This window comes from Schistocerca gregaria, chromosome 6, assembly GCF_023897955.1.
Source record: "Schistocerca gregaria isolate iqSchGreg1 chromosome 6, iqSchGreg1.2, whole genome shotgun sequence".
NCBI classification, from domain to species: Eukaryota; Metazoa; Arthropoda; class Insecta; order Orthoptera; family Acrididae; genus Schistocerca; species Schistocerca gregaria.
The window spans coordinates 227,336,643-227,480,821 of NC_064925.1; the positions used below are offsets into that span (position 1 = coordinate 227,336,643).

At 44.6% G+C, this 144,179-nt stretch overlaps 1 protein-coding gene and 1 non-coding gene across 2 annotated transcripts; one reads left to right on the forward strand and one right to left on the reverse strand.

Annotated features, from left to right (window-relative positions):
• The first annotated feature begins 1,876 nt into the window (after window positions 1-1,876).
• Window positions 1,877-98,384, forward strand: LOC126278813 (serine-rich adhesin for platelets-like). The gene is made up of 6 exons (XM_049979087.1): window positions 1,877-2,032; window positions 19,532-19,683; window positions 24,044-24,346; window positions 79,793-81,918; window positions 90,296-90,422; window positions 98,118-98,384. Exons 1-6 carry the CDS (start codon window positions 1,877-1,879, stop codon window positions 98,284-98,286), a joined length of 3,033 nt encoding a protein of 1,010 aa, XP_049835044.1. The 3' UTR covers window positions 98,287-98,384.
• On the reverse strand, window positions 65,597-65,671 carry Trnas-cga (transfer RNA serine (anticodon CGA)). The gene has a single exon. It is a non-coding gene; the product is annotated as a tRNA-Ser (tRNA).
• Window positions 98,385-144,179: the final 45,795 nt, after the last annotated feature.

Consider the following 144,179-nt stretch of genomic DNA (forward strand, 5'->3'; position numbering starts at 1 on the left):
CTTATCGTAGAATCTATAGCCCCAGAGAACTTCAAGCATTTCTCCTCATTCCTTAGTACTTTCGTATCCCACTTCTTTGCGCATCGATTTTTCCTGACTAATCTCTTAAACTTTAACCTATTAACTACTAAATTGCGATATGAGTCTCCTAGGTACGCCGTAGTGGTTGAATTTCCCGAAATGCTGAAACACTTATTCCTTTATTTCTGACCGAAAAACCAAATACCGATTTCCGTAGTTCTAGCTTCAAAATTGTTTTAATAGCAACATTTCTTCAAACTTTTCATCCCCCTGCTTCACCACCTTAGGGATAGAATTTCGAATAATCCCTTACTAAACGATTTCTTCACTACACGGTCAACATTCCGTCGAAATTTGAAGTTTCTATACATAGCAGTTTGGGTTGGACGATGAAGATACAGTCAATCAGGACTTTGCCTTTAATAATGTATGTAGATAGCACTCAGATTTTATTATCACGTGTCCACATTAGAAGGAGCTGGTATATTAGTTTAAGTTCATTTTCATATTCGTGTTGGAAAAATCTCCACTGCGTTTAGTGACTGCGGAATAGAGAGGTGACAGTACTAAAAATAACAATTTTTCAGTTGGTGTCATGCCATTCTTCTATTAATACATGCTAGCTGCTTGGAGCACTGGCTGCAGGTATCACAGGGTTGCCTTTTCTTGCCCTCTACAGTGTTTCGCAACTGTTTGTCGTAGACTGTGCCTCAATGCGACAGAGATAGGGCTTGGAAAATGACACTTGAGTTCGAACAGGCTCATGATTTCCCGATACGCCGCAGCGTTGGATACGCTATCGAGCTTTTTTGAACAATCACGTGACATTTGTCATGCGTGGTGTGAGTGCAAGGGATACGCAAGAAACTATGAGCTAGGCACAACAAAAAACTATGGATGTATTTAATACTTGACAATTTCTTGAAACACTGGAGCAAAATAGCATTAAGTCCTGCCGCTGCACAAACTGCTATTGGGTTTGAACAAATTTACGAGTTCTCAAACAGTAGCTATAAGTATGGATATATAAACGTTTGCACTGATTTTTAAGTAAGGAAAATAGACAAAGCCGAAAATTCTGTCCTCTAAAAGTATTACTTGACTGAACTAAGTATAATATTTTATTTGTTTATGACAGTTGGTAAAGAATTATCGAGTAGGTTGCAAATGAGCAATTCAATCTGCGTTCAGACGAATAACAGATAGCATATTTTAATCAGTTTGAAAACAAGGAGGTAGAATTCAGATGAAATAATCAAGACAATTACTCAAGAATTAAATGCAAAAAAAACGAAATGTATCGTAATAAAGTGACTGTAACTTTTATTGCGAGAACTAATTACAGCGGCAAGACCCGTCTTGGAGGTAGTACCATCAGACTATATCGTGCAACGAGCGAAAGCTCGAGAATTGGACAGAATCATGACTGTAAACTTTTATTTATTTATTAGTTGTCGTTGTTACGCATAATCTATGCCTTAGAAGATATTTCAGCCCGGGTGTTTCAGTTATTTTTATTATTAAAATCGATAGTGCATTAAAAACACTAAGACTGGTCGTTGTGATAGTACCACAAAAGTCATTGGATTGCAGGACGATCAAAAGATCGAACAGAACTCGAGATCTCCCGAATTGTGACGTAAACTGTTCGAACAGTTCGTGTCGCGTTCATACACAGCCCTAGGCAGAGATAGGTGCTTACGCCACATGGTACGCCGTGTGTATATATCAGTAGGTTCTTAGGTAATGTATGCCTGTGATCTGCCGACGCGTTCACCTGTTTTGAGTAATGGCGGCAACTGCGATGTAAGCTCTTTGGAAGTAAACAAGCGGGTCGCGGTCGGGCGCGGCGAAGATGCCAGCTGGTGTAGGCCGGCGGTCGCGCTCGGGTTCGCCGCTATGCGGCTGCTGTGGGGACCGCGAGGGAGATGGGGCGCGCAGACGTCGGCGTAGGCCGCGGGGCAGACGCACCGTCTCCTGCGGCTGTGAGCACGATGACGCAGCTGACGACGTGAGTACTGACTTACTCCGTGTGATCACCTCTTACATCTGCTCTCACCCTAAACTTCACTACCACATTAATCCGGAGTAATTTCCAAGATCACTTGTAAGCATATATATCGCACGCGCGACTGTCGAGCCGGCAGATATCGATTTTGTTTACAGCGTCGACCACAGTCTACGACGAACAGTCATCATCAGTTCAATTGTCAGAAGTTACGCAACGTGGCGGTGACTTTTCCATTACGAAAGAGAAAATGTAATTATGGTAATATTCTATCTCATGTCAATGGCAACATATAAAAACAAAATCTCCGTGCAATATAATACAGGTATACTTGGTTCTCAGACCGAGCGAGGTGGCGCAGTGGTTAGCACACTGGACTCGCATTCGGGAGGACGACGGTTCAATCCCGTCTCCGGCCATCCTGATTTAGGTTTTCCGTGATTTCCCTAAATCGTTTCAGGCAAATGCCGGGATGGTTCCTTTGAAAGGGCACGGCCGATTTCCTTCCCAATCCTTCCCTAACCCTCCGTCTCCAATGCCCTCGTTGTCGACGGGACGTTAAACAGTAACCACCACCACCACCACTTGGTTCTCAGTAGCAGAGTCGTAATCGTTGTGTGAAATGATTTGTGACATAACGTGTTTAAGTTTAAAAAGGGACTAATTGCGAGTATATCCGACAACTTGGCACGTCTTTTCTTAGTTGTGACGCTTTGCGTTGAATGTAATTTTTTTCAGAAGCTTCTTTGCGAATTTCAGACACATTTTGATACTTTTTTTTAATTTAATCGTATGGCTAGGACCCCACGATGGGCAGACCGTTCGCCGGGTGCTGGTTTTTCAATGTGACGCCATTTCGGCAACCTGCAGTCGATGAGGAGGATTGGATGATGACGAGGACAGCACACCATCCAGTACCTGGGCGGTGAAAAATCCCCGATCCGGCCAGGAATCGAACCCGTGCCCAGATAATTGTTAATCCGTCACACTGACCATTCAGCTACCGGGGGCGGACTTTGATACAATAATAACCAGATACTTTATTGCTACTGCAATTTACAGCGGCAGGGTAAATTCCGAAATACGACCTCATTTGCGTTTTGAATGTGCTTCTACGTTCCATATATACAATTTACAGCGACACAGTTAATTCCATAATACGACCTCATTTGCGTTTTGAATGTGCTTCTACATTCCATATATACAATGCGCAGTCGTTTCGCAGTGTGTTTATGTGTACTAGCCACTTGGCACCGCTGCAGTAGCGGTTGCAAAAGAATTGCTGGAGTTTCGTAACTGTTTCTGATACTCGACAGTCAACAACAGATCATTTGATGTTAGTAGTGTTCTAGAGATGAGTGGAGCCGATTTAGTGTCGATTCGTACTACTTCACATGGCGTGAGTTAATTCCGAGATGAGTGCTGTGGACAGTTGTTTACAGTTCCGTTGGGGATATGATTATTGCCGAACCACTGCTGTAAGAATTGCTCGGATTGACGTGGGTAGACCTGTGCGAAGCTGGTTGCAAAAACGAGCAATGTTGACTTCCCATTACAATTGTATTGTATGAAATGTCGCAAAAGATCTATGACTAGAAAAAAACATGTCGTTCGATACGTGTAAATTAACAGTACAGTAGATTATTATTTTCGTGTCTTGCTGGGTTAAAATTATATACTGGAAATTACTGCTTCAGAAACTGGAATTTCCACTAACCCTCTTGCGATTACTACGGTTTTTGTGATGAAGCATTTTGATTGTAAAGAATTATAGTGCTCTCATAGGTGGTGAAAACAAGGTCGTAGAAGTAGATGAACTACACAACACAACTCGCAAGTACACGAAAGAACGACTTTTGAACCGGTATGGATGTTTCGTGGCATTGGAGGGGAGGCTCGGAAGTACTTCATAGTGAAAGTGTATTCGAGGAATAAACGAAACTTTAGTGTTCCTTGTTAAGCACTCCATCTTGCCAGGAATGAAAGTAATTACCGACGGCTGGAAGTCTTACAACAGAAGAAAGAAGGATTTGACCATGAATTTGTCAACCATTCATTGGAATTTGTATCTCCGGGAAATCCATAGGTTTATACGCAGAATATCGAGTGCTTGTAGAAATCTCATAATTCCTCTATTAAAAGAGAAGGCTGACTGGAAGACAGAGGCGAACTGTACATATTTCAGTACCAGTACTTCCACAACTAGCAGTTACGTGGCAAAACGCTTCCTTGCAAGACTCTCCCAATTTTCCTGACATGTATGTAGAGTTTACCCCGGCTATAGCGAGAAAGGACTGCCCCTGGCTGCGCACACAACAGGCAGAATTATCCAGGAACAAGATATGGATGGCGCATAAAGAAAGTTTAATTACATTTAATTCCATCATTGGAAGACATTCATGTTCTGTTGATGTTGGTGTCAACGCTGTAAATAAAATGGTATCGTTCATCTTTTGTCGTTGTTGTTATCAAAGGTGGGATCAAAATCGCTATCTGGCGCTTTTACAGACGCGCGTTCGATATATATCGCTTGCAAGTGGTCTTGAAAATTACGTAAGGAACGTTGTCAACGATAAACAAGTGCTGTGGTAACGTCTCTTCTGGATGATATACGAAATAGCTTCAAAATGTCACAGAGGTAGCGCCTCTTGCACATAAAATATTAAGTAAATGGGATTTGTTGCAAATTATTTAGTAGAAAAATGCAAACTCCTCGATGTGCACTGGGAGTTTATTATGTGGTGTGTAGGATAAGTTTTTTTTCGGTATTTGTAGTGACTTCCGAGCTGATGCTTGGTTTGGAACTTAAACAGCTCAGCTGAAAGTGCCATGAGTGGAATGAGCAGCAATTATTTTTACAAGCATCATTAACCCACGTTGTATCTCCTACTCTATTATCCACTTGCTGTATACAATTCTTATCCTCCTTTTAATATGTAGACTACATATGGAGCGAGCTCGCAAACTTTAACCCTTCGACTACCATCGGGACGTCTGTTGCCCACGATAGGTTATCAGCTAGGCAGTGAGAATTTGCTGCATGTTTTTGTTATGTATCAGCGTCTCTCTGATAAAGGAAAGCTTGCTAACGGTTGCAGAATTGTTATAATTACAGATTGCACCTGTAGGTTGTGCTCTCCTCTTAAGTTTCGTTGTCAAGTCACATCGCCGTATTGTTGCATCGAATTAGTTAGCACCTACAGATAGGCAACACAGTTGCAAGATAAGCATAGCGAAGTGCTGTCATTCCTTCCCAGATACATCTTGTCAACAGATTGCACGCGCGTATTGCGTTTTCCACGTCACAAATGAAACCCGCAGTGAGCATCTGCAATATCAGTTACAAACTTGAAGAGACGCTCTCTCCATTGATGTGTGTGTGTTTTCGGTATATCTTGAAGTTTTTGGCTATCGTTTTTTTGAGCTCCGTAGGTACTTATAGAAAATCCAGTATGTCTACCCCTTCCCGTGTTCGAAAATGAAACAATGGAAAATATTATTTTAATATACACTCCTGGAAATTGAAATAAGAACACCGTGAATTCATTGTCCCAGGAAGGGGAAACTTTATTGACACATTCCTGGGGTCAGATACATCACATGATCACACTGACAGAACCACAGGCACATAGACACAGGCAACAGAGCATGCACAATGTCGGCACTAGTACAGTGTATATCCACCTTTCGCAGCAATGCAGGCTGCTATTCTCCCATGGAGACGATCGTAGAGATGCTGGACGTAGTCCTGTGGAACGGCTTGCCATGCCATTTCCACCTGGCGCCTCAGTTGGACCAGCGTTCGTGCTGGACGTGCAGACCGCGTGAGACGACACTTCATCCAGTCCCAAACATGCTCAATGGGGGACAGATCCGGAGATCTTGCTGGCCAGGGTAGTTGACTTACACCTTCTAGAGCACGTTGAGTGGCACGGGATACATGCGGACGTGCATTGTCCTGTTGGAACAGCAAGTTCCCTTGCCGGTCTAGGAATGGTAGAACGATGGGTTCGATGACGGTTTGGATGTATCGTGCACTATTCAGTGTCCTCTCGACGATCACCAGAGGTGTACGGCCAGTGTAGGAGATCGCTCCCCACACCATGATGCCGGGTATTGGCCCTGTGTGCCTCAGTCGTATGCAGTCCTGATTGTGGCGCTCACCTGCACGGCGCCAAACACGCATACGACCATCATTGGCACCAAGGCAGAAGCGACTCTCATCGCTGAAGACGACACGTCTCCATTCGTCCCTCCATTCACGCCTGTCGCGACACCACTGGAGGCGGGCTGCACGATGTTGGGGCGTGAGCGGAAGACGGCCTAACGGTGTGCGGGACCGTAGCCCAGCTTCATGGAGACGGTTGTGAATGGTCCTCGCCGATACCCCAGGAGCAACAGTGTCCCTAATTTGCTGGGAAGTGGCGGTGCTGTCCCCTACGGCACTGCGTAGGATCCTACGGTCTTGGCGTGCATCCGTGCGTCGCTGTGGTCCGGTCCCAGGTCGACGGGCACGTGCACCTTCCGCCGACCACTGGCGACAACATCGATGTACTGTGGAGTGAAGTAACTTCTGACTATGACGTTAATTAAAATCATCATTAATTAATAATTATTTTGATAATATTGAAAAAGGTGGTAGCCAAAGGGTTAACTGGTGGTACGATATTGTCTGACAGATTCAGACCAGGCACATCACAAAACTTTAAAACCCTAGACAGAATAACCAGTGCGGCCTATTACCAATCTTCAATACACGCGTCGAAACAGCAACTTAATCTCACACGTACTAGTACTCACAACACCCAATACACGCTAGAACGTCCTATCAGTCCCATTGTTGATCCGAGACGCTAACAGTAGTGTACTCTTAAAAAGTTGCACAACAGTGTATAATTTAGAAAACTGATCGAAATCGCACATTCACAGTCCAGTCACATTAATGTGACTTTAATCAGAAGCGTGGATAACCACCTCTTGCAGTGCGGACATGCTAGAATGTCAGTGAGGTTCCAGAAGGTACTGAAAGCTCCCGTGCCCTGACCAGCCGCGTTAGGTTTCTCCGAGATGGTCCAACAGATTCTCGATTCGGTTTAAATCCGGAGAGTCTGGTGGCCAGGGGAGTACGGTAAACTCATCGTGCTCTTAGAACCACGTACGTACACTGTGAGCTGTGTGACACATTGCATTTTCCTGGTGATAGATACCATCGTGCCGAGGAAGAAACCAACTGCATCTCGGGATGGACACGTGGATGGATGGAGAGGGTTTAAAGGGCACACGACGGCAAGGATTTCAGCGCCCGCTCAGTAACAGACTGAGATGGGTTCAAGAAAAGACTCAGAACAATAAGATAAAACAGAACGTAAGACACAGGAAACTAGCTTGGAAAAATATGTGCCTACTCACACCGAAGCGTGGGACGAAGCATGCCGCCAGGAGTAAAACATGGGCAACTCAGAAAGAAAGTGGTAGAGGGAGCTAAAACAATATAGTAGTGGCTGGCTGACCACAAGGAAAAAGAGAGGAGCCAGCCACTGTGCGATGCACTAAAACCTCCAGCCTAAAAGTTTAGGCCAGAGTCCAGGCACATCACAAAACTTTAAAACCCTAGACACATACGTCTCATCATTAGCTAAAACACAGGGCAGATCCCCATCAGCTTGTGTTTCTGCCCTTGCATCACGGTATGAAATGCAGTCTGTTAAAATGTGCCGGACAGAGATGTGCATACCACAAGCATCGGGGGATCCTCCTGACGTAATAGAAAGCTGTGTGTGAGAGGACAGTGCCCAATCCGAAGACGCGTGAGGGTCTCTTCTTCCCGCCTGAGTACCCGGCAGGAGGAACGCCACGGCGGAGTTGTTGACTTCACTAACCGCAGTTTATTGGTTGTCCTCGCCAGCCATTCTTCCTCCCACAGCTCCATGCACTTCATGTGGAGTGCAGAAGTGACAGACTGCAAGGGAATAGGACACTGGACCACATCCTGCTCTCTGCAGGCCTCCTTGGCAGCCCGATCGGCCTGTTCATTGATTGTTCCATATTTCTACATGACCAGGCACCCAGCAGGAGGACACCTCCTTACCCCGCCCTTGGAGCAAGTACAGTTGGTCATTTATCAGCTGGACCATGTCTTCAGTTGGATATAGATTCTGCAACGATTGTAAAGCACTATGAGAATCGGAGCAGGGGAGAAATCGATTGCCCCGAACACGATTCATCCGCTCCAGTGCCTTCAGAAGCGCGTGGAGCTCCGCTGCGAAAACAGTATATTCATCAGGGAGGCGAATTCGGGTAACATGATCAGGGAACACTACAGAACAGCCAATGAAATTCTCCTGTTTCGCAAGGCCCCAAAGGACAGATGCATATTTTTGTTGAACCATCGTGCCTTCAAGAATGACTAGGACATCCAGGGAATGCTACGAAAACATTCCGCAGATCATAACGCTCTCTGCTCCGACCTGGAGCCTTACGACGATTGTTACAGGGCCATACACGCCAACAGCGATCTGTCCAATGGAGCATAACACGTTATTCATCTGCAAAGGCCATCTGTCGCTACTGAATGGACATCTGGTTGCTGTAGCGGCGTGCAAAATCCAGCATACATCGCCGATGAACAGCATTCAGCACTAGTGTGTGAATCATGCGCCTGCTGCGGAGGTCCATGCGCAGTAATTTTCGGTGAACGGGCGTCGAGGAGATACTGTTGGTTGCCACTTGGTTCATCTGGGTAGTCAGCTGCTCAATAGTTGCACGTCTGATTAGCCTACCATGGTCGGTGTTCACAGTCATGTAGAATTTTTTAAAGGAGATCATACTCACTGTTTACTACGGAGGACGTGCTGAACCAAATTTTTTTCAGTACCACTTGAAAATGGCTCAAAAGCCAAAATTGCAATTGTGCAATAAATACTTTTTGCAATTAATGCCGAATGTGATGTCCTTTAAAAAAATTGCGTGTCTATTCGGTCGTACACATCTCAGATATCATCACCCCTGCCATCTATGGCACGTAGTTGATCACAAAGTGCTTGGCGTCAGTTTTGGGTAGCGCCATTTTGCCATGCGACTTATACTTTAACGATGGCAGCATACGAACATTTTACAAGCTTAATCGTTTCGGAAATGCTTTCATTCTTGGCCTGAAAGCCAATGATCAAGCCCTTTTGGACGTCAGCTAAATCATTCCATTTCCGCATTACAACGACTACATTTTCCGCCTGTTTTATACACCGTCCACTGATAGCACAGCCACCTGTCGTCAGCGGGTGGTTATTGCACGCTGACGTTGATCACAGGCGGTGATCGCAGTAATGTAACTGGACCGTGTACATAGGAATAAGTAGTTTATTCAGCAAATTGAAGTAAAATTGAGAAATGAAATTTACACATACATCTCAAAACACGTTTGTTGTCTTTTCCAGAATATGTCACGTTATCCGCGGTGGTGGTTAGGTAAATAAGACTAAGACTCAAGAACATAACTTAAACTTAAGTATGCTAAAGTGTACTTGCGGTGTCCACGACTCATTCGTTTAGTGCTTAAATTGTTGCGAATGACACAAAATACCAGTTAACTTCATTACGAAGCATAGGAAATTACGAACAACAGTGTGACAGGCTACTCACATCCAATTAATGATTCCTCGTGTTCACTTCTCATCATTCATCACAGGAACCAAAAATGTTCAAATTTGTGTGAAATCTTATGAGACTTAACTGCTAAGGTCATCAGTCTCCAACCATACACACTACTTAACCTAAATTATCCTATAGACAAACACACACACACACACACACACAAACCCATGCCCAAGGGAGGACTCGAACCTCCGCCGGGACCAGCCGCACAGTCCATGACTGCAGCGCCTGAGACCGCTCGGCTAATCCCGCGCGGCATCACACGAGCCGTTACCAACAGCAGTACACAACTGAAAGGCCACAGAAACCGTAACTGAGCGTTTGCAATTATGTGCACATTCCGCTCTATATCATGTACATAGCAATGTTTCCTTGTGTCCGTGAGTATCTCACTACAGGTAATGTAACGCGATATATATCGAGCACAATTGGTTCCACCGTCGTGTGTAATCATCCAACATCTCTTTGTCAACTGCTACTTATATTTCACAAAGTTTTCTTAAAACATAATTTTGAACTTGCAGTATGACAAGTTTTATGATTTGCTGAAGCAGATATTAAAATTGTGTACTTTTCAGCACCATTTATATGTAAGTAATACCTGACTGGCTAACTTGAATGACAGTTACATCAGAAATGGCGAAACGTATCGAATTTTTTGTGAACGTTTTTTTCTTAGAACAAATTATCCTGCAACACCTTTACAAGCTTTTCACATCGTTTCTTATTTGTCCGTGCGTGTGTCCGTGTGCGTGCGTGTGTCCGTGTGCGTGCGTGTGTCCGTGTGCGTGCGTGTGTCCGTGTGCGTGCGTGTGTCCGTGTGCGTGCGTGTGTCCGTGTGCGTGTGTGCACGTGCCTACGATCCAATGTACGAGTTAATTTTAAGACACACATTGCGCACTGCTAACTGAAGTCTTTAATGCATCAATAAATTCCTTTTATTTGTTACTTCTTATAAATACGACTTCATGTGTGGAGTGACCGAGGAAGGATGGAGATAACCTAACCCTTGAGGGCGTCGGTAAATACACTCCTGGAAATGGAAAAAAGAACACATTGATACCGGTATGTCAGACCCACCATACTTGCTCCGGACACTGCGAGAGGGCTGTACAAGCAATGATCACACGCACGGCACAGCAGACACACGAGGAACCGCTGTGTTGGCCGTCGAATGGCGCTAGCTGCGCAGCATTTGTGCACCGCCGCCGTCAGTGTCAGCCAGTTTGCCGTGGCATACGGAGCTCCATCGCAGTCTTTAACACTGGTAGCATGCCGCGACAGCGTGGACGTGAACCGTATGTGCAGTTGACGGACTTTGAGCGAGGGCGTATAGTGGGCATGCGGGAGGCCGGGTGGACGAACCACCGAATTGCTCAACACGTGGGGCGTGAGGTCTCCACAGTACATCGATGTTGTCGCCAGTGGTCGGCGGAAGGTGCACGTGCCCTTCGACCTGGGACCGGACCGCAGCGACGCACGGATGCACGCCAAGACCGTAGGATCCTACGCAGTGCCGTAGGGGACCGCACCGCCACTTCCCAGCAAATTAGGGACACTGTTGCTCCTGGGGTATCGGCGAGGACCATTCGCAACCGTCTCCATGAAGCTGGGCTACGGTCCCGCACACCGTTAGGCCGTCTTCCGCTCACGCCCCAACATCGTGCAGCCCGCCTCCAGTGGTGTCGCGACAGGGGTGAATGGAGGGACGAATGGAGACGTGTCGTCTTCAGCGATGAGAGTCGCTTCTGCCTTGGTGCCAATGATGGTCCTATGCGTGTTTGGCGCCGTGCAGGTGAGCGCCACAATCAGGACTGCATACGACCGAGGCACACAGGGCCAACACCCGGCATCATGGTGTGGGGAGCGATTTCCTACACTGGCCGTACACCTCTGGTGATCGTCGAGGGGACACTGAATAGTGCACGGTACATCCAAACCGTCATCGAACCCATCGTTCTACCATTCCTAGACCGGCAAGGAAACTTGCTGTTCCAACAGGACAATGCACGTCCGCATGTATCCCGTGCCACCCAACGTGCTCTAGAAGGTGTAAGTCAACTACCCTGGCCAGCAAGATCTCCGGATCTGTCCCCCATTGAGCATGTTTGGGACTGGATGAAGCGTAGTCTCACGCGGTCTGCACGTCCAGCACGAACGCTGGTCCAACTGAGGCGCCAGGTGGAAATGGCATGGCAAGCCGTTCCACGGGACTACATCCAGCATCTCTACGATCGTCTCCGTGGGAGAATAGCAGCCTGCATTGCTGCGAAAGGTGGATATACACTGTACTAGTGCCGACATTGTGCATGCTCTGTTGCCTGTGTCTATGTGCCAGTGGTTCTGTCAGTGTGTTCATGTGATGTATCTGACCCCAGGAATGTGTCAATAAAGTTTCCCCTTCCTGGGACAATGAATTCACGGTGTTCTTATTTCAATTTCCAGGAGTGTACTAAATATTCTATCACCCGAATTTCAGGACACGAACCATTCCAACAAGCAGGCAAAGAAGTTAGAATTGCTTGTGTAAAGGACAAATGGTATTTATTGCCGTTGATTGCGGAATAACTTCACAGCACAGCAACCTCACATAGAAGACTATTCCTAACCCAACTTCCAACATCCCATCGCCTTCTCTTCCTCCGAGTTGCCGCAACTGGAAACAGTAACTACTGTAAAATACCTAGAAGTAACCACCCGGAACACCTTAAAGTGAATTAACACAAAAAATACCTATAATACAAAAAACAGATGACAGACTGACATTCACTGAGAGAACCTATAGGAAACGTCATTCATCAATAAAATAAATGTCTCACAAAACACTTGTTCGACCGACAATCTGACTCCCTAACCAAGTCAGGTTAATAGAACAGATAGAGAAAAGCGTCGAAAAGCACAGTGTTACGGAGGTGCTCAACAACAAACTCAATGACAGACGCTACAAGAGTGGCGTTGTGTACCTCACAGAGGTTTACTGTTGAAATTTCTAAAGCGTTCGTTCCCGCAAAAGTTCGGCTGTATATTAATTTCTCCCACAAACACCTCGGGAAATTACTATGACGAGATAATTAGACAAGTTAGAGATCGTATAGAAGTTTACCTGCTGCTGTTCTTCGCACAAACCATTCCTACACGTTATTGGGACAGCGGTAAAGCCGACCGGAGTGGCCGAGCGGTTCTAGGCGCTACAGTCTGCAGCCGCGCGACCGATACGGTCGCAGGTTCTAATCCTGCCTCGGGCATGGATGTATGTGGTGTCCTTAGGTTGGTTAGGTGTAAGTAGTTCTAAGTTCTAGGGGACTGATGACCTCAGAAGTTAAGTCCCATAGTGCTCAGAGCCATTTGAACACACAGCGGTAAACAACAGCGCTACCAGAATGCCCTCCTCCACACACCGTAAGGTGGCTTGCATAGTATAGATGTAGCTGTGCCATGCAGCTGCAGTTTACACTCTACCATGGAGGTTTCTACTGTCTTGAGAAATGATGGACGCAGTACATTGATTTTCAGGGGGTTATGTAGGAAAATAGGTGTTTCTTTCTTTCTTTCTTTCTTTCTTTTTAAAACAGCGTTCTCACTGGTCTGATACAGCCCGCCACGAATTCATGTCCTGTGCCAGCCTCTTCATCCCAAGTAGTATTTTCTCCGCACGTCCACAATTATTTGTTATTTCTGTCCTCCGCTATACTTTTGGCCCTCTACAGCTTCCCCAAATAGCAGAGAAGTTACTCCCTGATATCTTAACAAATCCCATCATTTTGATGACATATTTAGAATATTAAATTTACTTATGATGGAGAAACCAGTCTTGATCGTAAAATCGAAAATAATTTATTAGTGGTAACCGCTTTCAATCTATACAGATCATCTTCTGTCCATAACACATCTCTGCAAATTTAGCATAAATTTTCTTAGGAAGATCAGGCATTGTTAAATGTATTAACATATACAAAAAGACAATATAAAATACGACAACATACGAAATATTTATACCCTTTAGCAATATGAACAGTCGTTTGGTTGCCATTTCCGCCAATGTTTTTTGAAATGCCGAAGGAATTTGCTCTACATCTTTCGCCCAACCCGTCAGAAAATCGCAGCCTTCCACTGCTAGGCAGATGAACTTAATCGTTGTCCTCGTGCTGAGGATGCTACCAAGTTAGTGCAGATCTAAAGTGTGACGCCACGCCTGGCACGAGAGGCGTGCTGTGACACGTGGGACACGCGTGCAGTAACGGTATAAATAGCGAGGGTTGCGGCCCTGAACCCCGGAATAACGTCGCCCAGGGCGTGGAGACAAAGGCGGGGCGACGCAGCTTCCTCCAGCGTCGTCTGCAGATCCGTCTCGTCCAGTCGACTCACCAGCGGACCGTCCTCGTCAATCCTCCAGAGTTTGGGCCAGAAAATAATCATGGCTACGTCTGCACACTCTGCAAGCCACCGTATGGTGCTTTCCAGAGGGTACCTTGTATCCATACTAGCCATTTCCTTTACTGTCCCACTCGCAAACAGAGCGAGGGAAACGACTGCCTATATGCCTCGGTACGAGCCCTAAATTCTATCCTACGTGAAATGTACGTTGGTGGCAGTAAAACAGTTCTGCAGTCAGCTTCAAATGCCAGTTCTCTGGATTTTCTCAAGAGCGTTCCTCGAAAGGAACGTCGCCTTCCCTCCAGGAATTCCCATTTAAGTTCCCGAAGCATCTCCATAATACTTGCGTGTTGATCGAAACTACCGGTAACAAATTTAGCTGCATGCATCTGAATTGCTTCGATGTCTTCATTTAATCGCAAACAATGCAGCAGTACTCAAGAATGGATCGCACTAAAGTTGAGTTGGCGTAAACTGGTCGCTGACAGTTGTAATCGGCTGGGCGCGGCAGCTTCGCGAGCATACGTCAACAATAATGTAACCCGATTTTGTAAACGACTCTACGGCAACGCGACAGCGTTGTCACAGCTCTATAGCCGACTATTGTTTTCGCCTGTAGTCGTCTGCGCTTTGCATTTGAAACAGCACTAGGAGCTATCAGGGACCTTCTTATGCCGTCTCGACCATAATGTCCTATACGCATTCTCCATTAGAGATGAACCAAGCTTTCCCAAAATTCTCCCAGTAAGCGGAAGGCGACTACGGTTTCCCTTCTACAATCGTTACATGCTCGCCCCGTTTCGTATCACTTCCTAACGTTACACCTAGATATTTAATCGGTCTGACTGTGCCAAACAACGCTAATGCTGTATTCGAACAGTGTGGGATTGTTTTTCTTATTCATTGCATTAAGTTACATTTTTCTTCATTTAGAGCTATCTGCCATTCATCACATCAACTAGAAATTTTGGTTAAGTCATCTTGTGCCCTCCTGTAGCCACTCAACGACGAGACCTTCCCGTACATCACAGATTGATCAGCAGACGCTCACAAATTGCTGCTCACCCTGTTTGTCAGATCATTTATGTACATAGAGAACAACAAAGGCCCACATACTTCCATAATGACACCCTTGTCTTCGACAGGGCCGCAACTCCTCGATTTCAACCAGAGATGAATTGATGGGCTCACAATTCGGAAATCTGTGCGTCCATGTAAAGACATGGCACCATACATTCTGAAAGCGTACCTTTGACAGATGTTTGGTGGGTTTCGACATTCATCCCGAATGGACTCAGCGAGTAACGCATCAAGAGTGTCTCCACAAATATTGATTCACGGAAGCGTCACGGGAAGTAGTATCAAAAGTGAAGGACAATCATATTCTGCACCACAACTCCAGAGCCACGTAGACACGTAGACACTTGGCTTTCCTTGTGTATCGAACACTTCCAGTGAATGTTCTTTGTGCATACGTTTGTTGATTAATGGGCACAGACTGCTTTATGGAAATTCCTGTAACACTTGCGGTCTGTTTACGCTCGTTCACTGTATGTATTTCTGCTCCTTGTTCCACAGACTACTCCGTGTTCCATTGAATAAATGCTTTCAGGTTCCACCTCTACAATAAAGGTGACTGGATTCTTAACGAATCAAAATGCTTCTGCTCTCAGTTTGCAAGGTTATATGGGAGTCGTCTGTCAGGAGATCGTTTGCCCCATTGATCAATAGTCCTGTACAATACAATACCTTTGTGGTGAGTGTAGCAAAACTAGACAGTCTTTTAGACGTGATCGCAGTTCTAATCTGTTCATTGGATAATAGCAAATATAAAACATTGGTGCATTGCACAAACCTTCTTCATCGTCGGTCAAACTTGCTAAATCTTATATATTGTTGCTGTCCACTGTGATCACCAGAAAGAAGAACAGTATGTGAAGTGCATATTTCCAAAGAGACGTATTCAGTTTCTAACTCAAAAAAAAAAATTGTCCAGGCGTTCTTCCGTCATCATAGTTGTTCTTCTTATCCTGCTGAAAATTGTGTCGGAAAATTGTGTTGTTTTCAAAGTTCCATATCCCCTTTTTGTGTTTGTTTAGAAAATCTCGCATTGTTGCGCAGTCATTGGAAACATTTAAGACTGGTATGTGAGCTAGTTTCTAGCAAAGAATATTATTCCGATTTTCTTGCAATATGTAAGCTCACAATGTTAAAAGTACGCAAAATGGCCATCTTTCAGTTTATTTGGGGCCACCCGGCAGAATATTTAAGTATGAAACGTTTGATGACACGAATCATCTCTTAAGTAAATTAGGGATAACTCGTGGACATTATCAACCCACATTATTAAACGTGTTTTCTTCCCAGTCCAAGTAAATACTGTTTCCCGTAAATAATGATTTTTCTAACTGTTGGTATGAAGTTTACAACTTCTCTTCGATATTTTCAGACTAACATAAATCTTTTTTCCCTAAATCTAGTAACTTAAACATTGCTTAAGATGATGTGAATGGTGTGTAATTTTTTACGCTAAACAGATAAAAACTACAATTGATTTTTAATGATAATATACAGAAAAATCCAGTGATTTTGTAGCAAAGAGACTTAACTCGCTTCCTTGTGACCATGATTTTTCTTTCTGTTACTTCTGTTTCCGAACATAAGAGTAGATTCACGAACTAAAAACTAGATTTAGGAACTATTATTAAATAGTCTATTCAAAATTTTTGCTTCCTCAGAATTTTCATTTATTGGTGAAAAGTGACATTGGAACCACGCTATTCAATTATACAGCTATATTTCTACTTTAGCTCTGCCATCAATCTTCCAATAGCCCTCCATCATGGTCGAATATTGACTATTCGTCCTTTAGTCTCACGGCAGTTTTTTTCTTTTGTGTAGATGGTTGAACTGACCTGCAAGGCTGTTTGGTAGTGGTAGTTTCTACAATATCATTGTTACAACAAACTCAATTTTTGTGCCAGATGGTTTGAATTTTTCCTGAATTAATGCGTTTTTAATTATTTTTGTAATACTATTTCATCTAAAACTCATATGGTGAGACCGTGGCTGTGTACAATTAATGTAGGTTTTCTTCTCTGTAAGAATTAACCTACATTAATTTTGCTAATTGTTCTGTAGACTAGACTTATAAGTAGGCTGTTTAGGTTTTTATGTTGGTAACGGAACGTAGCGCTCTGTATGAAAATCACTGACTGCTCTGTGTGCAGTCTGTGGCTGGCTGGACTCGCTTGTGTAGAGTTGGGTAGTTGGATGTGAACAGCGTGTAGCCTTGTGCAGTTGGAGGTGAGCCGCCAGAAGTGGTGGATATGGAGAGAGAGATGCCAGAGTTTTGAGAGGTCACTATAAGCGGAGGATCTGGACGTGTGTCCGCCAGAAAAAGGAAATTTGTAAAGACGTCATATATATATATATATATATATATATATATATATATATATATATATATATATATATATATTCCTGGAAATGTAAAAAAGGACACATTGACACCGGTGTGTCAGACCCACCATACTTTCTCCGGACACTGCGAGAGGGCTGTACAAGCAATGATCACACGCACGGCACAGCGGACACACCAGGAACAGCGGTGTTGGCCGTTGAATGGTGCTAGCTGCGCAGCATTTGTGCACCGCCGTCGTCAGTGTCAGCCAGTTTGCCGTGGCATACGGAGCTCCATCGCAGTCTTTAACACTGGTAGCATGCCGCGACAGCGTGGACGTGAACCGTATGTGCAGTTGACGGACTTTGAGCGAGGGCGTGTAGTGGGCATGCGGGAGGCCGGGTGGACGTACCGCCGAATTGCTCAACACGTGGGGCGTGAGGTCTCCACAGTTCATCGATGTTGTCGCCAGTGGTCGGCGGAAGGTGCACGTGCCCGTTGACCTGGGACCGGACCGCAGCGACGCACGGATGCACGCCAAGACCGCAGGATCCTACGCAGTGCCGTAGGGGACCGCACCGCCACTTCCCAGCAAATTAGGGACACTGTTGCTCCTGGGGTATCGGCGAGGACCATTCGCAACCGTCTCCATGAATCTGGGCTACGGTCCCGCACACCGTTAGGCCGTCTTCCGCTCACGCCCCAACATCGTGCAGCCCGCCTCCAGTGGTGTCGCGACAGGCGTGAATGGAGGGACGAATGGAGACGTGTCGTCTTCAGTGATGAGAGTCGCTTCTGCCTTGGTGCCAATGATGGTCGTATGCGTGTTTGGCGCCGTGCAGGTGAGCGCCACAATCAGGACTGCATACGACCGAGGCACACAGGGCCAACACCCGGCATCATGGTGTGGGGAGCGATCTCCTACACTGGCCGTACACCTCTGGTGATCGTCGAGGTGACACTGAATAGTGCACGGTACATCCAAACCGTCATCGAACCCATCGTTCTACCATTCCTAGACCGGCAAGGGAACTTGCTGTTCCAACAGGACAATGCACGTCCGCATGTATCCCGTGCCACCCAACGTGCTCTAGAAGGTGTAAGTCAACTACCCTGGCCAGCAAGATCTCCGGATCTGTCCCCCATTGAGCATGTTTGGGACTGGATGAAGCGTCGTCTCACGCGGTCTGCACGTCCAGCACGAACGCTGGTCCAACTGAGGCGCCAGGTGGAAATGGCATGGCAAGCCGTTCCACGGGACTACATCCAGCATCTCTACGATCGTCTCCATGGGAGAATAGCAGCCTGCATTGCTGCGAATGGTGGATATACACTGTACTAGTGCCGGCATTGTGCATGCTCTGTTGCCTGTGTCTATGTGCCTGTGGTTCTGTCAGTGTGATCATGTGATGTATCTGACCCCAGGAATGTGTCAATAAAGTTTCCCCTTCCTGGGACAATGAATTCACGGTGTTCTTATTTCAATTTCCAAGAGTATATATATATATATATATATATATATATATATATATATATATATATATATATATATATATATATATATACTTTTCAACATTATTAAGGTAAATTCATTGTTTGTTCTCTATCAAAATCTTTCATTTGCTAACTATGCATTCAGTAGTTAGAATCTTTTATTTAGTTGGCAGTATTGCAGTAGTTCAAGTAACGAAGGTTTTGGTGAGGTAAGTGATTCATGAAAGGTATAGGTTATTGTTAGTCAGGGCCATTCTTTTGTAGGGATTATTGAAAGTCAGATTGCGTTGCGCTAAAAATATTGTGTGTCAGTTTAGTCACGATCAGAATAAGTAAAGAGAGAAAAATGAGTACGTACAGTTTTTCTCAGCTGTTTGAAAGTGAAATAGCGTAAGAGGTTGAGTAGCACTGTCATTTTTAATTTTTCTAAGGGGACGTTTCAGACTATTACGTTTTGATTTAGTTAACATTCTGGGTGCCCCTAGTATTTCTCTTTGAGAAGTCTGTAGTAGCTGATGCTCATATTTGTAAGATATCTCGCAGTCATTGTGGTGGCTACAGCTGCACACTTGTCTCAGCAGGCGGAGGACGGCAGCCGGCGCTACTGGACGGGCAGCCCGCCTCGGACGCCCCCTGATTGGCGGGACTCGTTTCTGCGACTGCGCAGGCGCTGGTCCGACGTGGCACGCCGCCGATCCAGGCGCCGCGGCAGCCAGGACCGAGCGCGCCCTGCGTTAGTATGCTGCAGTTCACTTCTCTTGACTATATCGCTCTGACACCGAAAGCTCGAGGCCTTTTAATTAGTCTGTCGCTTTACACACAGAGATTGCGCAACAAGAGCACTCAAGTTTTAATGGACAATTTCCCTAGAATGAGTACCAGTCTGCCTGTAGTACAATGATGTTGCATTCTGTTACCGAATTGAACTTCAACAAATTTTGGAGGTGGTTCACAAAGTGAAGGTATTAAACCTCACACTGCATGTATACTGCCTAACAAAAAAAAAAAGTGAATCATTGAGACTGCTAGGAGGAAATAAAATGGCACTTAATGGGTTGAGAGGAAGTTGAGAGGACATGTGATGTTATTTTAATGATTACAAAATCGAGTCAAATTTACGAATAACTTGGTTGTATGAGCCCACTTACCAGTGTGACGTTGCACCCCCTCTGACATTGGTTCATGTGCTGATTCAGGTGGGAATTGTGTCAGAAAGACACCGTATCCCCTGTTGATGCAAGCTGGCCCACAACTGTCGTAACTGATCCTTGATATCCTGGATAGTGGCACTGGGATGGAGTAATTGTTCGAATTGGATCCACACATTGACTATCACAGACGGATCAGGGGATCTTACTGGCTCACTTCAAAATCACACAGGCAATTCATAGAGATGTGTGCCATGTGTGAATGAGCATTGTTGTGTCATCAGAGTCCCCTCAATCACCATCAGCTGTGACCTGAAGTCATACCAGTTTGCTCGCTACAACACGACGGCAAGAGTGACACTGTTGTGACTCTCCAAACATTGGAAGAATGGGACTTGTTCCCAGGTCCCTACCATACTCGCCAATGATGGTCATGTGTGTAGTCCAGAACCATGATGTGACATGAACACAATGCAATAAGCAGTCCATGCTTCCTGGTCACGGTACATTTTCGGATGCAGCTTTCTGTCAGGTGGTGTTAATGTGGACATTTGTAGGGGAGTAGGGACTTCACTAGTGCAACTACTGTTACTCTCTGAAAAAAAAAAGGTTCAAATGGCTCTGAGCACTATGCGACTCAACATCTGAGGTCATCAGTCCCCTAGAACTAAGAACTAGTTAAACCTAACTAACCTAAGGACATCACACACATCCATGCCCGAGGCAGGATTCGAACCTGCGACCGCAGTGGTCGCGCGGTTCTAGACTGAAGCGCCTAGAACCGCTCGGCCACACCGACCGGCCGCTACTCTCTGACTAATGATTCGGGATGGCTTGTTTAGGGATGGCAAGTGCACATGTGATGGGGTTATGACATGCTTGGTGCACAACACGATGATCATCTCTTGTGGGAGTCAGAAGTGATAGAACGGAACCTTGCCGACAAGTGCGCCTGCCCTTTTAAATGATTCGACCAACTGGTCAAATGGACAAATATGCTGCATCTCAGCCGGCCGAGCAGTTCTAGGTGCTTCAGTCCAGATCCGCGCTGCTGCTACAGTCACAGGTTCGAATCCTGCCTCGGGCAAGGATGTGTGTGATGTCCTTAGGTTAGTTAGGTTTAAGTAGTTCTAAGTCTACTGGACTGATGACATCAGATGTTAATCCTATAGTGCTTCGAGCCATTTGAACCATTTTTTTTTTTTTGTTCTCCTTGTCCTTCACAGTGAACACTCGACATACGACGCTCTTCACGCCCCTTATACAGGGTGGCCCACATAAACAATTCAGTACAAATATCTCTCGAATCACAATAGATGACTTTCCAAGGGTATATATGGAAGGCAGGAGCTCATCAAATTAAATACTATGACACATTCTAAAACGTAAGCAACTATAATTTTCAACGCGAACGTATGTTCATATTTTTAAAAGTGGACGCTGTATTATTTATTACGCAATCAATAATATGAAAAATCCCAGAGAGAGAATGGCGTTGGTTGCATTGCAATACGTCAATTACAACCCACGAGAGTGCAGAGCGAAGTCTTGAGATGCAAGTGTGAACCATGTTGCTCATAATGACAATGTGATTGATGTACAACGTTGTAAACAAACGCTATACTTATTGCTATTTGCGTTGTTACTAAGTTGACTGGAAGCAGTACAGATGTCTAGTCACAGATAATGAAGAATAAGGAAAGGGCTACTCATATGTAAAACATTCTCGGTTTTCTTGCCGCGTCAGTCTGGGATAAAATCTCGAGCTTTAGACGATAGCCTCCATCACCATCGTAGGGAGCAACTGACTGTCTTCACTGCTGGTATGGTGGCCTTATATAGCCTGTGGATGGCTTCTGATTGTTCGGCGATTATGTACTGCTGTCGCAGACGGTATCAGTGTCTGCACTGGTGGCGCCACCGCTTCCGTGGGAACGTAAACACTGCAAGGAATGTCTCTGCTGCTTCTCTGCATCGAGTGCTCGTTTCCATGCACCGTCAGGTAATATCCACTTTCATGGTTAAAGTTCTCATCGCTCATTCTTATTTCAACAGACTCCTTAATGACAGAATCCCAGTATGTGGAGGCATGGGACAAAATTTTTCTTTCATCAAACAGTATTTTATGTTTCTTAGTGACGCTGTGCTCCGCAATTGCTGATTTCTCTAGTTCTCTATTTTTAATATGCTGTTGGTGTTCTGCACAGCAGTCTGAAACGGTACGAATGGTCTGACCTATACAATTGCTTCCACACTCATAGGGGATATTATAAATTCCAGGGACCCTGAAGCCGAGACTGTCCTAAACAGGGCGCATCATTATCTTAAGTTTCTTCTCAAATGGTTTACTCGTTTGTGCTTTTTTGATCTTTACTAAAGTACTAGAAAACTCGAATGTCACCAGCAAGGGTAAATGTGATTAATGGCTGACCAAAGATCTAACAGTGGGTTAAATGGTTCTTATGCGACTGGACATCTGTATTGTTTTTAAGTTCAATAATAATAACGGTGTAGACAGCAACAGATACAACGTTTGTTACATCGCGGTACGTCAATCACAACACGATTATAAGCAACATTGGGTCCACGCCTGCATATCAGAATGTGCAATTGCGGCGAGTTTCGTGTATTTCAAGAGTCAACTTCACTTTGCAATTTCTCTGGATGTAACCGACGCATTGCGATCCAATTAGTGCCATTATTTTGGCAATTTTCATATTTTTGATTACGTAAGAAGTAATACGGAATGTCCATTTAAAGAAACAGAGGTTTGCGTTGAAAATATTTGCTTTCCTCCGAGAACGTCTCATAATATTTACTTTCATGAGCCCCTGCCTTACGTTCATACCCGTGAAAGTCGTTTTTCAATATGTATTGTAGTTCCACAGATATTTGCGCTGGAATGTCTAAGTGGACCACCCTGTATACACCATACCAGGCCTGTATAACAACACCAGACACGAACAGCACTAATACACTCTGGTGGCCGTCCTAAGTGTCACAGAGAATTTCAACTCTAATCATTTTCACAACTGCCGATGATATGAACGAGTACCAAGTTAGCCGCGCGGATTGGCCGCGTGGTTAGAGGCGCTATGTCACGGATTGCACAGCCCCTGCCGCCGGGGGTTCGAGACCTTCCAAGGGCGCGCACGTGTGCGCGTGTGCCCGTTGTTCTCAGCATAAGTGACCGAAGACCTTCATGAACTGTGGTATCTTGTCGAAGCTACGTGGGCAGCTGTACCTGTACACGCCGTCCAAACTCTGACTCAATGGCCAGGCATATCAAGGCCGTTACGGCCAGAGGTTGTTGTTCTGTGTACCGATTTCTCAGGATCTATGCACGCAAATTGCGTGAAAATGTAATCACATGTCAGTTCTAGGATAATATATTTGTCCAATGAACACCCGTTTATGATCTGCAGTTCTTCTTGGTGTAGCAGTTTTAATGGACAGTAGTGTAACAGCAGTAAACTCTGTTTTCAATTGCAGTCGACACACCGACGAGTCCAGAGGACTGTCAACAATGAACTGTAGCCGGCCGGAGTGGCCGAGCGGTTCTAGGCGCTACAGTCTGGAACCGCGCGACCACTACGGTCGCATGTTCGAATCCTGCCTCGGGCTTGGATGTGAGTGATGTCCTTTGATTAGTTAGGTTTAAGTAGTTGTAAGTTCTAGGGGACTGATGACCAAAGTAGTTAAGTCCCATAGTGCTCGGAGCCAATTGAACCAACCAATGAACTGTAAGTTGCACACTGTCGAAACTCTGTATACGATCCTTGGAATAATCAAGCTTACCGACCACGAAGGCGCAACAAAAATATACCCTGTTCTTTTTTGGAGATTTGCCACAGTTATCAAACCACCGTCGTATAGGATTCTTGTTTCAGAAGTGCGTTGAGCGAGCGTGTTGGGCCCGTGTGACGGTTGCGCTCGTTGTGACAGGAACCCGTCGCCGGGCGAGATCCGCGCGATGACGGGCCGCAACCGGCCGGGCGCGCAGCCCGAGTACGCCGCCTCTGGCCCGGACCCGGCGCCCTGGACGCGGGAGGGGCAGGCGGCGGCAGAACCGACGCGCGAGCAGCGGGAGGCGCAGCTGCGCCGCTGGCAGGAGGCCACGCTGCGCGTCTCCGTGGAGGCGGTCGAGCCCACCAGCGGGTCGCGCTTCTCCATCGCCGCCTGCTGGGACCCCGACTCCACGCCCCACGCCACCGTCTCCTCCACCGGCAGCGACCGCCCTGCCCTCAGGTACAGCACAACTTCTCCCGACTTACACCACTCGTGGTCCACACAGCATAGCGTCATTCCCGCTTCGCACGCTGGCGAGAAGGTTCCGCCCGTTTCTACCTCTGTCGTTGCGCTGCGACAGCTTCCTCGTTTATCCTCAATGTCTTGTGAGTCGTCGTGAGCGTCACGTCGTTGTTTGTCTCTCTGTGTCTCGTGTTTGTGACTTCATTTGACACCGCGTTATCTTGCGCCGTGATGTTCATATCTCCCAGGAACATTCCAATCACTGCTGATATATGACGAACTGTACTTGCTCCAACGGCAGGGTAAGCAGGTGTCCTTCTGCTGGGTGCCTGGTCATGTCGGCATATGGGGCAATGAACAGACCGATCGGGCTGCCAAGGAGACCTGCAGACAGCAGGATGTGGCACAGTGTCCTATTCCCTTGCAGTCTGTCATTTCTGCACTCCACAAGAAGTGCATGGAGTTGTGGGAGGAAGAATGGCTGGCGGTGACGACCAATAAACTGCGGTTGGTGAAGTCAACAACTCGGCCGTGACGTTCGTCCTGCCAGTTGCTCAGGCGGGAAGAAGTGACCTTCACGCGTCTTCGGATTGGGCACTGTCCTCACACACACAGTTTTCTATTACGCCGGGAGGATCCCCCGTTTTGTGATGCTTGTGGTGTGCACATCTCTGTCCGGCACATTTCATACCGTGATGCAAGGGCAGAAGCACAAGTTGATGGGGATCTGCCGTGTTTTAGCTAATGACGAGACGTGTGTGTCTAGGGTTTTAAAGTTTTGTGATGTTTCTGGACTCTGGCCTAAATTTTAGGCTGGAGGTTTTAGTGCATCGCACAGTGGCTGGCTCCTCTCTTTTTCCTTGTGGTCAGCCAGCCACTATTATATTGTTTTAGCTCCCTCTACCACTTTCTTCCTGGGTTGTCCATGTTTTACTGCTGGCGGCATGCTTCGTCCCACGCTTCGGTGTGGGTAGGCACATATTTTTCCAAGCTAGTCTCCTGTGTCTTACGTTCTGTTTTATCTTATTGTTCTGAGTCTTTTCTTGACACCCATCTCGATGTGTTACTGAGCGGGCGCTGAAGACCTTGCCCTCGAGCGCCCTTATAACCGTCTCCATCATCATCAAAGTACCGCCATCTCTAACAGGTCCATGCGTCATGTGCAGCCGAGTTAGTTAGAAATACGTGAGTGGCTTGTACACTGAAGCGCCATAGAAACTGGTGTATACATGCATATTCCAATACACAGATATGTAAACATGCAGAATACAGCGCTGCGGTCAGAAAAGCCCATGTAAGATCAGTGTCTAGCGCAGTTGTTAGATCGGTTACTGCTGCTACAATGGCAGGTTATCAAGTTTTCACTGAGTTTTAACGTGATGTTACAGTCGTCCCACGAGCTATCTCCGAGGTAGCGATGCAGTGGGGATTTTCCCGTACGACCATTCACGAGTGTACCGTGAATATTAGGAATCCGGTAAAACATCAAATCTCCGACATCGCCTCGGCCGGACAAAGCTCCTGCAAGAACAGGATCAACGGCGACTGAAGAGAATAGTTCAACATGACAGATGTGTAACCCTTCCGCAAACTGCTGGATCATCAACAATTTTCAGCGAGCAAACAATTCAACGAAACATCATGGATATGGGCTTTTGGAGTCGAAGCCCCACTCGTGTACCCTTGATCACTGCACCACGCAAAGCTTTTCGCCTCGCCTTGGCCCGTCAACACCGACATTGGACTGTTGATGGCTGGAAACATATTACCTGGTCGAACGTGTCTCGTTTCAAATTCCTTAGAGTGGACGGACGTGTACGGGTATGGAGACAACCTCGTGAATCCACGAACCCTGCATGTCAGCAGGGGCTGTTCAAGCTGGTGCAGGCTCTGTAATGATGTGAGGCGTGTGCAGTTGGAGTGATATGGGACTCGTGATACGTCTAGATACGACTGTGACAGGCGACACGTACGTAAGCATCCCGTCTGATCACCTGCATCCATTCAATGCCATTGTGCGTTCCAACGGACTTGGGCAATTCCAACAGCACAATGTGACGCCCCACACGTCCGGAATTGCTACAGAGTGGCTACAGGAATACTCTTCTGAGTTTAAACACTTCCGGTGGCCATCAAACTCCTCAGACACGAACGTTATGGAGCATATGTGGGATGCCTTGCAACGTGCTGTTCTGAAGAAATCTCCGCCTCCTCAAACTCTTACAGATTTATGGATACCTTGCAGGTTTCTTGGTGTCAGTTCCCCCCAGCACTACTTCAGACGTTACTCGAGCCCATGGCACGTCATTTTGCGGCATTTTTTCGTGCTCGCGGTGGCCCTACTCGATATTATGCATGTGCACAAATTTCTTCGGCTCTTCAGTGTAGATGCGATCAAGATCACTTCAGAACACGTTAACACGGCTTACTTCGACTCTGAATCGTATGTGTTTTATTTCAGATTTATACACCCGCTTCAGGTTGATAGGCTTCTTCTTTGAAACGGACAAGCAGTCCCTTTCACCCATCGCGATGACTCTAATAGAATGGTTATTCTGACGAACGCGGAGGTAGAACCTTCCGCCCGAAGCCGATGACAGTTTCCTCAAGACCGTCCTGCTTCCGTTTTCAGATGCGGCGGGAACGGCGGTCCGATCAACATCGTTTACGAGTCTGTAACAGAGTTCGATCCGTGGACATCGCCGTCAAACAAAATATTACCTCTCATTTGCAAATATGTGGATACCGGGTACATATAATTTACACAGGACAAGAAGGGACTTATTTTATATGTAATGAGAGTGGGCATTTCCGTACAAATTGTCAGTGTTGTATCACGATCTTAAAATAGACTTATGAACAACTTAAAAGGCTAACTTTAGCGGACCTGGTTCCCCAAGTGACAGCCATTGTGCCTAACCAAGCATTCCTTTCCCTTCTCTGCTCGACTGCGAAGAGTCCGTTGGTGGAGGCCTCTTCCTTCCCCTAGTCCAGACCGGATGATAACATGTCGGTTAGTGTTTAAGATTCGATAGCGTCCAGCCTCCGATGTAACTCCTGAGGTCGAGAACTCTAAAAAAAAATGGTTCAAATGGCTCTGAGCACTGTGGGACTTAACATCTTAGGTCATCAGTCCCCTAGCACTTAGAACTACTTAAACCTAACTAACCTAAGGACATCACTCACATCCATCCCCGAGGCAGAATTCGAACCTGCGACTGTAGCTGTCCCGCGGTTTCGGACTGCAGCGCCTAGAACCGCACGGCCACCGCGGCCGGCCGAGAACTCTGAAACTCCGTGCTATACCTACGGACTTGCCAGACATCCTTGCGTCTGTAACTTATTCCAACCCTTCTTCTGTGCCCCCGTGTGGAGAAAACATTGCACAGACCGCTGCTGATCAGAATCAGCTCGGTACAAGTGTTCCAGTTCAACATGGCGTGGCGGTAAAAGACGTATCGTTAGTTTCCATTTCTGTTGATTCCCAGGAGCCGCACCACCCAATTGTGGAAGATTTGGGTGTATCTCCTGTACCTGATACTGAATTTCCACAGGAACCCCCCCCCCCCCCCCCCCCCAAGTTTCCCCTCGTGGCAGCCGCCTTCCCGCACAGCCGCAACAAAATGCTTCCAACCCGAGCGCGCGTCATCGCGAAAAAAGAGAAAATAGAAAGAGAGTGGAAGATAGGGATCCACCTCTTTACATTCAGATTCATCCGTTGACTCTGGCATGGACTGTTAAAGGTTGTTTGCAAGCAATAAACTGCCTAGTCTCGTAATAAATACATGCAGGCCATACCTGTCTTACCCTGAACGTGAGCGGAATTAGTTCCGGGCTTAGAGTTGCGGCGCTGCAACAATTTATTTACGATTCGAGTGGAGACTCGGCCGATGAAGACGGTGTAATTTTTGTGACCTTACTTTAATTCTTCTTTATGCTGCTTTAGGATCTGGCTGTTCCACAGATCACTTTCGTTTTTATAAAGACGATATTGTTTATCTATTTCGTGAAACTTCGCAGAAACGTCTGTTAGCTGGAGATTTTAATTGTGTTTTGCGTCATGTGAATAAGACCCACAATTTTAATTTCAGTAAGGAACTATTCGATTTGATGCGATCTTCGCACATATGCGATGCGTGGATCTGTCAATATACCATTCTCGACAGATATACACGTTTTACAGCTACTTCCAGCAGCAGCCTCGATCACTTCTATCTTTCTGATTCTTTATGTGGACAGCTGTTAACGATAGACGTGATACCCACTTGTTCCACTGATCAATGCGTCGTAGTTGTAACTTCAAATCATGTGCCGCAACCAGTGAAACTTTATCACCTCCCCTGGACGATGAACACCTCCCTCTTTAAGGATTCTTCCCTCGAGATTATCGTTAGAGACGGTTGGACCCGTAGCTTGCGTTTGCAGGACCGTTATCCTTCTCCTATGGAATGGTGGTCGGGGCATGCCAAACCTTTGCTCCGGAAAGCGTTAATACATTACGGCATTGAGAGGACGAGGGATCACCATCGAACTCAGGAATTTTATTATTCCGTCTTGAGTAAACTTTATGGCGGTGCTCGTCACGCTCTCTTACGGATTATGGATGTCCACCTTGCTAAGGCGAAACTTCTTCACTTACAGAGGCAACAACTGGAAGGACTCAGGGTGCGATAAGAATCCTACAGGATGAACTGACTTCCTTCTATCACCTTATCCGGTTGTGGACGCGTCGAAAACGAGCATATATCAAGTCCATTGCTCACACCGATGGTTACATACTGAAACCCTTACGTGAAACTTCCACAGCTATCTATAATTACTTTACCGACCTTTATAATCACCCTACAACTGATATGATTGCCCCTGATGGGTTTACTCCTCTCTTAGATTGCGTGGTTACTCTAGTATTATATTATGACTTTCCAAGTGACTTCACTGCCGATATATATATATCGCCTTAATGCTTATTCTCCAGCACAAACATCGACAGGACTTGTCGGTATTCCCGGTATTCCAAAGGAATTTATGTACTTTTGGCCTCTTATAGGTGACACCATTACGTCACTGGTAAATGAGGTGATCCGGGGGGCGGGGGTGAGGGGGGTTTGATGGGGTTTGATTCCTGACCCCTTCAAGGTTGGTAAAATCGTTCTAGTTCCGAAAACAACCGGACGTCCATACATTGATAAACCCCGTCTGATCGCAGTACTTAATTTCAGAACTGTCACCCAGGCGGTTAATAACCGTTTGTCGATATTGTTAGAGAAAATTCTTGCTGTCCACCAAAGCTGTGTGCCTGGGCGCACGATTCTACAGGGTGTTTCAAAAATGACCGGTATATTTGAAACGGCAATAAAAACTAAACGAGCAGCGATAGAAATACACCGTTTGTTGCAATATGCTTGGGACAACAGTACATTTTCAGGGGGACAAATTTTAGAAATTACAGTAGTTAAAATTTTCAACAACAGATGGCGCTGCAAGTGATGTGAAAGATATAGAAGACAACGCAGTCTGTGGGTGCGCCATTCTGTACATCGTCTTTCTGCTGTAAGCGTGTGCTGTTCACAACGTGCAAGTGTGCTGTGGACAACATGGTTTATTCCTTAGAACAGAGGATTTTTCTGGTGTCGGAATTCCACCGCCTAGATCACAGTGTTGTTGCAACAAGACGAAGTTTTCAACGGCGATTTAATGTAACCAAAGGACCGAAAAGCGATACAATAAAGGATCTGTTTGAAAAATTTCAACGGACTGGGAACGTGACGGATGAACCTGCTGGAAAGGTAGGGCGACTGCGTACGGCAACCACAGAGGGCAACGCGCAGCTAGTGCAGCAGGTGATCCAACAGTGGCCTCGGGTTTCCGTTCGCCGTGTTGCAGCTGCGGTCCAAATGACGCCAACGTCCACGTATCGTCTCATGCGCCAGAGTTTACACCTCTATCCATACAAAATTCAAACGCGGCAACCCCCAGCGCCGCTACCATTGCTGCACGAGAGACATTCGCTAACTATATAGTGCACAGGATTGATGACGGCGATATGCATGTGGGCAGCATTTGGTTTACTGACGAAGCTTATTTTTACCTGGACGGCTTCGTCAATAAACAGAACTGGCGCATATGGGGAACCGAAAAGCCCCATGTTGCAGTCCCATCGAACCTGCATCCTCAAAAACTACTGGTCTGGGCTGCCATTTCTTCCAAAGGAATCATTGGCCCATTTTTCAGATCCGAAACGATTACTGCATCACGCTATCTGGACATTCTTCGTGAATTTGTGGCGGTACAAACTGCCCTAGACGACACTGCGAACACCTCATGGTTTATGCAAGATGGTGCCCGGCCACATCGCACGGCCGACGTCTTTAATTTCCTGAATGAATATTTCGATGATCGTGTGATTGCTTTGGGCTATCTGAAACATACAGGAGGCGGCGTGGATTGGCCTCCCTATTCGCCAGACATGAACCCCTGTGACTTCTTTCTGTGGGGACACTTGAAAGACCAGGTTTACCGCCAGAATCGAGAAACAATTGAACAGCTGAAGCAGTACATCTCATCTGCATGTGAAGCCATTCCGCCAGACACGTTGTCAAATGTTTCGGGTAATTTCATTCAGAGACTACGCCATATTATTGCTACGCATGGTGGATCTGTGGAAAATATCGTACTATAGAGTTTCTCAGACCGCAGCGCCATCTGTTGTTGACAATTGTAACTACTGTGATTTCGAAAGTTTGTCTGCCTGAAAATGTTCTGCTGTCCCAAGCATATTGCAACAAACGGTGTATTTCTATCGCTGCTCGTTTAGTTTGTAATGCCGTTTCAAATATACCGGTCATTTTTGAAACACCCTGTATCTTCTGCAGTCGAATGCCGGGACGTCTCTCGGTGGCTGCAGCGACTTCTGTCTCTGGAGTCTTGCTTTTTATTGATTTTAATAACGCATTTGACTGGGTCAGTCGCAGTTTCTCGATGCAGGTGCTCAAGGCGACTGGTCTCAATCATACTGCGCGTCGGGTAGTGGCATTCACGCATCTGTCGTAGTGAACGGACAACTTGCTCCCCAGATCACCATCCGACGGGGCTTACCGCAGGGGAGCCCTCTCTCCATGTCGCTTTTTGTCTTGCTCTTAGAACCTCTGCTTGCCTTATTGCTGATCAACTAAGTGACTGGCCTTCTCGGACGAGGGTATGCGGGCTGATGTTATGGTATTGCTACGTCATGTAGGTGATATATCCTTGCTCAAGGACATGTCGGATTTCTTATGCTCTCTCTCTCTCTGGGGCCCGCATTAATGAATGGAAATTGACTCTATTACCACTGCAGGGTCTTCAAGATGTTGTCATTCCATGGGCAATGATTGTTGCTCGCCATAAATCGTTGGGAATTACCGTGGATCGCTGTCCGATTAAAATGGCTCCACTCATTTGGCGGGAGATGACAAACCCAATTCGTAAACACGAATGTCGTCCCTTTAGTCTTCTTCACAAAGTGCGGATCTTAGATTCCTAGATTGTCAGCTAAGTGTACTGCGCTGCACAAATATTCCCGCTCACCGCGATGATGGCGCGCAAACTGATGCAAATTCCCGGTCGTTTCCTATGGAAAAGTCATATTTTTCGACTTCAGTAGGAAGTGGTTGCAAGGCCCTGTCCCCTTGGAGGTTTGGGACTTCCCAATGTCAAAATGAAGGCTTCAGTATTGTTTACACGCCGTACCATTTTAACATGTACTCGAGCAACTCATTCTATTACATCTTGCTTATCTACGTGTCTTCACTGGCGGGTCTGACTCCACCTACCAATGTTGGCTGATTCAACTCTAAACTGCGGTACGTTTTATAGCATAATCAGTCTTCTGGGAGGTGACGTTTTATCAGTGACACACCTTACTACCAGATCCTTGCTTTCTCGTTGGGAGTTCAGTCATCCCTCTCCCTAGTTGAAGTGGCGGCGCCAATGGTATCTTGGAAAACAGTGTGGCTTCACGTAAGTCTTCCTATCCTTCGGATGGAAGTTGCGTCATCGTGGTGTAGGGTCATTCACAATTTGATCCCGACCGACTAACGCCTCCATCGCATTCGTCATAGTCCGACTGGCCTTTGCGACGAATGTCATCAACCTGGTACATTACCATAAAGGTTTGTCTCTTGTGGACGAGAACACTGGCTCTGGATTCGCCTAAAACTGGCTTTCCTCACCAGATTTCTCTGTTGAACTACTTCTGTGTCCAGACTTTTAGGTTTTCCCTCGGACCAAGACTAATTCGATCATATGGCTCCTCGGACACTACGCCTGCTATGTAGTCAGGTGTGATAACGTCCCCGACTCCCTTGTCTTTCGCCAATATATGGTGAACGCTCATTGGAATTGGCAGAGCCTTCCACGTTATCGTGCTCTATTTGCCAAGATGTTGCACCTTCTCTTTAACCGCCAAGGAACTGGATAGCTTTTTTTTCCCTCTAGAGCCTTCTTTCATTGTGTTCTCCTAGAGATAAAAGAATTGTTTCTTTTTGAGTCACGGAATTGTGGAATTTTTGTCTATTAAATTTTCTTTTCATAAAACAGATAACAATAAAAATAAAGAAAAAATTAAGCAGACAAAAAATGAATAAAAACCTTAAACTAAAAAAAGCAACCTAGTACCTTGTTCATGCGATGGACCAGCACAGTGACAGGAGGGGGGGGGGGGGGGGACTTGGAACTTGGACCACGACCTCACATCCCGGAAAGTATATCAACAGCCATACCAAGGGGGAGGTGACCATAAGAAAAAAATTAAATAACCAAAGAAAGGATAACGTTCTACGAGTCGGGGCGTGGAATGACAGCAACTTGAACGAGGTGGGGAAGCTAGAAAATCTGAATAGGGAAATGCAAAAGCCCGATTTAGATATAGTAGGGGTTAGTGAAGTGAAATGGAAAGAAGACAAGTATTTCTGATCTGATGAGTATAGGCAATATCAACAGCTGCAGAATATGGTAGAAGTGAGTAGCATTCGTAATGAATAGGAAGGTAGTGCAGAGAGTGTGTTTCTGTGAAGAGTTCAGTGATAGGGTTGTTCCTATCAGAATCGACAACAAACCAACACCAACGACAGTTCGGGTGTATATGCCAATGCCACGAGATGGAGATGATGAGATAGAGAAAGCCATGAGAATATGTAAAGGGTAATACACTACGTAAAGGAAGATGGGGACTGGAATGCAGTTGTACGGGAAGGAGCAGATGAAAAGGTTACAGGAGCACATGGGCTTGCAACAAGGAATGAGAGAGTATATAGACTAAGTGAGTTCTATAACAAATTTCAGCTGGTGGTAGCGAATACTCTGTTCTCGAATCACGAAAGGAGAAGCCCGGTGATTCGGGAAGATTTCAGTTAGATCACATCATGGTCAGACAGAGATTCCGAAATCAGATTCTGGATTGTAAGGCGTACTCAGGAGCAGATATAAACTCAGATCAACATGTCGTAGTGATGATGAAGACTAGGCTGAAGTTTAAGAAATTATCCAGGTAGAATCAATATGCAAAGAAGTGGGATACTGAAGTACTAAGGAATGACAAAATTCGCTTGACTTTCTCTAAGGCTATAGCAATAATGAATATCTGATTAGGCAGTACAGTTGAAAAGGAATGCACGTATCTAAAAAGGGAAACCACAGAAGTTGGAGAGAAAAACATAGCTACAAAGAGGTAACTGCGAAGAAACCGTGGATAACACAAGAAATACTTCAGTTGATCGATGACAGAAGTCGCTAAGGAATGAAATAAATAGGAAATGCAAGGAAGCTCAGACGAACTGGTTGCATGAAAAATGTGAAGAAGCCGAAAAAGAAATTATGTCTGAAGGACTGAGTCAACACATAAGACAGTCAAAACATCCAAAGGTGAAATTAAAACTAGGGGCGCTAACATTAAGAGTGCAACGGGGATTCCACTATTAAATACAGAGGCGAGAGCGTATAGAGGGAAAGAGTACATTGAAGACCTTTATGAGGGAAAAGATTTGTCCGATGTGATAGAAGAAGAAACAGGAGTCGATTTGGAAGAGATAGGGGATTCAGTGTTAGAATCAGATTTTAAGAGAGCTTTGGAGGACTTAAAATGAAATGAGGCAGAAGGGATAGATAACATTCCATCAGAAATTCTAAAATCATTGGGGGAAGTGGCAACAAAACTACTATTCACGTTGATATGTAGAATTTATCAACCTGGCGACATACCATCTGACTTTCGAAAAAATATCATCCACTCAATTCCAAAGACTGCAAGAGCCGATAAGTGCAAAAATTATTGCACAATCAGCTTAACAGCTCATGCATCCAAGTTGCTGACAAGAATAATATACAGAGGAATAGAAAACAAAATTCAGGATGTGTTAAATGACGATCAATTTGGCCTTAGCAAAGATAAAGGCCCAGAGAGGCAATTCTGACGTTACGGTTGATAATGGAAGCAAGAATGACGAAAAATCAAGACACGTTAATAGGACTTGTCGATCTGTAAAAAGCGTTCTACAGTGTAAAATGGTGCAAGATGTTCTAGATTCTGAGAAAAACAGGGGTACGCTATAGGGATAGACGGGTAATATACAATATGTACAAGAGCCAAGAGGTAATAATAAGAGGGGACGACCAAGAACGAAATGTTCGGATTAAAAAGGGTGTAAGACAGAGATGTAGTCTTTCACCGCTACTGTTCAATCTGTACATCAAGGAAGCAATAATGGAAATTAAAAAAAAAGATTCAGGAGTGGATTAAAAAATTAAGGTGAAAGGATATCAATGATACGATTCGCTGACGACATTGCTATCCTGGTTGAAAGTGAAAAAGAGTTGCATTATCTTCTGAATGGAATGAACAGTACAGTGAGTACAGAATATGGACTGAGTAAATCAGAGAAAGACGAATGTAATAAGAAGTAACAGAAATGAGGATAGCGTGAAACTTAACATCAAGACTGATGGTCACGAAGCAGATGAAGTTAAGGAATTCTACTACCTAGGTAGCAAAATAACCAATAACGGACGGAGCAAGGAAGACATCAAATGCACAATCGAAATGATAAAACGGGCATTCCTGGCCAACAGGAATCTACTGAAATCAAACATAGGCGTTAACTTGAGGAAGAAATGTCTGAGAATGTAGGTTTGGAGCACAGCATTGTATGGTAGTGAAACATGAACTGCGGAAAAACTATAACAGAAGATAACTGAAGAGTTAGAAATGTGGTGCTACAGACGAATGTTGAAAATTAGATGGACGGATAACGTACGGAATGAGGAGGTTCTGCGCATAATGGGAGAGGAAAGGAGTATGTAGAAAACACGGACAAGGAGAATGAACAGGATGACAGGACATGTGTTAATACAACAGGGAATAACTTCCATGGCACTACAGGGAGCTGCAGGGGCAAAAACTGTGGAGGCAGGCAGAGACTGGAATAAACCCAGTAAACAATTGAGGACGTAGGTTGCAAGTGCTATTCTGAGATGAAGAGTTCGCAAAGGGGAGGAATTCATGGTGCATCAAACCAGTCAGAAGACTGATGGTTACAAATAATAATAATAATAATAATAATAATAATAAATACAATGTTTAATCATCGGAGCAACAAGATGTTGTTGTGGTCTTCAGTCCAGAGACTGGTTTGATGCAGCTCTCCATGCTACTCTATTCTGTGCAAGCTTCATCTCCCAGTACCTAGTGCAAACTACATCCTTCTGAATCTGCTTAGTGTATAGGTGTCCCTCTACGATTTTTACCCTCCACGCTCCAATACTAAATTGGTGATCCTCTGATGCCTCAGAATATACCCTACCAACCGATCCCTTCTTCTAATCAAGTTGTGCCACAAATTTCTCTTCTATCCAATTCTATTCAATACCTCCTCATTAGTTATGTGATCTACCCAACTACTAATCTTCAGCATTCTTCTGTAGCACCACATTTCAAAACTTTCTAGTCTCTTCTTGTCCAAACTATTTATTGTCCATGTTTCACTTCCATACATGGCTACACTCCATACAAATGCTTTCAGAAATGACTTCCTGACACTTAACACTATACTCGATGTTAACAAATTTCTCTTCTTCAGAAACGCTTTCCTTGCCATTGCCAGTCTACATTTTATATCCTCTCTGCTTCGACCATCATCAGTTATTTTGCTCTCCAAATAGCAAAACTTCTTTACTACTTTAAGTGTCTCATTTCATAATCTAATTCCCGCAGCATCACCCGATTTAATTCAACTACATTCCATTATCCTCATTTTGATTTTGTTGATGTTCATCTTATATCCTCCTTTCAAGACACTATCCATTCGGTTCAACTGCTCTTCCAAGTCCTTTGCCGTCTCTGACAGAATTACAATGTCATCGGCAAACCTCAAAGTTTTTATTTCTTGTCCATGGATTTTAATTCCTACTCCGAATTTTTCTTTTGTTTCCTTTACTGCTCACTCAATATACAGATTGAATAACATCGGGGATAGGCTACAAACATGTCTCACTTCATTCCCAACCACTGCTTCCCTTTCATGCCCCTCGACTCTTACAACAGCCATCTGGTTTCTGTACAAATTGTAAATAACCTTTCGCTCCCTGTATTTTACCCCTGCCACCTTCAGAATTTGAAAGAGAGTATTCCAGTCAACATTGTCAAAAACTTTCTCTAAGTCTACAAGTGCTAGAAACGTAGGTTTGCCTTTCCTTAATCTATTTTCTAAGATAAGTCGTAGGGTCAGTATTGCCTCACGTTTTCCAAACTGATCTTCCCCGAGGTCGGCTTCTACCAGTTATTCCATTGTCTGTAAAGAATTCGTTTTAGTGTTTTGCACCCGTGGCTTATTAAAGTGATTGTTCGGTAATTTTCACATCTGTCAACACCTGCTTTCTTTGGGATTGGAAATATTATATCCTCCTTGAAGTCTGAGGGTATTTCGCCTGTCTCCTACATCTTGCTCACCAGATGGTAGAGTTTTGTTAGGCCTGGCTCTCCCAAAGCTGTCATTAGTCCTAAGGAGATGTTGTCTACTCCCGGGGCCTTGTTTCGACCTAGATCTTTCAGTGCTCTGTGAAACTCTTCACGCAGTATCATGTCTCCCATTTCATCTTCATTTACATCCTCTTCCATTTCCATATTATTGTCCTCAAGTACCTCGCTCTTGTATTGATCCTCTATATACTCCTTCAACCTTTCTGCTTTACCTTCTTTGCTTAGAACTGGGTTTCCATCAGAGCTCTTGATATTCATGCAAGTGGTTCTCTTTTCTACAAAGGTATCTTTAATTTTCCTGTAGGCAGTATCTATGTTACCCGTAGTTAGATAAGCCTCTACATCCTTAGAATTGTCCTCTAGCCATTTTCCACTTCCTATCGCTCTCATTTTTGAGCCATTTGTATTCTTTTTTCCTGCTTCATTTACTGCATTTTTATATTTTTTCCACGATGTTAAGATAAGATAAATCAGAGCTCGAACAGAGGCGTACCCACCGTCGAGTTAAAACATTATGTTCAGCTGTTTCATAGCGTGTTGTTCCCACTTTTCAAACACAGTACAGCAGCCTCACCGCTTGACATAGATTCTACAAGTACTTAGCAGAATTCTAGAAGTATGTGGCGATAGATGTCCACTCACAGGTCAACCAATTCCCGCAAATTACAGGATGGTCGTTTCGGGCACGCAGCTGGCGCCCGATATGTGTTCCAGTGGTTACAGATCAGGCACATTTGCTGGCCAAGACATCAGTGTGAGTTCACTACAATGCCTCTCAAACCACTGTCGGACGATGCTGACCTTGCAACACGGGTACCTATCCTGCTGGGAGATGTCATCGCCATAGGGGCAGACTTCAAGCATGAAGCGATGGTCCGCAATACCGTTCACTTAGTTCACAGCTGTCATAATGGCTTCGATTACCACCACACATTCCGTGGAAGCCCAAATCATTGTATTCTATAGCACCGGCCTGCATCTGTGGCGCGGTGCATGTTTGCACAGCAGCCATTCGTCTAGATGATGGCGTATAATGACCCAATGATCGACCTGGTCTGACAAGAAATGCGATTCATTTAACAGGCGACACGTTTCTATTGATCCACGGTGGTAACTCAGTGGTGTTCCTAAACACCAATGCTTGCACCAGCATTGTACGCTGTCGTCAGATCTGCCACAAATCGCTACCTATCCTGGATTACAGAGTGCGGGATCCTTCAACCTCTACATTTTGTGATGAAACGGCCTACTCGTTGTTTCACCATCCTTCAGTCACTTTCCATATGTTCTCACGACAGTAGTACGCCAACAGGCGACCAGCTTCGCCGTTTCAGAGATTATCGTTACCAGCCGCAGGGCCATAGCACTGCTTATACCATTGAATTTCCACATTTGCGGCCCGTATCTTCGCTATAATGACTGCCCATTCGTTCCTCTTCCGCTTACATCTTTCCTGACTGGATCACGAGGCCACCAGGAGGCAATCAGAATAGCGGTGGACAGTGGTCATAAAGTTTTGGCTCATCAGTGTAGTGAGTCATTTTTCCATCACCTTGTTTCCGAGTGGAACAAGAAGGGAAATGACTAATAGAGGTACAACGTATCTACGCCGCGCACCGGACGGTGGCTTGCGCAGTGTGTGTGTGTGTGTGTGTGTGTGTGTGTGTATGTAGGACGACCAGTTAACATTGAGGTCACTAGAGACGGAGTGCAATCTCCGAACGATTCAAGGATGAGGAAGCAAATCGGTCGTAGAGTTTCAGAGGAACTCAGTCCCGGCATTCGCCTGGAGCGATTTAGGGAAAGCGCAGAAAACCTAAACCTGGATGATCGGACGCGGATAGGAACCTTCGTCCTCCCAAATGCGAGTCCAACGCGCTAACCACTGAGCCACAGCGCTCAGTAATGACGTGTCAACTGTTGTCTCACACTAGAAGTGTTACCTATACCCTCGCTGGCCTCAGTTATACGTACTAATCGCACACTTTAAGGTGACACTATTATGATCGCTGAAATTCGGCTGACTTTGGCCCACTACGGAATGTTTTCGATTATTCTATCTACATCCACATCTACACAGATATTCTGCAAATAACATTTAATTGCCTGGCAGTGGGTTCATCGCCGGCCGGAGTGGCCGTGCGGTTCTAGGCGCTACAATCTGGAGCCGAGCGACCGCTACGGTCGCAGGTTCGAATCGTGCCTCGGGCATGGATGTGTGTGCTGTCCTTAGGTTAGGTAGGTTTAATTAGTTCTAAGTTCTAGGCGACTGATGACCTCAGAAGTTAAGTCGCATAGTGCTCAGAGCCATTTGAACCATTTTTAGAGGGTTCATCGAGCCACCTTTACAATTCTCTTTTATTCCAACCCCTTATGGTGTGCGGAAAGAATGAACACCTAAACCTTTCTGTTCGAGCTCTGATTTCACTTATTTTATCGTGGTGATCGTTCCTCCTTATGTAAGTCGGTGTCAACAAAATATTTTCGCATTCGGAGGAGAAAGTTGGTGATTGGAATTTCGTGAGAAGATTCCGTCGCAACGAAAAACGCCTTTCTTTTAATGATGTTTAGCCCAAATCTACATCTACATCTACATGATTACTCTGCAATTCACATTTAAGTGCTTGGCAGAGGGTTCATCGAACCACAGCCGTACTATCTCTCTACCATTCCACTCCCGAACAGCGCGCGTGATAAACGAACACCTAAACCTTTCTGTTCGAGCTCTGATTTCTCTTATTTTATTTTGATGATCATTCCTACCTATGTAGGTTGGGCTCAACAAAATATTTTCGCATTCGGAAGAGAAAGTTGGTGACTGAAATTTCGTAAAAAGCTCTCGCCGCGACGAAAAACGTCTATGCTGTAATGACTTCCATCCCAACTCGTGTATCATATCTGCCACACTCTCTCCTCTATAACGCGATAATACAAAACGAGCTGCCCCTCTTTGCACCCTTTCGATGTCCTCCGTCAATCCCACCTGGTAAGGATCCCACACCGCGGAGCAATATTCTAACAGAGGACGAACGAGTGTAGTGTAAGCTGTCTCTTTAGTGGACTTGTTGCATCTTCTAAGTGTCCTGCCAATGAAACGCAACCTTTGGCTTGCCTTCCACACATTCTCTCCCATGCTCCGCGATTATACAAAACGTGCTGCCTTTTACTCCATCAGTCCTATCTGCTAAGGATCCCACACCGCGCAGCAGTATTCTAAAAGAGGACGGACAAGCGTAGTATAGGCAGTCTCCTTAGTAGATCTATTACATTTTCTAAGTGTCCTGCCAATGAAATTCAGTCTTTGGTTAGCCTTCCCCACAACATTTACTATGTGTACCTTCCAATTTAAGTTGTTCGTAATTGTAATACCTAGGTATTTAGTTGAATTTACGGCTTTTATTTTAGACTGATTTATCGTCTAACCGAAGTTTAATGAATTCCTTTTAGAACTCGTGTGGATGACCTCACACTTTTCGTTATTTTGGGTCAACTGCCAATGTTCGCCCCATTCAGATATCTTTTCTAAATCGCTTTGTAGTTTGTTTTGGTCTTCTGACGACTTTATTAGTCGATAAACGACAGCCTCATCTGCAAACAACCGAAGACGGCAGCTCATATTGTCTCCCAAATCGTTTGTATAGGTAAGGAACAGCAACGGGCTTATAACACTGCCTTGGGGAACGCCAGAAATCACTTCTGTTTTACTCGATGACTTTCCGTCAGTTACTACGAACTGTGATCTTCCTGACAGGAAATCACAAAAACAGTCACATAACTGAAACGATATTCCATAAGCACGCAGTTTCTCTACGAGCCGCTTGTGGTGGTACAGTGTCAAAATCCTTCAGGAAATCCAGAAATACGGAATCGATCTGAAATCCCTTGTCATTATCACTCAATACTTCGTGTGAATAAAGAGCTCGTTGTGTTTCACATGAACGAAGTTTTCTAAACCCATGTTGACTGTATGTCAATACGCCGTTTTCTTAGAGGTAATTCATAATGTTCGAACACAATATATGTTCAAAAATCCTGCTGCATATCGACATTAACGATATGGGCCTGTAATTTAGTGGATTACTCCACTGTCAACCTTAGCTGTACATCAGTACTGTATGCCGTAGCGATAAAGCAGCCATTGTGGAAATGGTGTTCATTCATGTGCAGTGTCTCGCGTAGTGCTTATTATTATCGAGAAAAATGTGCGAAGAAGCTGTATCTGATCCATCTTGTGGCTCACCATCGACTTCCTTGCCATTTCTGCGACGCGTTAACACATTCATGTCCGGAATGAGATTTTCACTCTGCAGCGGAGTGTGCGCTGATATGAAACTTCCTGGCAGATTAAAACTGTGTGCCCGACCGAGACTCGAACTCGGGACCTTTGCCTTTCGCGGGCAAGTGCTCTACCAACTGAGCTACCGAAGCACGACTCACGGCCGGTACTCACAGCTTTACTTCTGCCAGTATCCGTCTCCTACCTTCCAAACTTTACAGAAGCTCTCCTGCTCCTCCTCGCTCCATATTGCCGGAGGGAGTGAGGTGGGTGTGGGGGGCCGGACTCTCAGCAATACAACATTCCGCTCTTCAGCCAAAAACCTTTTAAAAATATAAACGAAGATGGAACGAATGTGATTAAAAGGTGAAAAATATATAGATTGTTTTAAAATGTATAAAATGTTGTGACTACGTAGTAAGTGAAAGGGACGGGGAAGGCCCACCATGGTTTCATAACGAGATTTGGAAAATGCTGAGGAAACAGAGGGTGTTGGACACTCGGTTCAAAAGAGGAGGCGCAAATGATGGAAAGCAAATGTTAGCAGAGATTCGTGCGTCTGAGGAAAGTTCTATGCGCGAAGAATGCAACTACTACCATCGCCATACCGTAGCAAAACATCTGGCAGAGAGCAGGAGTACATTTTCTACCTCTATATCTACATCCATACTCCGCAAGCCACCTGACGGTGTGTGGCGGAGGGTACCCTGAGTACCTCTATCGGTTCTCCCTTCTATTCCAGTCTCGTATTGTACGTCGAAAGAAGGATTGTCGGTATGCTTCTGTGTGGGCTCTAATCTCTCTGGTTTTATCCTCATGGTCTCTTCACGAGATATACGTAGGAGGGAGCAATATACTGCTTGACTCTTCGGTGAAGATATGTTCTCGGAACTTTAACAAAAGCCCGTACCGAGATACTGAGCGTCTCTCCGTAACGCTTTCGCGATTACTAAATGATCCTGTAACGAAGCGCGCTGCTCTCCGTTGGATCTTCTCTATCTCTTCTATCAACCCTATCTGGTGCGGATCTCACACTGCTGAGCTGTATTCAAGCAGTGGGCGAACAAGCGTACTGTAACCTACTTCCTTTGTTGTCGGATTGCATTTCCTTAGGATTCTTCCTATGAATCTCAGTCTGGCATCTGCTTTACCGACGATCAACTTTATATGATCATTCCATTTTCAGTCACTCCTAATGCGTACTCCCAGATAATTTATGGAATCAACTGCTTCCAGTTGCTGACCTGCTATTTTGTAGCTAAATGATAAGGGATCTATCTTTCTATGTATTCGCATCACATTACACTTGTCTACATTGAGATTCAATTGCCATTCCGTGCACTATGCGTCAATTCGCTGCAGATCCTCCTGCATTTCAGTACAATTTTCCATTGTTGCAACCTCTCGATACACCACAGCATCATCTGCAAAAAGCCTCAGTGAACTTCCGATGTCATCCACCAGGTCATTTATGTATATTGTGAATAGCAACGGCCCTATGACACTCCCCTGCGGCACACCTGAAATCACTCTCACTTCGGAAGACTTCTCTCCATTGAGAATAACATGCTGCGTTCTGTTATCTAGGAACTCCTCAATCCAATCACACAATTGATCTGATAGATCCTATGTAAAATAGCTAAGTGGCTGTAAGGGTTCCGTCCAGCCTCTTATTGACGATTTTGCTGAGGCAGCTGAAGACAGCAAAACGAAAGCTCGAGTTCTAAATTTCACGTTCAAGAAATCGTTCACGCAAGAGAATCGTAAAAATATACCTCATTTGACAATCGAACACACTGCCTTCAGCTGAAATTGCTTATCACTTTCGATGAGGTAGCATTTGACCAAGACGTTGACTTTTATAATCTGTATCCCCTACATCCATAAAGCGAGATTTCACGCCATTTTTCCATCTCTAAGCACTATAGTCTAGTATAATGAAGCAAAGCCGTTATTTATTCGCATAACATTTTACGTTTTTTGGATTGGTATGCTGTCTTTGCTATACAGTGATTCTTGCATTATTTTCAGGAAACCATTTGACAAAATAATTATTTTTCCTGTTTTCGTTGTTTGATACTGTGGCTGCTGACACCAGCCTACCCGCAGCCTGATTCTGGAAGTCTCATTCTCTGATGTGGTATTCGCATACTCGACGTCACTTCCCGAAAAGACGTTGGAATCGAGAACTTGTCAGTTCTCGGATTGCCCAACACTTGGTGCGCGTACCGATAAAAATATAGAAGGACACCTAATTTGCAGTAACAGTCCAACTGCGAATATGGGAGTATAACGAACGCTCCCTTCTCCTGTTCGCATAGTACTCCTAATCACTGGAAGTATAACGAATATGCAAAACAGAATAATCTTAATACTGTGGGTGGAAAATAGCATCCACGACGCAATAAAAAAAATCTCGCTGTTCTCTCCAACAGGGAGTCTGAAATGTGAAAAAAAGGCATACGTCATTATTGTGGCGACTACCACCCACCACTCGACTAGTTGAACTGTCATTCATAAAATTATTGTAATCGAAATATAGTCATCTGAAGAAGGAAGTAGTTCACGTTGCCGAAAATTCGTTTCAGCCAGGGAGAACAACCGAGAAGAAAGTTAAATTACTTTTAGAATGAAATTTTCACTTTACAGCGGAGTGTGCGCTCATATGAAACTTCCTGGCAGAGTAAAACTGTGTGCCGGACCGAGAGTCGAACTTTGGACCTTTGCCTTTCGCGGACAAGTGCTCTACCGACTGAGCTACCGTCCTCACAGTGAGTCGTGCTTGGGTAGCTCAGTCGGTAGAGCCCTTCCCGCGAAAGGCAAAGGTGCCGAGTTCGAGTCTCGGTCCGGCACACAGTTTTAATCTGCCAGAGGTTTAAATTACTTTTTTTTCCTTCGGAATTTGGCAAACTATGGGCCGCGTAGAAATTAAGGCTTTTTGTCCTTTCTTTTCCTCTCTTCCCAGAAGCACTTCATGCTTTCAATTATTTTCTTTCTCTCCTCCTCGTAAACGTAATGTGCGGACTTCTTCGTTAATGGTTACTCATTAAACGATTTTATACTGTTGACTTTGCTTCTGAATTCTTCTCAACTTTGGATCATCTCTAATGAAATACCAGTTTCTTATTATCTCTTCTGATCTGTTCTACACAGTTAGAGATGGTTTTTAATTAGGTGATGTAATTGGAGATCTTTTAAGTCGGCTGGTTTTCGTCCGTTCTTGCTGGGCGCCCATAAAATTTCTACCGTTGTTTCCGTATTGTGTACGTTAATTTTTAGCTGTGCTTGTACAGCTACTCGCTTTTTCTATTCCTCCAGGTTTCACCAGTTGCCTTCTGAGGTCCCAGAATTTTCCTGTTGATCTTCCTTTCCTTCGTCTCAAGTTCTTACAACTGCCCCTTTTTATTTAGCATAAGAGAGTCCGAAGCATAGAGCTCTTCTGGTTGTACATCTGAATTATAGTGTCTGATTTTGGCCTTGTAGGATATCGCTCTTTTGTTATACCTGTTCTGTGTTAGGTTGTAAGCAAAATATAATTTTTTAGCTCTTACTTTGAATGACTCTATCCAGTCTATTGGATTGGATGTATTTTCCTATTTGAATTTATCTTGCCTTCTAATTTTTCTATATTTTACATCCAAGAAGCCGGCCGCAGTGGCCGAGCGGTTCTAGGCGCTATAGTCTGGAACCGCGCGACCTCTACGGTCGCAAGTTCGAATCCTGCCTCGGGCATGGATGTGTGTGATGTCCCTAGGTTAGTTAGGTTTAAGTAGTTCTAAGTTCTAGGGGACTGATGACCTTAGAAGTTAAGTCCCATAGTGCTCAGAGCCATTTGAACCTCCAAGAATTTTTTCCACGTGGTGTCTGTGTTCCGCATATTCCAGCGATTTCATGTAAGACCTCCCGCACTTTTTGCCCGTCTTTGTAGTTTCTGACTACAACAGAAAGGTCATCGGCAAAAGCTAAACTTCGGATTTGAAAGGTTTATTTTTGTTATTCCTTCGAACTTCAGAACTTCTTCCCAGGTTCTCATTATTTCCTCCAGGACGATATTGAGGAGAGCTGGGAATAATCCGTCTCTTTATTTCAAAGCGCTCAAAGATTCCTCCAAAAACAGTTAACTTTCGAGAAGGTGTCTGTCAGGGTTTGGTTTATTTACGATTTCCCTCGTTCTTCTATCAATTCCCAACTCGTGTGAAACTTGAAGTTTGTCTGTAAACTGAGTTATATGCTTTTTTGAAGTCGACAAGAATCATAATGCGTTTTGGCTTCTTATTGCTCTCGCTCTCACAGGTCTCTTGAGGTTGAATACATATACATATTCGCCTGGAAATTGTCCGATCATTGAAATGACACTCCCATCAATATCTGTCGAGTAAAAACTACACGCTTTGGAAACTGCTACGAAGACAGTTAATTCAGTTATGTATGCGGCGTATATGATCAGCAGTGAACCGCGAACTGTTAGCAGAGGTATTAAATTTTGACCCAACAAAATGGTGGAAGAAGTGTAAGCCGTATAATCAGCCTTCGATCATTTTTCACTTGAGTCCCATTTCAAGTAAAACCAACGAATGGCGCTTAAAAACTACGGCTAGTATCTCTTCAAATGCGATCGGTATTTGATGTTCTTGGCGCAGAAGCTGTCCTAATCACCAGTGTCGTATATCTTGCTTCTGCAGGAGGCAGGAAACGAGCTGCGCTGTTTTGCGCCTGCTCACCCCAAACACAGCCCTAGACAGCTGGTGTGCTCCTCCAGTGAATATACGGCACGACGCAGCTGGCAGAGGAAGTCGTAACACGGTGCCCTTCCCAAAGGAGGTGTGATCTACTGGATACATGTGTTGCGACTAACCCCGGGTTTTTTCGAAGCTGTTTGCTAAGAGAAAGGAATAAGAGTGGAGAAAAATTTCCGGAGTTCAGCGACAGAAAACGTACTCGCTAGTGGTCTCAAGAGAAGTTATATTTCGAAAATATAACGAGGTACGACTACGTACGAGGTGCATTCAAGTTCTAAGGCCTCCGATTTTTTTTTTTTCTGATTAACAACTCACCCGAAATCGATGAAACTGGCGTTACTTCTCGACGTAATCACCCTGCAGACGTACACATTTTTCACAACGCTGACACTCTGATTCAATGGCAGGGGCGAAGGCTTCTTTAGGAGTCTGTTTTGACCAATGGAAAATCGCTGAGGCAATAGCAGCACGGCTGGTGAATGTGCGGCCACGGAAAGTGTCTTTCACTGTTGAAAAAAGCCACTAGGAGCCAGGTCAGGTGAGTAGGGAGCATGAGAAATCACTTCAAAGTTGTTATCACGAAGAAACTGTTGCGTAATGTTAGCTCGATGTGCGGGTGCGTTGTCTTGGTGAAACGCGCAGCCCTTTCTGGACGTTTTTGTTGCAGTGCAGGAAGGAATTTGTTCTTCAAAACATTTTCGTAGGATGCACCTGTTACCGTAGTGCCCTTTGGAACGCAATGGGTAAGGATTACGCCCTCGCTGCCCCAGAACATGGACACCATCATTTTTCAGCACTGGCGGTTACCCGAAATTTTTTGGTGGCGGTGAATCTGTGTACTTCCATTGAGCTGACTGGCGCTTTGTTTCTGGATTGAAGAATGGCATCCACGTCTCATCCATTGTCACAACCGACGAGAAGAAAGTCCCATTCATGCTGTCGTTGCGCGTCAACATTGCTTGGCAACATGCCACACGGGCAGCCATGTGATCGTCCGTCAGCATTCGTGGCACCCACCTGGATGACACTTTTCGCATTTTCAGGTCGTCATGTAGGATTGTGTGCACAGAACCCACAGAAATACCAGCTCTGGGCGCGATCTGTTCAACAGTCATTCGGCGATCCCCCAAAACACATCTCTCCACTTTCTCGATCATGTCGTCAGACCCGCTTGTGCGAGCCCGAGGTTGTTTCGGTTTGTTGTCACACGATGTTCTGCCTTCATTAAACTGTCGCACCCACGAACGCACTTTCGACACATCCATAACTCCATCACCACATGTCTCCTTGAAATGTCGATGAATTTCAATTGGTTTCAAACCACGCAAATTCAGAAAACGAATGGCTGCACGCTGTTCAAGTAAGGAAAACGTAGCTATTTTAAGTCTTTAAAACAGTTCTCATTCTCGCCGCTGGCGGTAAAATTCCATCTGCTATACGGTGCTGCCATCTCTGGGACGTATTGACAATGAACGCGGCCTCATTTTAAAACAATGCGCATGTTTCTATCTCTTTCCAGTACGGAGAAAACAATCGGAGATCTTAGAACTTGAATGCACCTCGTAATGGCGATCAGAGAAAGATTTTTGAAACTTATGCTGAGCAGCAAAATGCATCCAACTGCAAAATGCATCGAACCCTGCCTCGGGCATGGATGTGTGTGATGTCCTTCGGTTAGTTAGGTTTAATTAGTTCTAAGTTCTAGGCGACTGATGACCTCAGAAGTTAAGTCCCATAGTGCTCAGAGCCATTTGAACCATTTTTTGTAGGAACTTTTGCATATCTCGCAAATGTGATGAGAAGATTAGAGAGACTAGAACGCGTAATGATGCATACAGACAGCTATCTTTCCCTGGCTCAGTGCGCAGACGGAAAGGAACAGAAAATCGTTTATATTGATGCACAGTGCCCTCCATCATGTGCTGCGCAGTGCATATATACGTAGGTTTAAGGCTGTTCGTCATGAATTAGAAAGAATGGAGACAAATTCCGCTCTTTGTATATCAGACGTTACCATTACCTCAAGGTGAATCTCTGTAAATGTATCAAGTATCGCTCCGTGACTAACTTGGTAAGTGTCTATAGGTGTGACTTGAAATACAAAGATCGGGGATTAAGTCAGTAGTCATTTTTTTCGATCAGTTGCCGCTTCTTTCAGTTTTGGCAATGTTTTCCGAATGTGAAAAATACCAAGCTGTACCATAGCTCGAAGTATGTTGAGATACACCTATATAAAGCAGAAAAAATAAGGAAAATGATGACACATAGAACAGCGAATCAAAATATATTATTCAAAGTGTCATACAGAGTAACTAAATTTTAAAGAACATGCAACGTCAAAGCATCGGAATCAGGAGCTGTCGTAAGCATTGGAAACTAGAGACAAAGACTTATTTTAAGTCATGAAAATAAATAAATATGACTTACAGAATATAATGAAGTAAAGTCAACTACGATAAAATAAGGTCAGTAAAAAGCCCTCCTTGAATTATGGTTCCCTTAACTTCAGGTCACGAAAACTGAGAGCGGCCAGGAAAGCAGTGTGATGACCGCACGCTCCTCCATACTACACTACTGGCCATTAAAACTGCTACACCAAGAAGAAATGCAGACGATAAACGGGTATTCATTGGACATATATATTATACTAGAACTGACGTGTGATTACATTTTCACACAATTTGGGTGCATTGATCCTGAGAAATCAGTACCCAGAACAACCACTTCTGGCCGTAATAACGGCCTTGATACGCCTGGGCATTGAGTCAAACAGAGCTTGGATGGCGTTTACAGGTAAAGTTGTCCATTCAGCTTCAATAGGATACCACAGTTCATCAAGACTAGTGACTGGCGTATTGTGACGAGCCAGTTGCTCGGCCACCATTGACCAGACGTTTTCAATTAGTGAGAGATCTGGAGAATGTGCTGGCCATGGCAGCAGTCGAACATTTTCTGTATCCAGAAGGGCCCGTACAGGACCTGCAACATGCGGTCGTGCACTATCCTGCTGAAATGTAGGGTTTCGCAGGGATCAAATGAAGGGTGGAGCCACGGGTCGTAACACATCTGAAATGTAATGTCCACTGTTCAAAATGCCGTCAATGCGAATAAGAAGTGACCGAGTCGTGTAACCAATGGCACCCCATACCATCACGCTGGCTGATACGCCAGTATGGCGATGACGAATACACGCTTCCAATGTGCATTCACCGGAATTTCGCCAAACACGGATGCGACCATCATGAAGCTGTAAACAGAACCTGGATTCATCCGAAAAAATGACGTTTTGCCATTCGTGCACCCAGGCTCGTCGTTGAGTACACCATCGCAGGCGCTCCTGTCTGTGATACAGCGTCAGGGGTAACTGCAGCCATGGTCTCCGAACTGATAGTCCATGCTGCTACAAAGGTCATCGAACTGTTCGTGCAGATGATTGTTGTCTTGTAAACGTCCCCATCTGTTGACTCAGGGATCGAGTCGTGGCTGTACAATCCGTTACAGCCATGTGGATAAGATGCCTGTCATCTCGACTGCTAGTGATACGAGGCCCTTGGTATCCAGCACGGCGTTCCGTATTTCCCTCCTGAACCCACCGATTCCATATTCTGCTAACAGTCATTGGATCTCGACCAACGCGAGCAGCAATGTCGCGATACAATAAACCGCAATCGCGATAGGCTACAATACGACTTTTATCAAAGTCGGAAACGTGATGGTAGGCATTTCTCCTCCTTACACGAGGCATCACAACAACGTTCCATCAGGCAACTGCTGTTTGTGTATGAGAAATCAGTTGGAAACTTTCCTCGTGTCAGCACGTTGTAAGTGTCGCTACCGGCGCCAACCTTGTATGAATGCTGTGAAAAGCTAATCATTTGCATATCACAGCATCTTGTTCCTGTCGGTTAAATTTCGCGTCTGTAGCACTTCATCTTCGTAGTGTAGCAATTTTAATGGTCACTAGTGTATATCGAATGACACGGCGGTCGGTACCGATAGGACCGCCAGGTCCCACGGGCAGAAGGGAAGGTGTGTACAAATATGATCTCAAAAGTGGCGTCCGTGAAATAGAAGGAATCAATGTACCAAAGTGTCGCGCGTTGCTGGAACGCCGCGGAAGCTACCCCAATTTTTGGGACTGAGATTGACAAACGACTAGATTTGAATTTTCAGGTACAATCCTGAATGCCAGATCGCTGGAAGGGCTAAACAGGCTTCTATGCAACGCTGTGTGGATGATCTTGTTGATGCCTTCGAGGAAGCGTATGCAGACTGGACGAAGTGATAACAGCGATGCATAGGTGCGAACAGAATGAGCTTAAAAGATTTTTATCTTTGTTCGTTTAAAAAGTAATAAACGTCTAAAAAAATTACTGTTGAAACTTTTGGGACAGACATTGCATGTCTAGCGTTTTCGAATCGGACGACAGGAAGAGTACTGTGATTTCTGGCCGCACAGTGTACGTGTATCTCAAAACAGGTGCCGTCGCGAGAGAGGATGGCGGCAACGGCGACGCACTTGCCTTTTGCAGCGTCAACAGGATGAGGCAGACAGTCAGCCAGCCAGCCCGCCAGAAGCACAGTGATCGGAGAGCCGGGTTTCTCTGCGCGATGGCATCTGAGGCTACAACGCGCCCGTTGTGCTTCCCACACTCGGCGCCTTCACTCTGCTTAATGCTCTGGAATGCTGCAGAGCTGAAGAAGGCCCTCCACGACGCTGGGGCCAGCCTCCGCGTTCTCTCCTCTCACAGACCGTCTCACTCTTACGCGCACACACCATCACTTGTTCACTGTTATAGTTGCTTCCTGTGATTCATACCGATAACTGATTTTTTTGGACGGCTTTCTTCTGGCCTCTTAGCCACGCACCTAAACCTATGGTTCTTTAAGGAATCGAACTCACACATCTAATCGAATATTCTCATTATGAGGGTACTGAAAGGCGGTCTGTTTTAACTGTTAAAAAACATTTAAAACCAAGATCGCACAAAACATTTTTTTTTCGAGACAACCGGTTTCAATAGTATTAGCTGTCATCTTCAGGTCTTAAACATTTCTCACGTTCATTTTACTCTGGACCTCATGCACGAGACGTTAAGTGGATAAAACTCTGCACGTTATAAGCGTTTGTCATTGCTAAAAATTTACAAACACTAAGTATCTTGTCGAAAAGGCCATGTCCATACACATTTTGCTCACAACGCGTGTTACATGATACATATACGATAAACAGTATCGCATCTGTTAATATATGCTGGACACATACTGAACAGTGCAAATTCACGTTTTCACGTTTATAAAACAGCTTCAAATACCTTATTACTTTACAAATGTGTTAATGAGTTAAATGTTTGCCTTTAAGCATGTAAGCGTGAAAAAAAGTTGAGGAGCCTGAAATTATTCCTACACTACTGGCCATTAAAATTGTTACACCAAGAAGAAATGCAGATGATAAACGGGTATTCATTGGACAAATATACACTCCTGGAAATGGAAAAAAGAACACATTGACACCGGTGTGTCAGACCCACCATACTTGCTCCGGACACTGCGAGAGGGCTGTACAAGCAATGATCACACGCACGGCACAGCGGACACACGAGGAACCGCTGTGTTGGCCGTCGAATGGCGCTAGCTGCGCAGCATTTGTGCACCGCCGCCGTCAGTGTCAGCCACTTTGCCGTGGCATACGGAGCTCCATCGCAGTCTTTAACACTGGTAGCATGCCGCGACAGCGTGGACGTGAACCGTATGTGCAGTTGACGGACTTTGAGCGAGGGCGTATAGTGGGCATGCGGGAGGCCGGGTGGACGAACCACCGAATTGCTCAACACGTGGGGCGTGAGGTCTCCACAGTACATCGATGTTGTCGCCAGTGGTCGGCGGAAGGTGCACGTGCCCGTCGACCTGGGACCGGACCGCAGCGACGCACGGATGCACGCCAAGACCGTAGGATCCTACGCAGTGCCGTAGGGGAGCGCACCGCCACTTCCCAGCAAATTAGGGACACTGTTGCTCCTGGGGTATCGGCGAGGACCATTCGCAACCGTCTCCATGAAGCTGGGCGACGGTCCCGCACACCGTCAGGCCGTCTTCCGCTCACGCCCCAATATCGTGCAGCCCGCCTCCAGTGGTGTCGCGACAGGGGTGAATGGAGGGACGAATGGAGACGTGTCGTCTTCAGCGATGAGAGTCGCTTCTGCCTTGGTGCCAATGATGATCGTATGCGTGTTTGGCGCTGTGCAGGTGAGCGCCACAATCAGGACTGCATACGACCGAGGCACACAGGGCCAACACCCGGCATCATGGTGTGGGGAGCGATCTCCTACACTGGCCGTACACCTCGTCGAGGGGACACTGAATAGTGCACGGTACATCCAAACGTCATCGAACCCATCGTTCTACCATTCCTAGACCGGCAAGGGAACTTGCTGTTCCAACAGGACAATGCACGTCCGCATGTATCCCGTGCCACCCAACGTGCTCTAGAAGGTGTAAGTCAACTACCCTGGCCAGCAAGATCTCCGGATCTGTCCCCCATTGAGCATGTTTGGGACTGGATGAAGCGTCGTCTCACGCGGTCTGCACGTCCAGCACGAACGCTGGTCCAACTGAGGCGCCAGGTGGAAATGGCATGGCAAGCCGTTCCACAGGACTACATCCAGCGATCGTCTCCATGGGAGAATAGTAGCGTGCATTGCTGCGAAAGGTGGATATACACTGTACTAGTGCCGACATTGTGCATGCTCTGTTGCCTGTGTCTATGTGCCTGTGGTTCTGTCAGTGTGATCATGTGATGTATCTGCCCCCTGGAATGTGTCAATAAAGTTTCCCCTTCCTGGGACAATGAATTCGCGGTGTTCTTATTTCAATTTCCAGGAGTGTATTATACTAGAGCTGACATGTGATTACATTTTCACGCAGTTTGGGTGCATAGTTCCTGAGAAATAGTACCCACAACAACCACCTCTGGCCGTTATAACGTCCTTGATACGCTTGGGCACTGAGTCAAACAGAGCTTGTATGGCGTGTACAGGTACAGCTGCCCATGCACCTTCAACACGATACCACAGTTCATCAAGAGTGCTGACTGGCGTATTGTGACGAGCCAGTTGCTCGGCCACCATTGACCAGACGTTTTCAATTGGTGAGAGATCTGGAGAATGTGCTAGCCAGGGCAGAAGTCGAACATTTTCTGTATCCAGAAAGGCGCGTACAGGACCTGCAACATCCGGTAGTGCAATATCATGCTGAAACGTAGGGTTTCGCAGGGATCGAATGAAGGGTAGAGCCACGGGTCGTAACACATGACATGTAACGTCCACTATTCGAAGGGCCGTCAGTGCGAACAAGAGGTGACCGAGACGTGTAGCCAATGGCACCCCATACCATGAAGCCGAGTGATACGCCAGTATGGCGATGACGAATAAACGCTTCCAATGTCGCCGAACACGGGTGCGACCATCATGATGCTGTAAACAGAACCTGAATTCATGCGAAAAAAATGACGTTTTGCCATTCGTGCACCCTGGCTCATCGTTGAGTACACCATCGCTGGCGCTTCTGTCTGTGATACAGCATTAAGGGTAACCGCAGCCATGGTCTCCGAGCTGACAGTCCATGCTGCTACAAAGGTCGTCGAAGTGTTGGTGCAGATGGTTGTTGTCTTGAAAACGTCCCCATTTGTTGACTCAGGGATCGAGACGTGGCTGCACGATCAGTTACAGCCATGCGGATAAGATGCCTGTCATCTGGACTGCCAGTGATACGAGGTCGTTTGGATCCAGCACAGCGTTTCGTATTACCCTCCTGAACCCACCGATTCCATATTCTGCTAACAGTCAGTGGATCTCGACCAACGCGAGCAGCAATGTCGCGATACGATAAACTGCAATCCCGATAGGCTACAATCCGATCTTTATCAAAGTCTGAAACGCGATAGTACGCATTTCTCCTCCTTACAAGAGGCATCACAACAACGTTTCACCAGGTAACGCCGATCAACTGCAGTTTGTGTATGGGAAATCGGTTGGAAACTTTCCTCATGTCAGCACGTTGTAGATGTTGCCACTGGCGCCATACTCTTGTGAATGATCTGAAATGCTAATCATTTGCGTATCACAGCATCTTCTTCCTGTTGATTAAATTTCGCGTCTGTAGCACGTCATCTTCGTGGTGTAGGAGTACTAATGGCCAGTAGTGTAAAAGTTGTTGGAAATCTCAAAGTGCTGTCATTATGAAACACAGGATGACTATAAACTGGATAATCAGCGCTACGTTTTTAGCAAATGCTAGTTTTAGACGCGTGTAAATATCTTTGGCATCATATCTCCTGATCTACCTGTCATACAACTATATAATTTTGCGGGTAAACTAAGCTGTATTCGTGGATACTGTCTGTGCGTTGCGTATAGAGTAAGTAGTGAAGAACTTATAAATTAAAACTTCGTTACAGGTGCTGAAGTTTTAATGCATGAAAGACGAAAATATAGCAAGTTTATACCTGTCATTTTGTGGAGGTTGTCGGCGAGAAAAAGTTACGTACAAGTTTGAAGTTATGTGAAGGAAGAGTAGGAGGTGATTAGTGTTTAACGTCCCGTCAACAACGAGGTAATTAGTGACGGAGCGTAAGCTCGGATTAGGGAAGGATGGGGAAGGAAATCGGCCGTGCCTTTTCAAAGGAACCATCCTCCCATTTACCTAGAGAAATCCTGGGAAACCTAAATCTGGATGGCCGCACGCGGGTTTGAACTGTCGTCCACCCGAATGCGAGTCCAGTTTGCTAACCACTGCTCCTCCTCGCTCAGTTGGAAATGATGTGTAAGGTTTGTTGCAAGTCGCCAAGTGCTGTCATTCTCAAATCCTGGGTGAATGAATTCCGTGTATTTGCACGCAGTCAGCTATCCTACGCTTCCTCAAGACAAACACACAATTTCTAATTTTATTACTCGTCTTACACTGCTGAACTTTTAGCATAAGATTATACCTTCGAATGAGTATGACAGCATTTTAAATTTTTAAATTCGGTCAATAATCACGCCAAATATTCAAAAATGCTGTAACAGGTACTAGGTTCCTGGATAGTGTTTTAGTAACATGCAATTCGCAATTGTTTTTACTACCTATACATATAAATGTTCGTTTCCAGTAAAGCAGTCAAAAGTTTGAAAACAGAAACTTTTTATTTACGTTGTTAACGTGCTTTTGCCATCAAAACTTGTTACAAAAATATAGTGCGGAGGCTGTACATAGAGAATTTCGCCACACTTCAATTTAAGACGCCACGATGGCGTTCCATGATCAAAAGCAATTAACAAATGCACAGATAATTGTGAAAAAACGGGTTCAGCAACGAAAAAGAAACCTCCAGGCCGTGTGCAAACCTCTCGTACGCCAGACAATATCGAAGCTGTTTCGACCTGCTGCCATAAGAGACTCACATCGTTCAATCCGCCGTCGTGCATCGTTTTAGCAGTTGCACAGTTCAAGTATCAGTAGAATATTGGTACAGCACTTACATTACCATCTATACAAGATGCACTTCACCAAGGATCACCTACTGCGACGGCCGCTCTGTAAACGAATGGTAGAGAAGATAAGGGAGGACAATGAGATTGTTAACAACTTAGGACGTCGAACGAAGCTTATTTCCCTCTTAATGAATTTTTCAGTAAAAAAAATCCTCGTTATTGGACTCACCTACGCCAATGTCCACTGGACAGCAACAAGGTTACCGTGTGGTGTTCCGTGTCATCATAGGACACCGTAGGCCTTTTCTTTTGTCGTCTTGCGACTATAGTCACATTGGATCGGTACGTCGCCATGCCTGAAATATTTGTTGCCAAAATCTACGGACGTCCACCCGTCACTGACAACGGCTGGTTTCAGCAGGACGCATGAACGTTGGGCACAACACGAAGATGCATGGATGCTGTACGCCAGTTGTTTGGCAACCTGTAATTTCGAGAAACGGTGGTACTCCATTACGTCCCACATCTCCTGATCTGTAAACGTGAGATTTTCTTTTTACGTCACCTTAAAAGTGAAGTCTTTCGTAGTTGACCTGCAACAACAGAAGAATTAGCTAAGACCCCTGAAGCAATGGACGAAATTCCTGTTAAAATATTACTTGGAACAATGTACAATTTATCTAAGAGACAGCAGGAACGTTTGTACAAAAATAGAACGCACCTACAGGATGTCATTCCCAATAAATAAATTTACTGTGTCTATACTTAAATTCCATCTTTTTACTATTCACATAAATAATATTAACTGAAAACAGTTTGTTTCATAACAATATTTTATTTTTAAATTTCCTGTTTTTCTGAATCACCCTGTATGCAGAGACGTAACGTTGCGAACGTCATATCGAATATTTTTCTGGAGAAATTTCATCTAATTGCGCATTTTTCTGAATAAATTATCGACAGTTGTCCTATCGAAACAAAAGGCCATTGTTTTACAATATGCGGCAGAAAAGTGAGCAACGAAGGAAAGGGAATATTCAGAAAACAAGCATGGAAAGTGAAGTTCTTGAGTAAAATTTGATTAGTACTACTAGATAGGTGAAGAAATGAAAGAATAAGGGGCCTATTAGAAGAGGAGCGCCAATAGGAAAAAAATGGAAAGATCAGGGTTGGAGTGTTACAGATAGACAGGAAGTTGGAAGGACGGATGGCGTTCGACCCCAAGTTTCAAGGAATAATACTGAGAGGAGGGACAGGTGCAGATAGTTTAAGAGAGTATAGGAAAGTGAAGAGAGAAGGGGAAAGTACATAATGTGGTGGAGGAAGAGAAAAAATGAGAAGTAAGAAGACGGTGAAGAGGTTTGTGTTTCCAACAGACCTGGTCCAAGGCTGGAAACTGTTCAAAATGATGATGATATTGGTGGTAGTGGTTGTTGGGATGGTGATGAGGATGCATTAAGATTGTGATGCTTTTACGAACAGACCTGCCCCAAGGTTGTAAACTGAAGAAGATAATGACGATTGTGATTATGATACTTTAAATTTTGTGATTGTTAGCGTGGTAGGCACCGCATACGAAAGGCTGCACAATATGCCAAATCAGTTTCTGCAGACGAAGAAACGGCGTATGAGATGGACGCCGCAATTGTTGACTTGAGATTAAAGACGGTCGAGGAAGTACGCTTCAGAACCGTGACCAAAACTTTGAAGACTGCAAAGTACAGTGCACTCATGAGAAATTGAATTAGGGACAAGAGCTGTGGTGGAGAAATAGCGCAGTGGTCTCCTGGCGAATGGAATAGTACGGCAGTGATGTCTAATTCCATTGAGAGCCGTGTGCACCGCGATCGCATTATTGTCTGTATATTTTGGATAAATTGAAGTAGCAGTCTTAAGGATTGAAATCTTATCTTACAGATCGATTTCGGTCACCGTATGACCATCTTCAGTGCAAAATATTCGAACCTTGTGGGCTCATCATAATAACACAACATTTTCTATGAGGTGTAACATACAGAAGCTCACTGTCTGTTGGATCGGCAACCGCTAAGGTCACAAGATAGGTTCTTCCGTACTTTCAAAGTAAGAGTGAAGTATTTATTGAAAATAATCATCACAGTACATGTTACACGTCATAGAAAATGTTGTGCTGTTATGATACGGACGTACAAGGGTCGAATAGTTTGCACTGCAGATGGTCGCACAGTGACCGAAGTCGATCTGTAAAATAAAGGATTTCAATCTTTACTACAGACACTGCCATTCATCTAAAATACACTGATATTTCGGCATGACACGTGACTGGTATGTCGTCAGACCGTCGATAACCCACAGGTATAACAGTCGAACACATGTGCAGAAGGGCTGATATTTGCATATTTGGCTGCAAGTTCCGGGGACTACAGCGTGTTGATAACAGCAGCCGCCGTCGACGGTGCAACAAATTGATCGCCAGTTCAGTACTGGACTGCAAGAACTGGCGAGCAGTACACCGTCTAGATAGTATTCCTCGTTACATGACGCAGAAGTCAGTCACTGACACGTGTACCTGTGCTCACCGCTAGTCACAGTACACACAGATAAGCTTGGACGCATGAACGCCGGCACTGGACGCTTGAAGCATGATTAGTTTTCACTTCGGCTGATGATTCGCGGAATACGTCGGTGAAAACACAGGGCTAGCAGGACAGAGTGGATGAGGTTATGTTTGAAGAAAGGGGCCAAAATAAGTTACTGTCAGTTGCACTCAACATATAAACTTTATTTCTTAAAACAATCACACAAGCAAGAATCAAAACTCTCTTTTGATTTAATTTAGATCGGCTGAAGACCACATCGGAAAATCCAAGGCACAAAGCCTAAGCAAGGAATTGAGGTACAGGAGTTCTTCTGGAGGTTTCACTCCTTTAGAATTTTTTTTTATCTTCAATATAAATAGGCTGAAAGCCTTAGCTGAAGACCTCACATTAATCAAGAACAGTGTTACGGTTTATGGCCGAGACAAAGATTTTCAATGTTTAATCTAAATATGCTGAAAACTCGGCTGGACGCTGCATATCAACAAAACAATTTAACGGCTTAAAGCCTAGGAAGAAGAGCTTTCAATCTGAAAAGGTGAAGGCCTTATCGTAAAATATTTCATGTACCACTCGGCTGAAGGCCTCATACTAAAGAATAACAATCTTATCACTTAAGGACAAGACAAGGATTTAGAATTTTTAATTTAAGAGAGATTGAAACTTGGCTGAACGACACAGACCATGCATAAAACGATTTTACGGCTTAAGGCCTAAAGGGAAGCGCTTCTAAATTTCAACTGAAATAGGCTAAAAGCTTTATCCTAAATTGCTTCACAGAAAACTCGGCTGAAGGCCGCATACTAAACCCAAGCAATCTTACAGCTTAAAGCGCAGACAAAGAAATTTCCAATTTTTAATTCAAGCTCGAAAACTCGGCTGAAGGCCATACTAACTTGATACAAATTTTCGGCTTAAGGCCTAGGCACACGGAACTTTCAATTTTAATTTTGAAAGGCTGAAACTCGGCTGAAGGCCACATATCAAACAAGAAACAATTTTTTATGGCTTAAGGCCTAAGAAGAAAAGCCTTACAATTTTAATAAGCTAAGACTCAGCTGAAGGCCACACAGAGTACTTAAGACTAGAAAGGAAATCACTATGTAAAACACAAGGAGCGGCGCTCAGAATTTTCCAAGGATCGGCCTGGGAAGGTAACACTAACGCACGTTTAGGTGAGACAGGCAGCAAGAGCGACAACCTCTTAATCGGAAGGCAACCCAACCGAAGCCAGCCGACGAACCAACCAACAAAATCAGTTCTGCTCCATCCGACCAGCTAAACGACAACAATATGTCAATAGCACAACGTTCTGGATACTGGTGCCCAATCCAGCCACGTCAGAATAAATGCCCAAAACTACGAACAGCACCTCAGCTGAAACTTCCTGGCAGATTAAAACTGTGTGCCCGACCGAGACTCGAACTCGGGACCTTTGCCTTTCGCGGGCAAGTGCTCTACCAACTTTTTTTTTTCCTACCCCCCTTTTTTTTTTTCGTTTTTTTATTTATTTTTTTTCAGTCCCCTTTTTTTATTTTTTTTATTTTTTTTTATAAAGTAATTTCCCTTAAAAGCCCTTTAGGAAAATGGAACTAAAAAAACCCCTAAGTGCCACCGCCACTTTTCATCCTATAACAAAAAAAATCTGATCCACTTCAGGCGTTGGCTCCTGAGTAAACCCACCCCAGAGAGCTGCCTATATATCAGGGGAAATATGGAAAATCAAGGTTAGGGCTATACTTTGCCACTTTTTTTTTTTGTTACATGTGAATTCTAGTAAGTAAGTGTTACAAGTAAGTGTTACAACAAGAAAGGTGGCATAAAAGAGTAATCCAGAAATAAAAACATAAATCACTGATGTAATTCCAACTAAAAGGTTCTTCAATAATGTAACTGGTTCCACTTGGAGCCTCGTCATCGTTATCTGATATCTCCAATTGCGCCTTTGAAGGGCATCTGCAACGGAGGCATTCAGCTTCGGTAGTGCCTCAAGGAAAACAGCATCCCTGCAGCAGCTTGTCTCTTCCTTCGCTCATGGCTGACAAGGCAGAACGTTCAGCCGTTTGTGTGATGCGGCACAGAACATTAACCGCAGCTCGGCACTCCCCAGCTGAGTGGGGGGTTAACGAAAACGCTGCGTAAATAATTTGCGAAGAGCGTACGGTATTTCGGTGTGCGTTCGAGGGCATTGTGAGCATTTTGCAGGAACCACCAGTAATCAAGCTGCTCTTTCTCTCCGTCGCGAAAGATGTAGGCGACTGTAAGTCCTTTGAACCATGTAAGCGCATGATATTTTGCAGCCGGAAAGTAAGTTCCATCGGGACACAGTAGTATCTGAGGGTCAATCATATCAGGTGTGACCCGGAGGTAACAAGCCAATATCTTCTGTGTTAGTCGCCAAACTCCGGACGATGATGCGCAAGTAAAACGATGTTCATCAGTATCCAAAACGTGACAATCTGGGCAATAAGGGGAGTCTGCCAGTCCAATAGTGTGAAGTCGCTGTAGTGTGGCATATTTTTTGTTGGTGATCTGATACCACTTCGAACGCACCGTGGAGGACAGAAAGTTGTGGTGTATCGTTTTCCACACTCTTGGCCAGTGAACCGTAGGGTACTTGTTTTCCACCACGTTATGGGGAACAGCACGCAGAAGGTTGGTGTAAAAATCTTTCGCCTTTGGTGGACGCGTGGCGGAGAGGTTCAAGCTGACATAGCTGTAATCAAGAATGAAGGTCGACACATGGGAGAGCTGTGGTGCGACGTGCGAAACCGACACCGGCGGTACGTTAGAGACTGGCATCAGAACCTGTAGTAAACGACCCGTGAGAGAGGTATATTGACTTTTCCATCGTTTCCTCATGTTGCTCATGTAAAGGCTAGCTGCTCTCGCCCTGACGTTGACCAATCCCAGCCCTCCTTTGTGCACTGGGAGGGTAAGAGTGTCGTATCGTACTTTAAAGATATGACCTGCGGAAACGTAGTAACTGAGGGCCGCTTGAAGCCGGCGACCTATCTGCAGCGGTAGTGGGAGGACTTGTGCAACGTGATTGAGTTTTGATGCCACGTAGAGGTTCAGGTATTCAACACGTTGTAGCTGGTTCAAGTCCCGGAGCAGGTTCTGTCGCACCATTGCGCGTATGATCTGTAATAACCGTCGGTAGTTTGCTGCAGCTGTTTTACGTACATCTTTCTTGAACGTGATTCCCAAATATCGCAGATCAGAAACTGGTGGGAGGGGAGCGAGGGCTTCCGGTCCGAGACCTCGCCCAATATCCAACGCCGCCGACTTGTTGATGTTCAGAAGACTGCCGGCGGCCTGTCCGTATCGCTCAATCCAGGTTAGTACGCTTTGAACTTCGTCATTGGAACGAACCAGCAGTAGCAGGTCGTCAGCGTATGTCCTATAGCGAAAGGTGACGTCCCGCAGCGTGATGCCAGATAGGCGGTGGTTAAGGCCCCCTAGGAGTGGCTCGAGTGCGATGGCATAAAGGTAGGTAGAAAGGGGACAACCCTGTCGTAGAGACCTCTTAATGGGTACTGGTCCTACCGTCCTTCCATTGACCTGGACGTGTGAGCTGGCTGCGGTCCAAAGACGCCGTAGGGTGTCGATGAGGCCCGGGGGGAATCCCATACAGTCCATCACTCGTAGGAGGAAGTTGTGGTGCACTCTATCAAAGGCGCGGTTGAAATCTACGGAGACGATCGCCGCTCTCAGACGGCACGCAGAAGCGATTGCTATTAAATCCCTGCAGTCACCGGTGGCCATGTGTATGTTGGCTTCTCCCCCCTGCGACGTCTGTTCAGGAGCGAGGATCATCGGCAAAGTCGTCTTAATACGGCTCGCCATAATCCTGGTGAAAATCTTGTAATCGGCGTTCAGCATTGTAAGCGGCCGATAGTCGTTAATCGATAGCCCTCCACCTGGCTTGTGTACCGGTATGAGAAGTCCTTCTACAAACGCTGGCGGCACAACACAGTCTGGAGACGTAAGTTCGCGGAACATTATAACCCAGCGAGGCATCATGATGTCACGGAAAGTCCGGTAGAATTCGATGGGCAATCCATCAGGTCCAGGAGACTTATTGGCCGCACCTTTGTCCACGGCGTCTTCGACTTCTTCGAGTGAGATTTCCTCTGTTAGTGCATTCACAGTAGCCTCGTCGATAGTACGTGTTACCTGCTGTAACACTTCAGTAGTGGCCTCGTCATTGACGATTCTTTCCTTGTAAAGATGACGAAAATGATCCTCCATCGCCTTTACTATGGTTGCTTGGGTCGTACATAAGCGACCTTCGTGTGTCCTGAGTTGTGTGATTAAGTGTTGGCGTTGTCGGCGCTTATCCGCCACAACGTGGTGCATAGTGGGTTCCTCCGCAAACGTTCGGTCGTGCCGTCGCGAACGGACGACTGCACCTTCTAGTCGGCGCTTCGTCAATGATAGTATGTGAGCCTTGATTCTGCTTTGATCATGTTGTCTCTCCGGGGAAGGGGGTAAGGCGTCGAGGTCCCTGAGAGTCGCGTAGTAAAAATCGAGGGTCTGTCGATGCCACGCAGTCACGTCCTTGCCATATTGCATAAGTGTCCTACGGATTGCTGGTTTGGCACAGAGGAGCCACCACTCCAGGGTCGAGGCGTATCGAGGGTGGCGGCGTTCACAGTCAGTCCACGTTGCTGCAACTTGCCGACGGCAATCCAGGTCCTGGAGATGAGTTATGTTGAGCTTCCAAAAGCCATTGCTGCGCCAGACTTGTTGGGGGCGTAGGTGTATAGTGCAGATATAGGCACTGTGATCAGAATAGGCTTGAGGCCATAGTTCGGCGTCCACCACACCTTGTGTGAGATCTTGTGACACATATATGCGGTCGAGTCGGCTGGCCGAATGACTGGTAAGATGAGTGTGGCCAGAGTGGTTACCGTGGACTTTTTCCCACGTGTCGCACAAGTGAAGTTCTTGGATCATCGCACCCAGTTCCTGACAAGGCGTGTAATGTGGGATTTGGTCCTTGGGGTGAAGTACGCAATTAAAATCGCCAGCGAAGACGCTGTGGTCGTATCGTCCTAGGAAAAGGGGAGCGACATCTGTGGAGTAGAATCTGGCGCGGTCGTGACGTCTTGTGGTACCCGACGGCGCGTAAACATTAATGAATCGGGTGTTGAGTGCCGTAAATGCTATTCCTCGAGCGGAGGGAAGAAACGTGACGTCGGTAACTTCAATACCTTCACGCACTAATATTGCCACTCCGGTATCTGCAGGGCTACCGGGCGTCACATGTGTGGTGTACCCGTAAAAGTGCGGGAGTGCAGTCGTTTTCGCTTCTTGTAGGAAAGCAAAGTCAACCCCCATGGCTCGTATGGTTTCTTTCAAAAGTTGGATCTTGACAGGAGAACTGATCATGTTGATATTCATTGTCGCCAGGCGGTAAGCCTGGCAACGAGTTGTTTGGGCGAGGTTATCCATGGTGAAGGTGGAGAGAAGCGAACATCGGAAGTGATGTCACCCCCCGCCGAACGCGGTCCTCCTTGTGCTGCTTATGCTGCATGATCCGGCGGCGCCTCAGCTGGCCGCGGGTCGGGATCTTGTGTCTCAACGTCCTCGGCCCATGAAGCGGGCGCGGATGTCTGTTCATGGTCCATAGCCTCAGAATGTTTGATAGCAAGGGACCGGGCGACTTCGCTACCTGCACTGGTACCTTCCCGCTGCTCAATGTTTCTGTCAATAGGCCGATGGTCGAAAGCTGCACGTTTTTCTGTCTGTTCTGCAAGGTTGGAGTCAGTGGAAACAGCTTCAGCTTCGCGGCTGGCTTCTTGAGTGGTCAGTCGTTCTTCCCCGGCCGAATGCGAACCGCTGTGTTCCGACACGGTCCGACGACGCCGCTTTCGGCGTTTCGGTGATCGCTGTTTCCGTACGTGGCCTTCATTGTCAGAAGACGGCACTGACTCATGCTCCGCGGGAACAAACGCTTCGGTCGGTACAATAAGGGAATCAATTGCCATCTTACTGGCGTCAATGTCTGTCGCGTTCGGTAGCTCCAGAGTCGTAGTGCTATTTTCCACCACTGGCCAGGTCGGCGGATCATCCAGGTCTTTGTCCGTGGAAAGTGATTCTTGTACCGCTGAAGCGGTCGGCCGTGTCTGTTGTGTGGAGAACGTCGTGAGCGCCGCCGCGTAAGTAACGGGTAGAATAGTCTTCGCCGCTGGTGGTGCAACGTCCTTCGATGGGAGTTGTGTGATCCGACGCTGGAGGCACTCGGAACGAAGGTGACCTTCCTTACCGCATCCGGAGCACGTCTTCGGTTGGCCGTCATAAATAACTATGGCCCGGCATCCACCTATCTGTAGATAGGATGGCACGTGTCGTTGGAGATCTATGCGCACTTGGCGTACTCCATTGAGTACTGGATACGTCTTAAACTGGGTCCATTTTTCAGCCACGTGTTCGTGTACCGTGCCGTAGGGGCGGAGCGCCGCTACAACTTCTGTCGCCGGGAGTTCAAATGGAAGTTCGAATATGCGTATAGTCCGCAGTCCCATTGCGGCATGGCCCACCTCGACGTTGCCAACATTTCCATCTGCGTGGCAGAAGCGGAGTTCTTGTTTCATCTCTCGAAGCACCTTGTCGCAAGTAGTTTCGTTTATGAGCTTTACATAGACCGTGCTACTGACGATCGAAAAGTGAATGCCGACAATGTCGGCAGCCGGGATCTTGGCTTCCTCTTTTAAAAAACGTTCGACTTCGAGCGCCTTTGGTCGGGTAAAGTCGTTCCGAAATGTGAATTTCAAGGTTGATCTTCTGTACTGGTTTGCCATGGTCTTGGAGCGCTACGGCGTCACGTTAGTGTCGGCCGAAGAAAGTAAACAAGGCGCGCGGGCCCTCTCTGCCAGCGGAGAGCACTCACCGCACGTCCGCTTCGCTCGGCTGCGAGAGCCGCACTGACCAACTGAGCTACCGAAGCACGACTCACGTCCGGTACTCACAGCTTTACTTCTGCCAGTATCCGTCTCCTACCTTCCAAACTTTACAGAAGCTCTTCTGCGAAACTTGCAGAACTAGCACTCCTGAAAGAAAGGATATTGCGGAGACATGGCTTAGCCACAGCCTGGGGGATGTTTCCAGAATGAGATTTTCACTCTGCAGCGGAGTGTGCGCTGATATGAAACTTCCTGGCAGATTAAAACTGTGTGTCCGACCGAGACTCGAACTCGGGACCTTTGCCTTTCGCGGGCAAGTGCTCTACCAACTGAGCTACCGAAGCACGACTCACGTCCGGTACTCACAGCTTTACTTCTGCCAGTATCCGTCTCCTACCTTCCAAACTTTACAGAAGCTCTTCTGCGAAACTTGCAGAACTAGCACTCCTGAAAGAAAGGATATTGCGGAGACATGGCTTAGCCACAGTCTGGGGGATGTTTCCAGAATGAGATTTTCACTCTGCAGCGGAGTGTGCGCTGATATGAAACTTCCTGGCAGATTAAAACTGTGTGCCCGACCGAGACTTGAACTCGGGACCTTTGCCTTTCGCGGGCAAGTGCTCTACCAACTGAGCTACCGAAGCACGACTCACGTCCGGTACTCACAGCTTTTCATATCAGCGCATACTCCGCTGCAGAGTGAAAATCTCATTCTGGAAACATCCCCCAGGCTGTGGCTAAGCCATGTCTCCGCAATATCCTTTCTTTCAGGAGTGCTAGTTCTGCAAGTTTCGCAGAAGAGCTTCTGTAAAGTTTGGAAGGTAGGAGACGGATACTGGCAGAAGTAAAGCTGTGAGTACCAGACGTGAGTCGTGCTTCGGTAGCTCAGTTGGTAGAGCACTTGCCCGCGAAAGGCAAAGGTCCCGAGTTCGAGTCTCGGTCGGGCACACAGTTTTAATCTGCCAGGAAGTTTCATATCAGCGCACACTCCGCTGCAGAGTGAAAATCTCATTCTGGAAGCACCTCAGCTGTTGAACTGCACGCCATACTGGACAGCATCAACACGACGAAGAAAATACACTGCCGAAAATTACGTCAAAGCCCAGGGCAGGTAGCCGGAATGTCAACAGCCACAAGGCAGAAGATAACGCTGGTACACTTCATTAATGAAGGAATGAAATAAATTTAGTTAAACACCACATAGAAAAATGGCTGCAACTCTAGTCGACTTCAATGCACACACGTTGTTGCTCACGGGTATCTCCCAGAAAGTGACAACCAGGATCAGATGTAGAGATGTGATAGCAGTTGAGGTCAGATAGTAGGTTAAGTGAGCACTCAACGTTAGTGTCCAGGACGGTGGGCGACGAACTTCGTAACCCTCGCAAGAAGTGCCTCACAACTGCAACCGTGCGTGCACGCCGCCAGCGGCTCCGGCCTGACCACGCACCACGGAGACTTCCTCGCTGCTCTGCCCCGACCGACCGACTGCCTCACACACGGATACGGTCAAAAGACCGAATACACATCGGCCGGTGAGACGACCGACTGTACGACCTACCAACGGTCGTTCCCGCTCCAGTCTCCTTCCGTCGGACAGTGCATGTGTGTTCGCAGCGATCAGCAAGTACTGTTTGTCAGCACCTCATTGGCGCTACGACCCCGATGCTGCTCCGTGCCCAACTGCAATCCTCGTCCGTCTCCAACTGACTTCCAGACACACGACGATCTGGAAATACTGTCGGTCGCTCCAGAGATAGTACTACAGTGCCCTCATCGATAAGCGCTGCTGCTGCCACTCACGGGCAGATAAGGCAGGAAGATAGTGACGCCAGTAAATGGGAGAAGAAAACGAGGCGGCAGAGAAGATAACAAACAATAAACTGGATGAACACGAGCCGCGCACGGCTCAGTTGGTTCATACCGGTCAGAGCTCGAGTGCTCTGCAAACCGTATGATATGCTGCCTATGGCCTGGCAGCGTGCTGCTCAACGTTTTCTCGTCCCGCGATTATAAACGTACTCTTTTGTCAAAGTGTCACTGTCACTGTATCGTTTCCACTGTGCCATTTCGCATCCTATAGAGACCCCTGCTGCCGAAAAGACATCTACCGCTAATATGGTTAATGTGGCAAGAGTGCTCTTGGTGAACACAGGTGCCGCCTACACAGTTAATTCGTATTTAGCAATGGAATGCTTGCTGCTGCTTGGCGACAGTATATTAGACTCTCAGAGGTCAGCCAGTGGGTGCTGGAGCAGATACACTGTTTGACCGAAGGCTTATGATTTTTGCTGATTTTAGATTGAAGCGAAGCTATTTGGACTGCAATGCTTTTCATAGAACAACCACCGGAGCAGAAAAAAGGCGAATGTGCTCCCGTCCATTAAGGCCCAAAGTTGCGCTAACGCAACATTTCATTCGTAATTTTTTAAATATAAAATGAGTTCCACATATTTCGAATTTCTTTATTACAAGAGTAAGAGGCCATCTGAGAAAACTAGTTTAGGCATTTTAATTAGATCACTGACGATAATGCTGACCACTGTGAATTTTCAAACTTCCAGATCTGTTGGTGTATTTAATTGCGAAAGTTTTCATTTTCTTTCCTAATTAGCATGTGATGATTTTTAAACGAATTTTATACAGTGAACTTCTTTCAAACTTCTGTTATCATAACTACATTACCGTTTACAGACGTCAGTTAAAATACGAACTATTTTTTTGCTATTTACAATAATATTGCGTTTATGCACTTTTGGGACGGCCCTGTATATTTGTGAAACATGGCTGCTCATCTACCATAATAATATATCGGTATTCCATTGTTGACCGAACTGTTTATTACTGTCAGCCTTTGTTTGGAAGATTTTCATTCCGTTTGATTGCAGATTCAATGTGTTTGCAGATGGAACGGTAACTCTGATTAAATATTCGCTACTAGTAAGTCAGCTTCATTCAATGACAAAATGAATTCAACTGTAAGGTCAGAACCCAGTGCACCTGCTAAGAAAAGAAAACGAATTGGTGTGAATATACCGAAAAGAAATGATGTTCCGTTCTGGAAGAAGGTTCAACCAACTTACACTTCTTCATCGATAACACAGCAGTTAACCAATACAGAAGACATAAAGAATAGAGTAAAGGGTCTATCGCCTTATGAAAGTTTTTCGCTTTACTCTGACTCAGAAGTGTTTTCAAAAATTACTGAATACAAAAATAAACATGCCCAAGATAATAATCGCCACTCACTTAAAATAACTGTTCCATTGCTGAAGCAATTTATAAGAATAGTGATTCTTTCACGATATCACACATTACCTGCAACGAAAGTGTACTGGTCTATAGAAGAAGACAAAATATTACCAATTGTAAGAAGTTGCATGAGTCGTAATAAATTTTTGTCAATCAAACAAAACATCCATTAGTCTGAGAATGACAGACTGGGTAAAAATGACAAGTTTTCTAAAGTGAAACCAATCTTTAATAAAATGTATAAAAAATATCTTCAGTTTGGAATATTTTCATGTAATGTGTCTATTGACGAGGAAAAGGACTCTTATTTTGGGAGACATTCCTGCAAGATGTTCACCCAAGGAAAACCTGTCAGATTTGGCTTCAAATTGTGGTGTTTATGCAGTTCAAATGGCTGCTTGTACAGATTCATTCCTTATGGTGGAAAGATGGCAGGATGTGAAACATCTGAATTTTGATGAAATATATCTCGGGTGAACAGCCTGGTATGTGTGTGCATAGGAAACAATATTTCGGCAATCGACCACGTTGCCATCGTCAGGTGCGCTAATGTACTGACCGGCGGTGAGCCGGCGCCATGTATATATAGGACAATACCCCTCCCGCTCCTCCCTCAGGCGCTTCCTATGAATCGGTGCGGTCCGCGCCCCGATCGGTCCAGGTACAGCGTCCGTTCTCCCGACGTCTGGGCGCTGCGTCCTAGGTCTTCTCGTTCAGGAGGGTCTGCCGGCACGGCTCTCGTTATTCTTCACTCTTCCCCCGAAGTCGGTACTCTATGGGAAATATCCTTTTTCTTCTTAATCCGGGTGATCGCGGGTTCCCACGCCTTGCTAAGGATGTAACCGCTGTCATGATTTAGTTGTGGCTCTCTTACACTGATCTCTATGGCTTCTTTGATGACACAGTCCCAGTATTTGGAAGTCTGTGTGCAGGACTTTGGTTTGGTCATAATCCATGCTGTGGAGTTCCGACAGGCAATGCTCAGCGATTGCCGACTTACTGGGCTGTGGCAGTCTAGTGTGCCGTTGATGTTCTCGGCATCGGTCCTCAGTGGTACGAATGGTTTGCCCTATGCATACACTACCGTATTGGCAAGGTATCTGATAAACCCCTTCGGTAGCTCAGTTGGTAGAGCACTTGCCCGCGAAAGGCAAAGGTCCCGAGTTCGAGTCTCGGTTGGGCACACAGTTTTAATCTGCCAGGAAGTTTCATATCAGCGCACACTCCGCTGCAGAGTGAAAATCTCATTCTGGAATTCTTCTTGTGATATTTCGGCTTGAAACCTCCTAGCCATCTTCAAGGCGAGTCGGAGACTGAGTTCATAGCGTTTGCGCGTACCTATTTATGTAGTTGGGAGCTCCAATGTTAGGCGCGTAATGGGGCCCCTTAGGGATATGGCGGCTAAGGAGGGGAAGAAATCCAGTGTGCACTCCGTGTGCATTCCGGGAGGAGTCATTCCTGATGTGGAAAGGGTCCTTCCGGATGCCATGAAGAGCACAGGGTGCAGCCAGCTGCAGGTGGTGGCACATGTCGGCACTAATGACGTGTGTCGCTTTGGATCTGAGGAAATTCTCTCTGGATTCCAGCGGCTATCTGATTTGGTGAAGGCTGCCGGTCTTGCTTATGAGATGAAGGCAGAGCTCACCATCTGCAGCATCGTTGACAGAACCGACTGCGGACCTTTGGTGCAGAGCCGGGTGGAGGGTCTGAATCAGAGGCTCAGACGGTTTTGCGACCGTATTGGCTGCAGATTCCTTGACTTGCGCCATAGGGTGGTGGGGTTTCGGGTTCCGCTGAATAGGTCAGGAGTTCACTACACTCAGCTGGCGGCTACACGGGTAGCGGAGGCTGTGTGGCGTGGACTGGGCGGTTTTTTAGGTTAGAAGGCCTCGGGAAAGTGCGGGATGGGCTGCAATGTCAAAGGGTGCTTGCCAATTACAGGACGTGCTTGGATCAAGGAACAGTCGGAATTATAGTTGTAAACTGTTGTAGTTGCGCTGGAAAAGTCCCTGAGCTTCAAGCGCTAATAGAAAGCACAGAAGCGGATATCGTTATAGGTACAGAAAGCTGGCTAAAGCCAGAAATAAGTTCTGCAGAAATTTTTACGAAGTCTCAGACGGTGTTCAGGAAAGATAGATTAGGCAGAATTGGTGGTGGAGTGTTGGTGTCTGTCAGTAGTGGTTTATCTTGTAGTGAAGTCGAAGTAGATACTCTGTGCGAATTGGTGTGGGTGGAGGTTATACTTAACAGCCGAATTAAGTTAATAATTGGCTCCTTCTACCGACCCCCAGACTCCGATGATACAGTTGCGGAACAGTTCAGAGAAAGTTTGAGTCTCGTAACAAATAAATACCCCACTCATACGGTTATAGTTGGTGGGGACTTCAACCTACCCTCGGTATGTTGGCAAAAATACTTGTTCAAAACCGGTGGTAGGCACAAAACGTCTTCCGAGATTGTCCTAAATGCATTCTCCGAAAATTATTTAGAGCAGTTAGTCCAGGAACCCACGCGAATTGTAAATGGTTGCGAAAACACACTTGACCTCTTGGCCACAAACAATCCAGAGCTGATAGAGAGCATCATGACTGATACAGGGATTAGTGATCACAAGGTCATTGTAGCTAGGCTCAATACCATTTCTTCCAAATCCATCAGAAACAAACGCAAAATAATTTTATTTAAAAAAGCGGATAAAGTACCACTAGAAGCCTTCCTAAAACACAATTTCCATTCCTTCCGAACTGACTATGCGAATGTAGACGAGATGTGGCTCAAATTCAAAGATATAGTAGCAACAGCAATTGAGATATTCATACCTCATAAATTGGTAAGAGATGGAACGGATCCCCCGTGGTACACAAAAAAGGTCCGAACGCTGTTGCAGAGGCAACGGAAAAAGCATGCGAAGTTCAGAAGAACGCGAAATCCTGAAGATGGGCTAAAATTTACAGACGCGCGAAATTTGGCACGTACTTCGATGCGAGATGCCTTTAATAGGTTCCACAACGAAACATTGTCTCGAAATTTGGTAGAAAATCCGAAGAAATTCTGGTCGTATGTAAAGTACACAAGCGGCAAGACGCAGTCAATACCTTCGCTGCGCAGTGCCGATGGTACTGTTATCAACGACTGCGCCGCTAAAGCGGAGTTATTGAACGCAGTTTTCCGAAATTCCTTCACCAGGGAAGACGAATGGAATATTCCAGAATTTGAAACACGAACATCTGCTAGCATGAGTTTCTTAGAAGTAGATACCTTAGGGGTTGCGAAGCAACTCAAATCGCTTGATACGGGCAAGTCTTCAGGTCCAGATTGTATACCGATTAGGTTCCTTTCAGATTACGCTGATACTATAGCTCCCTACTTAGCACTCATATACAACCGCTCGCTCACCGATAGATCTGTACCTACAGATTGGAAAATTGCGCAGGTCGCACCAGTGTTCAAGAAGGGTAGTAGGAGTAATCCATTTAACTACAGACCTATATCATTGACGTCGGTTTGCAGTAGGGTTTTGGAGCATATACTGTATTCAAACATTATGAATCACCTCGAAGGGAACGATCTATTGACACGTAATCAGCATGGCTTCAGAAAACATCGCTCTTGTGCAACGCAGCTAGCTCTTTATTCGCACGAAGTAATGGCCGCTATCGACAGGGGATCTCAAGTTGATTCCGTATTTCTAGATTTCCGGAAAGCTTTTGACACCGTTCCTCACAAGCGACTTCTAATCAAGCTGCGGAGCTATGGGGTATCGTCTCAGTTGTGCGACTGGATTCGTGATTTCCTGTCAGGAAGGTCGCAGTTCGTAGTAATAGACGGCAAATCATCGAGTAAAACTGAAGTGATATCAGGTGTTCCCCAGGGAAGCGTCCTGGGACCTCTACTGTTCCTGATCTATATAAATGACCTGGGTGACAATCTGAGCAGTTCTCTTAGGTTGTTCGCAGATGATGCTGTAATTTACCGTCTAGTAAGGTCATCCGAAGACCAGTATCAGCTGCAAAGCGATTTAGAAAAGATTGCTGTATGGTGTGTCAGGTGGCAGTTGACGCTAAATAACGAAAAGTGTGAGATTATCCACATGAGTTCCAAAAGAAATCCGTTGGAATTCGATTACTCGATAAATAGTACAATTCTCAAGGCTGTCAATTCAACTAAGTACCTGGGTGTTAAAATTACAAACAACTTCAGTTGGAAGGACCACATAGATAATATTGTCGGGAAGGCGAGCCAAAGGTTGCGTTTCATTGGCAGGACACTTAGAAGATGCAACAAGTCCACTAAAGAGACAGCTTACACTACACTCGTTCGTCCTCTGTTAGAATATTGCTGCGCGGTGTGGGATCCTTACCAGGTGGGATTGACGGAGGACATCGAGAGGGTGCAAAGAAGGGCAGCTCGTTTTGTATTATCGCGTTATAGGGGAGAGAGTGTGGCAGATATGATACACGAGTTGGGATGGAAGTCATTACAGCATAGACGTTTTTCGTCGCGGCGAGACCTTTTTACGAAATTTCAGTCACCAACTTTCTCTTCCGAATGCGAAAATATTTTGTTGAGCCCAACCTACATAGGTAGGAATGATCATCAAAATAAAATAAGAGAAATCAGAGCTCGAACAGAAAGGTTTAGGTGTTCGTTTTTCCCGCTCGCTGTTCGGGAGTGGAATAGTAGAGAGATAGTATGATTGTGGTTCGATGAACCCTCTGCCAAGCACTTAAATGTGAATTGCAGAGTAGTCATGTAGATGTAGATGTACGCAGACCAAGGTTGTCGTTGACACTACCAAGAAGGCTCTTGGTTTTACTTGAAGGACGGAAGATGGTTTTCACTTGGTGTTATCCGTAAAATGCGTTCAATTTTTCTGGATAAGGCCCCTCAAAACGGAATAATAGCCAAGGCCACCTCCTCCTGAGGTTCATCCTCAGTTTCCGCCGGTGCTGCAGGTTTGGGATGTACAGCCTTCCGAATTTGCCCTTACTTGTACCCGTTCCTCCGAAACACGGTCTTCAGATGGTCCAATTCTTGTTGGAGACTGTCCCTGTCGGAGATGGCCTGATCTCTGTGTACAAGAGTTTTGAGCACGCCATTTTTTTGTGCCAGGTGGTGGCAGCTACCCGCATGTAGGTACAAATCGGTGTGCGTCTTCTTCCTATACACGCTGTGGCTCAAAGCGCCGTCAGCTCGTCTTCTAATCAAAACAACTAGGAAAGGGAGCGTCCCATTCGTTTCGATCTCCACGGTGAACTTAATATTCTCGTGTCTGGAATTGAGATGTGTGAGGAAGTCTGCCAGATTATGTCTTCCATGTGGCCAGATAACGAAGGTATCATCCACATATCTAAAGAAACAGGTGGGTTTTAGATGTGCTGATTCAAGAGGTTCCTCCTCGAAATGTTCCATGTACATGTTTGCGACAAGGGGTGAGAGTGGACTCCCCATGGCTACTCCTTCTATCTGCTCTTAGTATTCACCTTCAAATAAGAAGTAAGTTGGTGTCACAACATGTCTGACAAGGTTGGTGGTCTCTTCGTCAAATTTCTGGCTGATGAGTTTGAGTTATCTGGCCACATGGAAGAGATAAACTGGCAGACTTCCTCACACACCTCAACGTCCGATTCTGAGACGCATCTTCTATTGTTATCGCCTCTTCGTCAAAAACATAAGTAACCGTTTTTTCAAAAGTAGATTGTTCAACAAAAGACTGTTGTTGTTGGGCTTCAGAGTTCAAATCCGTTTCATCTTTTCCAGGCTGTACGATGTCGGTGCATGTTGTTGAAGCTCTTAGTTTTTCAACACTACGTCCACTTCCAGTTTTAAAAAGAGAATGTTAATTTTTATCGTTTTACGGACTCTGTTCCACTAAGTCGCTTTCTCCCGTCACTCATTCTAACAATTTATTTTATCCAAGAACTGAAATAAAAAAGATCAAATTGGAAGTTTTATTTCTCGTACGTAATGAGCAATATCCTTTGTTTCGACTTCAGACATTGACTTATTACCTAACATAAGTACAAGAAATTTAGTTAAGTATGACATAAAAAAAATAGAAAATTCTTTGCTTCCTAGCTTCCGCTATTTATGTTCGTTTTACTGATTCGTTACGGATGATTTATTCATATTATGACTAGTAACCTACTACAATTTTGTAAACATCGGTGATGTTATTTTATGAAATTATACGTACAATTCTACGAAACTCTTTGAAAAACACAGTACACTACCAGAAAAATGTGCCAGAGAAATATTCGTTTATTTGGTCACGATAACTTGACGATTGCGCTTGTGCTGGCACAAGCAGAGAAAATGGGCATTCGTTGAAAGATATTCATTGGTCTCCGAATGCTGCCTTTCTTGAGGTGCCCGTAAACGCGAAGTCGTACTGTACACGTTGTTACGGGTAATGGTACTAACACTGCTGCAAGCGGCAGGCGCAGCCTCCCCTTTCCACTCCTCTTGTTATATACACTGATCTACACCCACGTTATAATAAAATTTGCTTTATTCGGTGTAGCCAGGACACCACTTAATTTTACAACAGTTAACCTTCTTTGGAAAATAGAAAGGCTTTTATCCTGCCCCAAAAATTTAGTATCAAAACACGAATATACAACCTTAAAAAAATTGACTTTTATAACTGAACTGATTTTACGTTCCTCCCCCATGACCATGGACCTTGCCGTTGGTGGGGAGGCTTGCGTGCCTCAGCGATACAGATGGCCGTACCGTAGGTGCAACCACAACGGAGGGGTATCTGTTGAGAGGCCAGACAAACGTGTGGTTCCTGAAGAGGGGCAGCAGCCTTTTCAGTAGTTGCAGAGGAAACAGTCTGGATGATTGACTGATCTGGCCTTGTAACAATAACCAAAACGGCCTTGCTGTGCTGGTACTGCGAAGGGAAACTACAGCCGTAATTTTTCCCGAGGGCATGCAGCTTTACTGTATGATTAAATGATGATGGAGTCCTCTTGGGTAAAATATTCCGGAGGTAAAATAGTCCCCCATTCGGATCTTCGGGCGGGGACTACTCAAGAGGATGTCGTCATCAGGTGAAAGAAAACTGGGGTTCTACGGATCGGAGCGTGGAATGTCAGATCCCTTAATCGGGCAAGTAGATTAGAAAATTTAAAAAGGGAAATGGATAAGTTAAGGTTAGATATAGTGGGAATTAGTGAAGTTCGGTGGCAGGAGTAACCAGACTTCTGGTCAGGTGACTACAGGGTAATAAACACAAAATCAAATAGGGGTAATGCAGGAGTAGGTTTAATAATGAATAGGAAAATAGGAATGCGGGTAAGCTACTACAAACAGCATAGTGAACGCATTATTGTGGCTAAGATAGATACGAAGCCCACTCCTACTACAGTAGTACAAGTTTATATGTCTACTAGCTCTACAGATGAAGAAGAAATTGAAGAAATGTATGATGAAATAAAAGAAATTATTCAGATAGTGAAGGGAGATGAAAATTTAATAGTCATGGGTGACTGGAATTCGGTAATAGGAAAAGGGAGAGAAGGAAACGTAGTAGGTGAATATGGACTGGGGCTAAGAAATGAAAGAGGAAGCCGCCTGGTAGAACTTTGCACAGAGCACAACTTAATCATTGCTAACACTTGGTTCAAGAATCATAAAAGAAGGTTGTACACATGGAAGAAGCCTGGAGATACTGACAGGTTTCAGATAGATTATATAATGGTAAGACAGAGATTTAGGAACCAGGTTTTAAATTATGAGACATTTCCAGAGGCAGATTTGGACTCTGACTACAATCTGTTTGTTATGACCTGTAGATTAAAACTGAAGAAAATGCAAAAAGGTGGGAATTTAAGGAGATGGGACCTGGATAAACTAAAAGAACCAGAGGTTGTACAGAGTTTCAGGAAGAGCATAAGGGAACAATTGAGAGGAATGGGGGAAAGAAATACAGTGGAAGAAGAATGGGCAGCTTTGAGGGATGAATCAGAGGATCAAGTAGGTAAAAAGACGAGGGCTAGTAGAAATCCTTGGGTAACAGAAGAAATATTGAGTTTAATTGATGAAGGAGAAAATATAAAAATGCAGTAAATGAAGCAGGCAGAAAAGAATACAGACGTCTCAAAAATGAGATCGACAGGAAGTGCAAAATGGCTAAGCAGGGATGGCTAGAGGACAAATGAAAGGATGTAGAGACTTATCTCACTAGGGGTAAAATAGATACTGCCTAAAGGAAATATAGAGAGACCTTTGGAGATAAGAGAACCACTTGTATGAACATCAGGATCTCAGATGGAAACCCAGTTCTAAGCAAAGAAGGAAAAGCAGAAAGGTGGAAGGAGTATATACAGGGTCTATACAAGGGCGATGTATTTGAGGACAATATGATGGAAATGGAAGAGGATGTAGATGAAGATGAAATGGGAGATACGATACTGCGTGAAGAGTTTGACAGAGCACTGAAAGACCTGAGTCGAAACAAGGCCCCGGGAGTAGACAACATTCCATTAGAACTACTGACGGCCTTGGGAGAGCCAGTCCTGACAAACCTCTACCATCTGGTGAGCAAGATGTACGAGACAGGTGAAATACCCTCAGGCTTCAAGAAGAATATAATAATTCCAATCCCGAGGAAAGCAGGTGTTGACAGATGTGAAAATTATTGAACTATCAGTTTAATAAGTCACACCTGCGAAATACTAACGCGAATTATTTGCAGACGAATGGAAAAACTAGTAGAAGCCGACCTCGGGGAAAATCAGTTTGGATTCCGTAGAAATGTTGGAACACGTGAGGGAATACTGACCCTACGACGTATCTTAGAAGCTAGATTAAGGAAAGGCATTTGTAGACTTAGAGAAAGCTTTTGACAATGTTGACTGGAATACTCTCTTTCAAATTATGAAGGAGGAGGGGTAAAATACAGTGATCGAAAGGCTATTTACAATTTGTACAGAAATCAGATGGCAGTAATAAGAGTCGAGGGAGATGAAAGGGAAGCAGTGGTTGGGAAGGGAGTGAGACAGGTTTGTAGTCTCTCCCTAATGTTATTCAATCTGTATATTGAGCAAGCAGTGAAGGAAACAAAAGAAAAAGTCGGAGTAGGTATTAAACTCCATGGAGCAGAAATAAAAACTTTGAGGTTCGCTGATGACATTGTAATTCTGTCAGAGACAGCAAAGGACTTGGAAGAGCAGTTGAACGGAATGTATAGTGTCTTGAAAGGAGGATACAAGATGAACATCAGCAAAAGCAAAACGAGGATAATGGAATGTAGTCGAATTAAGTCGGGTGATGCTGAGGGAATTAGATTAGGAAATGAGACACTTAAAGTAGTAAAGGAGTTTTGCTATTTGGGGAGCAAAATAACTGATGATGGTCGAAGTAGAGATGATATAAAATGTAGACTGGCAATGGCAATGAAAGCGTTTCTGAAGAAGAGAAATTTGTTAACATCAAGTATTGATTTAAGTGTCAGGAAGTCATTTCTGAAAGTATTTGTATGGAGTGTAGTCATGTATGGAAGTGAAACATGGACGATAAATAGTTTAGACAAGAAGAGAATAGAAGCTTTCGAAATGTGGTGCTACAGAAGAATGCTGAAGATTAGATGGGTAGATCACATAACTAATGAGGAAGTATTGAATAGGATTGGGGAGAAGAGAAGTTTGTGGCACAACTTGACCAGAAGAAGGGACCGGTTGGTAGGACATGTTCTGAGGCATCAAGGGATCACTAATTTAGTATTGAAGGGCAGCGTGGAGGGTAAAAATCGTAGAGGGAGACCAAGAGATGAATACACTAAGCAGATTCAGAAGGATGTAGGTTGCAGTATGTACAGGGAGATGAAGAAGCTTGCACAGGATAGAGTAGCATGGAGAGATGCATCAAACCAGTCTCAGGACTGAAGACCACAACAACAACAACGATTTTACGTTCCTTGGTAGTGCTCTCTCGATGCTCTCCAACGGATGCACAAGAGTTAGACGGGCGCCGCTTCTGGGTCGAAGACTGGCGTACTGAAGAGGGGATTCTGGTCGATCTGGCTGCGACGATGTTTCCTCCTGGCGGCGGTCCGCGGCGGGTCGAAAGACGTCTGTTCCCAATCCTGCCGGCTATTTAACCCGACGGCTCTAGTCTTCCTCCGCGGATTCTGTCGTGAAGATTGGCGGCCGTTGACGATACCCGACTGGCGGATTGTGATGTCATCGTATTACCATCCGCGTCGGAAAAATGGGTCGCGCGCGTGCGTATTCCGCGGCTGTTTTCATGTTTGGCGGGAAACGCCTGTAGTGCCTGCTGGCGGAACGCGCCGGAACTACGTTGCAGGTGCGGCTTATTCTGCAGCGGTAGCCGCCCGTTGTATTTGCGTGGCTGTGCGCGCCACGGCACCTTTCCCTTCATCTTAAATGTGGAGGCAAGGCCGTTCATCCCAGCAACCAGTTAGCGCATCGTCAGGGTATCGTGACCAGATAGAATTAGAAATTGCAAGACGCAATCAACCGAGGCGATTTGTCTTTTGAAATAAATACGGGTCCGTACTTTCGGTTTTGTATCGACGGTCTACGTCTATCCCTCTCGAGCTCAGTGCCACCACACGGCATATGCTTGCAACAGCACGACCCTGCTTCGGCTTCCGCAGCGACCGCGATGCACTCGTACAGTCAATTCAGCCAGGTACACTTAACGAACGGTTATGGCACTCGTTCCAACGCCGCAACCATACGCGATTGCGCACACTGTAGAAAAATGTATCTCAGTGGTGAAACATATTACATATTGAAGTGTTAATGTGGTCGTGATAACATTTGGTTATATAAATTCGAATCTCTTTAATTTCTGGAAAACGCAATAAAAAAATTTGATCTCAAATTTTCCGCCACTAAAATCTGCCGCCCTTGGCTCCAGACTACTCAGTCTGCTGATAAATCTACCACTTTTAGTGACACACACATTTATTTCAGAGCGTACTTTCTGTTAGAGCTTCATAAGTTTATAGGAATTTTTCTGTTACTCTAATGGCGCTACAGTATGAAACCGCGCGACTGCTGCGGTCGCAGGTTCGAATCCTGCCTCGGGCATGGATGTGTGTGCTGTCCTTAGATTAGTTAGGTTTAAGTAGTTCTAAGTTCTAGGGGACTGATGACCTCAGAAGTTAAGTTCCATAGTGCTCAGAGCCATTTGAACCATTCAATTTGTTACTCTAATGCAGAATTCTTCTATTTAAGGGGCAGAGCGAGGACTTTACCGATCGGACCACCGGCAGCTGGACACCGTGATGATGAAGAATCCCTCGAATCTTCATCGGCAAGCTCTTCATTGTCAGGCTCTTCATCACCTAGTGACGACGAAAGTGGTACAGAGGAAATCGACGAAGAAGCGGTGTTGGGAGATCCTCTCGAACAAGTCTGGGAGGAGGTGGACGATGTGCTGCAAAATAAGCCGATAGATAGAGACGAGACTCGAGCCGAGGTGGAGTCGATTCTCAGAGCCAGTGCACTGTCCGAGGGCGAGAAGCTCGCCGTAATCAACGCTGCCTTGGAGGAGAGCGCCAAGGATCCTGTCGAAAGGAGAGCAACAGCCAAGTCCATGTTGCGTAGGGCGACGCGTAGTGCCCGGGAGGTGACAGATACTGATGATTTAGAGACAGAAGCCAGCGGTAGTCAGGATCGGCGGGCCTCTGGGGTGCGCCACAGTGCAAGAGGCAGTAAGGTCCATAGCCTGGTGGAGGAATTTGAGGAAGGGCCAAGGGCGAGCGCTTCCAGAAGAACGACTGAGGCCAGACCCAAAAAAAGTATCATGCGACGAGATCAACGGAGAAGCACTCGAATGGGTGATGACGGCGAGGACAGGCAGGCGAAGAGAACCATCAGATGGTTTAAGGGGTCTACTTCAGGTCTTCCAGTTGAAAGTAGGAAGAGTGGAACCCGTTCTTCTGCTGTCGGTGGCAGGAGAACTGAACAACGGCAGTCACAAGCTCCTCGAAAGAGTGGACTGAGTCAGCAATTTGGCTCGATCTTCGGCAAGAGCTTCAGTACGGCTCCGAAATCTACTTACCGCGAGTCTCGGCTGGCACCTCGTCCATCACAGAGGCGGAGTACCAGACGGTCGACATCAGGGAGGGCAGACAGTTCTGTTTTCGGCAGGAAGCGCAGTAGTGCTACAGGCGTCGTGTCCGATGAGGAGCCAGCTGCATACTGGTCGATGGAAGCCATAAGCGGCAGCCACAGCTCTAGCGCTGACTCTGACGATTATGAATCAGAGGAGGCGACACGTCCCAGACACAGCAGTGGATCTGGTGAGCGCAAAAGTACTGCAAGGAGAGCCAGTGAAGCACCTCGCCAGTCTGAAAGCAGAAGAAGTTCTGCTGCTAGGTCTGTGTACCACGAGGATGAAGAGCCACCTCCACTTAAGAGTATTAGCACCAGGAGACCAACAGGTTGGCCCAGGCGCAAAAGTCGAAGTTCTAGCGTCGATACTGAAGCGGACGAACGGACGAGTTCGAGGCGCAGTGTTGATGATGCGCCTCGTCATTCACAGCGGAGAAGCTCTCGTGGCAGCACACACAGGGAGCTTCCAGAGGCGAGAGAAAGCAGGGCAGAAAGCCGCAGAACGAGTGGCCGGGTGAGTAATGTTGAGGAGTCCGGCTCGGAAGGTGATACGAAAAGATCGAGCTCCCGGAGTAGCCAGATAGAGGAGGGCGACCCGGTGGAGCGGCGAAGGTGGTCGAGCCGCCGCCGTGACGACGAAGACGACGACGAAGGCGGTGGTAGTAACGGCATAGGAGCCTTCCTTGCGAGCCCCAGCCATTCTGGCAGGAAGAGCAGCACACGACGTACTGTCAGTAACGATTCCGAGCAATCTTCGCAACCGCGGAGGAAAAGCAGCAGACAGGGCACGGAGGAACATCACTCTGAAGCTGACTGCTGTTGCGTTGGTGGAGACCACGCATCCAGTCCATCTTTGAAACCTTCTGTCGAAAGCAGGCCGTGTGAATGTGTGTCTGGCGTGAGATCAGTCGGCGACCAGGTAGCGTCGTCGAGCGACTTCTGTTGCTGTCGATGCAGAGCCGAACGCAAGGCAGCACAGCACCCACGGATTGGGGACGGCAGTGGCTCGGAAGAGTGCTCTTGCCCCAGCCACGAGGACGTCGACAACGCGCTGCCAGCAGTAGCGAGGGACACAACCCAAAGCGAATACAACTGCTACTGTGGCGAACCACGAGCGAAGGCGACCGCTAGAGCAGATGCAGTCAAGAAACAGGACCTCGAAGTCGAACTGTACTGTGAGTGTCTAGGAGAGGAGGAGACGCTTCCACCTGCTAAGGACGGCAACATCAAGAGCCGTCGAGAAGGCAAGTACCTGTCACATCTGTTTGTGGATTGATTCTTTCAGAGACCGCTACCACATACCAAGAGAGAGCCGTTTCATATGAATACAGCAGGCCACAGCATATGCCAAGAAAAATTACAGCTACTTCCACATCTTTGCGTATTTAGCTTACTTTAAATACACTACCGGCCATTAAAATTGCTACACCAAGAAAAATGCAGATGATAAAGGGGTATTCATTGGAAAAATATATTATACTAGAACTGACATGTGATTACATATTCACGCAATTTGGGTGCATAGATCCTGAGAAATTAGTACCCAGAACAACCACCTCTGGCCGTAATAACGGCCTTGATACGCCTGGGCATTGAGTCAAACAGAGCTTGGATGGCGTGTACAGGTACAACTGCCCATGCAGCTTCAACACGATACCATAGTTCATCAAGAGTAGTGACTGGCGTATCGTGACGAACCAGTTGCTCGGCCACCATTGACCAGACGTTTTCAATTGGTGAGAGATCTGGAGAATGTGCTGGCCAGGGGAGCAGTCGAACATTTTCTGTATCCAGAAAGGCCCATACAGGACCTGCAACATGCGGTCGTGCATTATCCTGCTGAAATGTACGGTCTCGAAGGGATCGAATGAAGGGTAGAGCCACGGGTCGTAACACATCTGAAATGTAACGTCCACGGTTCCAAGTGTCGTCAATGCGAACAAGAGGTGACCGAGACGTGTAACCAATGGCAACGAAAACCATCACGCCGGTTGATACGCCAGTATGGCAAGGACGAATACACGCTTCCAATGTGCGTTGTCACCAAACACGGATGAGACCATCATGATACTGTAAACAGAACCTGGATTCTTCCGAAAAAATGAAGTTTTGCCTTTCGTGCACCCAGGCTCGTCGTTGAGTACACCATCGCAGGCGCTCCTGTCTGTGATACAGCGTCAAGCGTAACTGCAGCCACGGTCTCCGAACTGATAGTCCATGCTGCTACAAACGCCATCGAAGTGTTCGTGCAGATGGTTGTTGTCTTGCAAACGTCCCCATCTGTTGACTCAGGGATCGAGACGTGGCTGCTCGATCCGTTACAGCCATGCCTGTCATCTCGACTGCTAGTGATACGAGGCCGTTGGGATCCAGCACGGCGTTCCGTATTATCCTCCTGAACCCACCCATTCCATATTCTGCTAACAGTCATTGGATCTCCACCAATGCGAGCATCAATATCGTGATATGAGAAACTGCAATCGCGATAGGCTACAATCCGACCTTTATCGAAGTCGGAAACGTGATGGTACGCATTCCTCCTTCTTACACGAGGCATCACAACAACGTTTCACCAGGCAACGCCGGTCAACTGCTGTTTGTGTATGAGAAATCTGTTGGAAACTTTCCTCATGTCAGCACGTTGTAGGTGTTGCCACCTGTGAATGCTCTGAAAAGCTAATCATTTGTATATCACAGCATCTTCTTCCTGTCGGTTAAATTTCGCGTCTGTGGCACGTCATCTTCGTGGTGTAGCAATTTTAATGGTCAGTAGTGTGTTTTTGTATTGAGAATTTCGTCAGATTATGAGGTCATACCTTGAAACATAACGCAGTATTAAATAATTTACCCGACTTAAGGAAACGTTGTGACTGGTAGTGGCCTCTGAAAAGCCTGGTCATAAATTTTAACAAAGAGTCATGCTCAAATAGCAGTCAATATGGCTTTCAACCTGACACATCATCCTTTTCTTATACTCCAGTTTCGCACATTCTACCAGGGCCGTTCAGTAAGTAACATAACACTTCTTTTGTCGATCAAGTTTGGTTGGAAAAGTGCAGAATTTCTTTTTCGCATCAGCCACTATAGTTTTACGATGTTCCGATAGATGGCGGCGCTATACGTAATCTTCGAAACGGCATTTGTAACGGAGGTGCGTTTCAAGCAGAGAGCTGCATTTAAATTTATTTTGCAAGAAAACCAGAGCATCGCAGATATTCATAGGTGCTTGCAGAATGACAACGGAAACCTGACAATGAACAAAAGCACGGTGATCCGTTGGGCGAGGGATCTGCCATCGTCGCTAGAAGGCCTCGCAAACCTGTTCGATGTCCCGCACGCAGATATGACTACTACAATGTTGGAACGAATGACAGTCAAACACGTCGATGCACAGCTGGCTGTCTCTGTTGGCAATGCTGACAAACTCGTCCACTGATTGGAGTACTCAAAGGTGTGTGCCCATTGGCTTTCTCGCCGCCTAATAGAAGACCATTAAGAGCAACGAAGGAACATCTGTGCTGATTTGCTTGTGAGTTACGAGGCTGATCGTGACAAATTTTCGTCGAACATCGTCACAGGCGATAAAACATGGGGTTCATCACTTCGAACCGGAAACAAAACAGCAATCCATGGGGTCGCGCCATACCACCTCTCCTCTGAAGAAAAAAATTTTAAGTCGCACCCTCAGCCGATAAATTCTTAGCGACGGCTTTCTGTGGCTCTGGAGGGGTTATTCTATGTGACGTCCGCAATCATGGCTTAACGATCAACTCTGAGGTGTACTGTGCTATCTTCAGGAGACTGGGGAAACGACTTCAGCGGGTTCGTCGCCACTCTGTAAGCGCAGAACAGGGAATCAGTGATCATAAGGCCGTTGCAGCATCCCTGAATATGGAAGTAAATAGGAATACAAAAAAAAAGGGAGGAAGATTTATCTGTTTAGCAAGAGTAATAGGAGGCAGATTTCAGACTACCTAACAGATCAAAACGAAAATTTCTGTTCCGACACTGACAATGTTGAGTGTTTATTGGAAAAATTTCAAGGTAATCGTAAAATGCGTTTAAGACAGGTACGTGCCGAGTAAAACTGTAAAGGACGGGAAAAACCCACCGTGGTTCAACAACAAGGATAGGAAACTACTGCGAAAGCAAGGAGAGCTTCACTGCAAATTTAAACGCAGCCAAAACCTCTCAGAGAATCAGAAGCTAAACGATGTCAAAGTTAGCGTAAGGAGGGCTATGCGTGAAGCGTTCAGTGAATTCGTAAGTAAAATTCTATGTACCGACTTGACAGAGAGTCCTAGTAAGTTCTGGTCTCACATTAAATCAGTAAGTGGATCGAAACAGCATATCCATACACTCTGGGATGATAATGGCATTGAAACAGAGGATGAAACGCGTAAAGCTGAAATACTAAACACCTTTTTCCAAAGCTGTTTCACAGAGGAAGACCGCACTGCAGTTCCTTCTCTAAATCCTCTCACGAACGAAAAAATGACTGACATCTAAATAAGTGCCCAAGGAAAATAAAAGCAACTGAAATCACAAGTCATGGCCTACACCTCAATAGAAAAGGCAAGGGTAAACTGGCAGGGTTGTTAGCGAAAACCATAAGGGGGGACACTAGTACTCATGGATGTACCTCTTTTTTAGAGTACTATCAGTGTCCAATGAGAAGTTTAGGCAGGCAGGTGCTAAAGAGGTCCAAAATTCACAAAATTCTCACAACCGTGAAGTAAATAACAATGTTACCATATTTAACGAAAATATTGGTGGATTAAAGTAAAAAGCAGATTCTCGCAAAAGTAAAGTAAAAAATAATGTTACCATTTTTCACCAAAATACTCCGGGATTGAAGAATAAAGTAGATGAGCTCCTGGTCTGATAATGTAATGATATACTATGCCTGTCTGAGCATCACATTGTGTCTGATATGGAAAGGTAAATATCAGTGGTTATAAACCAGCTGCACATATGAGTAGAGAGAATAAGGTGAGACGAGGAGTTGCCATATATGTCAAAAGTTATCACTGTGTAGAAAGCTTAGATACAAAAAAGTTTTGTCTACAGCAACATATTGAAGCATGTGCCTGTCAACTTAAACTGAAGGAGGGCTCTTTTATAATTTTAACAGTATATAGGTCCCCTTCAGGAGACTTTCATTTATTCCTGGATTACTTGGATGCCTTGTTGCGCTATCTGTCAGATGGGGGAAAGCAAATTATTATTTGTGGGGACTTCAACGTTGATTCACTGAAAGAGTGTAATAGGAAAAATGACCTGGAAGTCTTGCTCGGTTCTTTCAATTTGACATCTGTCATTAATTTTCCTACTCAGGTAGTAAAGGACAGCAGCACACTGATAGATTACACTTTTATAGACCAAGATAGGTTTAAAAAGATAAATTCTTCTCCTGTTGTGAATGCCCTTTCTGATCATGATGCTCAGCTAGTTACAGTATATGACATAGCTCTATTCAGTAATTCAAAACCACCCTCCAAAGTTGTGTATTCAATTAATGACTCAACAATTAGAAATTTCAGAGAAAATCTTCAGCAGTTAGAGTGGGATGAGGTGTACAAGGAAACCGATGCTAATTTAAAATATAACTTATTTCATGATACACTTGTAAGAGAATTTGAAAACTGTTTCCCCAAGAAAGTAGTTAAAGCTAATTATAAGAATGATTGACTAAAGGAATAAAAATATCTTGTAACAACAAAAGGGAACTGTATCTAACAACAAGGAAGAGTAATGACACAGAAACATCCAAATATTATAAAAACTACTGTGATACATTAAGAAAGGTTATTAAAAAGTCCAGAAGCATGTGCATCATGTCTGAGATTAATTCCTCTAATAACAAAATCAAAATAATTTGGAATATTATTACAAGGGAGACAGGGCAACTAAGGGTACAGAATGATGGCATCACCGTCAAAGCGAATGGAAACTTGATAAACAACAACCCGGAAGTCGAAAACATTTTGAATAATTATTTTTTAAATGTTGTAGAGAAAATAGGATCTAAATATTCATTAGAAGAAGCAAGGCAGTTAATGGAAGAGGCCTTACCCACATCATTTGATACAATTGAAATTCCACCCACCTCTCCTTCTGAAATTAGGAAGATGATAAACTCTCTCAAGAAAAAAAGCTCACATGGAATGGATGGCATTTCCAGCAGGATAATAAAAGCTTGTTCCCAAGAAATAAGGGGTATTCTTAGCCTCACATGTAATAGCTCTCTGAAGCAGGGTATTTTCCCAGATAGACTGAAGTATGCCATTGTTAAACCACTGCATAAAAAAGGGGATACGTCTGATGTCAACAACTACCACCCAGTCTCTCTTCTGACTGCCTTATCCAAAATTCTTGAAAAAGTAATATATTGTACAGTATCTTCACACTTTTGTAAAAATAAAGTTTTAACAAAATGTCAGTTTGATTTCCAGAATGGTTTTTCAACGGAAAATGCTATATATAATTTCACTAATGAAATATTAAATGCACTGAGTAACAGGAAGTCAGCCATTGGGATTTTTTGTGATCTATCAAAGGCTTTTGACTGTGTAAATCATGGAATACTTCTAGAGAAGCTCAAATGGTTTAAATCATACCTAACTGGAAGAGTGCAGAAAGTTGAAATAAGCAGTTCACATAATATGCACAAAAAAAGGTGATTTCACAAAAAAATTAAAAATATTGTCATTTAATATTTTGTGTAATGTAATATCTTGTATACACACCTTTTATTAACCTGACACGTTCCACATCATTACGAAGTGTCGTATTCATGATCTATGGAAGAAGTACTAATCTAATCTAATCTCTAATCAACAGAGGAAAGTCCACTGGACCTGACGGGATACCAATTCGATTCTACACGGAGTACGCGAAAGAACTTGCCTCCCTTCTAACAGCTATGTAACGCAAGTCTCTAGAGGAACGGAAGGTTCCAAATGATTGGAAAAGAGCACAGGTAGTTTCAGTTTTCAAGAAGAGTCGTTGAGCAGATGCGCAAAACTATAGGCCTATCTCTGACATCGATCTGTTGTAGAGTTTTAGAACATGTTTTTGCTCGCGTATCAAGTCATTTCTGGAAACCAGAATCTACTCTGTAGGAATCAACACGGATTCCGGAAACATCGATCGTGTGAGATCCAACTCGCTTTATTTGTTCACGAGACCCAGAAAATATTAGATACAGGCTCCCAAGTAGATGCCATTTTCCTTGACTACCAGAAGGCGTTCGCTACAGTTCCGCACTGTCGCCTGATAAACAACGTAAGAGCCTGCGGAATATCAGGCCAGGTGTGTGGCTGGTTTGAAGAATTTTTAGCAAACAGAACACAGCATGTTGTTCTCAATGGAAAGACATCTACAGACGTTAAAGTAACCTTTGGCGTTCCACAGGGGAGTGTTATGGGACCATTGTTTTTCACAAGACATATAAATGACCTAGTAGCGTCGGAAGTTCCAAGCGACTTTTCGCGGATGATGCGTTGGTATACAGAGAAGTTTCAGCATTAGAAAATTGCAGCGAAATGCAGGAAGATTTGCAGTGGATAGGCACTTGGTGCAGGGAGTGGCAACTGACCCTTAACATGGACAAATGTAACGTATTGCGAATACATAGAAAGAAGGATCATTTATTGTATGATTATATGATAACGGAACAAACACTGGTAGCAGTTACTTCTGTAAAATATCTTGGAGTATGCGTACGAAACGATTTGAAGTGGAATGATCATATACAATTAATTGTTGGTAAGGCGGGTGCCAGTTTGAGATTCATTGGGAGAGTCCTTAGAAAACGTAGTCCATCAACAAATGAGGTGGCTTACAAAACACTCGTTCGACCTATACTTGAGTATTGCTCATCAGTGTGGGATTCGTACCAGGTCGGGTTGACAGAGACGATAGAGAAGATCCAAAGAAGAGCCGCGCGTTTCGTCGCAGGGTTATTTGGTAAGCGTTATAGCGCGACGGAGATGTTTAGCAAACTCAAGTGGCAGACTCTGTAAGAGAGGCGCTCTGCATCGCGGTGTAGTTTGCTGTCCAGGTTTCGAGAGGGTGCGTTTCTGGATGGGGTATCGAATATATTGCTTCCCCCTACTTATACCTCCCGAGGATATCACGAATGTAAAATTAGAGCGATTCGAAAGCGCACGGAGGCTTTCCGGCGGCCGTTTTTCCCGCGAACCATTTGCGACTGGAACAGGAAAGGGAGGTAATGACAGTGGCACGTAAAGTGCCCTCCGTCACACACCGTTGGGTGGCTTGCGGAGTATAAATGTAGATGTAGATGAAAAGGAATTCTTCCTCCTCCATGACAACGCAAGACGTCATCCAAGAAGAGCTCACATAGCTTCAGCGACCCAACAGCCCGGACATCGCACAGTCCGACTCCCATCTGTTTTGCCCAACGAAAGAAGTACTCCACGGGAAGCAGTACGTGGATGATGGGGAGATTATTGGTGCAGCGAGACTTTGGCTCCGACGTCGACCAGCAGACTCGTACCACACAGGCAAACAATAAGTAGGCGTACGTCCGTCGCATTGGACGGATATTATGTTGAAAAGTAGGCATTTCTAACCAAAACAGTGAGGAATATAGCGTATTGGAATCCTCAATAAAACCATCCTGCTTTCAGGAAAAGATGTGTTGCACTACTTATCGAACGCCCCTTGTATGTTAACACACGCTGACTTTTCGTTTGACAGTCAAGCTCTCTTCATTTTTTCTTTGATACATCCACTTTGATACACAGTCTGTTTCACTTCACCAGTCTTGTCGTCGACAATTCCATACACCATTAGTTCTGAAAAATTGGGAGAAAGTGGGCACAATTAATGGCGAAATGCCATTTATAAAAACATTCCAGGAATTTTATCTAAAAGGATGATTTCGCCACGCTTTCTCCTTGCTTCTGGTTAGCCGTTTGCTTTGTGAAACCCATCATCATCTCCCACAGGAAGGGGATATTCGTTTCTCTGGTCCCTGTCACCGCCTCTGATAGTGATCATAATCTGTGATCTACCTACGCCGAGTGAGCGAGTGAGACAGAAAATTCCTGAGCCCAGGACAGTGGTTTTTTTTTTTTTTTTCAGGAGGAGAGAGGATCTATCTGTGTGATGTACGATACGAAGTACGGCTGTCGGTACAGTAAGAGGGCAATAAGGGATTTGGAGCAGTTGAAAAAAATGTCTCTTATGATCCAGTGCCGTTAGGATTACGTATAGCAACTCCGCACCGAACACTGCACATACACTCTGAAGGTGAATCGCGAGGACAGTGCTAACAAATGTTACAGAGCAGCCAACCATCCTCTCCGCTTGTAACCATCTGTACGTGCATTGTTAGAACTACTGCGATTATCAAACACCGTAAAATGACATTTTCGAAACTATGCTGGCAGTGCTTTATTTTCAAAAATCTATCAGAAGTAAGTTATGTTTTGGAGTCCTTAGCACTTCACGCGGAATTTTCCTCTAACACTCCGGTAAAAAATTAATATCGGTCACATTAATGCAAGATAATAAACTTTATGGGGATAATCAGTGGGAGGAGGGGACTTACTCTGGTGCCTGTGTGTGTGTGATTTTTTTTTTTTTCAGTTTGTCCAGCCGCGGTGCCGTCCGTTCCAGTCACCTGCAAGGCAGCGCTGGAGGACTGGACCTGCCTCTGTGACCGCCCGCTCTCCAGGAAGAAGAAGGCCGCTGGAAAGACAGCTCCAACCGTACAGTAAGCTACAGTAGTTAGTTCTCGCTCTGCTTACTTCTAACACTTTTGAGTGATCCTTACCAGGACGCCCTGCTCAAGCCAGAGCTTCTGACGCCGAAGTGTTCGTTCCTCAGTCCCGTTTCGAGAAACTGAGCTTCCAAGAAGAACGTGTGCACTGATTTACATCTGGAACTTCTTATCACTGGTCTTTACAATCTCGCCCAATCCCAACTCCCTCCCACCCCGGTTCATTGCCGGTAATATACTCAACATTGAGACAAGTGATGAAATTGAGGTGCGCAAGACGCTCATTAAATGCATCCAACAAATTACGCCACAACTAATTTGGTTTTCGTAAAATAAGCGAAAATCACAAAATCTGCAGTGATTCGGGAATACTGAATATGTTATTAACAATGTGGGAAGACATAAAACAGTCTCAATGAGTAAAGAGTGTCAGATGCGCAAGTGACTTTGATCGTGCTCCAGTTAGTGGAGAACTTAGTAGATGATGTCGGATGCTCGACGAGACACTTGACGGATGATATTATTTAGTGCCAGACAAAAAGAGTTCAGGGCTCAGAAGATATGTTCGAATGTCAATGTAAATTCGTACCACTACACGCCATCGGTGAGTATCTAAATTATTAGTGTTGCAATACTCTGTGAAAGATAGAACGGCCACCAGATTGCATTAGTGATGTTCGTGTTTAGTGAGGTTATCGGGCCTTGTAGACTATACAGTATGAGGGGCATGAACAGCGCCAGATGCTGAATGATCACAGTGAAGGACACGTACAGGCCACATACTCATGTGAGACAGCGTTGTCAGCACCTGACAGTTTGAAATGGGGTCCTTGCAGGTCTTCATTTGGCAGGCTGGTCGAACAGTGCAATATACAGACTGGGCGGCTTTCGGATGTCATCATGGCTCGATGTTGGACAGCATGGTGACATGACGGCAGGCATGACTGTGATCAAGGTTCCAGTCGACCACGCCTGACCACTACAATGGAAGATCACCGTACTGCACCCCAAGCATACCTAAGCCTTTCACATGAGCACCTGCCATCCGAGGACAAGTAATGGACTCGATATAACGCGCTATGACATTTCCCGCCATCGGCCAAAGATTAGAGGCATCTGGAGTAGGAAATTACCGTCCCATCTGGAGGCTTCCATTAAACAGCAACACATACGGATGCATTTGGAGTGGGGCTACTACCAGGCAGCATGCACTGGTCATGAGTGGCGTCGCATTGTGTTTAGCGATGAATTTCGGTTCCGCACAACACCGGATGACCATCGTGGGCGAGTATAGCATAGACCTGGGGAGAGGCCCAACTCTATCACTGTTTCGGAGAGGCACAACGGTGTTACTCCCTGCGTCATGATGTGAGGAACCATTGACTATGCCTTCAGGTCCCGACTGGTAGCCTTTGAAGGAACTATAGTGGAACAGCTCAACTATTACCTATCGTGAGACAGTGCCGTGGTGATATTTTTCAATAGTTCAGTGCTCGTCCAGACATAGCACTTGTTAATATGAACTGAGGTATTCCTGCGGCTAGAAGGTCTACAGATCTGTCGTCAATAGATGTGTGGGACCAATTCATATGTCACCTCCGTTCCAGAGGTAATATCGAGAATATCAAGAGCCAGTTACAACAGTTGTGAGCGAGGTTGGCTCAGGACAGAATGCAACGTCTTTATGACGCCATTTCCAACCGAATCATGCAAGCATCCGCGACAGAAGCGGTGAAATGTCATACTGATAATTGGACTCACACTGTCGTGTTCTTTGTAAATTTGACGCTGTAATATAATCACTGAAATAACATCACACACCCTCTCAGTCCGTGAAGTTTTACTTAGTTTCTTCCTCCACTTCTGCGTTCTCACTTTCGTGTCACTCGTTGTATTAGGGAAGTCACACAAATAGGAACTTGTAGTGAAATACAGGAACACTCGGCGAGCATTGCCTTTTTGTACAAGGAGTGACAGTTGATCAACACAAACAAAAATAATCTTACTAATTCCTGACATTAGCAGCAAAAGGGAAAATGTATCTTAACTATTATAGAAAATTTCATTAACAAATTATGCAAAATATTTTAATTGTCTAGATTATAATCAATACAGAAAATTAAATTTGATTATTAGTTTCGGTTTTTCGCAAAACCATCCACAGGTCTGAAAGAACAAGCAGATACCATTTTACTTTAGAAGACATTGACATAAACAGACTTCAGGATTATACATTTTTCAAGATGAAGTAACGTAGAAAAATTAATGACATACCAATCACTGAGTCACGTATACAGTAAAGCTAAACCGCATCGTCTGCATATCTTCGTACTACGTAAGAAAGGAAAAGCAGCTATCAGATGAACGTGAGCCATTATCAGTTTTACCCTAGTGCAAAAACAGGGAAGCTATAAGCATGAGTGTCACACTATTCTCACGTTAGAGCCAATTTCAGTAAAGTGTTGGCTATACCAACGATATAAAAAGAGTGGCTATAAAACTAAAGGGGTAAAACAAAACTAACAGTTTCGTTACAAATAATGAAACAGCATCAGAGCTGTAAGTTGCGATAAGAATACCACAGGAATAATCCATGATGATGATGAGGTTCCATACTCCGAGGAACGTACGGGCCGATGCGGGAAACCCGTACCGCCCTACTAGGCAAGGTCGTAGCGGAGGTGTTTTTTGCATTACCTTCCTCCAACCGTAATGGGGATGAATGATGATGATGAAGACGACACAACAACACCCAGTCATCTCGAGGCAGGGAAAATCCCTGACCCCGCCGGGAATCGAAGCCGGGATGCCGTGGACGAGAAGCGAGAACCCTACCCCAAGATTACGAGCTGCGGACAAATAGATATTATAAAAATGCAAGGAAGTATGTACACTGTCGAAAAAAAATCGCAACATAAAAAATAATTACCCTGGAGTAATGAAATTTAGGGAGCACGTTTGTCTAGGTAACATATTTAACTCGTTAATGTTGCAAGATTGCAGGTTAATGTAATCGCAAGATAAGCTGTAGCACATCTGAATTGCTGGTAAATTAAAACCCGGTGTAACAGCTAGAATTTGAATGCTAGCATGAAAACGTCCATGAATTGTGTTATAGAGGTGCCAGATGTCTGTTTGTGAGATGGAGTTCCATGCCTGTCGCATCTAGTCGGTCAATACAGGGACGGGTATTGCTATTTATAGATGACGTTGGGGCTGTCGTCCGATTATGTCCCATATGTGCTCGATTGAGGACAGGTCTGGTGATCGAGCAGGCCAAGAAAAAAAAATGGCTCTGAGCAGTATGGGACTTAACAGCTGTGGTCATCAGTCCCCTAGAACTTAGAACTACTTAAACCTAACTAACTTAAGGACATCACACACACCTATGCCCGAGGCAGGATTCGAACCTGCGACCGTAGCAGTCGCGCGGTTCCGGACTGAGCGCCTAGAACCGCTTGGCGTCCACGCCCGGCCAGGCGAAGAAAAATGTCGACAATCTGTAGAGCACGTTGGGTTACAACAGCAGTATGTGGGCAAGCGTTATCTTGTTGGAAAACATCCCCAGCAAGGCTGTTCATGAATGATAGCACAACAAGTTGAATCACCAGACTGACGTACAGTTTTCCAGTCAGGATCCGTGGGATAACCACGAGAGTGCTCCTGCTGTCGTACGAAATTTCACTCCATATCATAAGTCCGGATATAGATCCAGTTTGCCTAATACTCAGACAGGTTGGTTGCAGGCTTTAGACTGGCGTCCTCCTAACAAAAGGCCATCTCTGGCACTGAGGCACAACCAGCTTTCATCAGGAGACACAACAGGCCTCCACTCTGTCATCCGACGAGCTCCCACTTGGCACCATTGAAGTCGCAAATGGCAATAATTTGGGGTTAGTGGAATGCACGCTAATGGGCGTCTGTTTCGGAATTGTTCTTCAAGTAACCTATCTGTAACAGTTCACTGTGTCACTGTTGTGGCAACTGCTGCTCAAATTGCAGCTGCAGATGCAATACGATGTGCCAAACCCATACGCCGAACCCGATGGTCTTCCCTGTCGGAGGTGCCACGTGGCCGTCCGGAGACCGGGCTTCTTATGACCGTACATTCTCGTGACCGCCACTGCCAGTTCAGCGACGTTTGTGTGGACCCCGGGCCACATCGGCATTCCAGGAAACGAACGTGTCGAGCGGTTGGCCAAGCAGGACACTACTTCGCCACCCTAGAGCTTGGCGTCGTGGAAAGAGACCTCCGGTCAACCCTACATCGCAAGGTCCGCGATGTCTGGAGATCTGAATGGTCTGTCTTGAACACGCCAAATAAGCTTCGCATGGTAAAGTCGTCCACGGCCGTATGGAACTCATCCTTGAGGAGCACGCCTAAGGACTCAGTTGTTCTCTGCCGTCTCCAAATTGGACATGCGCAATTGACCCACAGCTATCTCCTTCGCCGTGAGAACCCGCCCAAGTGTCGCTGTGATGCAGGGCTGACAGTGGTCCATCTTCTGACGGACTGGCCCCTTGCGGCAGTCCTTTAATTTGCCAGCTGCACTTCCTTTAATTCTAGGTGACGATGCCTCTATAGCTGGCTCAGATTTACATTTTATCCGTGCAGCTGGGTTTTACCACTCACTCTAGTGTGGGCGCTCCCGCATGACTTCTCAGGCTACACCCACGCCAGTGACTTTTAATTGTGACGTGGATACCAAAATAGTGTATTTTATGGTAACATGTTGTGTTGGTACCTCTATCAACGTTTTCCATCTGGAGGTTCTTCGTTTGTCGTTGAGTGGTTGACCTTTTACCTGATCCATCAACCACTGTAGTCTGTTTTACTCTAGTCAACTATTTGCTCTACTCCTTTTAAGTGTCCTCTATTTTGTGTTATTGCGGTGTTCATTTTAACTCTGTACCCCTTCGTGTTCCCTCCTTCTGTGTGCAGAGGTTACGCTTTTACTGTATAGGCTCTTTATAAGTATGTCTGTTTGGAACAGGTGACTGATGACCTCGATGTTTAGCCCGCATCAAACCCCAAAACCAACCAATCAACCACTGCCAGTACTCAAGTACAGTGGCTGCATTCCTGCAAAGTCTTTCTGCAGTATCGCAGAAGGAACAACCAGCTTCTTGTAGACCTATTACACACCCTCGTTCAAACTCAATGAGGTGCTGATAATGCCGTCTTTGTCGTCTTAAAGGAATCCTTAGTAACATCAACTCACCACGTTCAATCTCAAACGTAACTAACGCTCACGACTGTTACAGAGTGTATTTAAAGCAAAGCCTGATTTCCATCCTCATAATAGCGCTACTGGCACCACTCTTATGCAACTGGAGCGAAATTTGAACTGGCACGCCTATCGACTTTCGTTTATGTTGCACAACTCCTTCTTAATGTTGCGATTTTTTCCCTTTGTGTTTTAACCAACGAACACACAATAGTATCATCTACTGATACGAAGAAAAGTATTTGATTCAATAGACGGAGGATCAAGAGATAAAATAGAGAAATTGGTGTTAAAGCAACAGAATTTGGTGGTAAAGTTAAATTAGTAACGCAAAATTTTGTACGTGGCTGCACGTTCAGAGACCGTGAATAGTTACAATTGAAAGAAAAACAGCCCTCGGTCACTATTTTTAACAAATTAACCTGGTTCCAACACTGCTAGAAGTGTCTTCCTCAGAATTTAAAACAAAGAATGGTCTATATTCTATAACATGGTCACAGAATTGTGACTAAAAACGTATGATAGGGTATAAGTATGGAATCATCGTGACAGACTGGCAGTACTTGTATGTCATTTATAAAATAACAAATATGCCAAAAGGGGTATTAGTCACAAAGATATTTAAGGTAAAGAAAACTGTGATGGCGAGCCACTAAGGGCTGTTCGTTACTTGCGTGGTGCAGGCTGAAAATGGACTGTCATAATTCTGTGACCACGTCATAGAATATAGACCATTCTTTGTTTTCAATTCTGAGGAAGACACTCCTAGCAGTGTTGAAACCAGGTTAATTTGTTAAAAATAGTGACCGAGGCTGTTTTTCTTTCAATTGTTAAATTAGTAAAGATAATTTGTGAGACCTAAAGAAATACAATACCTAAATTAAATTTATGGGAAGAGTACTTCGGCCACTTGAAATAAAAACCTGTACAGCACAAGGCAAGCGTGTTTGCATGGTTGCATTCAACATTTTGGCGCTTACTCCGGTTGTTAATGCACCAGCATTTCACATTTGCAGTGGCTTATCTCGCGTTTCCATTAACCTGTGATCTTGCAATGTTACTCACGTAAATGTGTTACCCAGACAAATGTGTCCCCGAAATTTCATTACTCCACATTAATACTTTTTTGTACTGCGATTTTTTTTCGTCGGTACATTTTGTGGGGAATTACTGATTTTAAGGTATAAATCTGTTCTCTGCGAGATCTCCCCATTCGAAAATCATTCCTAGTTGTTTGTCTACAATTTCTTCAACATTCATTATATTTCCGCAGTGGCTGAGTGGTTCTAGGCGCTTCAGTCTGGAACGGCACGACCGCTACGGTCGCAGGTTCGAATCCTGCCTCGGGCATGGATGTGTGTGATGTCCTTATGTTGGTTAGGTGCAGGTAGTTCTAAGTCGCTCGGCAACAGCTACAGTTAGCAATAATGTTGTGAGAATGTAAAAGGTGAACGACCTGTGGCGTAATTTGTTTACTATCGAAGCGCCGTCGGAGATGCACTGAGTTACTGAGTTTGAAAACCACGGTGCGAAAAACGGACAGAAGAAGAACACTTTTACACATTCTTTTGTTGTACGAGATATTCTCGATGAACAGTTACTCAGTTACTCATTTTCTCTTGTAACTTGTGTCGGAGGCGCATGTCTTGCCGCCGTATTATTATTGTTAAAAATAATACTATTTTAGTGTAAAGTAAAAGTGCAATATTAAAAGTGCAGTACTGCATAGCAGTAGATTTATTGTGCGACGTGTATGTGAAAACATCAAAGGAATTATTTTCATTACGAGAAGTGCCAGACAAAACGGCATCCATGTTAAATCCTTCATTGCAGTGTAAGTTCATCTATTAATTGCCATAAATTCAGAGTTAAATGGAACTGGTGTATGGACTATTTATTTACTACAGAATCTATGTCTCACTCCTTCATGAAGTTATTTAATTTTCTTTATGTTTCTGCCAAATAGAGAGTTCACAGTCACGAATTTTTTCGTCGAAATCGTACGGAAGCTGCATGCTGCGTAATATTTTCTCCGCGCCATATTCTACTGGTAAATACATGATAAACTACGGTCCCTTAGGAAATTCATGTTGAGCTATCCAGAAATAATTATATTTTGAATAGGCATTTACTCTCCTTTGCAACTCAACTTCCGACTGATCAGACGATCCAACAAGAAAAGCCGCACACTGTCGGCGATCGCAAATATATTTCCACCGCTCATTATGGCAATATGTTACAGCACAAAAGTAAACATATTGTTATAATTAGCGACTACGAACGGGGACATTTATAACTGTGTGTTTATGTATACACATTTCGTAAACATATCGTTATACCTCAGATGTTAAGTCCCATAGTGCTCAGAGCCATTTGAACCATTTTTATTATGCTTCATTCGTTCTGGTTGGAAGCTACCAACAATGCCATCGTGCGCCCTAAGTTAAGTATCAATCCACAGGCAGCGTCGTTGGACGTGGCAGAGGGTGCTTCTGCGCTGCGTGCCGGGCCTGGTGGCGGTGTTGCTGTGGCTGTTGTGCGTTTGGTGGCTGTGCGGGATGCTGCGACCGCTGTTCTGCGCCGAGAGGCGGCGCAGGGGCGTCTGCACGCCAGTCTACTGGGCGTCTTAGTAGCTGCGCCACGGCACCACCATTTGTCTCCATCGCCGCGCCCGACGACGTACAGGGAAAATTTGTAGTTGATTACAAAGTAAAATTCTGTCTATGGACGGCTTTGCTTTCTTTTTAACCGTTCTGATCGCTTTCCTGCCATGAAAACTTGTGATGTACTCGGACAGTGTAGCGCGTATGATGCACTACTGGCCATTAAAATTGCTACACCACGAAGATGACGTGCTACAGACGCGAAGTTTACCCGACAGGAAGAGGATGCTGTGATATGCAAATGATTAGCTTTTCAGAGCATTCACAAAAGGTTGGCCTACCATGTGCTGACATGAGAAAAGTTTCCAACCGATTCCTCATACACAAACAGCAGTTGACCGGCGTTGACTGGTGAAGAGGTGTTGTGATGCCTTCTTTAAGGTCGGATTGTAGACTATCGCGATTGCGGTTTATCGTACCGGGACATTGCTGCTCGCGTTGGTCGAGATCCGATGACTGTTAGCAGAATATGGAATCGGTGGGTTCAGGAGGGTAATACGGAACGCCGTGCTGGATCCCAACGGCCTCGTATCACTAGCAGTCGAGATGACAGGCATCTTATTCGAATGGCTGTAACGGATCGTGCAACTACGTCTCGATCCCTGAGTCAACAGATGGGGACGTTTGCAAGACAACAACCATCTGCACGAACAGTTCGACGACTTTTGCAGCAGCATGGACTGTCAGCTCGGAGACCATCGCTGCAGTTACCCTTGACGCTGCATCACAGACACGAGCACCTGCAATGGTGTACTGAACGACGAACCTGTGTGCACGAATGGCAAAACGTCATTTTTTCGGATGAATCCAAGTTTTGTTTACAGTATCGTGATGGTCGCTTCCGTGTTTGGCGACATTGCACATTGGAAGCGTGTATTCGTCATCGCCATACTGGCGTATCACCCGGCGTGATGGTATGGGGTGCCATTGGTGACACGTCTCGGTCACCTCTTGTTCGCATTGACGGCACTTGGAACCGTGGACGTTATATTTCAGATGTGTTACCACCCGTGGCTCTACCCTTCATTCGATCCATGCGAAACCCTACATTTCAGCAGGATAATGCACGACCGCATGTTGCAGGTCATGTACGGGCCTTTGTGGATACAGAAAATGTCAGATTGCTGCCCTGGCTAGCACATTCTCCAGATCTTTCACCAATTGAAACGTCTGGTCAATGGGCGCCGAGCAACTGGCTCGTCACAATACTCCAGTCAGTACTCTTGATGGCCGGCCGGAGTGGCCGTGCGGTTCTAGGGGCTACAGTCTGGAACCGCGCGACCGCTACGGTCGCAGGTTCGAATCCTGCGTCGGGCATGGATGTTGTGTGATGTTCTTAGGTTGGTTAGGTGTATGTAGTTCTACGTTCTAGGGGACTTATGACCTCGGCAGTTGAGTCCCATAGTGCACAGAGCCATTTGAACAATTTTAGTACTCTTGATGAACTGTGGTATAGTGTTGAAGCTGCATGGGCAGCTGTACCTGTACACGCCATCCAAGCTCTGTTCGACTCAATGCCCAGGCGTATCAAGGCCGTTTTTGCGGCCAGAGGTGGTTGTTCTGGGTACTGTTTTCTCAGGATCTATGCACCCAAATTGAGTGAAAATGTAATCACATGTCAGTTCTAGTATAATATATTTTTCTAATGAATATCAGTTTATCATCTGCATTTCTTCTTTGTAGCAATTTTAATGGCCAGTAGTGTAGTTTCAGTTCGCACGCGTGACTGATGAGTACAATCTAGTACACCCATCAGCAGTTTCAAAAAATGATAGTTCGCAATGATAGTTCATGTCAAGTTGCCTTAGTCCTTAAGTTTTTGCACACCAGTACAACTCGATGGAGTGCCCTTCATAAAATAACTACACTTCCTTTTTGAATTTTCTGTGAATACATGGTGCGAAATATTGTTCAAAAATGGTTCAAATGGCTCTGAGCACTATGGGATTCAACTGCTGTGGTCACCAGTCCCATAGGACTTAGAACTACATAAACCTAACTAACCTAAGGACATCACACACATCCATGCCCGAGGCAGGATTCGAACCTGCAACCGTAGCAGTCGCACGGTTCCGTACTGCGCGCCTAGAACCGCGAGACCACCGCGGCCGGCCATCAGCAGTTTCTCAGTACCCTCCAGAGTACGTCCGGAAAAGATCCCTGGCAGTTAAAAGTGGGCTTTGCTGCAGCTCTAGGTAAATGTGTTGCCAACGCCCTTTTGTCCTTTACGTTTGGATGCTTGCAACAATGTTGTCAGCTGTCAAGGATTTTCTCTCGTCGATGAAGCGTTTTATTTTATATTTTACAGCCAAATATCGCTTTGGCTGCTCATGTCTTCAGCAGCACAACACACGGACAGCTACAACATAAACGGCGGAGCTGACCTGATATAGACTACCTTGCTGTCTCTAAGGTGACGTTCTTATTATGTTAAGAAGGCCGTCCTGGCCTGAAAATAAGTGTTAGGACCATTACGAGTTGGTCCTGCAAAGTCGGACAGCGCCAGCCTAAGGAAGGAAAAAATTCCTGTTACATCATTAAAATTTTTGCATGGGCTAATGCACAGAGCACTAGCTCTAGGGATGGGGGTGAGCCAACCACACAACTACTCGACTAGTAAGTGAAGTGAGCGCAGGACTGCTGCCCCAGTCCACTTCCATGTGGTTCTTCGGCGGTTTCCTCATCTGCGAGACGAATACAAGACAAGTCCATTAATTACGTCTGAGGAATACAATATGCAAACAGTTTCTTCTTCCTCTTTTCTACAATTCGTGTACAACGCTTGGAGCCTGTTCCATATCCAAAAATTATCTTTCCATCTAATTTCTGACCTTTCTACGTCTCTTCTTCCATTTGGTTTATAATTTAACTCCAATTTCGGGCATGGTGTGCTGTCGACCCATCGCACATGTTCACGTTACCAGTTGTGGTACATAGTTTCATTACTTTCTGATGTTTTCATATTCAACTTCGTTTCATACATTACCCTCTGTAGAATATCTTCTTGATCGTCTCATGAGTTTTGCTTGTGCCCCGTGTGTTCTACTCAATGTTGTTTTTGTTGCAAGACAGCACTCGCTATCACGTACACCCATAACTTGATTGTCGTTTCCTGTCTGGTCTTGTTGAGCTCGCACAATAAAGAACCGCATATACTCAAATGTTTTCAAACTTCGCTAGTTTCGTGTCAGTATCTTTATCGCTAGCACTGCCTCTCTTTACGCAGATAACTTAAGCGGTAAGGCCATTGTAAGTCATATTGCGTTCCCCGGAAAACCAAGGCATCGTCAGCGTAAAATTAAACATTTAAAATATATTAAAAGCCCTGCCTAAGAAGACCTTTGTCAATGATTAAAAGAACACCATAGCTATACATTTATAAACGAAAAAGAAAAGGAAACACAAACAGTACATATGTACAATGTCAAAACCATTACTTAAACTTAATAGTGGACGCTCCACCTCACACCGGCCTATGTTCGATGGGTCATGACCCACCATAAACTGCAGCTACAAATGGTCGCTCACTTACAAGCCAGACCCGCTACCTATGCACATGCGCAAGAACTCTTATGTCGACGGGCGTCGTGGGCGAGGACCATCATTAACTTCTTCTCGGCCATCCCGGAACCTTTTTAACCACTTGTTCACGGTTGGTTCCTTCGGAGAATTGTCTCCGTAAACCTGTTTCAAACACTCAAGAATCTCACGGCCATACTTGCCTATCTTTGGAAGAAACTTGATGTTGACGCGCTGTCCCTCAATCACAGAGAGCTCCATGCCGACGGCAGGTGAAAAAGGGTAACTGTCAACAAGCTGCCGCACACTCCCACCTTCACCCAGAGTCCTCTGATTCGAAATGAGCGTTGATGGGATTCATTACAGCAAAAGTGCCACCTGGCGGTGACTGCAACTTGTAACATAAAGACATTATTCACCTTTTATACGTATTTTCCGGACAAACCTCATATCTATATGTTAGCCTTTGTCACTTGTACGTCAGATAGTTTTCTCTAAACCTCCCACACATTGTTCGGCCACTGTTAACTAAGAGTGAACGCTTAAGTTAGAATGAGATTATGGGCATGCGTTTTACATACCTTCCCCATCGTTACTGCCATCTTGAAACCAAAAGCGAGGTCGAACTGCAACTGAATTGTGTAAGAGGATCTCTATTGCGACATTGACATGACAAATACTCGAGATTTAAGGCTGGCGAAGTGTAATGTAAGATGTTAATTGCAGGAAGGCTCACTCCGTCTATAGTGAGACGGATATTTCTTTTTCTTTTCGTTGGTGTTGGTTGGTAAAGGACCCGTATTTTAATGGTATTCAGCGTGAGAACGATCTTCTGTGTGTTGTGGAAAAGGCTCTCAGGACTGACGCTAGTTCTTCTTCTGACTGAATTTCAACTGCCTTACCATTACCGTACGGTAGCTCAACTAATGCTACAGAAAATCTTACGAGTCCTTGCCTTTAGTCGATTCATATTAAACAATTTCCCATCTGTCCTGTAAGTGAAGTACATTCCTGGGCGAACATAATCCTTCACTACCTACATGACACCGGCAACATACAAGACAAATCACATGCCCTTGTTTAACACTCGCGTCATACACATAGAGGGCGATTCAGCTGCTCCTAACAATGTCGTATTATGCAACCCTACATGACAATACAATGTTGTTAGCCAGTTCACTCTAGAAATATGAAGCACATTGTCACACAGATAACTGATAGAGCAAACGAAAATATCTCAGATCCACTGTACATATTTTGTTTATCAGATGGTTTTAGTACATTAATGTGGCGAGTCGTATATTAATATTTTCACTGGATTATGTGCCGGGATGCTGTTACTTCCTCGCTTCCCATTTTCAAAACTCCTGTTAATTTCCTTGATTCCGCTTGTGAAACAAATTGTACACAGCAACTTATGAAAGACTAAGTACTGTAAACGGTATAAACTTACAGAGACATCCATACCTGTAAAATCTGTATGACAATACCGCTAATTACACAAAAACATTGGAGATTCTAGGACAAATACGGCAGAAGTAGGTTATATCTTTTTAGAAAACATCGTTCCTGTGAAACACAACTAGCTCTCTATTCACATGAAGTGTTGAGTGCTATTGACAAGGGATTTCTGATCGATTCCTTATTTCTGGATTCCCGGAAGGCTTTGGACACTGTGCCACATAACCGGCTCGTAGTGAAATTGCGTGCTTATGGAATATCGTCTCAGTTATGCTGACCCCACGCCCCTCCTATCCGCATCCTACCCTGAGGATGACACGGCGGTCAGGTGGTCCCGGTAGGCCACTCGTGGCCTGAAGACGGAGTGCTTTATGTGATTGGATTTGTGATTTTGCGTCAGAGAGGTCACAGTTCGTAGTAATTGACGGAAAGTCATCGAGTAAAACAGACGTGATTTCTGGCGTTCCCCAAGGTAGTGTTATAGGCCCTTTGCTGTTCCTTATCTATATAAACGATTTAGGAGACAATCTGAGCAGCCTTCTTCAGTTGTTTGTTGATGACGCTGTCGTTTATCGACTAATAAAGTCATCAGAAGATAAAAAACTGCAAAACTATTTAGAAAAGATATCTGAATGGTGCGAAAAGTGGCAGTTGACCCTAAATAACGAAAAGTGTGAGGTCATCCACATAAGTGCTAAAACAAACTCGTTAAACTTCGGTTACACGATAATTCAGTCTAATCTAAAAGCCGTAAATTCAACGAAATACCTAGGTATTACAATTACGAACAACTTAAATTGGAAGGAACACATGGAAAATGTTGAGGGGAAGGCTAACCAAAGACACTTATTGGCAGGACACTTAGAAAACGTAACAGATCTTCTAAGGAGACTGTCTATACTACGCTTGTCCGTTCTCTTTTAGAACACTGCTGCGTGGTGTGGGATCCTTACCAGATAGGACTGATGGAGCACATCGAAAAAGTTCAGAGAAAGGCATCACGTTTTGTATTATCTCGAAATATGGGAGAGAGTGTCACAGAAATGATACAGGATTTGGGCTGGAAATCATTAAAATAAAGCCGTTTTTCGTTGCGACGAAATCTTCTTACGAAATTCGAATCACCAACTTTCTCCTCTGAATGCGAAAATGTTTTGTTGACACCGACCTACATAAGGAGGAACGATCACCACGATAAAATAAGGGAAATCAGAACTCGTACGCAAAGATATAGGTGTTCGATCTTTCCGCGCTCTATACGAGATTGGAATGATAGGAAATTGTGAAGGCGGCTCGATGACCCCTGTGCCATGTCTTAAATGTGATTTGCTGAATATCCATGTAGATGTATACGTATCTTGGTCAAAAATACCGTGTAACTCATGGCCAGTCCTCCCTTGTATTTGTTTTACAGAGTGATTCTCTTTGCTAACAGTCGCTCGAAGCTCTGAGGGTAACTTATATCGATTAGGTGGCTGTCGCCTGTCTGGACACCGTTCTTGATAGAGACGAAGTGTCCGTTGCATGAAACGACATGGGTAGTGGCAGCTGTATTGATGATGTTTGGTTTGTGGGGCGCTCAACTGCGGGGTCATCAGCGCCCAAACAACTGTATTACCCTCCGTATTTGTTAAAGTTTGTTTTGTTCTTTCTCATCTCCCTAAAGTAGTTTTTGACACTGTGTATAAATTATCATTAATTTTCTGACTACGTGCTATTGCTGGCCATAGTTTGCAATGTCAAAAGATTTGAAAGTGTTTACAAAAGTTGATTAAATACTATACTTTTACCCGTCGCTTTTTGTGAAAAGAGATCTGTCCTTTCTTAAAGACTTCTGATTTTCAAATAGTTGGAACGTATAGACACTCATTAATCATGCACTTTTGCATTGATAGTTTCGTAAGAGTGTCTCGGGGAAGGAGAGAGGAAGCTGTACCCAGCAGCAGGAGCATGTCGCAGAGACAGATATGCCCTGAAGGGACTATCTTCCGTCTCGCACAATAGAGTAGCTAGCAAGAGAAATAGCAAGACAGTTCACGCTTCTCGGTGAACATTTGTAAGTGTCAAGCCAGACATGCAGCGTGGACGGGCGAGTGAAGGTTTCGTCCACTTGAAACTGGAGTCTTATTTGAAAGATACAATTAATAATGCGCACTGCTTCAATGTAAATCCCATTGCACATAGAGGTATTAAATTGATTTTGAGAGATGTTTAATGTACTATCAACAGAAAATTTCATGACTGGTAATGTTTTAACAGTTTTAATGCCTGATACAATCACTTTTATTTGGTCTTTCTTAACTTGTTTCAGTCATCACTGGTAACCTGCAGCTCCTGTAAACATCAAGCTGCGTTGAGCATTTACATTGTTAAACCATTCTATCAATCACACACTTCTTCTCCGACAGCGTTACAGTTTCCAAAATGTATTCCTGGACGGGCGTTTATAGAGATTTATGTGATTGTATTTGAATATGGCTACCGATTATCGAAACTGGCCAGTCTTGAACAGATAAAAATGAGTATATCGGTTTATAAAAAATTGCAAAATTATTTGAAAAGAATTTGTTTCGATCATAAAAGCTCTTCTACGGAATCATCCTTAGACAGGGAATTCTAGCTTAATGGGGGTAAAAAGATGGCAAGATCCGGCACGCAACATCGAGGGAACACTCCCGACGCTAAACTAACTGATTTAAGGTAATCAAGGAAAACGTTAATCTGGATGACTGAAAGAGGAAGTTGATATTTTCGCAACATTTTGCTCGGTACAAAAATTAATCGGTTCCGTTCAGGATGAACAGGTTCCTGGAGTAATGTCACCCAAGTAGGTGGCAGGAAAACTCTCTAGCCTGACAACGGGCTAAAGTCAGAGAAAATTGGCATTAACAGTTCCACACTTTTTTTTTTTTAGTTCCAAGTGCTTTCTTTCTCTTTTGCGGATGTAACAGCATTTTCTCACTATCGCCATCTAAAAGAACGGATTAGACGAGCACCTGTAAACGTAGTTTCAAACGCTGTGCATTCCGATTAAAAATATAAATTTCTATATTTAAATGACTGTACCGCTCTGCGAACAGAAATATCTATAATCCTCTCGTGAGAAAAGTTCCAGGTTCCAGTCTGAGTACGGTACATAGCTTTACGCTCTCCTTCCGATTCATGAAATCTACTAGTAATAGTTTTGGAAACTTTGCTGAAGTGGAAACGTAAGAGCAAAAAAATATTTAGTTGGCTCACCTGTTCTCAGCGCAGAAACAGCTAGTCTAACGTGTTGCATCATTTTTTATGGGGCTGGAGGAAAAATCAAAAGAATTGAATTTATCTCTTAAAGCAAGGCCTTCACAAGGGACTCCAGTGAGCTTATGAGTCGGCGCGATATCTGACAGATGTTGCAGATATGTTAGTACAACCGTTATTCCAAAGTCACTACGTGATGACGCAGACGCTCATACTTTGCACCTTGTGAAAGCGGGTGGATACAATAATGAGAGAAACAGAAATAAATATACTGCATTCTTTTAATTTTCCGGTATGATGATATTTATTACTTTCAGACCGTCTAATCACAACAAAATAAAACACAATTCTTGTGCTGTACGCGTTTCGCCTTTATTATTTGCGAGGCATCTCCAGTTGCCGACATACGTTCAGACTGCCGCGCCTTGCCACGGATCGTGCGGTTCCCCCCGTCGGAGGTTCGAGTCCTCCCTCGGGTATGGGTGTGTGTGTTGTCCTTAGCGTAAGTTAAAGTTAGATTAAGTAGTGTGTAAGCCTAGGGACCGATGACTTCAGCAGTTTGGTCCCATAGGAACTTACCACAAATTTAAATTTATTGAACACACTGCATGGCGACCATACTAAAGGAACAGGGCCTTCACATACCATATAAAATTGTACAAACCGTCTAGACAAATTTGGCCCATCCAACAATCAAGAGGGGCAAATTCCAAAGATTAGGAATATACATACTTGAAAGTCAAAGTTGTGATGCATTATTCTTAGGAATGACAAACAGGAATTTTAAAACACGGTACAAAGAACACACTAGGTGTTTGAAGTACGAAACAAGCCATCCCACATTTGCAGAACACCCAAAACACCACAGCCACGATACTACAAACATGAAACAAGATATGAAAATAATCAGAATAAACAACCACAACAAATGCCTTACACAAATGCAGGGAAACTATCACATCCAGAAAGTAGGATCAAACATGTGATAAACGAGGAGACACATATCAATATAGACTCTCTACTAAACTTAATAAGAGGAAAGATAAGATAAAAGCATTCCATTTGTACAGGCTCTCACATTAAAACAAATACATATTCTCTCTCTCTCTCTCTCTCTCTCTCTCTCTCTCTCTCTTACATACACACACACACACACACACACACACACACACACACACACACACACACACACAGAGAGAGAGAGAGAGAGAGAGAGAGAGAGAGAGAGAGAGAGGGAGAGAGAGATCACACATACAACAAAAATACATTCTATAGTCGGCAATAACAATCAACACTTAGCAAAAACATTCAAAAAGTAACTTCAAACGAGTGTTCGATTCCTAACGCTATGAAGTGTAAACGCGAAATTTCAAATGGCAGTTATCAGGAAACGAACCGCTATAACAAAAGGAACAACAACACAGCGCTAAGATCAACAAACAGGAAGTCTGTGATTATCACAGAAAAACAAAAGTGCCGGAACTGTTCTAAATGTAAAACTGTATAAAGAAAATATATGTACTATTACAGGCACCTGAAGATGCTTTGCAAAGAATAAAGACGAAAAGCGTATGGTACCAAAATCGTGTTTTATTCTGTTGTGATTATAAGGTTCCAAAGTAATAAATATCAAATATCGTAATATTACACGCAACTGAGGACTATTGGACTACAGGAGTTGAAGACGCTTTTAATTTTCCTCTGTATGGAACCACTGATATCGCTAATAAGAGCAGGAACTTCTTCAAGAAAAACATCATCAATTGCTCGTAATAGCAGTACGCTATATTATTTTATTTACTCAAAAATGTAGGACAACTAAAAATGTTTTGCTTTAGTGAAACCAATTGTTTGGAGCAATGAAAACGCTCATATCTTGATGAGATATTCAACAACAGAGGCTATGTTAAATCTGACCTTTTACACTGTATAAAATTAGAATGGCGTACGTTTGTAAAACATTAGATTGTCTTCAGGTCCAAAATGCCAATGAACGTGAAAAAAAGGCTTTTCGTCCACTGTGTTGCAACTGAGAAATATGTAAAGTAAGTGAATTCACCAACGGAAAAATGAGAGAGGCATGAATGTTCAACTCTAGCCGTAATCTCAGGAGAGCGCAAAAGAATATATTATGTCAGTTATCTTATACAACAAGCAAAGGCACTGAAGTAGAAATGGGCCGGACATGCTCAAGATGAAATGATGGAAGGCGGGCGCGAAAGCAATCCTCGAGTGAAAGCAAAGAGACGGGGACCGTCCGCGGGGAAGTCCACCAGGCCGCTGGGAGAAGTAAAGCATTGCATGCACGCTGGGCAGCAGCAGTGACCAGGAAATGACCTTGCTAGGCAGAACAAATTGCGTAGAGATATCGACTTCCCAACGATCGTGATTTACGCCGGTGCCCTAGCTGTCGCTGTAAGCAGGAGCCACGTGTTTAGTGGGCAGAGCCACTGAACTGAGCGAGCCACTCATCAAGTCCATGTTACTCAAGAAGAGAACACTAGAGGTGTATTCCTAGATACAGAAAAGGCTATTGACCGTTTTTGGCATGATGGCTAGATATTTAAATTAGATTTAACGACTTGTAAAGTCATCAGATGACCAAAACGAATTGAAAAAAAAAGATGTACATAAGATATCTATGTGGTTCGAAAAGTGTCAATTGACCCCGAATAGAGAAAATTGTGAAGTTACTCTCATGGGTACTAAAACAAATCCGCTAATTTCGATTACGCGTTAAGTGACGTAAATCTGAAGGCTGTAAATTCAACTAAATACTTAGGGACTACAATTGCAAGTAACCTAAATTGGAACGAGCACATAGATAATGTTGTGGCTAGAGCAAATCAAAGACTGCGATTCATTGGCAGAACACTTAGACGGTGCAACAGGTCTACTGAAGAGACTGCTTACACCACGCATGTCCGCCCTATCCTGGAGTATTGCTTCGCAGTGTGGGATCTGCATCAGGTGGGACTGACGGATGACATCGAAGAAGTTCGAAGAACGGCAGCTCGTTTTGTATTATCGCTAAATAGGGGAGAGAGTGCCACAGACATGATACGTGAATTGGAGTGGCATTCATTAAAACAAAGGCGTTTTTCGTTGTAACGGGATCTACTCATGAAATTTCAATCAACAGTTTTCTCTTCCAATTGCGAAAACGTTCTGTTAGTACCCACCGACACAGGGAAGAAATTATCATCACGATAAAATAAGAGAAATCAGGGCTCGCACTGAAAAATTTAAGTGCTCGTCTTTTTCCGCGCGCTGTTCGAAAGTGGAACGGTAGAGAGGCAGCTTGAAGGTGGTTCATTGAACCCTCTGCCAGGCACTTAATTGTGAATAGCAGAGTAATCACATAGATGTAGATGTAATACAGAAACTGATTGATTTTTTTCCGAGCGATAGGTGATTATTGGTCAGGAATGGCAATCAATGCTGCAGCATAGAATCGATTACGGATGGCGTTCCGCAGGGTTCGGTTCTGGGGCCTGTGCTGTTTGACATCTACATCAGTGGCATACCCAAACAGGCCAGAGTGCCAATATCCCTTTATGCCAATGACACTGCCCTACTCAAGCGCTGCCTCAAACGGAAATACGTTGCTAGGCAGCTCCAAAGACATCTGAACAAACTCACACAACAGTGAAAGTTAATCCTAACGAGAGCCAACCATTTCTGTTAAATACCCAGCTCTATCTCCACAATCGCCAAATCATAATTGGTGTAATCACTCAGATATCTTCGGTCTACCATGGACAAGAGACTGCCTTAGACGTCGAACATTATTAGTACGGATTGTGATCTATTTTGTCAAGTGTATCTGCTCTTCAGAGATTATTACTAACAGTCTGACGTCCCATTATACTTCCTGCAATCTTTCACGGTTTGGAAGTGTGCTCAGCGACCGCCGACGGTCGTCTGAAACGATTGGAAACTTCAAAAGAGCTATTATGGGCTAAGACGAATGCTTCCGGCTATGTTCTCAACTCTCACATTTGGCAATATTTAGGCTACCAACTGATCAACAAAATCATTCTGAGTATTATACAGGGTGATTCAAAAAGAATACCACAACTTTAAAAATGTGTATTTAATGAAAGAAACATAATATAATTTTCTGTTATACATCATTGCAAAGAGTATTTAAAAAGTTTTTTTTTCACTCAAAAACAAGTTCAGAGATGTTCAATATGGCCCCCTCCAGACACTCGAGCAATATCAACCCAATACTCCAACTCGTTCCACACTCTCTGTAGCATATCAGGTGTAACAGTTTGGATAGCTGCTGTTATTTCTCGTTTCAAATCATCAATGGTGGCTGGGAGAGGTGGCCGAAACACCATATCCTTAACATACCCCAATAAGAAAAAATCGGAGGGGGTAAGATAAGGCTTCTTGGAGGCCAGTGATGAAGTGCTCTGTCACAGGCTGCCTCGCGGCCGATCCCTCGCCTCGGGTAGTTGACGTTCAGGTAGTTACGGACAGATAAGTGCCAATGTGGTGGCGCTCCATCCTGCTGAAATATGAATTGTTGTGCTTCTTGTTCGAGCTGAGGGAACAGCCAATTCTCTAACATCTCCAGATACTGTAGTCCAGTTACAGTAGCACCTTCGAAGAAAAAGGGACCAAAAACTTTATTGGCTGAAATGGAACAGAAAACGTTCACCTTAGGCGAGTCACGTTCATCCTGAGTTGTTTCCCGCGGATTCTCAGTGCCCCATATACAGACATTGTGACGGTTGACTTTCCCGTTAGTGTGGAAAGTTGCTTCATCACTAAACACAATCTTTGAAACGAAAGATTCATCTGTTTCCATTTGAGCAAGGATAAAATCACAGAAATCGATTCTTTTAATCTTATCAGCTGCAGACAGTGCTTGAACCAATTTCAGACGATAAGGTTTCATAACTAACCTTTTTCGTAGGACTCTCCATACTGTTGATTGTGGAATTTGCAGCTCTCTGCTAGCTCTGCGAGTCGATTTTCCTGGGCTGCGAACAAATGGTTGCTGGATGTGTGCTACATTTTCATCACTCGTTCTCGGCCGTCCAGAACTTTTCCCTTTGCACAAACACCCATTCTCTGTAAACTGTTTATACCAACGTTTAATACACCATCTATCAGGAGGTTTAACACCATACTTCGTTCGAAATGCACGCTGAACAACTGTCGTCGATTCACTTCTGCCGTACTCAATAACACAAAAAGCTTTCTGTTGAGCGGTCGTCATCTTAGCATCAACTGACGCTGACGCCTAGTCAACAGCGCCTCAAGCGAACAAATGTACAACTGAATGAAACTTTATAGCTCCCTTAATTCGCCGACAGATAGTGCTTAGCTCTGCCTTTTGTCGTTGCAGAGTTTTAAATTCCTAAAGTTGTGGTATTCTTTTTGAATCACCCTGTACCTTAGCCGAGCGGTCTAAGGCTTCAGTCCTTGACTCTGCGGCTGGTCCCGGCGGAGGTTCGAGTCCTCCCTCGGGCATGTGTGTGTGTTTGTCCTTAGGATAATTTAGGTTAAATAATGTGTCAGCTTAGGGACTGATGACCTTAGCAGTTAAGTCCCATAAGATTTCACACACATTTGAACATTTGAGTATTATACATTAGATTTTATATGAAAACTAATTTTTCTCTCCATAATCCCATTATTTCACTTGGCCAAGAACCCTGAAATTGTTTTCATAAAAGCCCAAAAATTACTTTGAATTGACCGTTTAGGGACTCGCACACATTTACAGAGTACACAAACAGTTACACTAGACACAGATCTTAATTTCTCATTTTTCTAATCATCTACGAGACAGTCAGAAGTCAGTCGGTCACAACATATTGTAAACGGCCCTTTTCGTTCTGCTCCATTCGTTGTTTGCTGTATTTGGCCTTGCCGCTATTTTGGATTTTCGCACCAGTTCTGTTTGGACTGTTCCTGTTAGCTCACGACTGTGGCTTTTCTGTCACAATTCACTGAAGAGCGAGATTCGTACATCGGTGTTTTCTCAGTTACTTCTAAAGTACGAGATTTAAAGCTAATAGCGGATACGATGTCTAGGCACGGACTGAAATAGCTGCGTAATTTTAATTCATTTATTTTTTTTTTTTTTTTTTTTTTACAGTCGTATTGACCCACTAGGATCACGTTAACAACTTCAGTTCCTCTTCTACCTTTGTTGTTGTTTCCTATTTTTCCAGTATTCCCTCATTTTCTCCCCATGAAGTCTCTTCCTTTCTTCTGCCCATGTTGTTCCAGATTTTTTATTTCTTCTGCTTTGAAAGCCTTTCAAATTTAGTATTTTGTTTTTAAAACGGTTTCTTTCTGATATTTCTGATTCTTTGATGTTGTTTCTTTCAAGATCTTTTCTTACTTCTGTAATCCATACTATTGTCGATTTCTTCTTCCAGAAATTTAGGAGTATTTATTTTGTTAGTCTATTTTCATCCATTCGGTGGAAATGTCCAAAACACGTTAATCTTCGTTTGGCCATTACGTAAGATATTTTCTCTATATTGTTGTAGACCTCCTCATTAGTTCTTATTTTCCAACGATCTGCAGTTTTCATTGCACCCGTTATTTTTCTAATAATCCTTCTTTCCAGTACCTCTAATTTGTCCGTCTTATAGTCATCGTTAGTCATTCAGATCCATATAAACATTCTGGTCGCACCACTGTGGTATTATTATTATTATTATTATTATTACAAAAAGTTTCGTTATGTTCTGCAGAGATGGAACCTAACAGGCTGTACAATGATTACGGATTTCATGGTCACACAGGTAAAAGTCTATGTATCTTTTCTTGGAGTAAATTTGATCACTTAGTATACTACGGTCTGTGAAGCAGGATTGATACCTATTTTTCAACGCACAGTTTTGACCAACGAATTGCTAACTGTGTATTTAATTACGTAGGCAGATCTATCTCCGTTTAGGTGAACCATCTATTGCAATAAGACAGATATTCCTCCACGTCCGAGACGGCAGACAAGCATAATGGACCAACTGAGGCACTCAAACCCGTTCCAGCGTTAAATCCAGAGTATATCGCAATTGGCTGTGCGTATACCTAGGTTGCCTAAGATTGTAAACAATGTATTACTTGTTCTTGGTCAAACAACAAGTAATCCTTCCGTTTTTTTCATCTTGTTCCCTTGCTGACGTAAAGCTATCACGAACCCCATGGTAGTTTTGAATACCATAATCGTTTGTTCGACGAAGTGTTGGAGGTGGTGTGCTGCACAGAACATCAAAATATCAGGAAGGCAAGACGCCTGTTACGATACGGGAACAGAGACCGACAATAGCGTTAGCAGTGGTCTGGCAGTGAACTTCGAACACGGGAATCACGGCCCAAGGATCAGTATTCTTGTAAAATAAGTGTACTAGATGGTAATATTTTTCATTTATACTTTACAGGTGGACCTGGTAGTCTGATGTGGAAGTGTGTAACTGTACACGGTTTTGTTACCTTGAAAAGTAATATATTGGAGAAATCTCAATCATAAACTAAGGTTAACATCTCCCAGATTGAGTTGACAATTAGTAACATCGTGGTCGCCTTTTGACTGTAAAGTTATTTATTTGTAAAAGCCAGTAGCGCAACTTCTACCGTGTGGCCGTTATCGGGTGGAAATGACGCTCCTGATTACGACCTTCTTGTGTGTATTGCACTCTTTGAATTGCATTGTAAATGTATTGTTAGCATTCTGGTTAATTTTTGCTCGTATCAATAATATTGGGTGGGGCAAGTGATTGATTCCACATTTGTTTTTGTTTCATATAAAACATAAGCGGATTTCGTTGCATGGTATTCCGTCATGTCGTGTCTGTTTGTTACTACTTACGAATGCATGTGTGATAGTCTCGATTTAAATGCACTGTACGTTTATTTCTCGTATTCTACTTTAGTTTTGTTCTCATCTGGTTTTCATACTCTCGCATTTAATGGACGGCATCCAAATTTTAGTTGAGTTCAGGTAAAATGTATTGTATGTGATGCCTGTTAAGGAAGTACGAATACATTTGCGTAACTACCGCCGCATTTTTAGCATTTACAAGAAAGAGTACTCTAGTCACTAAGACTACAAAGCGTAGGGGTTACTCATCTACATCTACTGTTCACCCATATTCTGCAAACCATTCTGAAACGCTTGACACTCAGCAGCAAGAAACGAAACGTGTCGAAGCAGATTTATATCCTCATCCCATGACAAGATGTAATAACTTTAATAGTAGTTCTGCCAAAACCTGCTAACTTGGAGTTCTCCATTAAATGCGAGGAGGTACTGAAAATGGACACAAACAAAATTAATATATCCAGAATGAGATTTTCACTCTGCAGCGGAGTGTGCGCTCATATGAAACTTCCTGGCAGATTAAAACTGTGTGCCGGACCGAGACTAGAACTCGGGACTTTTGCCTTTCGCGGGCAAGTCCTCTACCAACTGAAGTACCCAAGCACGACTCACGCTCCGTCCTCACAGCTTTACTTCTGCCAGTACCTCGTCTCCTACCTCCCAAACTTTACAGAAGCCCTCCTGCGAACCTGAGGACGTGTCGTGAGTCGTGCTTGGGTAGCTCAGTTGGTAGAGCACTTGCCCGCGAAAGGCAAAAGTCCCAAGTTCGAGTCTCGGTGCAGTACACAGTTTCAATCTGCCAGGAAGTTTCAGAATTAATATACTTGCAATGCATTTAAATGGAACAGTTCTCACACAGATTCGTAAGTAGTAACAAGAACACCTAAGTCCAAGGAACACTATACAAGGAGAGCAGCTTCTGTTTAATATGAAAGAAAAAAATGGAATAATTTGAACCGTCCAATATTACGGGTGAGACCGAAATGCCTTGAGAATACGAGCAACATTTTTACAACGCAGCTCGAAGAGTGCAATACACTGGAGAAGTCGTGATCAGAAGCGCAATGTGATGACGCCAACTTCTGTTGACTTCGAAACGAAAACAAACATGGGAGACTTAGAATCACCCAATAAGAAAGCGAGCTGGTGGACTGATAAACTGACAGCGCTCCAAGTGACCTGTTAGCGAACCAAGGTCGTGTTATCGCATGTCCCTACATGAGTTTCACCATCGGCTACAGCCTAACCTCCCAACCTTTGAACTGACTTAACCATCCGCTTATAAGGATAGTTAACTGATAAGTTATAATGCGAACCGTTGTCATTTTTTGTAGGATAGACGAGGATTGAATCGCGGACCTACGGAATTGTAGTATGAAATTTCCTCACTTCGTAATCGAGCCGCAACGTCACCAGCTAGTGGCAGTCTAGCTGGGCTCGTCTCAAACACCATAGAATTCTGAAGATGGCGTGGTGTTCTCAAACAGGCGTTGTTTTTGAGCAGTAGCGACTGACCTGCGGGTTCCCTGCTGAGCATGACTTGTGAGCAGCTGTGCTCGCCTCCTCCATCAGTGAGCGGTGGCAGTCTCGGGGGCGGCAGCGGGGGCGACTGGGAAGGGCTGCCCAGAGACGAGGTGCGCTTCAGCAGGCGGAACACCGACGTCGGGCACGGCTCGCCTGTGGACACAGAGCAACACACACTGCTCAACCATCTCACACCACACGACACATTTTAAAATTGCTGCTGCGTGGTTAATTAGGGGTATCAGTGTCGTCCAGAGTCTGATCGTTGGAAACTGGAAATTTGTGGTAAGTTCTATTGGACCAAACTGCTGATGTCATCGGTCCCTTGGCTTACACACTACTTAATCTAACTTAAACTAACTTACACTAAGGACAACACACACACCCATGCCCGAGGGAGGACTCGAACCTCCGACGGGTCTGATTGTTAGCACAATCAGTATTTGCAAGTGGGACGATTGTGTAAGCCACCAGTCAACTACGCTTTGGCCATTAAAAACATCACCAAAATATTAGTAAATAACGAAATTTTACTTATTGTACATATTTATCTCCCTCTTCTTCTTCTTCTTCTTCTTCTTCTATACAAATATAAATTAAAGAACCTCCTCACTGTTTCTGTCTGCATGCTCGAGAAACTACCATACGAATTCTGATATGTTTTCATTAATAGATGGAGTGATTCACGAGAAAGGTTCACCTGTATAATTTACATATGTTTCACGCAAACTCGCTGAACTTTGATGAATTTAAGTCCCCTGGCACTGTGTAAACGATACTATTGCCATCTACCGCTGAACGCAGGACTCCTTGGAATAGTCAACAGATGTTATAAACCAGCGAAAAAATGCTCATATCAGAGCACAATAAAGCTGAATATTCTCCTGTTTAACAAAGTGAAAAGTGTGGTACCAGATACCTCATTCAATCTTCGTCTACAACTTTAACAATTTTTCCAAAAATTTTGGCATGCAAACATATTAGCACTCTTTTTAACGTACAGCTCACCTCTCACTCCCACGAGATCTTCTAATCGTAACTCGCTCACACCCACCAGTCCATCCCTGTAAGTCGCTCACACCCATCCACTCCTACTTTCCCATTCTCACTCACTCATTCAGCCCAGCTCACGGGCAAGGTCTCTTTGTGTCTGTCTGTCACTGTCTCCTGTTTCAGAGCTACTATCTCCTTCGCACTGTCCTACTACTACTGTCTCGTCTCACTGTCACTGTCCCCCTTTTGCCCTCTCTTATTGCAACTACCTCATCCATTCCGTCCCACTGCTGTTCGTCCGCCTCGGTCGCAGGTTCGAATCCTGCCTCGGGCATGAATGTGTGTGATGCCCTTAGGTTAGTTAGGTTTAAGTAGTTCTAAGTTCTAGGGGACTGATGACCTCAGATGCTAAGTCCCACAGAACTCAGAGCCATTTGAGCAGAATCCTAGGATGTCTCGTACAAGAATTTTCTAAGTAATCTCCTATGTAGACTAATTGCATTTTTCCCAGTATTCTATAAATTACTCGAAGTTTTCCTCCAACTTTACGTACTACTTAAGCTATGTGAACTTCCCACTTTATAGTCCAACAAATTGTTACACCCAGGTATTTGTATAAGTGACTGATGCCCGATGTAACAAACTGATTATACAGCCGCTTGCGTTATGTTTAATACAAAATTTTACATTTCTGTAATTTAAAGCAAATTGCCAGTTGTTGCAATTTATCAACTCTGACAATCTTTGTGCAGCTTTCTTCAAACAGTATTTCATTATAAGTGCATCATCGACTGAAACTCTTAGGTTACTGTTAATATAGTCTGTGTGATGTCGTCCGAAGAACGAGGCCCCAAAGCAAAGTTAGTGCCTCCAGACCTAACCACAAGTAAGCGTAGTCGTTGCCAGACGCGCCGGCGACCGAGCGAAGTAGGTGTAGACACGCCGCCAAGAGTTCCATATCCCACCGCTGCCACATGCCGAGGCTCACAAGAAAGACAAGAGGTGACGCGTACGTCACAGCACATGACACTGCAGGTCTTACGACCGCCAGCAGGCGTCTCCGGCGGATTTTTTTTCCAGCTTACTAATACGCAGCGGCGCCGGTCCAGATCCGGTCCAACTCGGTGGACAAATAAGTGGAGACTGAATAACAGCCGAGCATAGCACTTTGAAGGTGTGGTTCCTCCGACGGTGGAAGGACAGAGGAGGGGTGCAGTAATGAGCCAACTCTATGGTCAAGGAGGACAGTGGCTGGACGCGAGCAGGCCACTGCTAGCGACTGTACGAAACGGGCAGAAAAACGTGGTCGTATTCGTCTCCGGCGGAGAGCGAGTAACTATTTTTGACAAGTTTAATAATTCTTGACTGTGTGTTCAAATGCATCCAAGTTCTCGATAGCACACGACAAAATTAAGGTCTTTAAGACCTTTCAATAAAATACTGATTTTCTGTAGGCCCTGCGCGGAGTCGAGGGTGCGAGAAGCGGGCGGACAATCTGACTACTGTAACGTCACGACTTTGCCGCCGCGGCCAACGTGATACATGGACACTGCAATGAACTTGTGACGTCACACTAGTCGGCTTGTCCACCACACTTCGCGAAAGCTCGGCTTCGTGCAAGGCTCACGAGAAATCAGTTTGTAACTGAAAGGTACCCACTAAAGGTCTTAATGGTATCGTGTGCTCTCGAGAACTTGAATGTATTTAACAAACAGTCAAGAATTATTAAACTCGTCTGAAATAGTTACTAGCTCCCTGCCGGAGACGACTGCTGATACTCTTAAGACCTACAGTGTCACGTGTTGTGACGTAAGCGCTACGGCCTGTCTTTCTCGTGCACCTCGTTCGTTGCAGAGCCCGAATATATCATTGGCCCCTTCAGCAAGCTTGCTGACGACAGAACGGAGTACCGCTCAGTGCACTCTGCAATCACCGCCGAAGAGGATAGAGTTTTTTTTAGGTAGAACAATCTAGCAAAGTTTATAGTCAAATGGTTCAAATGGCTCTGAGCACTATGGGACTTAACATCTTAGGTCATCAGTTCCCTAGAACTTAGAACTACTTAAACCTAGCTAACCTAAGGACATCACACAACACCCAGCCATCGCGAGGCAGAGAAAATCCCTTACCCCGCCCGGAATCGAATCCGGTAACCCGGGCGTGGGAAGCGAGAACGCTACCGCACTACCACGAGATGCGGGCTTGTAGTCAATACTGCTACGAGAGAAGAGACTGTTATCTACTAGAGCATCAGGTGACGTGTCAGAGCTCAGTAACAAATACACATGAAATTCCTGTAGTCGTCGATCGTTTCAGTGTTAAGTATTTCATGTTGTTCATCTGTAATAAAGTGATCTAATTATTTGCGCGTTTTGAAGTATCAACTCATCTTCCTCCAGATGTACATCTAAGAACCCACCACTGTGCTGACGGGTTTTATTTCGACCTTCACAACAGTCTGCAAGGTCATTGATGTACAACATGTCGAGGACAGACAATACATTGTGGCCTCCCGATCAAGAAATTCTCAGTCCAGTCACAAACTTCGCTTGATATCCCATACAACCATATTTTCGATAACAAGCATAGGTTGGGTATTGAATCAAATGCTTTCCGCAATTCAAGAAAAACTGTATCTACCTAACTGCCGTGATCCATCGCTTTCAGGATGTTACGCGAGAAAAGCGCGAGTTGGTTTTCGCATCAGACTACTTGCCCGTTTAGAATCCTGAACATGGCTGTATGCAGCAACTGTAGAAAGTAATCTCCGTGATGAGAAAGTGAAATACAACTGATCAATGATGGAATGAAAGGTTTAATCAAGCTCTTGACCTAGGTTTCAACATCTTTAAAAATGTCTTTCCGTCATAAGTTACATTTGTGAAGTACTGTCTACTGACGAGCGGTATGATTTATATGTTTTTACTATTATGGAGGGGAATTGTATCATTCATTAGTGCCTTATGGCTGCAATTTCAACGAACCTCCACAACGTTATGTGACCAGTGTAACCAAGGACTGTAAAGCAGACGTGGAAACATAGGTAAAAAATTTGAACAAACCTTTCATTTCTGCAACTGATTGGCTGTATTTCACTTTATCCGTGATTTATACTAGCTCGTTATTGGCTACTGTGAGTCACAGGTGTTACTAAATGAATAACCGGCGGTCCATTGCCCTTACAGTTTGGGAGACATAATCCAGTGGCCCAAACATTTTCAAGGAAGCGAAAAAATTTGATTGCTTTCGCAATCCTTGTACGCTCTCTGGAAGTCGTGGCCTACGTTGACCTTTCGTTTCACTTAGGAAGCTATTTTCTCCCACGTGGCAGTCAAGTACCTAGGTTAATTTGTAGTGACCCGGTAGGCGAATCCTCGGAAAACGATTACTCATGCTTGCCTGCTGCGTCAGAAAGAATATTAAGGCTGAGAGATGCGGCCGCTACATAGAGACAGTGCAAGTGCACTCTCTGGAAATGAATGATAGAAAACAAAAATAAGTTTAGAGTTGGGCTACAATCTGGCCAAGGACCCCTCCAAAAGTATTTTGGCCAGAAAGCTGCTCTGGGGGTAATTGTCAATAACAGTCATATTGGTACTGTAGAACGCAATGTTGGTGTCCCAAAATACTCCTGTTGAGACATTAAGAAATGAAGAAACATTGTATCATACTGCACTCAGTTTGTGGATTCTTGTGAACAAATAGTTTTGTTATTATATCTCCTTCTTCTTCTATGATATATACGGTACTGGCCATTAAAATTGCTACACCAAGAAATTGACGTGCTACAGACGCGAAATTTAACCGACAAGAAGAAGATGCTGTGATATGCAAATGATTAGCTTTTCAGAGCATTCACACAAGGTTGGCACCGGCGCCGACATCTACAACGTGCTGACATGAAAGTTTCAAACCGATTTCTCTTACACAAACAGCAGTTGACCGGCGTTGCCTGGTGAAACTTTGTTGTGATGCCCCGTGTAATGAGGAGAAATGCATACCATCACGTTTCCGACTTTGATAAAGGTCGGATTGTAGACTATCGTGATTGCGGTTTATCGTATCGCGACATTACTGCTCGCGTTGGTCGAGATCCACTGACTGTTAGCAGAATATGGAATCGGTTGGTTCAGGAGGGTAATACGGAACGCCGTGCTGGATCCCAACGGCCTCGTATCACTAGCAGTCGAGATGACAGCCATCTTATCCGCATGGCTGTAACGGATCGTGCAGCCACCTCTCGATTCCTGAGTCAACAGATGTGGACGTTTGCAAGACAACAACCATGTGCACGAACAGTTTTACGACGTTTCAGCAGCATGGACTATCAGCTAGGAGACCATGCCTGCGGTTACCCTTGACGCTGCATCACAGACAGGAGCGCCTGCGATGGTGTACTCAACGACGAACCTGGGAACGCGAATGGCAAAACGTCATTTTTTCGGATGACTCCAGGTTCTGTTCACACCATCATGATGGTCGCATCTATGTTTGGCGACATTGGAAGCGTGTATTCGCCATCGCCATACTGGCGTAACACCCGGCGTGATGGTACGGGGTGCCATAGGTTACACGTCTAGGTCACCTCTCGTTCGCATTGACGGCACTTTGATCAGTGGACGTTACATTTCAGATGTGTTACGACCCGTGGCTCTACCCTTCATTCGATCCCTGCGAAACCCTACATTTCAGCAAGATAATGCGCGATCACATGTTGCAGGTCCTGTACGGGCCTTTCTGGATACAGAAAATATTCGACTGCTGCCCTGGCCAGCACATTCTCCAGATATCTCACCACTGAAAACGTTTGGTCAATGGTGCCCGATCAACTGGCTCGTCACGATACGCCAGTCACTACTCTTGATGAACTGTGGTATCGTGTTGAAGCTGCATAGGCAGCTGTACCTGTACACGCCATCCAAGCTCTCTTTGACTCAATGCCCAGGCGTATCAAGGCCGTTATTACGGCCAGAAGTGGTTGTTCTGGGTACTGATTTCTTAGGATCAATGCACCCAAACTGCGTGAAAATGTAATCACATGTCAGTTCTAGTATAATATATTTGTCCAATGAATACCCGTTTATCATCTGCATTTCTTCTTGGTGTAGCAGTTTTAATGGCCAGTAGTGTATGTGTTGCAATCAGACGCTCTTGACCTGGTTCTTCCTTAATCTGCTAATAACTTCGTCCATATCTTCTTCCTCTTCCCTAGTCGCCTGCAAGCTTTGCCGCAATGACGCTCCGTTGTAGGCAATTTCCTCGCAATACCTGTCACAGCCAAGATATGTTCCATTGTACATCATTTCAGCTAATGTTCTTTCTTCTCCTCTTCTTAGAAAAAGTTATCTGTCTAAAGTATCCGGACTTTCCTGTATAATGCGGAACTGACCAGTCATGAAAGGTTGACCTGCCGTACAAAACGAGGCGGCGAGTACTGTGTTGTCAGTAGAGGATCAGTGACAGCAGAATGGGTCGGTCAGGATAAGTTAATGACTTCGAACGTGGACTTGTCACTGGATGTCACCTCAGTAACAAGTCCCTCACGGACATGTCAACCCTTCTAAAGCTACCCAAGTCGACTGGTGGTGATGAGGGCCGGCTGAGGTGGTCTAGCGGTTCTAGGCGCGCAGTCCGGAACCGCGCGACTGCTACGGTCGCAGGTTCGAATCCTGCCTCGGGAATGGGTATGTGTGATGTCCTTAGGTTAGTTAGGTTTAAGTAGTTCTAAGTTCTAGGGGACTGATGTCCACAAATGTTAAGTCCCATAGTGCTCAGAGCCATTTGAACCATTTTTTTTTTTTTGTGGTGATGAGATAATGAAGTGGTAAAACGAAGAAACATTTATAGCTAAACCAAGACCAGCCAGACCTCATGCACTGATTGAATGGACCGTCGAATACTGCAGAGGGTGCTTGTAAAAAAATAACATGAAGTCAGCGGAAGGAATAGCTTTTGTGTTCTAGAGTGCTACCATCGGGGCAAGTAGCACAGTGACTTTTCCTAGGGAGTTAAAAAGAACGGAGTACAACGGTCGAACAGCTCCACGTAAGTCACACAGTTTTGTAGTTAGCCGTAAGCAACGCTTTAGATGGTGTCAATTGTGACACCACTGGACATTTGATGACTGGGAAACAGTGATTTAGAGCGGTGAATTACGCTGTACCCTTTGACACTCCGATGGAAATATTTGAGTTTGGCGAATAACTGAAGAACGTTAAGTCACTAATGTGTAGGGCAGCGGTGCAGTACGGATGTGGTAGTGTTACGGTCTTGGTTACAGATTGATCGCGTTATTGCGCTTAAGATAACGTTAAATGTCCAGGAATACGAATACAGTTTACAGCACTGTGTACCGTGCACACTAGAGAAACAGTTCGGGAACGGTGACAACATCAACAAGAAAATGCACTCTCTCATAAATCAACTTATGTGAGGCAATGGTTTGTGGGCAATAAAATTTCTGGCCTGCCAGAAACCCGAACTGTACCCAGTGGAGTAACTTTAGGATGACTTATAACGTCGACTTCGTTCTGAGCCTGAGAGTCCAACATCACTAACTTCACTGGTTTCATCTCTTCAGGAAGACTGGGCTGCCAGTTCTCTACAGGCTTGGAGACACCTTACTGGAAGTGTCTCCAGCAGACCGCAAGCCGTCATAAAGGCGAAGGGGCAACACACCCCCAGTTAATGTATATTAATAGGAGTCCACAAACTTTCGACCATATAGTGTGCTTCATCACTGATCATTATCACACCATTACATCCACAACCCTATTTAAAAACTAACCAATTTTTTTCTGTTTCTTTCTGACTGTCCAATGGTACTTCCATCTAATACTACAGTCCAGAAAATGCAGCTGACGAGTCCCTTTACTAATTCTGTCGGAATTCTTTTTGCTTTCAAGGAACCTTTTATCCACTGGTGTTCTACTCCTTTTTCCTCCACAGAGGTTCCATTCTATGCCACATAATCTTAATTGCCTATAAGATAGCGCGCAGTGGCTACGTGGTTTAAGCCGCCATGGCAGGGATTTCGCGGCCGCTCCCGCCGGAGGTTCGAGTTCTCCCTGGGGCATGGCTGTTTATGTTGATCTTCGCGTAAGTTAGTTTAAGTAGTGTGTAAGTCTAGGGCCCTTTGACCTCAGCAGTTTGGTCCCTTAGGAAGTCGTACACACACACACACACACACACACACACACACAAACATACCTATAAGATACTTTTCCAAAATCTTTCTTTCCAATGATTAATAGTCATGCTTACTAATTTCTTACTTTGGCTTGCCTGTACTTATTCACACTGAACACTGTATTATCGCTTATACGATCATCTCCATCACAAACTGTTATTCTTGTAATTTACCCAAGAAAAATAAATAATATTCCTATACGTAAAAACTAACTATTTGCATTTAAGAACATAAAGTTTTGAGAAGGTGTTAGTGTTCTTGGAATTCCTGGAGTAACGTCGGTTTTCGTGGCTTGAGAGCGCGCTTGTGTATGTTTCCATTTATGTAGAGGACAGAGATTCAATGAAACAAGGAAGGTAAGCATCGTAAATTCACATTGAACTATTATTTTTGCCAAATATAGCCTATACGTCGTTCTAGAAATAAATAGCTGTTTTGTTTTGTGTTATGTTACCTGTATGTGAGCACTGAAGTATACACTGGTCAGCCAAAACATTATGATTCTCGCCCACGCTATATTGAATGCGTCGTAGCACATGACGTTGTAAGGAGACCATACCGCGTAGCATAGATGAATGGAAATTATTGTAGCAACGCTACGTGTTGCAGTTATGGAAATCCACTGACGTAAGCGACTTTGACAAAGGGCGGATTGCTAGGGCCCGACGCTTGTGGGCGAGCATCCGCGAAACAGAGAAATGGGGGGGAGGACGCTGAAAGCACGAGTAGGCGACAATGTGTTGTACCTCCACGTTTCATCACCGAATGTGGTCTGTGAAGCGGGAAAGGCGCCGCTGAGCGACAGGTCAGGCAACAAAGTACAATCCCGGTGCCGACACAAGTGTTCCGGAGCACACTATTCAGTCCACATTGTTGAACAGGGAGCTCCGCAGCAGACTACAACTACGCGTTCCTATGTGGACCCTATGACATCGTCAGTTACGAGTGCAGTGGGCACGGGATCATCGAGTTTGGACCGCGGATCAAATTGGCACATAAACAATATTCGCGTCGATGAGTTACAGCATGTTCCATCTTCTTGTCACGGAGCCAGTACCCAGCACTACACTTTGAAACAGCTTCGTAACTTCCTGTACATCATCTGAAGATGAGCCTGAAAAGTTCGAAACCCGATTCATAGAATAAATAACTATTTAAAAAATATGACCCTTTCAGTTATATGTATTTTCCTTGAAAATCGGGTTCATCTCTGATACGAGTCGTATATAGCAGAAATAATAAACAGTGACGATGAAAAGTTAATTATGACTGACATTCATTTCCCTAATCGATACAGTCTTATGGCCCGTGTGAAAGATCACTTATTTATTAAACATGAAACCTGAAAGGGAAACGGGCAACACCTGCTTCTGTATCGAGCGCCCGTGGAACAAACAAATGAAGGCCACAAATGGATACCAATGTCTTGGTTGGAATTGTATAATACTTTTGCTTAGTAGACTCATGAAATTGTTTCATTCTTCTATTAATGACACAGTACTGTTAGTTCTACTATTTTTGCTGCAGGAAAACTCCAACCCTATACTTACGGATATACTAAAGACGCCGGCTTCTGACGGGTAGCGCCAATTATCTACGGGTGGAACATTTGTTTGTACAATGTCCAGTCACATTAATGCGACCACCAGTCAAAAGACTGCATAATCACCTTTTCCAGCGCGGACCGCTGCGTGACGTGTAGGAAAAGAGTCTGAAGGGATGTGGAACCACGCCGGCTACAGTGCTGCGGCCAGCTGCACTTGGTTTCTCGGGCGAGGATTCATGGCGCGAACAGCGCGATCAAGGTGGTCCCGTAGATTCTCGACTGAGTATGTCAGGTGGCCCGGGAACATGGTAAACTCATGCTGGTGCTCTTCGAACCATGCACGTCCACTACGAGCTGAGTGACACATTGCATTGTCCTGCTGGTAGATGCAATCGTGCAGAACACAAAAGAAACTGGATATATGGCTAGATATAGGAATGACCCCCCAAGGATAGATGCATACTTATGTTGATCCATTGTGCATTCCAGAATGATGAGATCACCCAGGAGATGCTATCCGGCCTGGGCCCTTCCGTCGATGGTTGGACGGGATTTGGTTTCAGATATCTCACGCCGTCCACTCCAATGACCATCTGTCCGAAGGAGCATAAAATGTGACTCACTTGAAAAGGCCACCAATGGCCACTCAATGGACGTCCAGTTGACGTACAGGAGTGCCTTCGCCGATGAACAGCAGTCAGCATCGGTACACGAGCCAGACGCCTGCTAGAGAGGGCCATACGTAGCAACGTTCGCTGAAGACACTGCTGGTAGCTTCCTGGTTCATCTGGGCAGTCAGCTGCTTAACAGTTGACTGTTTATTAGCGCGTACACGACGCCCCAGCCCGTGGTGCACAACAGTTATCTCCGCGCCGATTTTCGATAGTGTTTGCCATGAACTTCATACTGTCACCGCGGTGGTACACGAACAGTTTACAGACCCAGCTGTTTCGGCAATGCTTCCACCTTTGCCCCGAAAGCCAATGATCATTAACCTCTGGATGTCAGATAAACAGATTCGCTTCCACGTCACAACAACGACTGCACTGTTTTCCACGTTCCTGAAACATGCTTTATATAGCCTGCATTGCTAGTGCTGCCACCTACCATATGTATCGCAAGTCGACGTCGAGCATAGGCGGTTGTCATATTAATTTGACTGGGCCGTGTAATAGTGACACGCACAAACTTTCTCTGTGAAGCAGTCTATCTATTTCTGATAACTGGATCAAAATCACTACAGTAGGTCCTGACATTAACCTTCACATATAGACAGAAAAACTTATAATATGTCCAGACAAGTCAAATATCATATGAAAGTATGTACTACAGTTTTCCAAAACAACTGCGATTTCATATTGACCTTGAGCACAACTTTCTAAAACCAGACTGCGTAACCTTTGCGTTTCTGCCAGACATTCCGGGGAGACCGAACTGCGAGTGAAACTGGAGGTCCGTTGTGACTCTTTTAGATAGACTGTAAACAATGGCGATCTTGTCACGGTACCGTCAGGCGGATGGAATTGGTGTTATTTACAGCGCAGCGCCCTTTTGCCCAGATCCTGGTAGACCAGTGAACCTGGCTTCAAGACAGTGACCTCACATTTTTAAAACATCCGGCCACGTTTCACCAGGTAGCGTAACGAAAGGGAATCCTCTGCTCGTAAAAGAAGACAGACCTTCCCCTTAAACACTGACACACTCTCTCCTGTAGGTGTACATAAAAATACTCTCTCCAGCTCTGCTTGCTTTGAATGCGGGCGCGGGCTTTGGGGGACACTTTGAGCAAATAGTCCCTTATGTCACTTTTATGTGTAATTTATATAACAGTGTTTGAGTAACTGCAGTACTTTTTGCTAGACGTGGAAACTGCGAGTAACATTTCAGTGAACTCAGACAGTTTCACACTTCAGAGCGAGCAGTAGAACTAACCTTATTGAGTGGTCTTCGTAATCAGTATCTTCTAAACACAGCAGAGCTACAAAAGTTTCTTCTGTATTATCACAACAGCGAGGCTACTAGTTATACAGGAGGTGAAGTCGTTGAAGGTAAATGTAATTTCGGAAATATCTTATGGGAGTGCTAGAGAAGTTTTATCGTTGAAAATGTTTATAAATGATCAAGTGGATACCACAGAAAGCTCCCTGAGGATGTTCTCAGATGCTGCTCCTTTATTCCGAAAAGTCCCAAACCCATAAAAAGTAGGAAATGCAAGATACTTGCAGTGCATCAACACTTGCGGCAGAAACTAAGAACAGGTGCTCAACGTAAGTAAATGTAATGTATCAGTTGGCAGTAAGACATATACTGTTCGATTACGCTATTGGTCACAAATCAGGGGAAGTGGAAACAGCCGTAAAATATCTAGGAGTCTGTCCGGTGCGGCCTTATGGAACGGTGACGTAAAATAAATTGTAGTAAAATCAAATGCAAGACACAGATTCACAGGAAGAAGAAAATGCATTTCACCCACGTAAAAGTTAGCTTACAAAATCCTTGCTCGACCGATTCTTGAGTATTGCTTGTCAGTTTGGGATCCTTGTCAAGTAGGATAGAGACAGAGACAGAGAATATCCGAAGAACAGAGACGCATTTTGAGAAGAGTTAGTTTTGTTGTTGTTGGTTTGCTGTCGATTATGATGAGAACAACTGTCACTGAGCTGTTTACAGTAACTCGCGATACTTCAGGTATACATACCGAGGTCGCAAGCCGAAAAAGAAGAGATTGAGAAATTATATGAGGGTACCAAACGGGTAATTCAATACGTAGAGGTAGACGAAAATCTAATAGTCATGGGGGATTGGAATGCAGTTGTAGGAGAAGAAGGGAAACAGAGTGTTATCGGAGAATATGGGCTCGGTATTAGGAATGACAGAGGAGAAAGACTAATCGAGTTCTGCAATAAATTTCAAATGATAATAGAGAATACTCTGTTCAAGAATAGCAATAGGAGGAGGCATACTTAGAAAAGATCGAGAGATACAAGAAGATTATAGGTAGATTACACTACGATCATGCAGAGATTCCGGAAACAGACACTGGATTGTAAGACGTACCCAGGAGCAAAATAGACTCAGATCAAATTTAGTAGTGATGAAGAGAAGGCTGTCGTTTAAGAGATTAGTAAGGAAGAATCAATGCGGAAGTGCTAAGGAATGAAGAGGTACACTTGAAGTTCCTTAAAGGCACAGATACTGCGATAATGAATAGCTCAGTAGGCAGTTCAGTTGAAGAGGAATGCACATCTCTAAGAAGGGCAGTATAGAAAATGGAAAGAAAAACATAGGTATAAAGAAGGCAGCTGTGAAGAAACCTTGGGTAACAGAAGAAATACTTCAGCTGATCGATAAAAGAAGAAAGTACGAACATGATCAAGGAAATAAAAGCAAGGGTGGTAACATTAAGAGTGCAATGCGAATTTCACTATTAAATGCGGAGGAAAGAGCAGATAGGAGGAAAAGGGTATATTGAAGACCTCTATGAGGGGGAAGATATGTCTGATGGCGTGATAGAAGAGGAAACAAGAGTCGATATAGAAGGGATACGGAATCCAGTATTAGAATCAACATTTAAAAGAGGTTCGGGAGACTTGAGATCGTATAAGACAGAACGGATAGAGAAAATTCTATGAGAATTTCTACTGTCATTGGGGGAAAAGGCAACAAAACGACTACTCACGTTGGTGTGTAGAATTTAGAAGTCTGGCTATATAGCGCCTGACTCTAGGGAAAACAGCACCCACACAATTCCGAAGACTGAAAGAGCCAACAAGTACGAGAATTATTGCACAATCAGCTTAGCAGCTCATGTATCCGAGTTTATGATAAGAATTGTATACAGAAGAATGGGAAAAAATTGAGAATGTGTTAGATGAAGAACAGTTTGGCTTTAGGGCCGGTAAAGGCATCAGAGAGGTAATTCTGGCGTTTCCTTTGATAATGGAAGCAAGACTGAAGAACGATAAGGTCACGTTCAAAGGATTTGTCGACCCAGAAAAAGCGTTCGACAATGCAAAAGGTGCAAGATGTCCGAAATCCCGAGAAAAACAGGGATAAGCTATAAGGAAAGACGGGTAATACCAAGACGTACGAGAGTCATGAGGGGACAATAAGAGTGGAAGACCAAGAACGAAGTACTCGGATTAAAAAGGGTGTAAGACAGGAATATAGTCTTTCGGTCCTACTGTTCAGGCTGTACATCAAAGAAGCAATGACAGAAATAAAAGAAAGGTTCAAGATTGGAATTAAAATACAAAGTGAAAAGATATCAATGATAAGATTGTCTTATGACATTGCTATCCTCAGTGAAAGTGAAGAAGAATTACGTGATCCGCTGAATGGAATGAACAGTCTAATGAGTACAGAATATGAATTGAGAGAAAACGGAAGAAAAACTAAAGTAATGAGAAGTAGCAGAAATGAGAAAAGCGAGGAACGCAATATCAGGGTTGGTAATCACCAGATGAGGTTAAAGAACTCTGCTACCTAGGCAGCAAAATCAGTCTTAGCTCTGCTATCTAGGCAGCAAAATCAGCTTTGACGGACGGAGCAAGGAGGACATAAAAAGCAGGATAGCACTGGAAGAAAGGGCATTCCTAGCTAACAAAAGTCTATTAGCATCAAACATAGGCCTTATTTGATGAAGAAATTTCTGAGAATGTACGTTTTTATAGCACTGCAGTACATGTTAGCGAAATATGGACTGTGGGAAAACCGGAAGTGAAGAGAATCGAAGCTTTCGAGATTTAGTGCTACAGGAGAATGTTCAAAACTTTGTAAACTGATAAGGTAAGTAATGAATAGGTTCTCCGGAGAATTGGCGAGAAAAGAAATATCCGGAAAACACTAACAAGAAGAAGGGACAGGATGACAGGACATCTGTTAAGACATCAGAGAATAACTTCCATTGTACAAAAAGGAGCCGTAGAAGGAAAATAAATAGAGGAAAACGGAGATTGGAATATATCCAGTAAATAATTGTGGATGTAAGTTGCAAGTGCTACTCTGAGATCAAGAATCTGACACAAGAGAGGAATTCGTGGCGTGTCTCACTAAGACTGATGACAAAAAACAGAAAATGGGGACTTAATATCGTTCATTATTAAGTTCACCTTTCGCGCGCAGAGCAGAAAAAGGGGTAGTGGTTCAAGTGGCTCTGAGGAATGTGGGACTTAACATCTCAGGTCATCGGTCCCCTAGATCTTAGAACTACTTAAACCTAACTAACCTAAGGACATCACACACATCCATACCCGAGGCAGGATTCGAACCTGCGACCGTAGTGGTCGCGCGATTCTAGACTGTAGCGTCTAGAACCGCTCGGCCACCCCGGCAGTCAAAAAGGGGGTAACTCAGCCTTCCCTGAAGTATATTCCGCCACACACCGTAAGTTGGTTTTCGGAGTAGAGATATATAGGTGGTCACGTTTCAGCTCCAAAATACTTTCTGTTAGGTGCCTCAAAAACGAGGATACTGTAGCGAAAAGAAAAGGTCGCCACGACCATCAGCGCTCGTGAAAGCATTGCTCCTTTTATGATTAAAGCCGCCATCCTACTACGAAACCCGCGGAAAGCCGAATCAACATGGAAAATCGTAGCGTTACAGCAATTTTCTCTAGAACATACTCGTTGAGTTGTTTAAATGAGCGAAACTTGATCAACATCATGCGCACCACAGGATCAAGGTCAGTGGGGATGGATTATGGTGCAAGAGTTCACAAATACCTACAGCATGACTTACCTGGGGAAAAAGTTATCTCCACCAAAACTGGCAGACGTAAAGCTGTGAGGACGCGGCGCGAGTCGTGGTTGGGTAGCTCAGTTGGTAGAGCACTTGCCCGCGAAAGGCAAAGATCCCGAGTTCGAGTCTCGGTCTGGCACATAGTTTTAATCTGCCAGGAAGCTTCATATAAGCGCACACTCCGCTGCAGAGTGATTTCTCATTCTTATCTCCACCAAGCTACGTACAGACGGAAGGCAAGTTGTTCGGTCAGTGAAGCATGATTTACAGGTACAAGCTTGTATTCTCGGTAGTCTATGGTTCGGTGCACGGCGAAGGATAATTAATACCAGTACTAGCGATTTTCTTTCCTAATCCAGTCACGGACTGAGCGAAGGGAGTAATTGCCGTCTATTATGCCATTATGTACGCCCTCATCTCTCTTATTTTAATATTAAGATCCCTAACCAGGAAATACGATGGAGGTGGTGATACAATTGTCGCTAATTCTTTTTCCGTTACCTGTTCTCTGAATTTACCTAACACGGTTTCGTGAGAAGACCTCAGTTTTATTCTAAACAATGTCATTTAAACTTAAAATTGACTCGTGTGTCAGGCGTAGCGTATTTGCATACCAATTAAAACCTCCTGGGTTTCAGATTCGAACACAGCCATCGCCTAAATTTTTGGTACAAGTATTTAGATATGGTGGCCGAAGACTTCTGATATGTGGCCTGTCGCTGAAGAAGTTTCATGACGACGAGAATGTACGTTTGGAGCACGGCATTTTATGGTCGGGAATCACTGACTGCGTGAAAACCACGAAAGGAATGAATCTAAGCGTTTGGGATGTACCACGGTAGAAGAATGTTGAAAATTAGGTGGGCTGACAAGGTAAGGAATGAGGAGGTTCTCCACAGAATCCGCGAATGGAGGAACATATGGAAATCATTGAGAAGAAGAAGGGACAGGACGATAGCGAATGAGTTAAGACATCAAAGGAGAACTTTCGCATTACCTGAGGGAACTGTAGAGGCTAAAAACTGTGGGGGAAGATAGAGATTGGAGTATATCCAACAAATACTTTAGGACGTAGGGTGCAAGAAATAATCTGAAATGCAGACATGGACTCAAGAGAGGAATCCGTGGCGGGCGACTGAAGAAGAAAAAAATTCCCTGATAATCTCTGTTACGCCCTTGTACGATTTGTACCGAGCTATTACGATCCTAACAGAGGGTCTTGATTCTCTCTATGACTGCTGTCATGTCTACCAGATAAGGATGCCAAGATCTGGAGCACTGCTCTAGAGATGAACGCACTAGCGCCGTATATGCTACATCCTTTACAAATGCATTCCACTTCACCAGAACTCTTCCAACAAATCTGTTTCCATTCGCCTAGTCTACTACAGATTATACGTGTCCTGTTTCACAGTGGTTCCTACGCGAAAACGAAGGAAGGAAGGAAGATTGGATTTAACGTCCCATCCAATCGGCCGTTCCCTTTCAAAGGAACCATCCCATCGAAATCACGGAAAACCTAAATTAGGTCGGCCGGGCGTGGATTTGAAACCGTCGGTCCTCCCGAGTCCAGTGTACAAGGTACTGCGCCATGTCGCTCCGTGCTTCTTAGCTCCTCAACCCTTCCCAATGAATATTTAAATGGCGTGACGGGCTCCAGATGCTCACCAATACTCTTGTAATTGGATGCTACTGGGTTCTCTCTTTGATCTTTTTTTCATGGCCATTAGCTTGCATTTGTCATCATTTAAAGACAGCTCCCATTGGTTACACTTGTATTTACGCTCGTCTATTGATGATACTCTCCTGCAGGCAACAGCAACGACGCGAACAATTTGACATGGCTGCTGACTCTATTCGATTATTCGTTTGTGTATACTGACAACTTTGGAGTTCTTTTGTGCTTCCTTGGGGAACACCTTACACAACTTTCGTTTCTGTGGAAAATTTATCTTCCTGTGCAAAGTTCTGCTCAACAGTCACCGAGCCAATCACATATATAGGGTCTTTTTATCTGTAATTTAAAAAATATTAATTGAAAGGACAGTTTATTTGACTAGGTAAACGTAAGAAACGTTACTGTTTCTGCGGAATTAGGAACGTAGCTTACTTAGTTATTTTCCATAGTGTTACAACAATGAGTTAATTTTTTTTAACTAGACCATTATCTTTTTCATCATGTAGCTGATGCATTTAAACTGACTGTTGAAATCAATTTGAACCAAATTTCTATCAGTCTTAGTTAGGAAGCTAGAGACGTTCAAAGTTTTAAGGGTAAATACAACATTCTGCATGTAACTGGCTATTTTCAGATGGATGTCCTGATGGCGGGATGTTCATTTTAGTGAAATAGTCAAAGGAGTTCCCATTTTAGCTAAATGCACAACTCAATGCATTTTCTGGACGATCTGCCGACGAGATGTAAAGTCGCTGATGTGACGGAGCAACAAGCTCTCTCGATGTGTCCTGTAAGGTATATTCTCTTAAATGACAGAATGTATCGTTAGACTCCCGTATACATTGAATATCGGAATGCAAAACAAACTATGTTCAGGTTGCTACGGGAATTAACATGGATTAAACATGGCATAGATATCTGACGAGTACCCCCCAGGTTAGCCGAGCGCGCTAACGCGCTGCTTCCTGGACTAGGGTAGGCTCGCCGGCCCCGGATCGAATCTGCCCGGCGCATTAACGACGTGATTTTTAGACGATTTTCCACAATCCCCCTAGGTGAATATCGGGCTGGTCCCCACGTCCCGCCTCAGTTACACGGCTCGCAGACATCTGAACACTTTCGCACTTGTCCATGGATTACACTAGTCGCAGACAGTTGGGGTACACTAATACCTTCCCGGGGGGGGGGGGGGGGGAGTTGGGAGGGGGGTGGCGGCAGGAAGGGCATCTGGCCACCCTTCAACTAACATTGGCACATTCGATTAACCACGCTGACCCTGCATATCCGCGGGAAAAACAGCACAGGCAAAAGTAAGAAAGAAAGACAAATGACGAGTACCGGTACGTTGGCACGCTGCCGACACTCGGCGAATGGCGACATGGTGATAATGAAGCAACCGTGGCTTGTGTCGTGTGATATCCTGATGGAAAAGCTCCATCAGCCATTACGTTATTGCATACCTGAACAACGACTTCGAGAAACAAGTACCAGGGGCGTTCAATAAGTGATGCAACACTTTCTTTTCTGAAAGCAAGTTGGTTTCATTCAGGATTCTAATGCACCATATTAACCCCCAGTCTTTTAGCTACAACATTGTATTCTTCAACATAATCTTCGTACGAGGGTACGGCCTTACTCCACCTTACTAGGAGGGTCTGTAGGCAGACATGGTACCACTTTATTGGCCGACGTCGGAACCAAAGTCTTGCTACATTAGTAACTTTCCAATCATTCACGTACTCCTCCCATGGAGTGCATCCTTCGTTGCATCAAACAGATGGAGCGAAATCCAGACTGTAGGATGGATGAGGAACCCAGGGGCACACACTTCTGAGTATCACAACTGATGGACGAATGTGTCAGCACTATCAACAGAGACGTCCAGTTGAGCAGCGAGGTGTTTTACTGTGATCCGTCGATCACATAGAATGAGAGTGTCCGCACGTTTCAACATTACAGGAGTCACAACTGTGTGCAAACGCCTGGCATACGGGAGATTGGGCGATTTTCCCGACCTTGTTACTTATAATCCGACTTGATTGCAAAATTTTTTTATTCATATGACCGGTTACGGTTCATTCAGAACCATCTTCAGATCTGTAACGATAATGGCACTAATTTACTATTTCACGAAAGCAGATCTTTTTCATCCTATCTAATCAACATCAAATGAACCAGAACGTACCTGATATTTCAGTTACAGGAGTAACCCGTCCAAATCCAGCAACTTTCACATGCTGCGTCACATAATATTGGCTGGCAGAATGCACGTCATTTATATTAATTATAACACTATTAATGACAGGTGGCGTCTGGTACATTTGTCACATGCCATTTGCACATGTTGTATTCAGTAGATTTTTTTGATTAACTTTTATCTCCAAAAATACTCAATTAAAATCTGCAGATGTCAACGTTAAAATCTGTACTTATCAAAATTAAAAAAACAGTAAAATTATTATTTTTAAACGATCTAAAAAACATGGGCGATTTCTATATCTATGGCGCTGGTGTAGACTTGCTTTCCTCAACGGTCTGCTTCCGTGGTTCCCGCCATTTCGGTGTTGTGCCGCGATCCGCTCAGTTGTCTGATGCCCATCGCCGTGGGCAAGAGGGCTGCGCAGGAGGGCCCCGTCAACGACTGCACGCATCTTCCAGCTTCTCCATCACGCACCATCTCTCATTCCTCGGCCTGGGCATGAGACAACTGAGCGCATCGCGCCACAACACCGAAATGGCGGGAACCACGGAAGCAGACCGTTGAGGAAATCAAGTCTACACCAGCGCCATAGATATAGAAATCGCCCATGTTTTTTAGATCGTTTAAAAATAATAATTTTACTGTTTTTTTTTTAATATTCTTACGTACGGATTTTAACCTTGACATCTACAAATTTAATTAAAGTATTTTTGGAGATAAAAGTTAATCAAAAAACTCTACTGAATACAACATGTGCAAATGGAATGTAACAAATGTACCAGATTCCACCTGTTCATAATAGGGTTATAATTAATATAAATGACGTGCAATCTTCCAACCAATATTATGTGACGCAGCATGTGAAAGTTGCTGGATTTGGACGGGTTACTCCTATAACTGAAATATCAGGTACGTTCTGGTACATTTGATGTTGATTAGATAGGATGAAAAAGATTTGCTTTGGTGAAATAGTAAATTAGTGTCATTATCGTTACAGATCTGAAGATGGTTCTCAATGAACCGAAACCGGTCATATGAATAAAATAATTTTGCAATCAAGACGGATTATAAGTAACATTATACAATCACTGATTGCTGCTATCCCATCAGACATTATGTCTGATTTTGCGAATTTTCCTGACCTTGCCGCGACGATGACAGACACCTCGCCCAACGACTCACCTTGCTTTTCTTTCATTGCTAGGTCTCCGTAGACATTCCGCAGGCGCCTTCGAGTATCTGCGCTGATTTTGTTTTCCGACTAAACGAACTCAAAGACAGCTCTCTGTTTGGAACGCACCTCGGTTACAGACGCCATTTTGAAGGCTACGTATAGTGTCGTCAGCTATCGGAACTTTATAAAACTATAAGGGCTGAAACGGGAACATTCCACAATGTTGCACAACAGATTACGCATCTGACCGTGAAATAATGTTGTATTACTTACTGAAAGCTCCTTGCAGTTCGAGAAATCGCTGCGGTAATAGGCGAAAACCAACGAGAAGTTAGGATATGCAAATGAGTATTTTAGCTGCAACACACCACGATCCTCATGTCAGATTGCGAGAAACTGGTGTAGTCACATCGGATCTCAGTATTACAGAACCTTTGGAGTCTGCTTCGGAAAGAGGCGTGCTTGATCGCTGTCAACCCACATCTTCGTTACGTTGCCACTATTTTGCGGTAGCAATGGTACAAAATTTCCTTAGAAACCATACAAGGCCAGTATTTATGCATTTAAAGACGACTGGAAGCTGTTTCGAAAACCAACTGTTTTCTTACACTGTATTAGGCATGGTAACATGTTATGTTTTTAGAGTTTCTATATTTTCTTCCAAGCCCTCTGTCTTCATACCTCCACAGAAAGAGTAATGTTCGTTACGTTTCCATATCTAAATAGTTACTCCTTTCACTTACTAATTTGTAAGTAAAAAAAACACCTTATCTGAAACTATAGGAAGATTTCTGTATGATAGAACAGTGATTAGTCAGTTTGTTCACTAGTTAGTGCTACGTGTATTTCGGGTATGAGACACATAGTGTATTTGACGTGTGGCTTTCCTCATACAAGGGCGCCGGAGGCATTGTTCCGAGGACAATTGCTGCTGTGGAGACGCACCGGTGATTACGACAGATGATCGCCCGCCGCCGGCTCGGTCGTTCACACAGGAGATGAGTGTTCCCAAATTGGAGGCTAGCCGCGCGTCCTTGCTGGCGCCAGATTACTGGCAGGCCTTGGGCAGGGCCGGGCCAGTTCCTCCAGAGGGAGCGCCTCGCCGTTGGACTCCTATGGCGTGGAGTTGGGGGATCGATCGGGGCGCGGCCAGAACCGGATACTGGCGCCGGCGATTAACCGGGGCGCGGCGAACACACACACATACACGGCACACGCGCTGTGCGCCGGTGACGTAAAAGGAGAGAGGTGTGGGGTTGGCAGGGGAGGAGTAAATGAACGCCTCCAAACAGGGCTGGCCCTGGGCGTGAGCTATAGCAACTGGGCGCGCCAAACAAACTGAAGCAGTACTAAACACCGTCTCCCAAAAGCGTTGCACAAATTGAAGCAGCGAGAGATAAGTGGTTATACATCCACAAGTTTTCAGCTGAGAGTTTCTCGGTCATTGCCAAGCTGTAACTGACTGCCGCGTATAGCTGCAGGCCTCATTCTTTTAAGGCGGTGGACTGAGCCCTGTGACGCAACAGAGGATATCACTGCTATAAAAGGGCTAAGTCATCATATACTCTGCGTAAGGCTGCTATACAAGCACGACTCACAAACATCTTTCACAGCAGAGGAGACATGAAGTTATCGGTGTTGATACCAGGACCGGCCGCTGTGGCCGAGCGGTTCTAGGTGCTTCAGTCCGGAAGCGCGCTGCTGCTCCGGTCGGAGGTTCGAATCCTGCCTCGGGCATTGATGTGTGTGATGTCCTTAGGTTAGTTAGGTTTGCGTAGTTCTAAGCCCAGGGGACTGATGACCTCAGGTGTTAAATCCCATAGTGCTTAAGCTGGGTTTACACTAGCAAGTCTCTCGCAGAAGTTATTGCTTCAAGTTTCTTGCGAGCCGCTTGCAGCTGTGTTTACACAGCAGCGCAAGAATTAAGCAAGATTCTTCCGCAAGTTCTTTGGCAAGAAACTTGCGTCAACAACTTGCTGATACTGTTTACATACGCTTTCAGTACCACTACGAGTGTTAGCCTAAGAATAAAACGACAAGTAGGCGGGTGAGATATGCTGCAGCTCTTGTGATTGTAATGAAAAGCGTGAAAAAGAAAAAGAGAAGTATTTGGAGTAGAGAGTGGATAATGACAAGATCGCAAAATGGTGCCTGTAATAACCTTCTGCAAGTATCGGGAGCATGAATACTTTTGAAAACTTTTGCAGAATGTCCTCAAATGATCTGGAGTGTTTGATGACGTTAATATCGCCCGTCATATCAAAACGAGACACAAACTTCCGTACTGCTGTTTCAGCTAAGGAACGTTTGCTAGTCACTCTACGATTTATAGCTACAGGTGAGCTACGAATAAAACAGGCCTTTTCATTTTTTTATGTGAAACATACAACCAAAAATACAAGTCCCTAATGTACTTGTTTATATTCCCGTCATCTACATCTACATCTACATCTACATGACTACTCTGCAATTCACATTTAAGTGCTTGGCAGAGGGTTCATCGAACCACAATCATACTATCTCTCTACTATTCCACTCCCGAACAGCGAGCGGGAAAAACGAACACCTAAACCTTTCTGTTCGAGCTCTGATTTCTCTTATTTTATTTTGATGATCATTCCTACCTATGTAGGTTGGGCTCAACAAAATATTTTCGCATTCGGAAGAGAAAGTTGGTGACTGAAATTTCGTAAAAAGGTCTCGCCGCGACGAAAAACGTCTATGCTGTAATGACTTCCATCCCAACTCGTGTATCATATCTGCCACACTCTCTCCCCTATAACGCGATAATACAAAACGAGCTGCCCTTCTTTGCACCCTCTCGATGTCCTCCGTCAATCCCACCTGGTAAGGATCCCACACCGCGCAGCAATATTCTAACAGAGGACGAACGAGTGTAGTGTAAGCTGTCTCTTTAGTGGACTTGTTGCATCTTCTAAGTGTCCTGCCAATGAAACGCAACCTTTGGCTTGCCTTCCCGACAATATTATCTATGTGGTCCTTCCAACTGAAGTTGTTTGTAATTTTAACACCCAGGTACTTAGTTGAATTGACAGCCTTGAGAATTGTACTATTTATCGAGTAATCGAATTCCAACGGATTTCTTTTGGAACTCATGTGGATCATCTCACACTTTTCGTTATTTAGCGTCAACTGCCAACTGATCGTACCCGATGTATGTAGAGCCATTTTTGATGTCTTGAAAAAGGAAAATTGTTTGAAGGTATGTGAAAACAGAACAATGAAATTAAATTTTTATTGAAATAAACTGCATTTTACAGAATATGCTTATAAAATATTTTTTTCTAATTCTCATAAAATGGAAAGTGACAAGCTAGTTAAAGGGAATGTGTAATAATTACACATCGTCTTTTTTTAGACTCCTAAAACAACAAGCGAGTGGATGAAGGTGGCAAAGGGGTTGTGTCTGCAAGTTATGCTACTTTCTGTGTACTTTTTTCACAGATGTGTAAAATATCGACGAGATTTCATTTAATGCGCTCTTCTTCACTCTATCCTTAAAGTCCCGGTTATGTACGTTCCGTATTTCGGGGTAGCTCTCCACGGCTTCAATAAAATGTTCTGTATTCTGCTTCATCCATTCCCCGTTTCTCCTCCATTTCTGAAATTTGTTTGCATATAATACGTAAGATGGTTGCATAAAATTAAGTCACTACATTATGTAAAATGTTAAATATGAGTGTTATGCAGACAACATACTTACTATAACTTGCGCTTCCTACTTGGAGGAAATAGAAATAAATCCTAAATCTGCAAGTTCTTGCAGATACTTCTTGCGTGGTGTTCACACTGGAAGCGGAAAACGTGCAGCAAGCCACTTCCGCAATAAATTGCTACAGTCGCAAGTCGACTTGGCGATATGTTTACACTCGCAACTCGCGCGGCAAGTTCCTCCGCCCAAGTAAATTGCTGCAGTAACATGCTAGTGTAAACCGAGCTTCAGAGCCATTCGATCTATTTGATACCAGGCTTGACTTTTTTCTTTTCAGGATTCGATCGGTGCTGGAATCAGAACCACAACGAAAATTCGATGAAACTTTGCACAGACGTAGTGCTCCGTGGCTCTTGTATTTTCGTCGACTGCGTCAAACTCTTCAATTCTGAGCGCACAGTGAGCACGTACAGATGCATAGAACAAGACACTGAGGTGACAAAAGGCGATGGATACCTTCTAGTATCGTGTAGGACACCCCTTTACGCGAGTTAGTGCAGCAGCTGGACGTGACATGGACTCAACAAGTCGTTGGGAGTCCGCGGCAGTCGTCCGTAATTGCGTACCGCTACAGGATTGTGCACGAACTAACCTCTCGATTATATCGCATAAATGTTCGACGGTAGTCATGTCGGCGATTTGGGTGGCCAAGTCATTCGCTCCAATTCTCCAGAACGTCCTTCAAACCAATCACGGACAATTGTGGTTCGGTGTCTGGGAGCACTGTCATCCACCCCAAATTCCATCATTGTTTGGGAACATGAGGTCCATAAATGGCTTTAAATGGTCTCCAAGTAGTCGAATATAACTGTTTCCAGTCAATGATTCGTTCAGTTGAACCAGAGGACGCACTTCATCCCATGTAAACATAGTCCACACCATGATGGAGTCACAACCGGCTTGGGCAGTGCCTTGTTCACATACTGGGTCCGTGGTTCCGTGCGGTCTCCGCCACACCTGAACCCTACCATCAGTTCTTACCACCTGAAATTTGGACTCATCTGACCAGGCCACGCTTTCCCAGTCGACTATAGTCCATCCGATATCGTCACGATCCCAAGAGAGGCGCTGCAGGCGATGTGTTGTTAACAAAGGTACTCGCGTAGATCGTCTGCTGCCCTAGCCCATTAGCCCCAAATTTCGTCACACTGTCCTAACGGAAATCAGAGGTTATTATCTAGGAATGTTGAATTCCCTAACGATTTCCGAAGGGAAATGTATTATAAGTCTAGCTCCAACTACCATTCCGCGTTCAAAGTCTATTAATTCCCGTCTTGCAGCCATAATACGTCGGATACCTCTTCACATGAGTCAAGTGAGTACCAATGATAGCTTGTAAGGTGTCAGGCAAGTCCAACACCTTCCATGAAAACCCTGACATAATAAGCAAATCTACTAGTATGTCACATAGCTCCGAATAAATCGTGACATTAAATTAACCAAAGTAATACGAGTAACGAGTGAGCAAATGGAATACCACAGACTAACACAAGAATGCCTAAATGCATGTCGTACCTTCCCACCGTGAGGCAGACGCAGTTCCGAGGGGAGAAATGAGGACAGAAGCCGCGAGCAGAACCGTGTTAAGCTAGAAGACCCTACGATAAGGGAGGGGCTGGGCACCCACGCCGCGAGCCTACCTGTACGACTACACAACCCGCACGTTTTAGCGTGAGACTGTTTCGCGTCTCAGGTACGTCAAGGACAACCCCCAGCCCATGTTAAAAGCTAGAGCCCTCCAGAAAAGCAGTATAGATCTTACGATAACACAAAAAGGGCCACTACCACCCGCAAGTTTTAGCGTGAGACTTTTTCGCGTGTCTGTTACATTAGGACAATCCTCCAGCCCATGTTAAAAGATAGAGCCCTCCAGAAGAACAGTATAGATCTCACGATAACGCTAAAAGGACCACACCAGCTGCAGGTTTTAGCGTGAGACTTTTTAGCGTCTCTGTTACGTTGCAAACTTTAAAAAACATTGCCCCACCACGAAAAGTATAACGTTTCTCATTGGATAGACAGAATTTTTGTAGGCGGAGCTTAAGGTTAACATTGAGACCCTGATTGGTCAGATGAAAACATAGCCAGATAGTTTTTTTCGGTAAATTGTAGTAAGGAGAAGTTAAGAGAGAGTGAGTTCCGAGACGGCGGGCTGGATGGCTGCTGCGCCGGCCGCTGCCACCCTGACGCTGCTGAGACACTGACAAGGTAATGAACGCACGCGATGCCGCATTTTTGAGCGCATAAGGCTTCACTCAGAACTGCAGAAGTCTCATCTGTTACACCCTCTTTTTGCGTAATACTAGTGTCGATCGTTAATTAAAACTCATGGTGTTCACATTTGCCACTTGAAGAACAGATCTGAAACGCGATGATTTTTCTTTTATATAGCTATTGAGAAGCCACTGCAATTTACGACAAGTTAAATAAGTAATTAAAGATAATTGAGGGTCACTGTAGACCATTTTGATAGTTGTAGACCATTTTGATAGTTTTCTCTTTTGTGAAACTTAAATTAAACCGAGATTATAGATGTGATATAGCATAGGTCATCCTTCGATCGATTGTAGAACTTGGAAACCCATTTAGGGAATATTCGTTCACATTTTTGTTGAACGCAGTTGGTTTTTACCATCCTGTATTAAAACATTTCCTTTTATCAATAGTGCAATTTATAAACGATGTTTTGTGAGTAGAATAAAATTTCCAATGGTAAAGTTAACTGCTTTTTCGACGTTATTTTACCAGCTAACTAAAAATAGGAATGCCTTGAACCCTTTCCACTAAATTTAGTTAGTATTAAGATTCTTTTACAGGGAGTGCAGTGGAGCTGACCCTGAGATCATTAAGTATTTGGTTATATCATCGCTAGTCTCACTGAACTCTTCTGAATTCTACATGTCATGTGTGGTCTGGCGTCTCCTTACCAGCAACAGGCCCCAGGTTCAAACTAGTTAATTCCCTAAAAAAAACACGCTCAGAGCGTCGTTGCGCGAAAGTGGTGGGGAGACACGATATAGTACAAACAGACACCACCTGAATGTTTAGAAGCTTTGTCAATGCACTGCCCTTTTGTGCCTTGTGTACGGGATGCTATCGCCGTGTGTATAGGAATATGTGCATTTCATTATCCCATGACTTTTGTCATCTCAGTGTAACCTCCCGCCAAGTGTGAAGTGCATTCTGTAATTCGATTTCTTCACGCTCAGGAATTCCGTCTGTTTTCATGCAGCTCACATACTACAACTGGAATGCATGACAGCAAACTGTGGCAGTGATGCAGGAACCTTGAAGCAGAACGTACAGACGTTCATGGTGGAAGGAACCGTTTGCTAACCGACGATCTTGTTTAGCGAGTGGATCGGGCAATTCAAGAAAATCGGGCAATTCAGAACAAGTGCAGTGGAATATTGCCATCAGGCAATGTTATTCCTCATGAGAATGCTCGACCATGCACTGCAGGTGGAACAAAGACGGTCGTGCACAGTTTTCTGTGGGAAATGTTTTATTGCCAACCATACTGTCCGTACCTCACGCTCTCAGATTTTCAGCTCTTTGCTCTTATGAGCAGCTGGCTATGAGGACACATTTTGGCATAGACAAGCCCCGAGCTTCAGACCAGTATATAGAACTGGGCGAAAACCCAGGCGGCTGCCTTCTATGAAGATGGTATTGGAAAGTTGGCACAACGCTACGACAGATGTCTAAGTCTGATGGGCGACTATATAGAGAAGTAGCTGGAAGGTGTACCTAAATATTGCGAATGAAATATATTCTATTTTCACTCTGGTTTCCATTTTGCGACCGATCGGACCTTAAAAAAATAGCCCTTGTATTTAGTGCTGAAGACAAAATACTGCATATGAAATTAGGGCACTATGAACACATCATACAGCAGAAGAAGCACTAGAAAAAGTTTCCTTACTCGGAAGAACAGAAGGTCAAAAACGTAGAGGAAAACCAAGGATAAGTTCGATAATGGACATCATACAATGACCCTGGAACA

Coding starts and splice junctions, on each gene's coding strand:
- LOC126278813 (XM_049979087.1), top strand. CDS start 1,877: ATGCCAGCTGGTGTAGGCCGGCGGTCGCGCTCGGGTTCGCCGCTATGC. Junction 2,033..19,531: donor ACGATGACGCAGCTGACGAC/GTGAGTACTGAC, acceptor TTGTCTCAGCAG/GCGGAGGACGGCAGCCGGCG. Junction 24,347..79,792: donor AGCGACCGCCCTGCCCTCAG/GTACAGCACAAC, acceptor CTTCTATTTAAG/GGGCAGAGCGAGGACTTTAC.